The sequence below is a fragment of the Patella vulgata genome, chromosome 1 (genome assembly GCF_932274485.2).
Source record: "Patella vulgata chromosome 1, xgPatVulg1.2, whole genome shotgun sequence".
Taxonomy (NCBI): Eukaryota; Metazoa; Mollusca; class Gastropoda; family Patellidae; genus Patella; species Patella vulgata.
In genome coordinates, this window is record NC_065879.2 from 80,531,177 (window position 1) to 80,675,355 (window position 144,179).

General features: G+C 36.9%; 4 protein-coding genes and 2 long non-coding RNA genes across 10 annotated transcripts; 3 read left to right on the plus strand and 3 right to left on the minus strand.

Annotated features, from left to right (window-relative positions):
• Positions 1–9,318: 9,318 nt before the first annotated feature.
• LOC126824931 (uncharacterized) lies at positions 9,319–24,931 on the minus strand. The gene is made up of 8 exons (XM_050554388.2): positions 24,847–24,931; positions 23,350–23,414; positions 14,865–15,007; positions 14,300–14,525; positions 13,303–13,439; positions 11,936–12,146; positions 11,671–11,803; positions 9,319–11,206 (listed from the first exon to the last, which is right to left on the minus strand). Coding segments are annotated over exons 1-8 (924 nt in total). The 5' UTR covers positions 24,855–24,931; the 3' UTR covers positions 9,319–11,205.
• A 10,047-nt stretch (positions 24,932–34,978) lies between these two features.
• LOC130013093 (uncharacterized) lies at positions 34,979–68,612 on the plus strand. Its single transcript, XR_008788433.1, has 3 exons — positions 34,979–35,511; positions 65,705–65,810; positions 68,473–68,612. It is a non-coding gene; the product is annotated as an uncharacterized LOC130013093 (long non-coding RNA).
• Positions 68,613–75,993: 7,381 nt separating this feature from the next.
• LOC126825087 (uncharacterized) lies at positions 75,994–79,870 on the plus strand. The gene is made up of 2 exons (XR_007681785.2): positions 75,994–76,112; positions 76,217–79,870. It is a non-coding gene; the product is annotated as an uncharacterized LOC126825087 (long non-coding RNA).
• Positions 79,871–81,323: 1,453 nt separating this feature from the next.
• Positions 81,324–96,204, minus strand: LOC126824605 (uncharacterized). 5 transcript variants are annotated; one of them, XM_050553877.2, is made up of 4 exons: positions 95,934–95,985; positions 88,072–88,454; positions 86,389–86,655; positions 81,324–84,762 (listed from the first exon to the last, which is right to left on the minus strand). In XM_050553877.2, exons 2-4 carry the CDS (start codon positions 88,406–88,408, stop codon positions 84,110–84,112), a joined length of 1,257 nt encoding a protein of 418 aa, XP_050409834.1. In that variant the 5' UTR covers positions 88,409–88,454; positions 95,934–95,985; the 3' UTR covers positions 81,324–84,109. The 5 variants fall into 5 exon arrangements, 4 of the variants coding, with proteins under 4 accessions (XP_050409834.1, XP_050409842.1, XP_050409848.1 ...); XM_050553885.1 differs by lacking the exon at positions 95,934–95,985 and adding an exon at positions 89,620–89,669; XM_050553891.1 differs by lacking the exon at positions 95,934–95,985 and adding an exon at positions 89,558–89,617.
• Positions 96,205–120,947: 24,743 nt separating this feature from the next.
• On the plus strand, positions 120,948–127,812 carry LOC126824413 (immunoglobulin G-binding protein H). Its single transcript, XM_050553639.2, has 3 exons — positions 120,948–121,528; positions 122,442–122,616; positions 123,817–127,812. The coding sequence occupies exons 1-3, from the start codon at positions 121,403–121,405 to the stop codon at positions 125,247–125,249; spliced, it is 1,734 nt and encodes a 577-aa protein (XP_050409596.1). The 5' UTR covers positions 120,948–121,402; the 3' UTR covers positions 125,250–127,812.
• An 8,734-nt stretch (positions 127,813–136,546) lies between these two features.
• On the minus strand, positions 136,547–138,958 carry LOC126808657 (death domain-containing protein CRADD-like). Its single transcript, XM_050533577.1, has 4 exons — positions 138,824–138,958; positions 137,742–137,892; positions 136,776–136,952; positions 136,547–136,551 (listed from the first exon to the last, which is right to left on the minus strand). Exons 1-4 carry the CDS (start codon positions 138,956–138,958, stop codon positions 136,547–136,549), a joined length of 468 nt encoding a protein of 155 aa, XP_050389534.1.
• Between the last annotated feature and the right edge of the window lie 5,221 nt (positions 138,959–144,179).

The window sequence follows — 144,179 nt, forward strand, 5'->3', positions numbered from 1 at the left end:
TAAACAAAAATAAATTTTACAAATGTGACATGACAAAATATATCTGATTTGTGAAACAAATATTGATTTTAAGATACAAATGTTAATTTTAGTGTACAAATGTCGAAATACGACAACAAATGAAGAAATAAAATTTAAGGACTATAAATTAGACTATGAATTAAGAACTACGAATTAAGGACTATGAATTAAGAACTAAGAATTAAGAACACTGAATAAAGAGCTGTTTGGTCTTCCATAAGCGTTACGGGGATCACGTGGCTAAGTGGGTAAGACGCTGGCTCGCTAGCCTGGAGGTCGGGTGTTCGATCCCTGAATTGGCCGAGAAAGTTCATCCCGATTTTCCGGCGTGGTTTCCCCTTGTCAGTGATGCAGAACGGAGGGCCTGACAAGGACAGCTGTCTAGTCGTTCGGATGGGACGAAAAACCGAGGTCCCGTGTACACATTGGCGTACAAGTAAAAGATCCCTTGGCAGTTAGAATTCGATATAAGAGTAGGCCGTAGCGCCGCTGCGCGGGCAAAATTTCCCTCATAGCACACTGTATGGCGTATGCCCGTCTTCATTAGCCCAGGTTAGGAGCAGAACAGTAGGACGTTAAACCCCATTTCATTTCATTTCTTTTCCATAAGCGGTATTCTTATCCATATGATATATAAACAAATTCTAAGACTTCTATAATTCACTAAAGTTCAAAATATTCTCTCCTTTTAAGAAAAAGAACACAGTGCTTGAAATATGTATAATTATCTGTATCTACTATTTCAATTAATTTTAATTAATATTGATGTTAGCCTTTAACACATATGTGATAGAACTGGTTCTATACGTTCCAAATGTAATTTTAACACAGAGATCATTGCTACGATAGATGCGTAACGAAGATTTGAAGAAACAGAAGTGACGCATGATTGTTTACTGATCTAGGTCGCGGAAACCTCGTTTGCTATAGTTTTTTTTTCTTTCCACTCGTATTTTTGTCTGTGATATCACTTAGTTGGACGCGGGCGTTGAAAAAACCTAAATTATTACACAACAAACTTTCGGACTGTTATGTGTCTTCTTGGTTTTTTTTGTACACATAGAACAAGTGTGCAAAGTATGGTGGCTGATTGGTATCATATCGTGATGCTGTGGTGTCGCCCTTCACGACATTATAACACGACAACCCGACATCACGACAGTTTAAACCCGACACTACGACATAATGTCGTAATGTCGCGTAAAAATGTCGTATTGTCACGTAAAAATGTCGTAATGTCGGGTTGTCGTGGTGTCGACTTATCAATGTTGAAGCGGCAATGAATAATAGAGTGCTGTCCTTTGTCGAGATAAAGTCAGTCCTCACTATCTCATCCTTCACTAAGAATACTTACCCTTCACTAACTGCGAATCGAGTTGGCCCTCACTACCAAATTCGCTGGATTACCATGACTTGAGTGTAATCACGCGCTCGGTATGGGCTAATTCGAGCCTTCGATAAATAAAATCAATTGAAAGTAGTCTATTTTTAGTAACCCATTTCTTTGCTCAAAATAAAAATGCTTTTATCTCTTCTAAAGTATGTAATCATGAATGTGCCAGAAAATAACAAGTAGATTTAAAGAGTCATAGCAACCTACTTTCCGGTGATGTATGACACAATGACTGGAATTTCGTATTAAGACACGTATTTTGACCTTAAACACTCGCCGCACCCACCACTCTCTTTAATTCAGCCAGTAAAGGCTACCAAACTTGTATCAATTTTAATTTAAAAGAGTATATATATGCATTCCGCCGAAAATATAATAAATAGATTTTAAGAAGAGAGGATTAACTTTACTTTTCAGTATAGATATACGGAATTTTGGATTAAGCCCCGCATTTTTATTTCAAATACCCCCCCCCCCTTTTCACTTGTCAAGGCAACTAAATATAAATGTGCCAGAAAATTATTTATATATTTGAACGTGCTTTCTTATGATATGTAGCATGATGTCTAGAATTTCGTATTAGAACCCGTAATTAGACATTGAATACCCACACCCCCACGTAGTTACTTAAAGATACATTATGGGAAATAAGATAAAGAGATGGCAGTTCTCGCTATAATAGTTAAAAACTAGATAGTGTAAAGGTAATTTGCTGAAAATTTCAGTCAAATTGATCCTCTATGAGCCGAGAAAGAAGCGGGTGAATTTTTTGCATAGTCTCGGTCATCATTACTAAAATCATTAATATAAACAGCATAGTCTCGATTATCCACTTTCTGATTTAATTATCAACGGCCGTAAGCGGCATATAGAAATCTAATCCAGCCAACATCGAAGGCTAGCCTTGACATCGAGAGTTTATTATGGTCTGGATAAGTTAATTAATGTCTAATTGATAATTTAGATAACATTTCAGGGTTAAAGAAAGACTTGTAATAAGCAGATTTTGCTCTTGCATAATGCATGTTTAATAGAGTTCAATATTTTCAAACTGATATGTAGCATGATATCTGGAAAATCGTATTAAGACCCGTAATTTGGTAGTGAGGGCCAGCTTGATTCGCCGTAAGTATTTATTAGTGAAGGATGAGATAGTGAGGGCTGACTTGATCTCGTGGCCGCTTCAACATTGATAAATAATCTCGACAACCCGACATCATGACACCAGGACAACCCGACATCACGACATTTTTACGCGACATTACGACATTCTTAATGTCGTGGTGTCGGGTGAAAATGTTGTAGTGTCGGGTCGAAAATGTCGTGATGTCGCGTTGTCGTGGTGTCGGGTTATAATGTCGTGATGTCGGGTTGTCGCCTTATGAAGGGTGACACCACGACATTACGACATGATACCAATCAGCCACCATAGCAAAGTCTTAATAAGACAATTGTTGAAAAGTTAGTGTTTACCTTAGACTACTCATTGCCCTTAACCTATATTTTGTAACCAATATTTGTCGAGCTTCACTAGACTTTTTGGGTGCCCCAATAAATTTATTAAAGGGCCACCTTAAAGAACTCTTAACAGTTGGCATTTCTATATTCTTGGATCCCTGTAAAAATATGTTTTTGTGGAGTTTTATACCTCCTGTTATTTTGATTGCATATCTTTTAATTAAAGATGCATTATGTAAGATTTAAATAAAGTGTAGCACTATTTTGTCGGTCGAATATGGAAAGCGGTGACGCTAAATCGTTTACCACATACGACGTGTGACACATTCCCTGCTACACATCTATTGTCAGCCTGTGATCGTCTAGGGGTTGGCGTGGTATACAATCATTATCTCAACCCCATTTTTGTACAGTCTAACCAGCGTGGCAAGACTCTGGAAACCACGAAATAATGGGAAAAATGGTCGTCCAAAGAACGAAGGACTAGACAGCTGTCCTTGTCAGGCCCTCCGTCCTGCATCACTGACAAGGGGAAACCACGTCGGAAAATCGGGATGAACTTTCGCGGCCAATGCAGGGACCGAACACCCGACCTCTAGGCTAGCTCCCCAGCGCCTTACCCACCTAGCCACCGTGGCTCCCCAGCGGTAAATGAGAATATGTTTAACCGGGGTACTCCATGCTCGCCGTGAAAGACATCACATTGTACACTGTACCACACTACATGTACTCGTATTTTTCATGAAAAACTACACCCAATTATTGAAAAGAAAAGATCACAGGCTATACTGGACCATTTGACTACCTCTTTATGACGAAATAAAATCCCAGAATCCACTGGACCACTAGCTGAGACCTAAAACACCCGCCCACCTCACATCGATATAAAATGATTTTCTTTACATTACCCCTCGTTTTGACTAACGGTTGGGGTCGACTGTGCTTTTGGGAAAAACATTATTGGAGAATATATAGGGCCATCTTTATTATATAGGTGTCCGTACACTTGTTGTGTCTTTGTTATAATAAATCCGGTTCTCAGTATACTGGGTAATATGTAATCATCCTTAAAGGTGCATTATGGAGATTAGCTAAAGAGCTTGCAGTTCTCACTATAATAGTTAAAAACTAAATAATAATATAAAGGGAATTTGCTGAATGTTTCAGTCAAATTTATCCACTCTGAACCGAGATATTAGCTTTTGAATTTTGGGTCTAATGTCGGTACGATAAAAAAAACATAGTCTCGATTATCCATTTTTGTATTAAAACACCAATGATCGTTGAGCAGCAAATCGGATTCAAATCAAGTAAATATCGCAGACCAGCGATGGCATCGAGAGTTGATTATGGTCTGGATAAGTTATTTAATGTCTAATTAAACATACATTATGCATGAGCTAAATCTGCCTATTACAGTTCTCTCTTTAGGTCTGAAAATTCAGCAAATTCCCTTTACATTATCTTGTTTTTAACTATTACAGTGAGAACTGCCAGCTCTTTATCTAATCTCCCATAATGTATCTTTAACATATGTCCTTACTTTGATATCCGAGCTGTTCCCAAAATCATGCTGGTGACAGATTCTTTACATTCATATTTCCACTCCAGGGCAATTCTTTGACGTATAGTACTGATCACAGGATTTGTTGTATTTTTCCATTCCAAGTACGGATCTAAAATACATAAATGACTGGAAAGATGGCCTATGACTATTGCCATAGAGATACACAACGCAAACAAATGGGGTTAATTTAATAACAAACAAGCCGATACTGAATTTGTACAAATACAATTCATAATTTGTTTTCTGTTCATTAACCCAGTGGTTCAAACAAATAAAGCGTTAAACGTGGCATTTATGGTTTTTGAGATACAGATGAATATAACACCTGGCGGACACCTGGAAATCCAGAATTACAGACGTACACAAAAGCGACTAACTACATTTTTTCAAATTAAAAATCAGAGAAACCCATCATATTTATTTGACATTCTAGAATATTATCAACAAACACCACAACAATACAATTTAAGAAACATTAGCGAATATAGAAATCCTTATTGTTGAACAACATTACACCAAACTTCGTACTTCCCCTCAACAATTCGAGATTGGGAACTATTAGAGGACCGCTTAAAGCACTCAACCAATATTACATCCTTCAAATATCTATACAAACAAAAATTACGTTCTTTAATACATAAAGCGCCGATCTACTACTGTAAAGCTAATAGACATGAAAATATTATTCACACTAGAATACGTCATGGGTGTAGTACGTTGCAAAATGATTTGTATGAAATAAATGTTGTGAATGATCCCACATGTTCTTGTGGCAAATTTATAGAAAATGCTGAACACTATTTTCTGAAATGTCACTTATATGATGTAATACGCGCCGAGTTATTAAGTACTTTGTCAAATTATTCTGTGATAAATATAGATATCCTATTGTGCGGCAATCCAGAATCGTCAATTGAGATGAATACAAACCTTTTCCTTGAAGTTCACAAATATATCAAACTTTCAAAACGATTTAAATAAAACTTAATGATATTAGTTACTTCTTATTATATATTATTAGCAATAGTTTTTTTGCTTGTTTTTTTTGGTGGATAACTCCCCCCCCCCCCTGCTTTTGTTGTTGTCATATCATTATAATATATTTCCTTTATTCCCTTGCACTTTCCGCAAATTTTCGTTCGTAAGGGTAACAAGAGAGCATAATTAACTCGATTGTTTAGAATTATTTAGCAAATCATTTTATACATGCATCAGTTCAATTATATCCCATTTATTAAACTTTATTTTTCAATGTTTTAAATATATTGAACAAAATGTATAACAGTGATATTGCGATATAATTTTAAATATAATTTTATATTCTCTTTATCACCTCTTCAATTATTTTTATATAGAGCTTTACGATTTAATTTATCTGACTTTACTTATATTACCTATTATTTATTATTGTATATACTATTTCGCCATCTTGTTTGTATTAAATTTTGTCTATGATTTGTATGTATGGAAAGGGCTTTTCTAAGTTTTTGAAACTTGTGCTCAACCCTTTTGATATTTATCAATAAAATATGTTTAAACTAAACCTTATTCTATTTTTGTGGACATTTTAGAATTCAACACAGCGGATACCAGGACGCGTTATTTCGGGGTGGGTGTTGGTCCATTATTTTAAATGGTCCATTGTTGTCATATAGTATCCATGTGCAAAGTGTCACGGTTTACTTACGAAGTGAGTTTTTTTTTATTCCCAGACGCTCTACTAAAATAGCTATCCATTATCAGCAATGTAGCAACATGGACATCCAATGGATCCACATAATTAAGCCATTGATCACCATAGTTTGCCTATCTGTTCAACTCCCATGGGTTAACTGTTAAAGTCCTGGGGTTATATGCCTGTAGAGTAGACATGGGATTCCCGCAATTTAATGACAGTTCATCAAGTTCCAGCTAAAATTGTGTCAATTTTCAGTTTCTCATTGCCTTTCGCTTATCTGTTATTGTTTTGTTTATATATATACAACAAATTACATGGAATAATAGCATTCCTTTAGAATAAGACTATTTATTTTATGATCAGAAGTGGAATACCGCGTTTTATCAGTGAAATAAAAGTGTTATTCCACTGGCTAGCAGTAGTCCATGTTGTTTTTACCTAAAATGATTGTAAAATCATAAAATAAATAGAACATTTGTCGTTTTGTCGTGAATAACATATTTTATTTCATCTCTAAGCAAGAAAACGTTTATATTTTCACTCATGCTACGCATTCGTGAAAATATAAGTTTTCTTGATTCTCGATGAAATAAAATATGTTATTCACTCTAAGCATGAGTGAAAATATAAACGTTTTCTTGCTTAGAGATGAAATAAAATATGTTATTCACTCTAAAACGACAAATATCCTCTATTTGTTTTTAGACTACTTCACAGTAACAGAATGTGATTCTATAAATATTCTTACTATCCATAAAGGTGACGAATCCGTAAACTAGCAATGACGATGTTTTAGAGTTGTTTTCTCTGCTATAGATTAATTAAGAAACCGCAGTGTACTTAAATAGTGTTTTGATAGGTTAGTCTTTTTGGGTTTACTCAAAAAATACACCTGATCATATATATATATTGATGCACTATATTCTCCGTTGAAGAATTTATTTCACTTTTTGATAAGAGATAAACCGATAAATAAATTGTATGACGCTGACACACTAACTCCGGGTTGGGCTGACCTAGTGGACCAGAATGTCACGCGTCGAGCTCTAGCTGGCCGGTCACGTCTGGCTTTCGGTTGTGGTTTCGACCCCTGCTGTGAGGGTATGTGGCTTGGAGATAGGGGCGCCTTCTCAACCTCGTGGTTTACTCCGGACCCCAGAGCGTGCGCTAAGCATTATTTTAAAAAAGACAGCTTGGTGCGATATCACCATCGGTGGAAGGGGGCGTTAAACGCTAATAGAAGAAGAAAACTCACTAAATAGGAGGGTTCGATGCTGATGTCTATCGAGAAAGTTCTAGTATTGTCGTGTACTACCGTTCTGTCCAGACCAAGCTGATGAGGACTGGTAAACACCATACAATGTGCTACGAGGGATGCTATAAATCGAAATAAAAGTGCCCCACTGACACTGTGCGACCACAGCGGAAAAAAAAACCGCTGATCTTTTTCGGCCACGGTACCTCGAGGTTAGCGAACTACAGCGGCTCCCAAGGAATTTACACTATGGACTGGTTTAACAGCGTAAGAGTAATCAGTTGACATATTCATTGTTATCACATTGATAAAATATTCAGTGATCACACTGCGATTAAAAGTAATTGTTTGATATTCCTTATTCAATATAAGATAAAGCAAAATAATTTGGTCAGTAATTTTAGTCTCATATAGTAAACATTTAATATGAAATCAACCACTAGACCTATTCAACAAAAACCATATACAGCAATATATATCGAAATGGAAGAATTTCATTTTTAGAAAGCTAAACATTCATAAAAACAGGTCAAAATTGATATTTTATTAAAAATCGGATATTCGTAGAGTAAAAGGGCCAGTAGAAGTTGGCACTTTCTCATATCTATTCTAGACGAACGTAATCCCGGTAATCACTGGACCGTGTTTACAACCTAAACAGTGGTATTTTTTGTAAATTCTCACCGATGTGTGGCCGTTATTCTTTTTATTTTCTGTGTTATTCGAAAATGAGTCTTCAACTGTTTGGCCAGATGATGTGCTGGTGAAGCAATGGACTGAAAACTATTATCCATCTTTACATCATTTAGGTGGATGAACATGTTCTTATTCTAAAAAGTAAATTCTCGTCTGCTGTTGCCCAATCAAATATATAGAAAAAATGTTCTTAATTTTGGTAGTTTATTAAGTGTTTTGTGAAAAAAAAGCGCAGGATAGCGAGATTCAGTCGCAAGCATAGAGATAGGGAAATGGAGAGTGATTTGTCCTAGCAATTGGTGAAGTCACAAAGGACGAGCAGCATTCAACTGTGAAGGGGGTGCAACCCTCGAGGGTTTCCAGCGACGGGGGCGGGGCGAGAGAAAAGGGAAATAGGTAATAAAATTCCCCTAAAATTAGTGTTACATGTATTAGATAGTTATTATTATTTGTTTTATCTGAATATCCTGTCGGATCGATAATACCTTATCTTATTTTTCAAACAGTTCACAAGTTATTAAATAATAATCATGTCACGTACATAACACGTGATATTGTTTTAGCCATTCGACCTAAATTCGTCATTGGACCTGACGCGTAGACAATAATAGGATAGATGATAGTGTAATTGAAAGAAAACGCACTTGACCTTGCCTTAACACTTTGTAATAAACGACGTTGTCTGGACAAACAATCTCTTCTATCAATAACATAAAACATTTTGGACGTCTCAGAAATATATGAAAACATATCAAATTTCCCATCTTCAAAAATTTTAGATCTCTTTCAGAATAATATGAAAGTAAGGCCTCCGATACTTCCATTAATATTGTCAAATGGTAAGCAATTGAAAACAAACAGAACAGTTATTGCATTGTATTAGCTCCCAATACTACAAATGACATACACACCCACCTTCATAGTAATCTTAATTATGATAGCGACGCGAAATCAACACCATGCAAGCCGTGGAATTTTTACGAAAATTCCCCTTCTTTCTCAGTGTTTCTCATTCTCATTCGTTCGTGGGATTTCCCTTCCCTTTTCGCATAACGTAAACCATCATAATCACATTCAAACTAACCATTACGCTATACCACCATATCTCACATTCAAAATAACCAATATGAATTTCCTCCGTCAGATCAACTCCCTATTTACCAACTCCTGTGTTGTTATAAATGGTCTGACATTACTGGAGTAGTCTATACGGGGAGGCTTGAAGCATCAAGTCTTAATGAGTGGTAAGATGTTTTAAAATATATTTATTGATCATATAAAATATTACATTAAAAGAATACGTAATAATATTTATATAATGAAACAAATTATCCCCCTCCATCTTTTTCAGGACTTGGGACCTACAACGTTAGTCATCTACTGGTGGACTTTTATAACAACACAATAAATCTCTCATACAGAGTTCAAGAATAAAATAACAACCATTTTCATACATGAATCGGTCACAATACATATTATATATGTCTATATACAAAAATATATGTAGAAATAAAGGAAAAAAATATATTTACAAATTCTCATTTTGATGGAAAAAAAACAAACTTAGAGACGTTAATCTCGACTTCTGGTGCCTATATCACCAAAAATTCAAGAATGGAATGCGTATAATATTTCGGTTTCGTATTTCTGCCAATTTAATGGTAAAAAAAGGTGTACAATCTAGCTATTTACAATCTATTCGGCGTTATCATATTTCTAAATATTTCTTCAAAACTTTCATAAACCTGTACACTACTACATACGAAGACAATCTAAACAGTGAGGCTGATGTCCCCCGCCGAAATCCCAAAATAAATAGATGACACATATTAATCGCACATTTAGTTTTTTCAAAAGTATCGAGCAATCAAACTACACACTCAGTTTCATCACTCTCTATCAGATAGAATCAAGATTATCTTCTCCCAAAGCATCGACCAATAAAATTGATTAGCTCTGCTTAGCTTTAGCTTGAAATGTTGATCATTGAAATCATGAAGATCAACACCAGGTTTAAACATTCTACCTCAATTAAAAGCAGAGTTTTTGAGTTCCAAAGTCTTGACGATCAAATTGCTTATCGCTCCTTAGCCTAAGCATAAAATTCGCACCATCGAACTTAGTAAAGGTAATGATATAATGAATCTATATTCAGAGTTTCATCGCTCTTACTTCATTATAACCAAAGTTATCGTGCCCCTAAAGCATCAACCAATCAGATTGCTTATCTCTGCCTACCGTAAGCAGACAATGTTTATCATCAAACGCCATCATGGGATTTCCCTAATGAATGCCTACACCAAGTTTGAACACTCTACCTCAATTAGAAGGAGAGTCATTGTGTTCCAAAATCTCGACCAATCAAATTGCTTATCACTCTGCTTACCCTCAGCAGAAAATGTTCATTATCGAGCTTAGTCAAGGTACTGATGTAATAAAGCGATACACCAAGTGTCCTCACTCTCACTTAATTAGAACTAAAGTTATCGTGTCCCAAAGCATCAACCAATCGAATTTCTTATCTCTGCTTACCCTAAGCAGAAAATTCTCATCTTCAAATTTCATCAAGGCCTTGACCTAATAAACACCTACACCAAGTTTGAACATTCTAGCGCAATTAGAAAGAGAGTTATTGTGTCCCAAAAGGTGTGACGGACAGACAGACGGACGAACCCATTTTAATAGTCCCCTGCATTCTTCGAAAGGCGGGGGACAATAAAAATGTATTAAACGTTTTTAAATTTCTTTTCATTTTATATCATTTAATTGTTTTATCAATAGTTATCTCGCGTCCATTTTATAACACGTGTACCATGCTCATGCTCATCTGTTTAACGGTTTCATTGGAACGCAAATTGACGTCAGTTCAAGGCTATGTTCTTTGATAATTATACAAAGGGATATTATTTCTTTTTTTTTTCAAAAATACAAAAGCTTTATCAATTTGTAAAAAATTTTAACAATCTATAAATAAATATATACGGAAATATAATGACCCAGTATAGTCTTTTTTAACTCAATATACACAATGTATCTTGATGCATACATAAAAAGATAAAAATGCTAAAAAATCCACCGGTATAGAACCAACAACGGTGATGTTAAGATAACTATAACACCACCCGCGTAGAATAAAACCTGAAAAATATAACACGGTTAATTACTTCAATACATAATATAAATGTAATAACAAGCAGTATGGTTTTTATTTATAGTTTGAGGGGTTCACATAGCTAAATTAGCTGATGACATTTTTGGTTGTACGGGGGCCCGGGTGATGTTACTACCTCAACATTTTACACTTACGACCCCGTAGTGATGTCAAGCGTAGGTCTACCCACATTGGTAAAGTAATGCAATTAATAGAAATTGTGATTACTATCAAGAAGCATTCATTAAATAATGAACAGTATTGCATTAAATTTACAATGTCGAGAGGTTTAGCTACATCAACACGGCCAACTTAAAGTGCAAATTTATACGTTTCAGGGAAACATAATATTTAGGGGGTGGGGGCTGGCTAGTCTATTTAGATTTTATGATTCTTACCTGCTAGTCCTCTGAGACGTGAGAGATAATAACAAGTAGTATAATGTACTTACTAGTCCTGTGATATGTGGCAGATAATAGAGGTGACAATAGAAAGTAGTATTTTGATGCTGTAATCAACAGGTGATCTGGTAGCTGTTGATGTCCGTGAATCTGTTCTAGATGTGACAGTATTTGCTTTTACTTCTACAAAATGGTAAAATCCGCAAAATCAATAACAGATAGCTACAAATACTTGTTACACGTCTACGAATATTAATTACAACAATTCCCATCAATATATATAAAATATATTCTCTATAATTATGTGTAGTTTACCTTTCAATACTGTTCTTGTTAATAGTTGTTCTCCGTCACCCAGTGTTAATTGACAAACATACTCCCAGCCAAAATCTTCCACTGATACGTTTTTCAATCTCAGACTGATCTGTTCACCAGTTTGATCTTCATTTGCTGTTTTTGTAACGTTCACTCTATTGATAAACTTACGACCAAGATCAGTAAATCTACCCTGGTACCAATTCCCCACCTACAAAGGCATATAAAATTCTGATGACTTTTCAAAATATGACTTTTAAGAATGACGTTACCGGCCACATGTAGACACAATTTGCTTGTTTATTAATATTATTTACTGGTACGTAAGGGGTCAAGAATTACATAGTAGTAAACAAGTAAATAGGCTTTTGATCATTGGGGTTTTTTAAAAGCGTTAACACAAGTCTTGCAAGACAGACTGGCAATATGTGCATCAAATAACCATTGATCATCAGAGTGTTGCAGTATTCGTTCTTTAAGACCCAACTCTTTTTGTAACTCCATATAATACTTTTATATTTCTTCAAACATGCCCGTTTCCAGCTCGGCTCTCTGGTCTGGATTCGAGACCGGCGCGGTCACCTTTCCAACCAACATGGCCCTAATTCTAGCCTTAACCCAAGTTTCCCACAGCCTTCAATGAATAACATCCTTTTGATTTCTGCTTATAACCCCTTTCTAGATAAAGGATGATCGAAGAGATCGTGCAGCTGGCTATATTGCATCATTTACCAGATTTTCAGTACAGATTGATTTACAAGACAAAGTACACTACATAACTTGGGTCAGCTATAAGTTTATATTATGGTAATGACTAATTAGTGCCATCTGGACCACCGTGGGAGTAAATAGCCGATAAGGATATTTTAATCAATTCCGCTTTCATGTGTCAAGATGGCACGATCTGCAAATTGTGTAACAAGGGGCTTGTACTAAAAATTAACATGACTTAGTGTACAGATGTAAACGCGGTTAATCAGTGCTATAAATATTGCTTAAATAACATACATGTACTCATTGTGCTGCAGTTAATGGAAAGAATCCTTTCCGAGGCATGTCCGGTGGACTGAATAGACTACTGGACAAACTTTTAAAAACATGTTCTCTTCCCTTCTTGCCAAACGCATGTACCCTTTCAGAATTGAACACCTTTCTATGTTTGATACCAATGTTAACTCCCATATAAATCTCACTGCTTTATATGATTTCTTTGATTACACATGAGAAAAAAAAGGCAGCGGTAAGATCAGTAGATTGCCTACAGCCTCTAATTGCACCCATTGTAAACCCCACCCACCCCCTCTTCAACACCTTACATACATTAGAAAGTATCTGGAAAGTTAAATTCAATGAATATTGAGGTTCACCAGTTCACTGTAACTGTTATTCTCCCGTCTTATAAACACAGCAATTGCTTCATAAGGATATTTGTATTCCCACAGAAATGTAACATCTTTTTCCAAGGTTGTATGTTTTACATCTTCAAAATATGCCCAGTACGGTCCTAGAAAAAAAATTAATGTTAACCACTCAAGTAAATATCAGTCAATATCTTGCCATTTAATCTGGTAATCATTTTATAACCCAAGAAGGAAGTGGGGTTTCCTGTTGCGGTTTAAAACTCGATAAAAGCCATTTCCAGGTCAGCCACTAAGCATTCTTGAAGATTTGAATATTTTCTTGGTTGAAACCTATAACTTCATGCATTTAACCCGTAAAACGTTCATCGTCCGAATTTCTATTAAGTTTTAATTGTCAACTACTCACGATTTCTTACTATGCTTTTTACGTGGTGGGGTGGGTTCGAGTGGTATAGCGAGTGCGCGCTGCATCAAAAAGATATGTCATTGAGCCATCTGGCGTGGTTTCAATTCCCGGGTTGTACGTGACAAGGAGTAGGGTCGCCTGTCCAACATCGTGGGTTTTCTCCGGGTCTCCCACTCCGCCCTACGCGCAGACGAATTATTGAAATAAAAGTGAACCATATGTTAGTCCCTAGTTCGTGTCGAGTGGACGTTAAATACCATTTCTCTTTTTTTTTTACGTGATCGCATTTTGAATCTTGAATACTATACCTCAAAGTTATTAGGTCTGCAGCCAAAATTTCTAGCTTGCAAAATGAAATGAAGTTCCGCTACTATACATGTTCGGAAAGCTGATAACAACAGGAACACAAATCCAGCAATTTTCATCTGACCGTAAATCGGGTTATTGCAAAGATTTTGCTTGGAACTCTCTGGATTTGTGTTCCTGGTGCTATAAGCTTTCCAAAAATGTATAGTTTGTTTATTAGGGAGGACCTTGTAGCGGAACTTCACGCTAGAAATTTTGGCTGCAGGCCTATATTTGATTACTGTCACTTACTCAGCGCTTTCAATTCAATTGAGAAATTATTCCTGTGTACTGGATCGCCACAGTTCACTTGACAGTTGTACTTGAGGTCGTAGTCTATATGGATAGGATTGTCCAGTGTCAAAGACACTTTTTTCTCATTGGTTTCGTTTAAGTGGTCTGTAGTAAGGATTAATATTGTTGATATGAATGGGTCGGGCTTGAATCCCCCTTCCTTTGTCCATTTTCCTACCGGAATCTGCAATCATTTACACATATCTACCAATGCCTTCATTTACACACACAAACATTTACCGATATCTAGACATATCCCACAAAATAAAATACAGATGTTATGGACGGCATTCTTGTACCAGGAACGTGTACGATGATGATCAATTCCACTGACAACCCAATAAATATCAATAGATCGATTTAATGCCGTTAGATCGAACATACATTTCATCTTTATTTGAGACGTGTAAGATACTATGATTTCGGTAAAATGGTTTCAATCAATTTCAATAGGACAAACTATATTTAATCACATCTTCAACTTTTGTTATAATCGGTACAAAATAATGATAGTTGGCCTTACTTTAGTATCCGAACTGTTCCTAAAGCGTGTAAAAACCATGCTGGAGACAGGTTCTTTAGATTCATATGTCCACTCCAGGGCAATTCTTTGACGCATAGTACTGATCACTGGATTGGTTGTATTTTTCCATTCGAACAACGAATCTAAAATATATAAGGGGAAACCACGTCGGAAACTCCCTATTAACTTTCTCGGCCAATGCAGGGATCGAACACACGACAACCAGGCTAGCAAGCCAGCGTCTTCCCCACTTAACCACCGTGGCTCCCCCAACATAATAGAAAATGAAATGGGGTTTAACGTCCTACTGTTCTGCTCCTAAACTGGGCTAATGAAGACGGGCATACGCCATACAGTGTGCTATGAGGGAAATTTTGCCCGGGCAGCGGCACTACCGCCTACTCTTATATCGAATTCCAACTGCCAAGGGATCTTTTACGTGCATTCCAATGTATACACGGGACCTCGGTTTTTCGTCTCATCCGAAGGACTAGACAACTGTCCTTGTCAGGCCCTCCGTTCTGCACCACTGACAAGGGGAAACCACTTCGGAAACAACATAATAGAACATGGGTCAGTTTGTGTAACAATTTCAATGGAAGACTTGATCCTGCTTTAACTCCGTACATCTTATCAAGCCCTTTACGTAATACCCCGCATTTTCGATACTAATTTTGATTGGGTACGTTGGAATTCAATATATTTCCAGCTAAAATGTTTACCTGTGATACAAATAGAGTTGCAAAGTTCAAGGTTCGTTCAATGTCAGAGTTATCGTAGAAGTCGCCATGTTTGATTTGAGTGTGTTTGTGTCACAGTATTATAAGTAATACTAAGTAATAATAGCATGATAATAATATCAGTTTTCATAATAATTGAATAATGTAAACATTACTTTCTAGCTCAATGTCAATGTTTGTTCAATGTCAAAGTTATCGTACAAGTCGCCATGTTTGATTTGAGTGTGTTTGTGTCATAACTTCTGATTTTGAGGTATAATTTATACTAATATCATCAGTATTATAAGTAATACTAAGTAATAATAGCATGATAATAATATCAGTTTTCATAATAATTGAATAATGTAAACATTATTTTCTAGCTCAATGAAGAGTTTTTAACAACATCTATTCCGGAGGTGTTTTTCCAGAAAGATCTACACAGAAAATACGGCTGACACCTAGTTTTCGCTACAGAAAAGCAAATTGAATTACTTGGGCAAGCAAAGACATGGTACATAGTTGAAACTTTCAGGATAGTGAACACACCATTCTACCAACTATTATCAATACACAGTTTCTTAAAAATCTGGTGACAAAATCAAGCAGGTTCCCTTGGCATTTATACTGATGTCAGGAAAGTCTACAAGAAGGTATGTAAATATTTTAAATAATATTATTAAGGCCAGCAGTAAAACAAAGACATAGCAGTGAAATTATTTTTTAACATTATTTTATTTAATCTTCGCAGGCTATCCTGTCTTGGATATGCAACCATCGGCCCCTTCAGTACAGGCCTTTGTTGTAGATTTCGAGGCAGGAATCTTGCTAGCGTTAAGATCTGTTTTTGACGATCCGCTCATTCATGGCTGTGCTTTCCATTGGGGTCAGGAAGTTTGGAGAAAGATTCACAAAACGGTCTTCAGGTATGTTAATTCAAAAGTATTTGATATAATTCACAATTATTTGGTATTATTATTATTTTATGTTTTATTTTTTTGTGGACTACCTACAGTCAGAAGGACACTGTGCATAAGTTTTTTTTAAAGAAAAGTACTATCTCGGCCCTTTTTACCGGCAGAACATATATTACCAACTTTCCATAAATTAGAGGTGAAAGCCGCCACAGACCCCATAAAAGCTGTAATGAACTACATTTTGGAAAACTGGATGACAAGCAGCATATGGATCATCCCGATGTGGAGTGTGTTTGGAAGAACAATAAGAACAAATAATGATGTCGAGGGCTGGCACAATAGAATTAATCAAAACGCAAGAAAAGAGAACCTACAATTCTATCGACATTATTATGTAAGGAAGCAGCACAGCTACCAATCCAGATTAAAATGGTATCTGAGGGAAAATTGCGCAAGCAAAAGCAGACAAGATCTACACAGTTCAAGAATTTCAAACTTCTTATATTACTGATTAATTTAATAAATAAAAAAATAAGTCAAATACAATATTTGTTGTGGTATTTATTTGTAACTTGGAATAAGTGGGGTTTTTTAAAGTTAGGATGAGTTGTCTTCTAACTTGAGATGAGTTGTCTTCTAACCTGGGATGAGTTGTCTTTTGACTTGGGATGAGTCCCCTTGTCAGTGATGCAGGACGGAGGGCCTGACAAGGATAGTTGTCTAGTCGTTCAGATGGGACGAAAAACAGAGGTCCCGTGTTCATATTGGCGTGCAGTTGGAATTCGATATAAGAGTAAGCCATAGTGCCGTTCGGGCAAAATTTCCCTCATGGCACACTGTATGGCGTATGCCCGTCTTCATTAGTACATACATCCCCACTTTCAATCGTCCTGGCAGATACTAGCTCAACGGTCTTAGTAGGGTGGTTATACTCCTAGTTATACAGATGGTTCGAAAGATGGTGCTCGGGTGGTTTCGGCTTCCGTGACATCATCCGAGACCATTTCTGTTCGCCTACCATCTGCTGCTTTTATTTGTACAGCTGAGCTCCAGGCTTTCTACAGGCCTTGGAGTTCATTCAATCATCATCAAAATTGAAGCATGTCATCTTTACTGATTCTTTGTCCTCTCTTCAAGCAACTGATAACAAACAGTTTGATCACCCATTAGTAGAATTTATATATCGTCTGCTATTATCATTCGAGTGCATCAGCAAGGACATTGTCCTTTGCTGGCTCCCCAGTCATATGAATATCAAAGGGAATGGTCAAGCCGACTCGGCTACCACGTCTGCTTTAGATCTTCCACCCCCAGGGGTGTAGGGGGTGATTAGATTATACCCTTCGTATGTCCTGCGTGTCGTAAAAGACGGTCAAAAGGATCCCTGTTATGGGGCAGTGTGTGTGCCGTGCGTTGCGACACGTCTAGGTGGAGAGTGAAATCCTGGTAATTGAGTGGGGATTTGGCTAGCGAGCCCTTTCTCTGCAACACATTGCCTCGGTCCACAATTCACCTAGAAGGGGGGTCAGAGTGGCCCACTCTGAGCAATCGACTTTGGTCGTGTTTAGCTGATGAGTAGGCGCATCTTTCCCATAATTCTGTAATGTATTTGTTGGCGTCCCGAGTGCCTACTCTAAAGCAGCGACTTGGGTCAACTGGATAAAGTAGAAATATTTAATCTTTATTTTGTCTAGGTATATGCCTGTCGGTCCTCTTAGGGCGTATGCACTGGATATCCGCGCAGTAGTCTGCATAGATATTGTAACCCTTTGGTGGTTGGAGAGCAGGCAGGTATGAATCTTTTAGAATTACACTCATTGCTTCCCGGTCAAAGAAGACTCATTTAAAACGTATGTCGACCGCAGATATGGAACCTTATAATATACCAAATAAAATATCCCGAACCTGGCCAAGATTTCTGGTCATACAGAGTTCGAATGATAGTAATTTAGCTACAGGTCTTGCGGGCTTGGCCGGTGAGCCCAAAAGCGTCAAGAAAATGAGAAATGGCACTTTGTTAGTGGAATGTGCTAAAGAGTCACATGCATCTCATTATTAAAATCAACGACTTTAGCCAACATTCCGATGAAGGTTGCACCGCATAACTCTCTTAATTCTTCAAGAGGTGTTATTCGGTCTCAGGGTTTATAAGGCAGCAGTGAGGAGGAGATGCTTGAAAATCTCGCCTCACAATGTGTTACATACGTTAAAGGTATTTTCATCAGACGTAATGGTAATATTATCCAAACAAACACCTACATCCTGACCTTTGATAAACCAGATCTACCTAGGATGATCAAAGCTGGTTTTTTTGCCATTCCAGTTACCCCTTGCATCCATTTCGTTGTTATCAGTGTCAACGCTTTGGACAATCAAGCCGAAGACCACTTCCATTGCTTGTCAAACACCTGCTGAATTTCCAGCTGAGACGGAATCCTCGTCACAACTGAAGAAACCTCCCATTCCTCCAAAACCTGTAAATGTTTCTCTCAGCACCAAACTGTTAACCCACTCCTCAACCAATTGGTGGAAATCCACCTAAAATCGCTAACAAGGAACGTGCTGGTAAGGGCGTTCCTAAAAGTTTAAAACTAAATACCTTCCGAAGTTTGAAGGGTGACGAGGATCCTGTCGGGACCTTTAACAGAACACATGACCCCAAACAACATCATAGACGTCCAGTTAATCGTCCCTGAAAATGGCTAATTCCATGGAATTGTCGTGGTGTTAAACCAAATTTTAATGAAGTTCAAATCTTAATTCAAAAATTTAACTATTTGTTTAGCTATTTGTTTGCAAGAAACATTTTTAAAGAATTCAGATGTTTTATCATTTAGACATTTTGTTGCCTATCATCCTGTCACCATTTTGCTAATAATGAGGGTAGTGTACACGGTGGTGTTTCCATTTTCTTGAATGGAAATGTTCCGCAGAGTAAGGTCACCCTCAATTCGCCTTTACAGGCAGTTGCAGTGAGGGTGACTATACATATTCCTATCACACTCTGTTCTGTATATCTTCCACCAAGTTTGCATCTGAGTCCCAAAGATCACGATGACCTTGTTGCACAACTTCCACTCACGTTTATAATTACGGGCGATTTCAATGGTCATCATTCAATTTGGGGTACTACAGATGATAATAACAGGTAAACAAATAGCGGACTTCATAAACATTAATAATTCGTGTTTATCAAATGATGACTCGCCTTTCTGTGGGTCGCTTACCGATCTTCATTAAAAACTTCTATTCAATGAAGGACAACTGACAAGACTGTTTGTATGCACTTTTGTCAAAGAAGAGGTTTACATCCTGATCCGATGCTTACACTGGGTGGCAGTTCCATTCCAGGTGTAAAGGAAACATAATTCTTGGGTTTGATATTTGATAAGAAATTATTTTTATCGCTCAAATATAAAAACACTCCAGAAGAAATGTCTGAAAACCCTGAACATATTGAGTCATATCAAATACTGAATCGGGAGCAGACCGTAAGGTCTTGCTTAGATTGTATCGAGCATTAATAAGATCAAAACTCGATTATGGGTGTATTGTGTATGGGTCGGCCCGCGAGTCTTTATCTCAAAGAGAGCTTGACACCATACACAACCAAGGATTTAGAATCAGTCTAGGAACATTCCGTACATCTCGAGCGCAGAGTTTAAACGTCGAGGCTCACGAGCCCTCATTACACGACAGGCGTGATAAACTGGCACTGCAGTATGCTACAAAAATTGCATCTCTGTCTCATCATATTTCATATAAGACCATATTTAGACCATATCATGAACATCTATATTTTCTGAAAACTAACGTTATTTCTTAATTCGGTATTGGCATTCAGCCCCTTTTGTCAGAGGCTGGCATCAGTCATGACAGGATTGCGAATACCCTTTTGTTTAGTAATCCACCCAGATGATGTCTCCACCAAAGATCGGTTTAGATCTTACAATAAACATAAAAAATGATACTTGTTCCATGGTGTTTCAGTCTCTCTTCCGAGAGTTAAGGTCTAAATATGGTGATTATTCTCCAATTTACACAGGTGGTTCCAAAGATTGTGATCGGGTAGCTTCGGCTATCTTCACACCATCTAGAATCATTGCTGTAAATTTCCACCTGCAGCTTCCATATTTACTGCTGAGCTCCAGGCCATTTTTCAGGGTTTGGAGTTCATTCAATCATCTTCTAATTTAAAACACGTCATATTCTTTGTCCTCTTTGCAAGCAATAAACAATAACAGCTTGTACACCCATTAGTAGCAGACATTTATCGTCTGCTACTATCACACGAGTTTAGCTTCAAAGACATAGTCCTTTGCTGGCTCCCAATTCATGTTGATATTAAAGGGAATGATCAGTCAGACTTAGCTGCCAAATCTGCTTTAGATCTTCCCATATCACAATTCCTTTTACCCTTTACAGATTTTAAGGCTTGTTTCAACCATCTCATATATGACCGCTGGCTCTTGCAGACACAAATAAACTTCATCACATCAAACCTCTCTCACTGACCAAGCTCATATAACCAACGGGAGGGATGAAGTTGTTTTGTGTCGCTCTCGCATTAGTCATACTTTTTTTTAACTCACATTTTTATATTGAAGCGGGATCCTCAACCAGAATGTGAACACTGTCATGTTCCTTTGACAGTTAAGCACATTATGATTGAGTGCAATCATCTCACTAGATCACATGTTTGCTCAACTGGGTTGTATAATAAAGGGTTAGACTTTTTAAAAGAAACAGGATATTATCATAAATTTTAATTGTATATATATCATTTATTTTTGTATTTTAATATTTACATGCATAAAAGATTTATTTTATTTTTAATTTAAATTACTGTGATACTGTTTTTATTTATGCATATATTCTTTTCTGTAATATAATATAGCCTCGAAAGATTCACCATATGTTTGGCGCAATATAGCCCGGTTGGAGCTGACGTGCCGTGCCATAAAACCACATTTCATTTAGAATTTCCAATATCTGAATTTTATATACCTTTTAAGGATTTTAAATCCATTATAAATCAATTTATTTATGGCTGCTGGAAACGGTCTTGGGATCTTACAGACACAAAAAAAACTTCATCACATTAAGCCTCTCTTCTTTTGAACTACAGGAGAGATGAAGTTGTTTTGTGTCGCTCTCCCATAGGTCATACTTTTTTAACACACATTTTCATCTTGAAGCAAGAGCCTCAACCAGAATGTGAATACTGGCATAGTTCCTTTGACAGTTAAACACGTTTACGGTCAAAGGTCAAGATATTACCGTTGCCAGTCACTACAAAACTTATATGCTCAACCTGGGCTATATTGCGAATTGCTAACCTTTTTAAAACAGACAGGTTTTTATTATAAATTTTATGATTATGATATGATTTAGCTTGTCTAGAAAAAATCACCATATGTTTGATGCAATATTGTGCACCAATTAGTAGCAGACATTTATCGTCTGCTACTATCACACGAGTTTAACGGCAAGGTCACCGTCTTTTGCTGGCTCCCCAGTCATGTTGATATTAAAGAGAATGGTCAAGCAGACTTAGCCGCCAAGATCTTCCCATAACACAATTTCTTTTGCCTTTAACGGATTTTAAGTCGTCCATTAACTTTTTTAATATATGACCGCTGGCAGCGGTCTTGGGATCTTGCAGACACAAGCAAACTTCATCACATTAAGCCTCTCTTGGGAGACTGGCCAAGCTACTATCGTACGAGCAGGAGAGATGAAGTTATCTTGTGTTGCTCATGTATAATTCATACATTTTTAACTCACATTTTCATCTTAAAGCGAGACCCTCAACCAGAATGTGTTCACTGTCATGTTCCTTTGACAGTAAAACATTATCTTGATTGAGTGCAATCATCTCAAGTATATTAGATCTACATATTACCGTTGCCAGTCAGTACGCAAGCTGTATGTTCGGGTCACGGTGGCTGAGTAGGTAAGACGCTGGCTCACCAGCCTGGTTGTCGGGTGTTCGATCCCTGCATTGGCCGAGAAAGTTATCCAGATTTTCCGGCGTGGCTCTCCCTTGTCACTGATGCAGGATGGAGGGCCCGACAAGAACAGCTGTCTGGTCGTTCGGATGCGACGAAAAACCGAGGTCCCGTGTACACATTTGCCTGCACGTAACAGTCCGGGGAAAATTTACCTCCTAGCGACGAAAACCGAGGTCCCGTGTACACATTTGCGTGCACGTAACAGCCCGTCTTCATTAGTCCAGTTCAGAGCAGAATAGTAGGACGTTATATTTCATTTCGTTTTAAATACATGCATTTATATATGTAAATGATTTAACATCTGTATTTAATTAAATTTTCTGTGATATTTGTTTTTAGTTAAATATATAAATGTCTGTTTAAATTTGTCTCGTTTCATTCACGATATTACGTTTAGCGCAATATAGCCCGGTTGCAGCTGACCTGCCATAAAACTTCATTTCATTTCAGTTTAGCGCAATATAGCCCGGTTGGTGCTGACGTGCCATAAAACCACATTTCATTCATTTATTCTAGATGTTGAACTCGCGGTCCTGCCTTCAGGAACATGTTGTTTTACGTGCAATTATGTTTTCCCTTTGGGGTCATGTATATATGAACCATGGATCCCATTGTTGTCACGTGTCGCGTCATGGATATCTCATGGATCTTGATAATTAACCCATTGGTCACCATAGTTTCCCTATACTTTCTAGTGTGGCCTCTTTTTATCTCATGGGACCACAAACATCCCATAAGTTAACGTTTATGTCCCATGGGAAATGAATGTAGGTTTTCCAGCAGTTAGTGCTACACTGTACGTCTAGTAATAGAATATAAATATCTGATAACATACCTGATTGCACAGGATTCACTAAAATCAACACCACTATCAATAATGTTCGCTTCTTTATGGAATTGCTTAAATAAAATTAATATTTTAAGTCCTTGCGTTACATACATTTAGACATAGGTTTACAGCAATAAAACGTTCAATTTAATGAAAATTCGCCACGTTCTAACTAAAATTGTGTCAATTTTCAATTTCACAGTTTATGGCGCCACCCCAAATTTTTGTGTATCTAATAATGGATTATCTTCGAAATCGGCATACATATTTTTTATATCTTAAGGACGGCATCAGTTGGTTGTGGTGCATGCAGTACCTTCAAGGGAAGAGACATGCCAAATTTATTGTTTATATTTTGGCTATAGATTTTCTACAGATTGCAATTATCAGCTGATCTTGTGAAAATTCGACATGCTCTGTAACGGGATGGTGCCTATATATTTTCATTGAAACATTTTGGACTACCAGAGACAACGCCCACTTTTTTGTTAATATTTTGTTTGTAAACACTAAACACTGACCGCCATTCTTAATGAATTTTGTTTAAAATGTGCATTATTTTCACAGTCGGGATGCCACCTATTGGTGTAAATGCATGACAGACCCGGCATTGTCACGCGCACCTTTTTGTCAATAATTTGGCATAATTATTCATTTTGAAGACAGGGTGCTAGCTATTGATTTTCATTAACACTCTACAGGCTGCAGGAGAGAAGGGGAGGGGGGACGCAATCTAAATACTATATAATAATGCTTTGTTATGATCATAATATTGACTGATTGTAAAGTATATTATAGTGATTAAATTATACCCTGCTTTAAATTATTATATATTATTATAACGCTTACATAATTTTTAAAACAAACTGTTATGGTTGATAAAGTTACACACTGATTTAATTTATAAAGTATTATCAAATGTTGATAATGTTACAACCTGCTATATAGTATTTTAAGGTATACAAATACATTACAAGAAATAAACCAACTAATACAAAATCAAGTGAATGAATCAAATCAATGTACATAAGTTTTGTTACAGTCTCCTTCGGGGAACAGAACGATAGATGCTACATTGCGCTTTGTGTCCTGGTCAGACTGTTTTCATAAATATGCAATTAAGTAAATGATGGCGAGGGGGATTTCCGACTTTTTACGTCTGTAATATCCACTCGCAGTAAAATCTGCTTTACCGGTATAATTTATTCCAAACTATTCGAAAAACTTGAATATTGGGTGGATATAATGACCAGCAGCAAAACTTTTAAGCTACGATGAGATAATGTTTAAATCTCATGACAAGAAGTAAGAATAATTGGCTTCCAATTCGTGCTCGAATCAATTTCAAATTAGTATCTCGATCCAGTTCCATTTCGTACTTTAAGATCTATCCTTTTATTAACTATCTCGTACTTTAATCATTCGATATGAGATAAAAGAGTACAAAGTTTATATAAACATTTCTATCAACCGGGAGACCATAAGCAGTATAAACCAACTTACCGATACATATCATAATATATTACAATCACTGCACACACTCCAACAGTTATCGGTCCTATGCATAGATTTCTTGATAACACTTTATTTTAATCTGAAATAAAAAGTTAAATCGAAAGTAAAAGTTAAATCAAAAGTGAAACTAAAATGTTATTTAAAATCAAAACACAAATGAAAACTAAAATCATAATTTTTAAAAGTAATCTGAAATATAAAACAAAAGTAAAAGTGAAAAGCAAAATAAAAGCATCCTATCGTTATCAGTTAAGGGCGAGTCCCCGCCCTTTCGCGGAATAAACCACGTATGGCCATTCAAGTCTCTAACTCAATATCATCCAAAATCTTCAACATGAAAACACAAATTATTTGTCAATTTAAATCAACATTGATGCAGTGATCTTACCGGAAAAAGGTGGGCTTCTGATATCCAATATTTAAGACAAAATAAACATTTTACCATTGGTACGCGAATCGTGTACCATAATATGTTTCAGCCCCAGTTCTAGCAAGAGACTCGGGGAACGAGGCTAGAAATATTGCACCAAACCAAACGGTGTATGTAGACTGGAATAACCAGGCCCTAGAAATTTGCATTCGATTGAGACTGCTGGCTTATTTCGCGGAACATAACTGATTTGAAATTAGAGTAAAAACGGAAACCATTGAATGTATATCAGTTTATATACATTCATATTACAGTATTATCTGAGTTGCGACCCACTTCTGTCAATTTCTAGGTCCCAAATGTTAGCGATTTGGCTCCTTTAAATGTCATTAATTAGTTGGTTAATAAATTTGATTAAGAGCTCATTAACGCTGAACACTAGTGAACAGTTCTTGAGTGACTACTTTTAAACGGTTGCATGCCACTATGCCCGCTTTTCTAATAAAAACAAGTTTCACTCAGGCGAGGAACAATAGAGGGATTAAAAAGCGTTAATGAGGGAACAATAGAGAGATTAACAAGGGATTAATTAGTGTGGTCAGTAATTAGCACATATATCTGATATATGAACTACAGTTCACCTGCATTTGCAGAAGTAAACTGGAAGTGACTAAATATTCAGTCTTATGATTGACGAGATGAACCCACTCTAATCGTTAAATTGATGAATTTTATGATAACATGATTACACTTGAATATAATATGAATAATGTTCAGCACACATTACACTGTCTTTATAAGGTCACGCCTGGCAGCCGCTGGTTTATTTAGGATTTCAAGGGTGCTGACGACAAAAATCGTAATAAATGCACTCCTTTCGCAACGAAACATCCACAACACATACGGCATAATATTCACATGATAGTGTTATACTGAAGAACAATCTATACATTAGAAGTCTGTTGTGTATAATATAACTTTAGTGAGATTAACGTAATCTTAATCTCATCAATTAATTAGCACCTTAGTGCCAGCTAGTGGTCGGGAGATTAAGATTGTTGATTGGATAATCATCAAAGAAGCCGCAACAGCTGTACGCGTGTTCAGTTAACACGTGAATTAAAATAAGATTTTGCGTGTACGATAGGTCTATTATTATTTTCAGGTACCGTGACGTTATCAAAATATGAGTCCCTATAGAAATGTCAATTTCATAGTCAATGCTTACGTTCACTTTCGTGCATTTTGGCTTTGATGTAAATATCAACATTATTCAGAGGATACTCAATGGCAGACTCGAGAATCGTCGCATTTCGGCTCGTTGGTCGTTCTCATTTTTTCGACCCATTGTGATAAGAGAATTTTAAACAATAATATCCCAAATGCATTCCATACTTTTCATGCCGTATGAAGAAGCGACGGTAAACGTAATTTAGCTATAAATAAAATTCTCTTCGAAAAGAACATTATTGGCCATTTTGTTTATTTCCATTTAAGGCCTATAGATTATTTTTTTAAAGATGATATGAGATACCAAACAATCACCACTTGGTTTAATTATTCGGAGTAAATAATGAGTTGTCGACGACTTTACCATTGATCCGTAACAGTTGATTAGCAATAGTATTACTCAATGACACACACCCGCTTGTCGATTAATTTACATCATCAGCCACGTAGTTTCGATTAAAGACCACGTAAGATCAAAAATCTAAATTGCATGTATGTATAGCCCATGGTTACTATATCAACTTTACGGCAAGTTCACACGAGTCTAATTAAAATTAAGTCCGCTGTTAACGTTTAAGTATCCGACACGCCAAAACGCTTTTCGATTTTTCAGTTACTACCTTAATCCGGTTGATTGGCTGGTGACGTCACATGCACTACACATAGGATATACATTATCTATACAATATCTCACTGTCTGTACAATATAGCACTATCAATACACACGGCAAGTTGACAAGCGTCTATTGACGGTCCAATTACCACGTGACTGGCCTAATCATAATCACCGAATTACCGTCTTTCATTGGTATAGATTAGACATTTGTGATTGGAATATATTTTAGAGTGAATAATAATAATAATAACAACCATTTCTATACATAAAGAACAACTACAGTGAATATGGAATTTTCCGATGACTATGCATAACATATACAATAGATCGCACCCATTTCTCTGCCAATCAACGCTTGGTATCTTATTATCATGTACCGTTTCATGTACAACGGGTGTAGTAAATGAGGTTAAACTTCGCCGCGAAAATTGCACGGGGTCATTCGTGGAGTTCCTGGTGCCGTTTGGTCAATGCAATTGTAAAATACTTTTATCATAAAGAAGATAACCGATGTTAGACATTATAACCTAATCGTATCAAAAACGTTAATCCATCCATCAATTAAATGTTGTTTAAACGCCAATCAACAAATAATACGAGGCTACTTGATTACAAAAACACCGGTGAGCAATAATTATTGGGTGTATAGCAATTTTAAACAACTTATTAGTAAAACTTAATTATTCTATACAATCAATGTGTGTGTGTATGATTCTACCATTAGTTCGTTCGTGAGGTATTACGCACACGTTCCACTTAGTGATGTCTTTGATCTGGCCGGCGTAAAAAAAAGATAATTACCTAATCAACATTCTTAATCCCACTAACACTCACTGCTTACACTGCTAAATTAATTTATGACCCAGGCCTGTATAACTTTTATAGTCGGATTGATTAATTAATTAGAAACAATACACACGCCGGCTGTATATAGGTAATTAAGGAATAAACATTTCGAATATGCATTCGGTCACTGTGACGTCACTGGCGTCTGGGGGGATTAAGAGTGTTTTCGATAATTGGCAAAGTCGTTTTTACGGAAGGTCTATTTTTACGACTTTTGAGTGAAGATAACTGAATTAATTTCAACCAGATTGGCGTGAACTTGCCGTAAAGTGGATTTAGTAACCATTGGCTACACCTATCTCAAAGTTTCCAGGCCCATCTTATGTGCACTTTAACACTCAACGGCAATCTATACGATCAGAATTTTTTTTTTTGCCACTTGTCAGAGTGAATCGCATGTAGGGACCCCAAAACATTGCCAAAACCAAATATTTATCGATTATGTCTTGCACGCGGTGTCTGGGCCAATCAGCAAAGGCGTTGTGTGGACAGCATGGCAACAGGCGGAGTTTATTTATATTTTTGGAGTGTTTTAAAACTCGATTGTATCCGTTCAAAATAAATTCATCGACAATATTTTGATCATATTTATAAACTAGAGATGCTCCGCTTTACAACGATGCCAATTGTTATGCAAGAGGAATGACCGGTCGTCTCCCTGCGAGCGAAGAAAAATAACTAATTTCGCCGAGAATTTTAAGAAATAGGACAGATTTAAGAATACTGTACTCTTACAAAACGTTCAAATACAGGTGTTTTAAAATGTTTTATTGCTATTATGATCTTCTGTGTCGATAGATAGTATATTTATAGACTCATTTTTGTGAAAATCTCAATTTCGTTCAAGGGGGGTTGGATGGCCGAATGGTTAGCACGTGCGTGCTGTATCATAAAGCCTGTCATTGAGTCAACTGGCGTGGTTTCGAATCCCCGGTTGTACGTGACAAGGAGTAGGGTCGCCTGTCCAATCTCGTGGGTTTTCTCCGGGTCCTCCGGTTTCCCCCCACTGCTAAAGATCCCTACGCGCAAGCGAATTATTGAAATAAAATTTTTAAAAAAAAATGTTAGTCCCGAAATGACCTAGTTTGTGTCGAGTGGACGTTAAACCCCATTTCTCTCTCTCTCTCTCTCAATTTCGTTCAAAATCAATATTTTCACTTATTTTGTCTTTATCTCATTATTGACTCTCGCGCATTTAGATGCGACCGGTTACATTTGATGTCATTGTAAATATTATTTTGTTGTAAACATTTCATGTTTCATTTAAATATTTTTTACAGCTTTTTCAAAACTCAGATGTTCAATATAATCTTTTTGTATCTGCAAGGTTGCATGTTAACCAGAGTGGTAAAACAGCATGGTTGAAAAAGTGTGGTTGCCAGTCAACTTTCAACAGCTATTGATGTGACTTTCCAGGCCTCCCTATTTTTCGAGCAGTTGGCATGTTGAACTCCCGACAGCTCCCATGTGTCTCTTAAAAACCCTATTTTGTTTTTATTTTGAAGGGAGGGAATTACTAGTCTGACTCCTGATATAACAAGCTAACCCGGTCTCCTTGAATTAGTTTGTACGCCAAAGGCCGGGTCCAAAAAAGGTAAATAAGAATATGTTTAACCGGGATACTCCATGAATGATCGCCGTGAAAGACACCACTCTGTACACTGCACTGCCCTACCCGCATTTTTCATTCCTGACTACACAGGCTACACTGGACCACTTGACTACCCCCTTTATGATGAAATTAAATCCCAGACTCCACTGGACACTGAAATCAACCACCCTTTCTAATGAATCCACACGAAAATATAGAAGTAAACATAGGCTTTAACACTTGGCGCTATAAGCTTATAATTCTAGGTTGATTGAAGAGATTTCTGGTCCCCAAACGCTACTTATCGTGTTCCGCCAAGTACGATCTACCATAACACGTTTTATGGGCGTTCCTTGAATAATTTTGGATATAACTTCACAATTCCAGATTAATGTTCCATAGTCCGCTCGTAAAAACTTCTAATATGGTGGACGTTGGAAGATGGAATTCGATAAAGAGAAGGCGAATAACGACAATGTCAAGTCATTTTTTTTCGCGATCGCTGCCCACACAGTACCATTGAAAGAATAACGATATTTTAGTCTCAAAATGATCGAGACATTATTGAACTCCGCTCGTTTCCTCTCAAATGTCTAGTATTAAAGGGAAATAACTATTTTAATTATGGTCAATAAATGGATACAGACCACCATTAATTTTCCCATCATTTTAGACCCTTTGCCCGGCTCCAACTCTTCCGAAATGTTTGCTGGTCTGCACGTACAGATTGCGATGCAACTGGCCAAGTATTAAAGAGAAATAACCCTTTTGACATGGTCGATAATGGATACATGTCACCATTAACTTCCCCTTGCTTTTACTGTTAAATTCTGATCTGTTTGCCCGGCTCCTAATTTCCCCCAAATAGACACATAGCACCAAAGAAGAAGAAGAGGTTCTTTGTTAGTCGTACTCCGATATATCTGACCAATTTTAGAGTCAATCTTTAACTCAGTAACCAGCTTGGTCAGTTTCTTGGTGCATAGGAAAAATTACTAATACAACAACTATAACGTTTTCGTATTGGTGCCATGCTTTCATATGGAACCTATCTTATACAAGCCGAGGACTGACTTCATTTTGCGCCACTGTTGTTTGTATTGTGTAAGAATCCAACTGTCTATTATAACCCAATACTTACTAATTCGCGATATTGTTAGGCATTCGAGTCTATGGCGTTTATTATGAAATGGTAGACTCGGCTGAGTAGTGTGTATTACGATCGGTTGTTGAAAGTTAAGCACTTCTGTAACAGAGTGATTTATACCTGAAGTTGACGTTTATATTATGTTCGTTATTATAACCTGGTGTGACAATCTGATCTATAACTGAAGTTGACGTTTAAACTCTCGACAACTTCTGTGAAGACACGTTCTTAATAAACATCTAGTTAATTCAAGATGTTCTTCAACAAGCTACACATGATCCGCGTGTAAAACTAGACTGAACTTCAAAGAGAATGTATTAGTTGTCAGTTCATTATACCTTGACCCGACAATGACTTTTAAAGAAATATGCAGTTTAATTTCAAACACCATAATTGATAATAAACAATACCATATATGAATATCACTCCTGTCCACCTCAGCTAAATGTTAGAGGCTTTATAAGCAGACGTTTACTGACAGCAAGTCAGACTTGGAATAGAGCTCCCCCCGAGTTCAGCCGCTGCCTTGGCAGAGGGGCGGAATGGTTGATTCAAGATTGTTAGATGTGTTCCTGTCGTAGACTAGTTCTTGAATAGTTCAAGTACCGTATTGTTGTATGTATGTAACTATAGCTGTTATATGTTCCCGTTGTAAATAAATGCTGTATTTACTAAACTGTTCTACTGTTATCACTAACGATGGTGTTACACTTCCATCTTTCTTCTTCTTCTATTGATGTTTAACGTTCGCTTCCACAGATGGTGATATCGCAGTCAAGTTTGCTTTTTTATGCTTAGCGTACGTAGTACGTACAAACCCACGAGTATGAGACGGCTTCCTTGTCCCCACGCTCACATTGGGGATCGAAACCACGACCGCAAGTCTGAGGTGACCGTTCAGCTAGACTCGAGTGCGACACTCTAGACCATTTTCGTCCCATCCGAACGACTATACAGTCCCTTCATCGGAGCAGAGCAGTAGGATGTTAAAGTCCAGTTCATTTCTTTTCATATGGGTCTTGTATTTTTCAAATACTTTTATGGCTCACTCATTCTCAAAAACGATAATACACTGTTATACCCGGCTCCCTAAAATGGAGCAGAGGCATTGTAAAAACCGAACGGTATACCTCAAGTGTCGGGCTTTGTAAGTTTACATAACGTTATATTTACTTCTGTAGGTCAAAGTAGTTGTTGATGTTTATCAACGATTTTCTTAACCCCAGTGAACAGTCTCACAATTTTTTATGTGGTCGTATGTTGTCCATTCGTCGGTCGTCTGCCATTGGTTGGACACATCCTATGAGGGAAATTTTGCCTAGACAGCTGCACTACGACCTACTCTTATATCGAATTCCATCTGTCAGTGTATCTTTTACGTGCACGCCAATGTGTACACGGAAACTCGATTTTCGTCTCATCAACGATTTTTTTTCTAACCGAAATGAACATTCAGACACGTTTTCTTTTTTATGTGGTCGTGTATATGTGTTTATGTTTTTGAGATGAGGAATCCTATTTAATTTCGACGATTTCGGATGACACCGAAAGCTATAAAGTTATCGTCTGATTACCGGTAGGCCTATATATTTTGTAAAATAATTATATGTCAGCACTCTGAAGAGCCAGAAACCAATCACATTTTAGTTATTTTTGATAGATATATCATAGGTTGTAGCTGTTACCTTAGATACGTTTTTAGTGTCGTGGGAACCACGTGGCTAAGTGGGTAAGACGCTGGCCGGGTGCTCGATCTCTGCATTGGCCGAGTAAGTTCATCCAGATTTTCCGGCGTGGTTCCCCCGTGTTAGTGATGTAGGACGGAGGGCCTGACAAGGACATCTGTCTAGTCGTTCGGATGGGACGAAAAACCGAGGCCCCGTGTACACATTGGCGTGCACGTAAAAGATCCCTTGACAGTTGGAATTCGATATAAGAGTAGGCCGTAGTGCCGCTGTCCGGGCAAAATTTCCCTCATAGCACACTGTATGGCGTATGCCCGTCTTCATTAGCCCAGTTCGGAGCAGAACAGTAGGACGTTAAACCTCATTTCATTTCATTTCATTTTTAGTGTCGTTACATATAAAATAATTTAAAACAACTGTCGGAAAAATGTTCTGGTTGCGTTTACAAGATTCTGTCAATCTAGACGTAAATGGGCGAGGGCTAACTCTGCAATGAAATGAAATGAAATGGAGTTTAACGTCCTACTGTTCTGCTCCTAACCTGGGCTAATGAAGACGGGCATACGCCATACAGTGTGCTATGAGGGAAATTTTGCCCGGACAGCGGCACTACGGCCTACTCTTATATCGAATTCCAACTGCCAAGGGCTAACTCTGCGATCATAATTGAGGAATATCAATAGAGACCTTCATGTTAAACCAAAGAAAATTCCCCGCAAAGCTGAAAAAAAATAGACAAGAAACATTTGAAGGGCTGTGGAGGCGACATTAAAATCAGATGATAGCTAGGCCTACATGAAATCTTTAGCGTGTTCACCAGACGTCGTGGACCCAGGGGCGGATTGGGCCCGAAGGGCCGGTCGGACAAAAAATGAAAAAAAAAAAATTTTCCAATTCGTCTAAAAACCCTTTTTCTGCTGAACATTATATGGGGGGGGGGGGTATTGGACCGACCATGGAACGATGATGATCATGTTGTATGTGGCCGGTGGCTTTAACGGGCCGCTACGCCATCACTGGAGTCTGGAATGGGCTGGTATAATAGACTTTCTGGGCCGGGTGTGCTGGCTGTGGGCCGGAATTCGGAATACTGCAATGGGGATTTCGAATTTCATCCGAAAATTTCATCGGATTCACCCAACACTGTTGCCCGCAAATTTACTAATTATTAAGTTACCTGCACCCTTCAAAAAAAATATTCAATTTTAAGGCCTCAGCAAAATTTGATGATAGCTGGTCTGCTGGCTGAATATGAGTGCGAGACGATTTCCTGAGGCTGGTGTTAAACAGGAGGAATCAACTAGCGCTCCCGGCAACAAAAATGGGACATTTTTCAATGAAAATATTCCTACTTATTCATTATTCCTGGTTAATTAAATGGTCAAAATTTTCTCAACTAGTCCCATTTTTTAACCAGTTAAATTCTCTCGACTCTTGATGATACAATGATAATACGTTAATTAATAATATGACGATATGATAATTTCACAGGTTGATGGTTGTAAATTACTTAAATTGCAGGTCAGGGTTTTGGCCTAAATTAATCGATTTATGAGATATATTATTTGTCAGAGATTATAATCAGATATGCCACCAAATCGCATATTTGGGGTTCATTTTTCAGTAAAAGGGGCCGCTCCGACACGAGAGCCCGGGCCGGTTCCCGGTCCCCGGACCCAATCCGCCCCTGCGTGGACCACGGACAGCCTACAGTCAATTGTACAAAATACTAATAATTTCATACTGCTCCGTTGCCTTTAACATTCTATTACCGGGTAGTTAAAGTAAGGAGTTTACAGAAAAGCTCAATAGACAATACATGATCGAATAGCGACGGATGCACTTTATAATAGCACACTGTATAATAATACATTTTAAAATGTTATTATATATTGATCGGAAAGCCTTATTTTGTTATGTTTCACAGCCGTACACCATATATTATATTACTATCATAACAAATTCTGTAAACAATGTACAAAACCTTGAACTTTTATTTATATTATTTCCTCATTCCGATCCGCGTTTCAGCAACAGTCGAGGCTACTCGCCAACCCGTGACACTAACACAGAATTATATAACGGCTTGCTTTTTTACCATAAATCTGATACATCTATTAACCCCCTTTAAAGGCTCAATACCACTCTTGGTGTAACTGAATAATATGTCCCAATCTTTATTCTGGTCAACAAATTGTACTATTTTAGAATATTTCAATTAATTGATGATACAAATTTCATCTTAACACACCTTATTTAAAAATTTTGAAAAATTCAACATAATGGTTTGAAACGTCTAAAGTTAACCTTTTCAAATGAAACTTCGATTTAAAAATATTTTCGAACCCTCTGAACAAGTAAAATAGGATGTAATGGATAATTAACACAACAGGTATGACACTTAAACATCTAGTACTTAGATAGAGATATTATTTATTTTCTGGAGCTTTCAAGCCAGCAAGAGTGTTATTGTCCCTTTAACTAACTGCATCTTCTGACGATGCAAAGCAAATAGACCCACGCGTTCTTCTACTTTTCCCGGATTTAAAAAAAGGAGGTTGCAAAATTAACCGATATATGGGGAGTTGAATCGATTTGAAATTCCTCTTCTATCTGTACTATTATAGCGTCGCAGGTAGACGAGAGCTGTTAGCGCCTGTTGTGTATCGTATTTAGTCCTGTCATGTTATCGAAGTAACTTTACAACTTGTTTTCCTGAGTAAGTATGGAATCGTTGAGCACAGAATCCGGTTGCTTTATTCTCGACTTTAGGTGCTAAAATTGATCCTGGCTATGTAAATCGATCAGATTTAATTAATAGAACTAACGACAGTTTATTGGATAACAGATTCGGGTTAAATCTCGAGGGTCATTGGGTTAGAAGTTCAAGGACGTTTCAACATTTTGGCGTGGTGAACGATAAACACACGTTACAGAACAAATATTTTGAGGAGCAGAAAAACCTGTTATAACTGTTCATTTGAGTGAATTCAGTATTTCCGAATTTCATATCAACTATGTACAGAGGTTATTGTTTAGTTCCGTAAAACAAGTCACTCTTCAAAATGGATATACTGCGTAGTGGATTAAATGTGTTGCTTTTTCTGTGCGTTTCCCTGTGTTATTATGCATTTGGTGACGAATCCTCGCACCCAGAGAGATATCACGGTGAGTATACACTGCAGCTTATAACTTCCACAATTTTATAAAATCCACTCTGTTTATTAAATTTTCAATAATAAGTGCAGTAGAACCGCGCTACACACAAAACAAAATCGACAAGACAACCCTGCGGACATGAAGACAAACTACATCACATTACAAGAAATAAACAACAAATATCAAATCTTAGACTTAAAGTAGCTAAGTCTCTATCTCAATATCATCCAGTCTTACACATTGAAAGTATGAATTATTTGTCAATTCAAATCAACATTGATGTTGTGATCTTACCAGGAAAAGGCAGTCTAGCCAATATTTAAGACAAAATAAACATTTTACCATTACCATAGTGCGTTTTGGCGTCACTTGCAACTATAGTGACCAGAAAGATCGAGGCTAGACATATTCAACAACTCATGTCAGACGATGACGCCATATCTTATCTGGAGAGCCTGCTCAATAGACTGGAAAAACTAGACGCTAGAAATTGCTATAGGGTTGAGACTCATGCCGTATTTCGCTGGACATAACTGATCTGAAATTAGAGCCAAAACGGAAACAATTGAATGTAAATCTGTTTATATACAATCAGATAACATTATTATATGCGTTGCTACCCATTTGGGTCCATTTCTAGGGCCCAAATATTAGCGATTTAGCTCCTTTAAGTGAATGGATCCAGAAATGTATTAAAAGTATTGAAGCTGAACAGATCATAAACGGTTGACGTCAGATACCTTTGTAAGGTCACTATTTACCAGAAATGTTGACAAAATATATACCCGATTTTCGTATTATATTAATAATATGTCTATTTAATTTCAAGATAGGTATTAAAAACACAGTATTGGTGTGTGTAAGTGACAAGGAATATGGTTACCTGCCTAATGTTAAAGTAGCTAAGTCTCTAACTCAATATCATCCAAAGTCTTTGACATTGAAAACACGATTTATTTGTCGGTTTAAATCAATATTGATGTTGTGATCTTACCGGAAAAGGTGGGCTTTTAATATCCAATATTTAAGACAAAATAAACATTTTACCATTGGCATTGGTACACTAATCGTGTTCGATACTGCATTTCAGCGCCATTTGTAACAAGGGACTCGAAGAACGAGGCTAGACACATTCCACACAAGTCATAGTCATACCCATGTCAAACGGTGACGCCATATTGTGATCTGGAGAGCATGCACAATAAATACTATCGGCGTACACTGGAAACCAGACGCTAGAGATTGCCATTCGATTGAGACTTCTGACATATTTCGCCGAACATATTACATAACTGAAAAGAAATTACAGTAAAAACAGAAACGATTGAATTTAAATCAGTTTATATACATTCATAATACATTATTATATGCGTTGCTAACCATTTGCGTTAAATTTCTATATCCCAAATATTAGCAATTTAGCCCCTTTAATGTCTGTTATCTTGGATCCTATCAGGTTTATTTATTAGTTTTATACACTCACTGTGTATACATGTAGCTTGATTTTTATTACTCCAAATTTTTATTACTCTGTATATTGCCCTGGTGTATATGGATTTCAACCCATTAGTTCACAGTTCAAATAATATTCACTATGAGATAAATAATATTCAACAGTTGATCCATCCAATGTGTACATAGTATCTTAATTCTATAATATTTATAAGAAATTAAAATATCTGAAAATCATTTGACAGATTGTTAACCCCCTGCGAGAGGAAGAGAAATGGGGTTTAACGTCCACTTGACACAACTGGGTCATTTAGGAACGAACAAATAGTTCAATTTTATTTCAATAATTTGCTTGCAGGTAGGAGTCTTTTAGCAGTGGGAGGAAACTGGAGGACCCGGACAAAACCCACGACATCGGACAGGTGACCCTACTCCTTATAACTTTCTGATCCAATGGGCATGTGTTAACCATTCGTTTAAATCCCCCCCCCCCCAATCCCCTGCAATCTACAATATTAAGAAAATTGAATCCTATTTGTTGGTTATTTCTTGCAATTTCTGTGTGGTATGTCTTTTGAGTATGTTTGTCTTGTATTTTGTGTGTATTGATGTTCTCCTGAACTTACTTTTAAAAGGAAAATAGGGTTGGGTGGCCGAATAGTTAAAAGCGTATGCGTTAGATCACAAGGTATGTCATTGAGTCAAGTGGCGTGGTATCGATTCCCCACATGTACTGACAACGAGTAGGGTTGTCTGTCCAACCGCATGGGTTTTCTCTGGGTCCTCTGGTTTCCTCCCACTGCTAAAGACCCTCACTCTCAATCGAATTATTGAAATAAAAATTGAACCCCTTTAGTCACAAAATGACCTAGTTTGTGTCCGGATGAACTTTCTCGGCCAACACCAGGAGCGAACATAGGACCTCAAGGTTAGCGAGTCAACGTCTTTCTCAACGGCAAAGGGGAATTTTAACATCACTGCATTGCTCCCGTCAAAAGGCAAAACCTAGTAACTCACTTTTTTATCAAAATTGAGTTAGGACCAAATTTTTAGTTCCTAGGGTATGTGCTTCATGTTTTTGTACGAGATATTTCAATCTTTTGATTTTGTAAGCAGTAACTCAATAGTCAAATCAATGGATTAGCTGGGGTTTAATATTCATTCATTACGTTTTCCTTTGTTTTCTCAAAATAAGAAAAAAGTGAGTTACTAGGTTTTGCCTTTTGACAGGAGTAATGTTTAAAGTATATGAACCCAGATATCCACTTGTTATGCCTCTATCATCCAGCAGCAGAGCATTTTACCCAGGCAGCAGCTTCTATTTAGTTAAAACAAGGGGAATATGTTTAATTTCAAAAGATTCATTTACACCTATTAACCCATAATTAATGTTTTTTTTAATAAAAAGTTATCCTTACATCTAGCAACTGTCATAATGATTGACAGCTCATCAAGGCATAAATGTCAGTTGCGTGTTAATTTATTGTTTGGCCATGTTTTAAATAATTATTTTTGACAGCTTGAATCTCTTAATGCTTTGTGTTTTTATCTATGATTCTTTGAACTTTTTTCAACTTAGACTTTTGACTTTAATTTGCTGTTTATGTTCCTGTTTAACAAAAAGTACCCTAACATTTTGACAACTTAATTCAATTGTTTTTGAATATGAAATAAGGTTCCTGTTTAACAAAAAGTACCCTAACATTTTGACAACTTAATTCAATTGTTTTTGAATATGAAATAAGGTTAAAAGGGCATTATAGGGCTATAATAGTCACAAAAAAGATAATGAAAACAAAATATGCTGAAAACGTTAGTCAAAGAACTTCACTCTGAACCAAGATATTAGCCATTGAATTTTAGGCTAGTCTCGGTCGTCAAATCTGATATTGGTATGATAGCAAACAAAGTCTTGATTATCCATTTTTACGTTATATTATCCATCACAAAATGTATTCAAATCCAGTAAATATCGTAGGTTAACAATGGCATCGAGAGTTGATTATGGTCTGGATAAGTTAATTAATGCCCAATTAATAATTCACTTTTAAATTAAATCATTACATGGCCGAAGCATTTTAATCTACTTAAAATCAGAGCCATCCTATGGCCTAGAGAGCTGATTATGGGCTTGTCATGTTAATAAATGTTTAAATAATAGTTTATATAACATCTGAAGCCAAAATAAAAACCTGCAATAGGCAGATTTAGCTCTTACATAGTGCATCTTTAACTATAATGTATAAACCCTATCTGTACCATCGAGCAAGCAATCAGTCGATGATAGGTACAGTAGTAGTAGTAGGAAATGATAGATGATAATAATGAGTGTATTATCACATAATTTAACAACAAATTACGCCCTACAGGCAATACTATGATATTCACAGCGGTAATTACAGCAAATCTCCCTCTAAACATCTGTTAATGAAATTATTTATATCACAATATAAGATTATCTAGTTGTTGATGGATGTGTCATTAGTCAGTGACAATGATTCAATTCTCCTGTCTTCATTAGCCCAGTTCCGAGCAGAGGTTAAACCCCATTTCATTTCATGATTCAATTATCTGATTTTGATTTAGTCGTACTGTCAAATAAAATCTGTTTATTGCAAAACATGTCAAAATAGGAGATTTGGTGTATTGATATTTTTTTTCTGTGAATTTAGATGCCTGTATTAAAGATACATGTACATTATGGGAGATTCGATAATGAGTGGGCAGTTCTCACTATAATAGTTAAAAACTAGATAATGTAAAGGCAATTTGCTGAGAAATTCAGTCAAATTGATCCACTCTGAACCGAGAATTTAGCGATAAAAAACATAGTCTTGATTATCCATCATGAATGAACGTTGAGCAGTAAATATCACAGGCTAGCGATGACATCGAGAGTTGATTATGGTCTGGATAAGTTAATTAATATCTAATTAATAATTTAGATAACATTTCAGGCCTTAAGAAAGACCTGCAATTGGCAGATTTAGCTCTTCCATAATGTATGTTTAAATTACAGAGATGTAGATATATCCATCTTGTGCTGTGGTTTGTTATGAATTGCAAAATTTGATGTATTGTTGATTTCTGTGAAAGTAGATATCATAGATTATTTATTTATATATTGGACGCATCTTGCTCACAGATGGGGCTGTATTCAATTATACAGTTGATACAATCGTTTTGTTTTGGATTTTGACACAGTCTTGCTGTCAAGTAAAATCAGTATATTAATATGTTGCAATACATGTCACAATACTAAATTTGATGTACTGGGGTATTGGTATTTCCTATAAATTTAGATTGCAATACATGTCGCAATACAAAATTCATGATTTACATGTATAGGTATTTCCTGTGAATTTAGATATTATATCATAGGTTTTTTTAATTTGTATATTGGGGGGGAGTAAGACGTTGGTTTGCTAACGTGGAGGTCCAGTGTTCAATTCCTGCGTTGGCCAAGAAAGTTCATCAGGATTTCCCAGCATGGTTCCTCCGTGTCAGTAGTGCAGGACCTAGAAACTGGCAAGTGACAACGTATAGTCGTTCGGATGGGCCGAAAAACCAAGGTCCTGTGTTCATATTGGCGTGCAGGTAAAACATCCCTTGGCAGCTGGAATTTGATATTTATCAGTAGACCATACTGCCGCTGTTCAGGCAAAATGTCCCTCATAGCACATTGTATGATTTATGCACGTCTTCATTAGCCTAGCCAGAGCAGAACAATAGGCTGTTAAGCCCTATTTCATTTCATATTTGAATATTGAACGGATATTGCTAACAGACTAGGCTGTATTATACAGTCGATACATTTAACCAGGTTAGTCGATATCATGTGATATAATGTGAATCAATACACTTCGGATGTGATCTTTCTTAATGGTGTCTGAACAAGAAATAAAAGGAAATGGGGTTTAACTTCCTACTTTTCTGCACCAACCAGGCTAATGAAGGCACATGTGTGAGAGAAATCTGGCAAGACATCAGCGTTTAAGGCTACACTCATCGAATTCCAGCTGTCAAGGGTTTCTTAACATGCATGCCACCATTTTCCATACTATCCCTACTAAGGTATAGTCGTTATTCCTTGCTGAAAAATTCTGATGAACTTTATTGACCTACACCTAGATCCAGCCCTAGACCTTGTGATATTATGCAAGAGGTAAATCTGCCTATTGGAGGTTTTTCTTTAGGCCTTAAATATCATATAAAATAAATAAAATTATGTAAATAAAATTGAACCACATGTTAGTCCCGAAATGACCTAGTTTGTGTCGAGTGGACGTTAAACCCCATTTCTCTCTCTCTCTCTGTAACCACAGAGTTCCTCTATCTACACGGTCGCGGGGGTTGTATCCCGCCTTATAAAATATTAATTAGACATTTATTAACATGTCAAGACCATAATCAACTCTCAGTATGGTCCAGTTTTAGGTAAATTAGAACAGTTCGGCTGTTTAATGATTTAATTTAAAAAGTTTCTCTGCTTTATCCTCCCACTGCTAAAGTACCCCTACACGCAAGCAAATTATTGAAATAAAATTGAACCATATGTTAGTCCCAAAATGACCTAGTTTGTGTGGAGTAAAGGTTAAATCCCATTTCTCTCTCTTTATCTCTCTCTCTCTCTCTGTCTCTCTATAATGGATAGGTTGACCTGTCACTGTGACCTCTGGCAAAAAGAAATGTTTACAACAAGAACAAACTGACATTTTAATAATTAAGGAAATGACATTTATAAATATCGAGTCTTCATATAGGTCTTCATGTTCAGCTGTCTGAGTTGCGAGAGTGAGGATTTCTTGTGTGTTTTCAATAATTGAGACAAAATTGTAAAGACATCTCAAACCTTCTACTATCTGCCACAAATCGACTGTGACCACATAAAGATCAATACTAACCAGTTGTATGAGGAGGTCTTTTGAAGGGTGTGGGGAGGGGAAACTTCTTGATTGTATGCCCCCAAGACACTAGTATCTGGGGCCACCTTCTTGATTGTATGCCCCCAAAAAAACTAGTATCCGGGGCCACATTCTTGATGGCATGCCCCAAGACACTAGTATTTGGGACCACCTTCTTGATTGTATGCCCCCAAGACACTAGTATCTGGAACCAGCTCCTTGATTGTATGCCCCCAAGACTCTAGTATCTGGGGCCACCTTCTTGATTGTATGCCCCCAAGACACTAGTATCAGGGGCCACCTTCTTGATTGTATGCCCCCAAGACACTAGTATCTGGGCCCTGGGGCCACCTTCTTGATTGTATGTCCCCAAGACACTAGTATCTGGGGCCACCTTTTTGATTGTATGCCCTCAAGACACTAGTATCTGAGGCCACCTTCTTGATTGTATGCCCCCAAGACACTAGTATCTGGGGCCACCTTCTTGATTATATGCCCCCAAGACACTAGTATCTGGGGCCACCTTCTTGATTGTATGCCCCAAAGACACTAGTATCCAGGGCTGCCTTCTTGATTGTATGCCCCCAAGACACTAGTATCTGGGGCCACCTTTTTGATTGTATGCCCCCAAGACACTAGTATCCAGGGCTGCCTTCTTGATTGTATGCCCCCAAGACACTAGTATCTGGGGCCACCTTCTTGATTGTATGCCCCAAAGACACTAGTATCCAGAGCCACCTTCTTGATTGTATGCCCCCAAGACACTAGTATCTGGGGCCACCTTTTTGATTGTATGCCCCCAAGACACTATTATCTGGGGCCACCTTCTTGATTGTATGCCCTCAAGACACTAGTATCTGAGGCCACCTTCTTGATTGTATGCCCCCAAGACACTAGTATCTGGGGCCACCTTCTTGATTATATGCCCCCAAGACACTAGTATCTGGGGCCACCTTCTTGATTGTATGCCCCAAAGACACTAGTATCCAGGGCTGCCTTCTTGATTGTATGCCCCCAAGACACTAGTATCTGGGGCCACCTTCTTGATTGTATGCCCCCAAGACACTAGTATCTGGGGCCACCTTCTTGATTATATGCCCCCAAGACACTAGTATCTGGGGCCACCTTCTTGATTGTATGCCCGAAAGACACTAGTATTCAGGGCTGCCTTCTTGATTGTATGCCCGAAAGACACTAGTATCTGGAGCCACCTTCTTGATTGTATGCCCCCAACACACTAGTATCCGGGGGCCACCTTATTCATTGTATGCCCTCTAGACACAAGTATATGGCCTATACAAATGTGTGAAGGCAATTTTGGACAGCTGTCTAGTCAATCTGATGAGATAGAAAACCGAGGTCCTGTGCACACATTGGCGTGCACATATAAGATCCCTTGGTTGTTGGATTATGATGTAAGAGTAGGCTCTAGTGCCACTGTCTGGGCAAAATTTCCCTCATAGAACACTGTATGGCATATGCCCGTCTTCATTAGCCCCCTCCCCCTCACCATACCTGTCTTCATTAGCCCAGCCAGAGTAGAACATTAAACCCCATTTCATTCCATTTTCCTATACCGGGTATGTATACATGTATATAGGTTGATCAAGCATAATACAAGGGAAGTTGGAATATGCCGGTGAGAATAGAAAGCTGAAATGTACATGTACAGTATAGCGGTACATGTATAAGATTGCTTAATATAGAACAGATGTTATATTCACATCATCTGTAGATTTAACTCATTTCACCTTATCTTACAAGGAAAATATCTTATCTTAAAGAGGCATATAATGTATGATTTAGATAAAGAGCCAATCTGGTTAAAACACAGATCCTATTTCGTTTCGTTTTTATTGTTCAAAATTTCGTTTTACTTGTCTTTACTACACTTGGATCTGGAAGAGTTGTTATTTAACTTGTGTTCTGAATGGTGTCAGGGATAAGCCAATGAAACGGTCTGTTACGGCAAGCTTTAGGCGTGTTTTTTACGGAACTGAGGGTAATCCACTAGTAACATCAATGCTGATTGGTTAATCAAATGTCTGACGTCATAAGGTCATAAGTCGGTCTTTTGACCCCTGACGTGACCTATCCCTATAACTTGTCAGATCTTCTTGTAGTGTAGGCCATCGAAAGTATAAAAAAACGAAACGAAATATAGATCTGTATTTTAATCAGATTCGAAAAGAGCTGAATGTTTTTGCTGCAATACATGTAGAGCAAAAATTGATCATGTAAAATGAATATATTTAAAATTACATTCACATTTCTTTATTTGAATGAAGTTATGAGAGTTTGGAGGTTTAGCTCTTACATAATTCACTTTAATTCTTCCAATGACTATGTACATGTATTGTCTTGTCTGCAGGTTCATCTTGTAGGTTTTGTTTTCTCCTGGATGTACTATTTAAAGGGCCAACATGCCAGAAATAACAGAAATGCATAGGAGCACAACACACTAGGCAAAATTTTACAGCGAATTAATTGCCCAAGCTTCAACAGACATCTTTCGCCATATATAATATACATTTTTGATATTTATCAACCCAATATTTATTGCTGTTTATATTATATGGCCATTAGCTCGAGGATGCATGAATTAAGTATCAGGTACATGTAATTCATTCGCCTAGAAAGCTATACAGGTTGTTGCCTTGTGTGTCCACAGCATTTTCTGAGTAACTTCGTCTTCGAATATACTTTGGTCAAACTTTAGGCGAATAAAATTCGCAGTTTTTTTTCAGGCATTAGAAATTAGATATAATGGAAGTCTTTGAAATCCCCATGGCCATTCAGTAAATACAATTCATATTTATCAGTTGTGATGAGTTCGTGTGTGGCATTATTGTGACAAAGTGATTTATATTTCTCACCAAATTGAACAGTATCATTTAGGTACATAGAACTTAATGAACTCTGCTAGTTTTAACATATGATTTTTGACTTTCACCTCAATATAAACTTCTGTTATGCACAAACTCATTAAACATCTAATTGATTCAGTATGTTCTTTACAAACTACATGTGGTTTTTGCACACCTCCGCTTTACTTCAAAGGAATATGCATTAGTCAGTAGGCATGCTGTGATGAGATAAAAGAGACAATTGCATGTATGACCATGTGCAAGGGTATATATTGAGGAGTTTACTGACAGATAGGAGAGAAGAGCAGGGAGGAGAAGAAAGGGTTTGACGAGGGGCGGAATGGTTGATTCAAGATTGTTAGATGTGTTCCTGTCGTAGATGTTTGATATTCTGTTCCCGTTGTAAATAAACCATATATTTACGAAACTGATCTTCTGTTATACACTAATAGTGTTACATTATGCAAGAGCTAAATCTGCCTGATGCAGATCTTTTGTTTGACCTTACATGTTAAATAAATCTTTTATTCACATGGCAAGCACATAATCAACGCTCTAGAACATCAGATGATTTTGATTTTAAATGGATTTAAACATGATTGCTAGTTTATGATTTAATTTTAAAAATAATCGAGAACTGGTTTATTATCATAACAAGGACAATAACTCTTCTCAGAATGAAGTATTTTAAACAGGTCCATACTAAACTTAGGCTGCCTGTCTACATTAGCTCCGCTTGAGAACAGATACTAAGCTAGTTGACCAAAACCTATATCGACGATTTTAGTCGAAAACACTAAGTATACTTCAAGAATTTTGAGAAGTATTTATTCTGCTTCCATTTAATAGAATTTAAAAAGTTTATTTAGTCTTTGTGTGTATGCCACATGTAAAACGGAGTAGAACCGCATTACAAAACAATATACTAATTTTTATACGCCCACAATTGTTTGTAAACAGTCTACAGGTCACAATTTTTATCCGATTTCAATGAAACTTGAAATATAGGTTTATCACCCTAAGATCTCGGTTCCTTTCGATATTGGCATGTATCGGACCGTAACTTCATGGATTATGGCCCCTGATTGTACGAAAAATCACATTTTTAGCTTGTGAACACTGTAGAGGTCACAATTTTTATCCGATTTGGTTTAAACTTGAAATGTATGCTTATAACCCAAAGATCTTGATTCCTTTCGATATTCCTGCATATCGGAACGTAACTTCTTGAATTATGGCCCCTGATTGTACGAAAAATCACGTTTTTAGCTTGTGGACCCTATAGAGGTCATAATTTTTATCCGATTTAAAAAACTGTATTATTATATCACCGTTACACCCTTAGGATGACAGAGTTCGAATTTCGTGAAAATAGGCCCAAAACTGACAGACAAAATGCCCGCCGTTCGTTCTCAAATAGCGTAAAAATATGGTACATGTATATGAAGGTTGTGGACCCTATAGAGGTCACAATTTTTATCCGATTTTGTTGAAACTTGAAATGTAAGTTTATAACCCAAAGATCTTGGTTCCTTTCGATATTCGCGCATATTGGACCGTAACTGCCTGATTAATGGCCTCTGATTGTACGAAAAATCGCGTTTTTAGCTTGTGGACCCTATAGAGGTCATAAGTTTTATCCGATTTAAAAAATCATATTATTATATCACCGTTACACCCTATCGACGACTGAGTTTGAATTTCGTGAAAATCGGCCCAAAACTGACAGACAAAATGGCCGCTGTTCGTTATCAAATAGCGTAAAAATACGGTATATTAAGGTTGTGGACCCTATAGAGGTCACAATTTTTATCCAATTTTGTTGAAACTTGAAATGTAAGTATATAACCCAAAGATCTCGGTTCCTTTCGATATTCGCGCATATCAGTCCGTAAATTCCTGAATTATGGCCCCTGATTGTTCGATAAATCGCGTTTTTAGCTTGTGGACCCTATAGAGGTCATAATTTTTATCCGATTTAAAAAAACGTTTTAAGATATCACCGTTACACCCTAAGGACAGCCAAGTTCGAATTTCGTGAAATCGTCCTAAAACTGACAGACAAAATGGCCGCCCCTTATTCTCAAATTGCGTAAAAATATAGTATATCAAGGTTGTGGACCCTATAGAGGTCACAATTTTTATCCGATTTTGTTGAAACTTGAAATGTAAGTTGATTACCCAAAGATCTCGGTTCCTTTCGATATTTGCGCATATCGAATTGTAATTTCCTGAATTATGGCCCTTGATTGTAGGAAAAATCACCTTTCGTTTTAGCTTGTTTTCTATCCATCTCTCGAAAATGTGGACGTATCCTGCCTGGCAGCCGCTGGTTGGACATGGCGGCCATTCAGGACAAAGATTTATTCTCCAAGTATTAAGTAGATGGATCTCTGTGTGCAGAATGGATATGATCAAAATAAGCCAGCATTTTGATGGGTTTCTTTTTAATCCGATTGAATCCCAGCTGGGAGATTATTAAAGCAACATTATGGAAGATTAGATAAAGAGCTGAGAGTTCTTGCTACATGTATATATTAGTTAAAAAAATAACGTAAATGGAATATGCTAAAAATTTCAGTAAAATTACTTCACTCTGACTCTCAGCCTAGATATTAGCAATATTATTATGGCCTAGCCTTGATCGTCATTACTGCTATATATTGTTACCATAATAAACAGTCTTGATTCAAATCTATTGAAAATCGGACCCATCAGATGGCATTGAGAGTTGATTATGGTCTTGTCATGTTAATAAATGTCTAATTATAATATAACATTTAAGGCCTAAAGAAGGACCTGTAATAGGCAGGTTTAGTTCTTGCATAACTTAGGTTTAACTATTTACTGTTGAAATTTTGATTCTAAATGATCAATTTGCATGCATCACTGCATTTAAAGATGCATTATGTAAGATTAGGATATAAAGAGCTTGTTCTGAGCAAAGTTATTGCACTGTTTGAAGTTTTGACAGGATGTAGCATAGATTGTTTATTAAAGTTGCAATGGTACATTTTAATTGAAATGTGGCCTCGCCTCACCATTTTTTAATTTTAAATCATTAAATGGCAACAATGTTTCAGTCTGTTTTAATGTCTAAATAATGATTGATATAATATTTGAAGCCAATATAACGACCTGCAATAGGCAGATTTAAGCTCTGATAAATTACATACATGTATTGTTGTAAAAATGCAAATGAATGAATGAATGAAATGAAATGAGGTTTAACGTCCTACTGTTCTGCTCCAAATGGGCTAATGAAGACGGGCATACGCCATACAGTGTGCTAGAAGGACAATTTTGCCCGGGCAGTAGCACTATGGACTATACTACATGTACTCTTATATAGAATTCCAACTGCCAAGGGATCTTTTATGTGCATGCCAATGTGTACATGGGACTTCAGTTTTTGATTCCATCCGAACGACCAGACAGCTGTCCTTGTCAGGCCCTGCATCCTGGAATATGCAAGATGATCAGCAGTTTTAATGTCACTTTAAAGGTAGTGAGAGGTCTATTGGATTAGATACCAGGTGTTTTGTGAGAGTATACAAATTGATTCTAGTGTCAGGCTGCTAATAGCTACTTCCATGGTTGAGGACCTCTTATGTAGAGTGTATTGTTGAACCAATACTTGGCACCTTATAGATGAAGTACTGTAAATTGAAGCTTGTATAATTGTAATAGGCTTATATTCTCCTAGTATTGGAAAAGAATAAGCTGACAAAACCCACTTTATTTTAAGAGATTTAAAGTGGTAAGCCGGCCCACCAGTCGAGTCAGTGTGTTAACAAATCTGTTATAGTACTAAAAATGATTACTGCCTGATTACTAACAATTTTAAAGTAGCTAAGTCTCTAACTCAATATCATCCAAAATCTTCAACATTGAAAACACAAATTATTTGTCAATTTAAATCCACATTGATGCTGTGATCTTAATTAGCTACATGTATCTCTAGTGGAAAATGTCTGCTTTGAACTCAGACTAATCAATAAAATATTTTGAAAAACATTTTTCTACTTCATGTAACAAGTATATGTAGTTTATTGATTCAAACACAATGTAAATTCATAGCCGTGTATATTATACAGGATATTAAAGTCAATAAAGCCTGTTTGTACAAAATATTAAAGATACATTATTCATGAGCTACAGGTAAATTTGCTTATTGCAGATCTTGCTTTATAGGCCTTAAATGTTGCATAATATAAACTATTAATTAGACATATTATCATGCCAAGATCATAATCAACTCTTGATGCCTTAGGATGCTCGAGATTTTAATGATTTAATTTAAAAATCGTGAAGCAAGGCTAAGCCTCGAATACACAAGTACCATGGTTACATAACAAACAATAAATAACACTATCTTGTCAAAACTACAAACAGTGATTACTTCGCTCAGAATAAAGTAATTTGAATGAAATTTTGCATTATCTATTTTTGAACTATATATTAGACCAAGAACGGCCAGCTCTTTATCTAAATCTTACATAATGCATATTTAATAGTTCATGAATTATCTACTGACATTAGCATAAACAGAGAAATTTGAATTAATATCTTTTGTTCATGAATTCGAAGTATCTATATATCTATAGCGTATAAGTGAAATGAAATGAAATGAAATGAAAATGTGTTTAACGTCCTACTATTCTGCTCCTAAACTGGGCTAATGAAGACGGGCAAACGCCATACAGTGTGCCATGAGGGAAATTTTGCCCGGGCAGTGGCGCTACAGCCTACTCTTATATCAAATTCCAACTGCCAAGGGATCTTTTACGTGCACGCCAATATGTACACGGGAGCTCGGTTTTTCTTCTTATCCGAAAGACTAGAGAGCTGTACTTGTCAGGCCCCCCGTCCTGCATCACTGACAAGTGGAAACCACGACGGAAAATCTAGATGAACTTTCTCGGCCAATGCAGGGATCGAACACCCAACCTCCAGGCTAGCGAGCCAGCGTCTTACCCACTTAGCCATGTGATCCCCAGCGTATAAGTGAGCCATAGTGTCTCAGTGAGTAAGATGTTGGCTCATTAATCTGAAGGTCGGTATTTTCCCTGTATGGATCCTTCTTGTTAGTGCTGCAGGACGGAGGACCTCCCAAGGGCCACTGTATAGTCAGTCGTTCATATGGGACGAAAGACTGAGGTCCCCACATGCATGTAAAATAACCATTGAGAGTTGGAATGTGAAATAAGAAAAAGTGAGAAAGAAATTGGGTTTATCTGGATCAAAGATATTTCTCATGAACAGTGACTGAATGTTGAGTAAATTCTTAACTTAAGCCTGAGAATGCTTTGTGAACTTGTGGCCAATAGATGTGAAATAAGAGTAGGCTGTCGTGGACAGATGTCTGTACTGTAGGACTTTATTTCATCTCTTTTTAGTGTATATATTTCATTTCATTTTCTAATAAATTAATACAACTGTGACAGCTGTTACAGTTATGTATGTTCATAGCGTGTATGGCAATAAAGAATCTATATCTACTGTATGCATGAATATGGAATGAATTACATGTATAGTTAAAGTCCTACCGTTCTGCAGTGACTGTGATAATTTGTGAGGTAAAACTCCTGTCCTACCTTTCTGCACTGACTGGGATAATGTGTTACGTAAAGCCCCTGTCCTACCTTTCTGCACTGACTGGGACAATATGTTACGTAAAGCTCCTGCCCTACCTTTCTGCACTGATTGGGACAATGTGTTACGTAAAGGAACCTTGACTGTCAACATTGGGTGAGTTATAGCCAGTGCCTTAAAGATACTTTCCCAGAAAAGTATTTATTGGATGGTTATTTCCAATAAAAGAATGGCAATTTTGGTATATACACCCAAATCTTAATAGAAAAATAATGGATTTCTTCAAAAACACCCATGTATGAGAAGGTGTCACTATTTTAAGGGCTGTCTGCTTGAGCAACATCAATGGTTGCATGCATAGGTTCTCTGAGCTGTTTGCAGAAATATATGGGCAGAAATAATCAGAAATTTACTTAGGCTTCGATATTTATGGTAAAAGGACAGCAATTAAAGAAAACATTTTCTTTAATATGCAATGGATTCTCCTCTGGCTTGGTGCCCGTTGCTAGTTACCATGACTACCAAGTCACATGACACAAACATTATGGTACTTCTTTTTATAGCTTGGGGTATTTTCTCTCAATCTGATTAAAATACAGATCTATATTTCGTTGACTTTTTTTTATACTTTCGACAGCCTACCCTACATGAAGATCTGACCAGTCGTCCTTTAAGGTCGCGTCAGGTGTCATACAAGGGTTTTTTGACCTTATTATGACGTCAGACATTGATTAATCAATCAGCGTTGACGTTCATAGTGGTTCACCCAAAGTTCTGTGCATCTCACACCAAAAATTTGTCAAAACCGTTTCATTGGCTAATCCCTCACATCATTTAGAACGTGATTTATATAACAACTCTTCCAGATCCTAATGTAGTAAACAAAAGTAAAACAAAATTTTGAACTATAAAAACGAAACAAAATAGGATCTGTGTTTTTATCAGATTGATTTTCTCTTGAGTTGATTACATTGTTTTAAGAGTGATTTGAAGCAAATGTTTAATAAATTAATAGTTTGAATATGTTTTTAATCTAAATATATCATCAAATCACCCCGTTTGTACATGGCACAATATCTTTAAGCAGGGGGTCATGGTGGCTAAGTGGGAAAGACGCTGGCTCGAGTGTTCGATCCTTGTTTGTATTGGCCAAGAAAGTTCATCCAGATTTTACGGTGTGGCTTCCCTTTGTCAGTGATGCAGGACGAAGGCTTGACAAGGACAGCTGTCTAGTCGTTCGGATGGTACGAAAAACCAAGGTCCCGTGTACACATTGGTGCGCACGTAAAAGATCCCTTGACAGTTGGAATTCGATATAAGAGTAGGCAGTAGTGCCGCTGTCCGGGCAAAATTTCCCTCAAAGCACACTGTATTATAGCGTATGCTCGTGTTCATTAGCCCAGATTGGAGCAGAACAGTAGGACGTTAAACACCATTTCACTTCATCTTTAAGCACTATAAACACAGTCTTCTACTTCAACGAAGACGTTCATATTTCATTTGGCAGATACATTTTATCTTATTAATATATAGCTCTTGGATGTTTAATCTCATTCTGAAAAGACGATAGTGCGATCAATAAACACTTGTCTAATTTGTTAATGAATTTACTACTTAGCAGTTCCACACACAAAGATATTTCTTTTGTTTCGAGTTTTGACACTATATGTTATTTTTTAAATAAATACATTTGTGAGTCTTTTCCAATACCTAGAAAAAATAATATCTTGACCTACAATATAATGGATTGGTTATGGCTTTATTTAACTAATAAGTTGCCGATTTGGATCTAGGGCAACCACTAGGGCAACACGCAGAGGACAGTATAAACACAATACAGATCATATTGTTTCCAAATCCACAGGAAAAAACAAATAATCCAGTATTAAAAGAATCTCATAATTGTCTGTGGCATATTGTATAGAATGAATGAAGAATGAATGAGAGAGAGAGAGAGAGTTTAATGTCCATTTGACACAAACTAGGTGGGACTAACATATGCTTCAATTTTATCGCGATAATTCGCTTGTGTGTAGAGGTCTTTAGCAGTGGGTGGAAACCAGAGGACCCGGAAGGTTGGTCACTCGACCCTACTCCTTGTCATGTACAACCGGGGAATTGAAACCATGCCACTTGACTCAATGACAGACCTTCTGGTACAGTGCGCACACAGGGGCGTCGTGCAAAAATTTTTTTTAGGGGGGTCCAACTTTCTACAAGTGTGTTCATGGTAAATTAAATTTACTGGCTGCGGAGAGTGTTGGCGGTAGCGCCGCCCACATCGAATGCAGTAGGCATGAGCATGCAAGGGGGTTACGGGGGGGGGGGGAACTCCCCCGGAAAATTTTTAAAATTAGAAGCCGGGAAACGCCATTTCGATGGATTAGAGACAATAAAGTTATGATTGAAAAATGGTCGTTTTTTAAGTGATAATTGTAATTTATCACTCGAAAACTGAATTATATTTTATTCATCTCAACTTCGATTTAATTATTGAATGGACATTTCGAACAACTTCATGCATGGTCAAATACGTATTTAGATGTATTTGTATTTTAAATAAAAAATACTTTCAATCTTTATTTTTGACACCCGTATATGGATATTTTATCAAATACAACATACAATCATAAATAGGGATTTACACAACAAGCACAAAATCAACTCTGTACGTAAACCCCCGGATGGCTTGGATTCGGCTTGGATTTAAACAGGATTTCATTGATTGATTAAATTTTTAAATGGCGACGTGAGCAGAGATTAAACGTTACGTTGACGTCATACTCCCGGAAATTTTAGATCGAGGCTAAATGATAGAGTGTACGAAGCGAGTTATATAGAAATATAGCTCTATGGCGAGGCCTTAAAAAATGATATCTAAACTAAAGTGCAATAACCTAAACACGGATAATGACAAATTATACAATTCCTGGAGACCATGTGATGACTAAAATAGAAGGACAGGTCTTCTGTCTTAATAATATCAATAACCAGCGGCTGCCAGGCAGGATACGCCCACATTTTCGAGAGATGGATAGAGAACAAGCTAAAAAGAAAGTGATTTTTCGTACAATCAGAGGCCATAATTCAGGAAGTTACGTTCCGATATGCGCGAATATCGAAAGGAACCGAGATCTTTGGGTTATAAACTTACATTTCAAGTTTCAACAAAATCAGATTGTGACCTCTATATAGGGTTCACAACCTTGATATACCTTATTTTTAAGCTATTTGAGAATGAAGGGCGGCCATTTTGTCAGTCAGTTTTGGGCCGATTCTCACGAAATTCGAACTTAACCGTCCTTAGGGTGTAACAGTGTTATAATAATACGTTTTTTTAAATCGGATAAAAATTATGACCTCTATAGGGTCCACAAGCTAAAAACACGATTTTTCGTACAATCAGGGGCCATAATTCAGGAAGTTACGGTCCGATATGCGCGAAAATCGAGAGGAACCATGATCTTTGGGTTATAAACTTACATTTCAAGTTTCAAAAACATCGGATAAAAATTATGACCTCTATAGGGTCCACAACCTTGATATACATGTACCATATTTTTACGCTATTTGAGAACGAGGGGCGGCCAATTTGTCTGTCAGTTTTGGGCCGATTTTCATGAAATTCGAACTCAGTCGTCCTTAGGGTGTAACGGTGATATAATAATACGTTTTTTTAAATCGGTTAAAAATTATGACCTTTATAGGGTCCACAAGCTAAAAACGCAATTTTTCGTACAATCAGCAGCCATAATTCAGGAAGTTACGGTCCGATATGCGCGAATATCGAAAGGACCCGAGATCTTTGGGATATAAACATACATTTCAAGTTTCAACAAAATCAGATAAAAATTGTGACCTCTATAGGGCCCACAACCTTGATATACCATATTTTTACGCTTTTTGAAAACCAACGGCGGCCATTTTGTCTGTCAGTTTTGGGCCGATTTTCACGAGAATTTGGGGGGGCCTGGGGCCCAAATGGGCACGACGCCACTGTGCGCACAGCTAACCATTTCGTCATCCAACCCCCAGATGAATGAATGAATGAATAAATGAATGAAATGGAGTGTCATGGCACATCTGGGCATATTCTACAAAGTGAACAAGGGCAATAACTGAACAATGCATATCAATATTGGTCTAAGGCATAAACTGTATCAGGTTCTACTACTGATATTATTATCCTGCCTTCAGTAGCCCGGTTGGTGAAGAAATGAAATGAAATGGGTTTAACGCCCTACTTTTTGCACTGACTGCAATGAGCTAACGAAGATGTCGTGGCGCAAAAAAAAAAATAGGAAATGAAATGTTGTTCAAAATCTTACTTTTTTGCACGAACTGGGAAATGGATTTTAGTGTTCAACTTTTACCAGGAAAATGAAGTTAGCATGTGGCGCAGTGTTCTTTGGGAGAAATTTTTAACCTGTTCAGACGCTTAAGTCAAGGTTTCTTTTACTTGCCTTGGTTATCATTCCCACTCCAATGACTAGATGATTGATATTACTCACTGAGTCACTGCAGCTCTCCTTATTGTTATTACTTACTGAGTCACTGCAGCTCTCCTTATTAAAACAGATCAGTTACAATTTAATATCGGAGAGGTTACATCAACCTACAGTACAGATTTGGTCCATGGCCAAACAAAACATGTCTAACAAACTATGAAAACATTGCTTTATGAACCCAGAGATATCCCAATAAAAGTTTTTGCTTTGTTTTTAGGATTTTAATTTGATTTGAGGGACTCATATTTCTACAGATAAAATATGAGTCACTTCCTCTAATTCTGATTCAGTCTCATTAAAGCTGAGCACAGTTTATATAAAATAAATAAAATCCTGTAAGTGCAGTCACCGTAACCTGGGTATCATTTAATCTTGGGTACATGTATCTAGCACTATCACTATCTGTGTATCTTCAAATTTACCATAAAAACTGTGTTCTGTTAAATTTTATACTATTACTTGTGTCCAGTTTATAGCTGACCATTCAATTTTGATTATGAGTGTCCAATTTACAAGTATTACAAGCACCAGCGTGGTCCTGTATTCGATCCCGGTGTTCGTCAAGAAAATAATTGTGATTTCTGGTGAACCTTCCCCCTTATTCCTTATTAGTGGTGCAGGAGAGAGAGAGAGAGAGAGAGAGAGAGAGAGAGAGAGGTTTAACGTCCACTCGACACCAACTAGGTCATTTTGGGACTAACATATGGTTCAATTTTATTTCATTAATTTGCTTGTGCGTAGGGGTCTTTAGCAGTGGGAGGAAACCGGAGAACCCGGAGAAAACCCATGAGGTTGGACAGGCGACCCTACTCCTTGTCACGTACAACCGGGGAATCGAAACCATACCAAGGTACTAACCATATTGGTATGCACTTAAAAAGAACCTCTGACAGTTGGAATTCGTAGAGTTAAAATAAGCTGTAGTAACACACTAACACTATTTATATTTTGCATGGAATAACAATGACAGACTTTATGATACAGCGCACATGTGCTTACCATTCAACCATCCAACCCCCCTAGTGGTGCAGGACAAAGGGCCTGGCAAGGACAATGTCTCATCGTTTGGATGTGTAAAAAAAAAACCTTGATAGTTGAAATTCAATTGCTGTCCGGGGAAAATTTCCCTCAAAGCACATTGTATGACGTACATGTATGCTTGCCCGGCTGGTGTAGAACGGTAGGATGTTAAATCCCCATTTCATTCATTCATTCATTCATAAGAATTAACTGCTATGTGCTCTTGGTCTAAGCTCAGAAGAATATTTTCATGACATCACGGTCACCTCTAGAGCTATAATTGTCCATTGAAATGAGGAGCCACGGTGGCTAAGTGGGTAGGACGCTGGCTCACTAGACTGGAGGTCACGTGTTTGATCGCTGCATTGGCCGAGAAAGTTCATCGGGATTTACAGTGTGGTTTCCCCTTGTCAGTGGTGCAGGACGGAGGGCCTGACAAGGACAGCAGTCTAGTCATTCTGATGGCACAAAAAAACCGAGGACCCATGTATACATTGGCGTGCACATAAAAGATCCCCTGGCAGTTGGAATTTCGATATAAGAGTAGGCCATAGTACTGCTGCTTGGGCAAAATTTCCCTTATACATGTAGCACACGGGCATATGACCATTTTCATTAGCCCAGTTGGAGCAGAACAGTAGGACGTTAAACCTCATTTCCATTGAAATGATAAAATACAGGATTTTATTTATACTGACGAATGAAGCATTTCCTTCAAGATAAAATATATCATCAATTGTTTTGCTAGGTTTACAAACGGCTATAACATGTGTTACAACTACTCAAGAGCAATGTAAATAAATGTTTTATTTATTTTGGTTGCATTGTATACTTTGTGTGCACACTCAAAATTTGGTTTTATTGCATTGGTTTTCTTTCCTTCTTTTATGCGGAATTTACAGTATGCTTGCAGACATGGATCTTTATTTCAAAATATCTTTTAACTGATTAATATATCATGGATATGGACAGTCTATTTAAAGTTGGAGCTGGGGTGGTTCAGTGAGTAGGATATTAAACTTAAACCCATTTCATTTCAAATCCGAATTCCCAGTCTAAAATAAACCTTGATGGAAAAATAAATACCATACCGTTATAGGTCTATAGAATTTGAAAAAAAAACAAAAACCATTGCAAATCCAAATTCCCAGTGTATGGGGAAATAAATACTATAGGTCTGCAGAATTTGATAAAAAAAATCACTGCAAATTCAAATTCCCAGTCTAAAATAACTTTGATGGAAAACTAAATACCATAGGTCTACAGATTTTGAAAAAAAACCATTGCAAATCCAAATTCCCAGTGTATGGGGAAATAAATACCATAGGTCTGCAGAATTTCATAAAACAAAACTTATCTATATCTGAAGAGCACAGGCTATATTGTTATTTGTAATCCATGTGGCACAGTCTGTCAATCTCATTATTGGATAATCAGACTCAATCAGATCAAAATTAATTGTATTTTCATGTATAACACCATTATTATTCCACTGACATTAAAAATCAATAAATATCTGATTTCAATTCATAGCCTAAAGCTGAGTAACGAAGCCCCATGATACCATCACAAGTTATTTGTTAATACAAGCAATTTATGCCATCTTATTGACAGCTCTTGATGACAGGAAGTCGACACTTGGTTTTTCCCCTGATAATTTCCTGGATAAGAACCATAAAAAGGTGTAATATTATGACTTCCAGCATTGTTCAAGCCATATAAATTACTTCATTAGACACAAGACTGGAAATTGATATCATAGATAAAATATTTCTATTGTCAAGAGATTTCATACATATTTACATCAGCTGTCAAAGGCAGAGAGATAGAGAGAGAGATGGCCATCCACCTCTCAACACAAACCAGATCATTTCGGGACTAACATATGGTTCAATTTTATTTCATTGATTTGCTTGTGCGTTGGGGTCTTTAGCAGTGGGAGGAAAGCCAAGCACCTGGAGAAGACCCACGAGGTTGGACAGACGACCTTATTCCTTGTCATGCACAACCGGGGAATCGAGGCCACGCCACTTGACTCGGTAACAGACCTTTTGATGCAATGTGCACCCCTTCACTTAACCATTCGCCCCCCCCCCCACCACGAACTAGGCCATTTTGGGACTAACATATTGTTCAGTTCTTATCCCAATAATTCACTTACATTATGGGTAACAAAATCACAGAAACAAGTGAAAATTCATGAGGTTGGAGAGAGAGAGAGAGAAATGGGGTTTAACGTCCACTCGACACAACTAGGTCATTTCGGGACTAACATATGGTTTTTAATTATATTTCAATAATTCGCTTGCGCATAGGGGTCTTTAGCAGTGGGAGGAAGCCGGAGGACCCGGAGAAAACCCACGAGGTTGGACAGTCACGAGGTTGGACAGGCGACCCTCGTTCTTGTCACGTACAAGCAGGGAATCGAAAGAAAGAGATAAAGTATAAACAAATAAGATATAACTATAGCGGGGGGAATCAAAACCATGCCACTTGATTCAACAACAGACCATTTGAGAGAGATGAAATGGTGTTAAACGTCCACTCGACACAAACTATGTCATTTCGGAACTAACATATGGTTTAATTTTATTTCTATAATTCGCTTGCGCGTAGGGGTCTTTAGCAGTGGGAGGAAACCGGAGAAAACCCATAGGGTTGGACAGGCGACTCTACTCCTTGTCATGTACAACTGGGGAATCGAAACCACTTTCGATGGCCTCATCAGAGGTCATACAAGCGGCTTTTGACCCTATGACGTCAGATATTTGATTAACCAATCACTGTTGATGTTTCTAGTGGGTTACCCACAGTTTCATGTACCTAATGCCAAAAACTTGTCGTATCAGATGGTTTCGTTGGTTAATCCCTCACATTATCCAGAACACAGGTTCCAGATCCTAGTTTAGTACAGACAAGTAAAACGAAATTTTGACCTATAAAAAATGAAACGAAAACATGATAAGTTGTATTTTCAAGAACTATGGCTTGCAAGCACAGAGAATATATAACATAAAGAAACTGATATCAGACAATGTCTGAGTCTTATCATTCTACAGAAAGCGATCCATCTATTTCATACTTCAAGAATAGATCTCTGCCTGAATGGCCGCCATATCCAAAAATAAGTATACTGTTTTGTAATGTGGTACTACTCTGTTTCACATCTTTCATATGCACAAAGACTAAATAATCTTTTTCAATTCCATTTAATGGAAGCTGAATAAGTTATACTTCTCAAAATTCTCGAAATATACTTAGTGTTTCGACTAAAATCATTGATTTAGGACATAAAATGTCGGTCAACTAGCTTAGTGTCTGTTCTCAATTGTAGACAGATCTGACAAGGTTTAAGATTAGTATGGTATAAGGTCAATCACTGTAAAATTGATATCGTTAACCCATCAACAAATAACTTTATACAAATGAAATATTTGCCACAAACAGATCAAAGTCATCAGTTAGATACATATAATATTTATTCGGTAGTTAAAATTGTTAGTAATCAGGCAGTATTAACTTTTATAAATGAAAATATACAACATTACCAGATCAAAGTCATTATTTATGTACATATAACGTTTATTAGTTTGTTTAAGGAGCTAAATCGCTAACATTTGGGACCTAGAAATTGACACAAGTGGGTCACAATTCATATAATACTGTAATATGATTGTATATAAACTGATATACATTCAATGGTTTCCGTTTTTACTCTAATTTCAAATCATTTATGTTTCGAGAAATAAGCCTGCAGTCTCAATCGAATGCAAATTTCTAGCGCCTGGTTATTCCAGTCTACATACGCCGTTTGGTTTGGTGCAATATGTCTAGCCTCGTTCCTCGAGTCTCTTGCTAGAACTGTGGCTGAAACGCATTATGGTACACGATTCGTGTACCAATGGCAAAATGTTTATTTTGTCTTAAATATTGGATATCAGAAGCCCATCTTTTTCCGGTCTTATATTGTCCCCCACCTTTCGAAGAAAGCAGGGGACTATTAAAATGAGTTCGTCCGTCTGTCTGTCCGTCTGTCTGTCCGTCTGTCCGTCTGTCTGTCCGTCACACTTTTTGGGACACAATAACTCTCTTCCTAATTGAGCTAGAATGTTCAAACTTGGTGTATGTGTTTATTAGGTCAATGCCTTGATGGAGTTCGAAGATGAGCATTTTCCGCTTAGGGTAAGCAGAGATAAGCAATTTGATTGGTTGATGCTTTGGGACACGATAACTCTCTTCCTAATTGGGCTAGAATGTTCAAACTTGGTGTATGTGTTGATTAGGTCAATGCCTTGATGGAGTTCGAAGATGAGCATTTTCCGCTTAGGGTAAGCAGAGATAAGCAATTTGATTGGTTGATGCTTTGGGACACGATAACTTTTAATTGAGCTAGAATGTTCAAACTTGGTGTATGTGTTTATTAGGTCAATGCCTTGATGGAGTTCGAAGATGAGCATTTTCCGCTTAGGGTAAGCAGAGATAAGCAATTTGATTGGTTGATACTTTGGGGCACGATAACTCTCTTCCTAATTGAGCTAGAATGTTCAAACTTGGTGTATGTGTTGATTAGGTCAATGCCTTGATGGAGTTCGAAGATGAGCATTTTCCGCTTAGGGTAAGCAGAGATAAGCAATTTGATTGGTTGATGCTTTGGGACACGATAACTTTAGTTTTAATTAAGTGAGATTGATGAAACTTGGTGTATAGTTTCATTACAGTAATACCTTGACTAAGTTTGATAATGAGCATTTTCTGCTCAGGGTAAGCAGAGCGATACGCAATTTGATTGGTCGAGACTTTGGAAAACAATAACTCTCCTACTTTGATTGTTAGACTATAAGTAAAGATATACTGTTTGATTGTTCAATACTTTGTAAAAGATAATTTGTGATAAATTTATATGTGTCCTCTAATTATTTTCCTATTTCGGCGGGGGACATCAGCCTCACTGTTGGCTTGTTATTAATCTTTGTATCGAGAATTTTGCAAAATGGTGTCCAAAAATTAAAGGAGACGGAACCCAAATTTCAAATTTTAGTTGGGGAGGCATTCGAGTTAAGGAGGCACAAACCTGCCATTAAATTTGGGATTGTTTATGGGGAACCAAAAGCATCACAATATTTCTAACAGGAAAAGAGATTATTGACACAAAAGCACACAATATGTTATTGTACATAGCAATCACCCAAATTATTTAAAGGGACCATCCCTGTGTACGTATGAAATTTAAGCGCTAAAATATAGAGCAATGGTGTATTTACCTTGTCCTAAAATTTCAGCTCAAAATATATATTGAGTCATTTGGACGTGAACGTAACTCTTTTAAGATTGCAGGTCATTTTATTTTGTTGGGTGACCTGATAATCTATTGCCGTTCCTCTAGAGTTCTATACAGTGCATCACTCACGTGCTCTACTTGATACTCGTTATTTTTATAAAATAAAAGTCTGGTTTTATCCAGACACCAGTCTCCATTTCCAGATGAAGACCGACGGGTTTAAGTTGTTTGAAAACGTATCACATATATTGAGTTAGTTGCTCGGCCCTAAGGTAGAGGATTTTAAGCGCTTGTAAAACAAAATTAAGCAGTTTTATTCTCCAATATATAATTGAGATTGGCCCTATAATACATGTACATGTAAAATAATGGGCTTACTATCAAGTAAAATGTTTGAATAATCTTCAAAAGGCATCATTTTGTTGATTAAGAAACCAACCAATCTTCAGAAGGCATCAATTTCCTTAGTACAGACAAATTGAACCCTTCTGAAGATTGATTGATTTCTTAATCAACAAGTAACGCTTAACCGTTTGTAATTTATTGATATATAAGGTTGGTTTATTACTTTATCGGAGCCACGGTGGCTAGGTGGTTAAGACACTGGCTCGCTAGCCTGGAGGTTGGGTGTTAGATCCCTGCATTGGCCGAGAAAGTTCATCTGGATTTTCCGACGTGGTTTCCCCTTGTCAGTGGTGGCGCAGAACGGAGGGCCTGACAAGGTCAGCTGTCTAGTCTTTCGGATGAGACGAAAAACCGAGATCCCGTGTATACATTGGAATGCATGTAAAAGATCCCTTGGCAGTTGGAATTCGATATAAGAGTAGGCGATAGTGCCGCTGCGCGGGCAAAATTTCCCTCATAGCACACTGTATGGCGTATGCCCGTCTTCATTAGCCCAGGTTAGGAGCAGAACAGTAGGACGTTAAACCCCATTTCATTTCATTTTATTACTTTATCAATCGGGTTTGTCAAACATTCACAGTTAAAACTGACTATAGTCAGCTGATTAAGATCCCTGGTTCAGTCGTCTTCAATATAAGGCTTGATCTTGCTTAACCTCTGTACATGTTATTAGTTAATGCCTTCATGTAATACCCTGCATTTTTTGGTGTAATTTCGATTGGGTACCCAACTTGAGAGCCTGTTAGATTTCTCGATCATCGCGAATACCAAAATGTTTCTCACTTTCTAGCTAAAGTGTCTACCTGTAATAATCAAGATGCGAAGTTCAAGATTCGTTCAATGTCAAGGTTTCTATGGAGGTTGCTATATTTGATTTGAGTGTGTTAGTGTCACAACCTCTGATTGGATGACACTGTTCCTGTGTCTGCAGTAATTAAAGAGAGAAAAATAGTTCGGAAATTTGAAAACTAATCTAGCAATATCCAGATATTGTAAAACTTGCAGTCATTGCTTTAGCCAGGAACATGGGGAACAGTGTGTTTGATGACTGTATTAAAGATACATTATGTAAGATTTAGATAAAGAGCTAGCCATTCTTGCTATTATAATAATTCGAAAATAAATAATGTAAAATGAATAATTTGAAAAATTCATTCAAATTATTCTATTGCAAGCGAAGATATTAGCCTTGGAAGGTTTGACAAGACCTGTGCACTAATTTCAACTACCGTACTGGTTATTTGAAGCTAAGTCTCTCTCCTCCATTTTTAGCTTAAATCAAAATATGGCTGAACTGTTCTAATCTATTTAATATCGGAGAAATCCGATGCCATCGAGAGTTGATTATGGCCTGGATAAGTTAATTAATGTCTAATTAATGATTTAGAAAACAGTTCAGGCCTAAAGAAAGACCTGCAATAGGCAGATTTAGCTCTTGCATAATGTATGTTTAAGAATTGGTTGATCCAGGGGTACAATGTCTCACCCCTTTAATATACAATAATAAGACTAGATACTGTGTCATTTGTAAATGGAAGATTTCATTAAAATGAATTATGTAAGATAAAGAGCTGACCATTCTTGCTATAATACATGTAGTTCAAAAATAGATAATTCAAAAATGCATCTCATATTGTTTTCATCTGCCTATCTGCAATAGCTCAGTTGGTTCAGAAAAGTAGGATGTTAATTTACCCATTTCATTTTAACTCATGACAGAATTATATGGATTACAAAGTTACTTGATAGATTTATTTCTCTCGTCTTTATCAAGAAAGGATTTCCTTTCATCTGCCCATCATCAATAGCCCATCAGAGAAGCAGAATGTCAAACCCCATTTCATTTGTTTTCAGTTCCTTTCATCTGCTATTGACATCGGGTAAAGATAACATTAAGCTGTTGTTGAGGTTTAAGGAGCGTAGTTTGTGTGATTGTGAGAAATCAACCACTTAATTAAAATGTAAAATACATGTAGCAATTAAAGGGCAGAAATGTTTCTAACACACTAGAAGCCATCTTAAAAATCAATGAAATGTCTGATATCAAATGACTGCTTTTCATTCAAAAATCAATAATTTTTTAGTCTTGATAAAGCCAAGAAAATCATTTGAAGTAGTGAATGTATTGATGTCCTATTTATAGAAATGAAATGGGTTAACTTGCTGTGCATACTGAACTTAGACTGCCTGTCTACAGTTAGCTCCACTTGAGAACAGACATAAAGATAGTTGACAGACATTTTAAGTCCTAAATCAACGATTTTAGTCAAAAACACTTAAGTAAAGTTCGGGAAATTGGAGACAAATTTAATGAAATTGAATAGCTCTATTTATTCTTTGTGTGTATACCAGATGTGAAATGGAGTAGAACCACATTGTCATTAAAAAACAATGTACTAAGTTTTGGATATGGCGGCCATTAAGGACAGAGATTTATTCTTGCAGTATGAAGTATACCTAGATGGATCTCTGTGTGCAGAATGCTTGCTGTACTGTTCTGCACCGACTGGTCTAATAATAGAGAGTTTTTGCAACTTTATATATACATGTAAAGTAGATAAAGTACAAGCACTTTTATGTTTACGGTAGATAAATACATAAATAGATACAAAATACGTCCAGGTATAAGATTCATCACTTTACTTCATGCTGACGACATATTCATTAAATCTAATAAGCTAGCTGTCTGGCCTCAGATATTAATAATGGATACAAAAGATTAAATATTTACCATAAATACATTCGTAGAATAATAGATTTCCATGGCAATGGATTAAAGATAATATCAGGTAACATACAACAAAGGGTTATAAAATATTGTGTTCCTTCTATAATCTGACAATAGTACAATACAGGAGTAATGAGATGAAATAAATGTCCATTGAAATGAAATGAAATGGGGTTTAACATCCTACTGTTCTGCTCCTATACAGTGTGCTATGAGGGAAATTTTGCCGGGGCAGCGGCACCATCACCTACTCTTATATCGAATTCCAACTGCCAATGGATCTTTTACGTGCATTCCAATGTATACACGGGACCTCGGTTTTTCGTCTCATCCGAGGGACTAGACAGCTGTCCTTGTCAGGCCCTCCGTCATGCATCACTGATACAGTAAGGGGGAACCACGCCGGAAAATCTGAATGAACTTTCTCGGCCAATGCAGGGATCTAACACCCGACCTCCAGGCTTGCGACCCAGAATCTTACCCACTTGCCACGGGATCCCCTAAATGTCCATAGATCAATTATATCAATTATGTAATTTGGCTGTAGGCTTAATCTTTCATTAGGATTTATATCAATTCTTTTCTCTAATAAGCTGATAATAAAAACAAATTAATGAATTACAGGGTTCAAAATCTCCTTATACAGTGTCGAGGTAAAAACTCCAAAAACATTTATTAAACATGCATTATGCAAGAGCTAAATCTGATTATTGCAAGTCTTAATTTAGGCTTCAGATGTTATAGAAATTATAAATTAGATCTTTATTTAAACAACAAGACCAAAATCAACTCTGTAGACCCACGGATGGCTCGGCTACAGCTCGGATTTAAATAATTGATTAAATCAAATAAGGGGTATAACCTGATTAAAATACGTCAGTAAGATCGAGGCTAAATGATAGAGTGTACTTAGCGAGGCCGCTGTAAAGCGTTTCCGTATGCCATTGAAAACTTTACTTGATAATCGAGATATGTAGGTGGAGTTAACGCTTGTCAATCAAACGATCAGCGAAGGTGAAGACGCATTTCGCTACCATTTTTAGTCAAATATTACAACGATGATAACTATGTTCAGAATAAAGTAATTTGACTGAATGTTTCAATATATTCTTCTTTCATCATCTACTTTTGAACTGTTATAGCAAGAATGGCCAACTCTCTATAAAAATCTCCCATAATGTATCTTTAAAGATTTGTTTAAATATTATTAGAATATTAACAGGGTAGGGTGGAAGCCTCAATTGTAAGGTGGAACCAAGCTAGGAAATCAATGCAGGGATCAAACACCCGACCTCCAGGCGAGCGAGTCGGCGTCTTACCCACTTAGCCACCATGACCCCCACTGGGATAGGACCTTGAGCCTTAGGGAGTCTGATCCCTGAGCCACTGTGGCACCTTCAGTAATCAGGTTTAACGTATAAAAGTCATCTTTTAATATTTTTCAGATGAGTCATTCCCAGAGAAAATGTTTGTTTTTGGTCGAATTATAACATGTGGTAATATTACTCAGGGTTTATTTCCCTCCAAAACATGGACATGTGCTGACATAAGGTAAGGATACAATTCAAAAGTGCTATCAGATGTTCTGATAAAAAAAAATCAGGCATACCCAGCAATTCAAAAGGACAACTCTATAACTACAGTGGACTCTTGTCACATCCGACCGATGAATAATCCGGCACTCTGTGAAATCCGACATCATTTTCATGTCCCGATTTATTTCCTTATTATTTCAACCAAAAAATCTTTGTGTAATCCGTACTCTGAATATTCCAAATTACGACATCAATCGGCCTTCCCGTCACATAATTTCCATTGAATCAACACTGTATAACCCGGCCTTAAATCAGTGGGTGTGAAGCCACAAAAGATTAACAAGCAATCACCAATTAATTATAGGTGATATTAAAACTCGCTTGCATAGGTCTTTGTTGATTAATTTGATAATTTTATAATCTCTTGTAAGACAGTTGTGACAAATACTAAAGAATACCCACGAATTTACCCCCGAATTATTCACAGTCGTAAAAATATTCCTAGCACCTGTTGGAAACATTCGTTGCACATGCCGATTAAACCTGAAAACCTAAGTTTGTTCACCCTACAGAAAGATTTATCATTTTTATAGGGAATAACGTTCTGGGGATTCGAAGCTACATTATAAAATACTTCCGGTTTTCGAAGTTACAATAATACTTCAAATTTTGAGAAAACTGAGTATTCCGACACTCTGCGAAATCCGACACATTGTAACGATCCCATACGATGTCGGATTTGACAGAGTCCACTGTAGTTAGTTGTGAACTCCCCAAAGGAGAACTGGTATCAAGTGTTCGAAATGAATAAGCATACTCTGCCTTGTGCACAACAATTCAAAAGTACAACAATATTAAGTTAACTACATGTATATGTCAACTCCCCAAATTAGAAGTTGTACCAGGTGATCTTAAAATAATTATCATACTCTGCCATGTCCCAAGACTATTAAAAAGTACAACAATATTAAGTTAGCTATATGTCAACTCACCATACCAGGTGTTCTTAAAAGAATTATCATACTCTACCATGTCCAAGACTATTAAAAAGTACAACAATAATGAGTTAGCTAATGTTCCAGAGTGAATAAGGGTCGCAGTGGGTAAGACGCTGGCTCGCTAGCCTGGAGGTCAGTTGTTCGATGTTCGATCCCTGCATTGTCCGAGAAAGTTCACCTCGATTTTTCGGCGTGGTTCCCCCTTGTCAGTGATACAGGATGGAGGGCCTAACATGGACAGCTGTCTAGTCATTCGGATGAGACGAAAAACCGAAGTCCCCTTTACACATTGGCATACACGTAAAAGATCCCTTGACAGTTGGAATTCGATATATGAGTAGGCCGTAGTGCCGCTGTCCAGGCAAAATTTCCCTCATAGCACACTGTATGGTGTATGCCCGTCTTCATTAGCCCAGTTTGGAGCAAAACAGTAGGACGTTAAACCCCATTTCATTTCATTTCCAGAGTGAATAAGCATACCCATTCAATGCTAATTAGTTACCTATGTGAACTCCTCAAATGAGAAATAGTATCTGATGTTCTAGAAATAGTAAAAGAGAGAGAAATGGGGTTTAACGTCCACTCGACACAAAATAGGTCATTTCGGGACTAACATGGTTCAATTTTATTTCAATAATTGGCTTGCACGTAGGGGTCTTTAGCAGTAGGAGGAAACCTGCGGACCCAGAGAAAACCCACAAGGTTGGACAGGCGACCCTACTCCTTGTCACGTTCAACCGGGGATTCGAAACCACGCCAGTTGAGTCAATGACTGGCCTTATGATACAGCACGTACGTGTTAACCATTCGGCCATCCAAACCCCTCTCTAGAAAGAGTAAGCATACCCAGTCATGTACATAACATCCATATTGACATAGCTAACTTGAGCTATGGCTTGAATACAATTTTTCGATACAGAAATTTTAATGATAGAAAAAATTAAAGTAGGATACAAGAGTAAACAAATGGGGCAGGGGAAGGTACATGTACTGCACCGGTACTGAAAAATCCATCTAGAATTCACAGGTAAGCTTTATATAGCGTCCCTTGGGTGTTTTTCAGTTAATCCGGTATCTCCTTTCCATACCAAACTTACCATACTTTTATTTGAAATGACAACTTTCGTTGTAATGTATCTTTAAATGATGTATGACTCTATTTTGTTTAACCTTGAAATAGACATAAATGGTTCTAAAAGCACAAATCAATGTAATGTGAATGTACGTAAAGTGATTTATATTCAATTTTAGAAAAAAATATTGTAATTTCTAATCAATTATGTTCGGTGAAATAAGTGAAAAGTTCAAATTGAAGGGCAGTCGTTTACACCTGTTTATAGTGCATTCTACACGTTTTTTAAATTATTATTTTGTCGTTTGTGAATCAGCCTTTACTAATTACTTGTACATCGTGTTGTAGGATGTTTTTATTTGTTCATTACAAAATGGCACCCGAAACATGGGTACCCGACTCATGTATTGATAAATGAAAATTGTGTCTTAAATTTTAAATATTGGATATTAAGATCCTATAGTTTAACGGCAAGATAACAACACCAATAATACTGATTGAAACTGATAAATATTGAATTCTAATTTGTGTTTTTAATTTCAAATATTATGGAAAATTTGAGTTAGATGTTAACCACTCGTCTGTATAACTTATTTATATTATTTCAGTGTAAATGGTGCTAATTTAGCATATGGCTATAATATAGGAAGTCTGGGTGTGGTTGAATGCCAGGAAACAAAAGGAAAACATGAATTTGCCACCCTATGTCGAGAATTATTATCACTTATAGATGTTAAAACACCATTATGGGCTGTATATGTAAGTTAAATACTCCTATTTGAAAATTTAGATTTTCCAGCGTGGTTTCCCATTGTCAGTGGTGCAGAACGAAGGACCTGACAAGGAAGGGATGCAAAAACCAAGGTCCTGTGTACACATTGGTATTCAATATAAGAGTAGGTTGTAGCCAGAGGTTGCAGTGGATCAATTTCAAGTTGTGTAAAAATATGCAGACATTCCAAAATTTTGTGTTTTTGCCCTCGACATCTGCGTGACTTAGAGCCTCTCAAAATACTCAATATAGAAGCATGTAAAGTCGTTTTGTGAACAACCCCTTTTTTAAGCGTCCTTATTTTATTGATATGCCTACTGTATTTAGTCTAATGACGACTGGAGGTTAACGGCATGTGACGGCATGTCTATGGTTGATGGCTCATTCATTTCAATCTTTCACTTCGACAGGACATAAAGAGAAAACTATCGCTATGAAAGCCAACATTTGATTGGCTGAATGTAAACAGTATATTGTGTTCTAGCCAATCCCAAGTCGTGTATGAAATGCGCTTTATTGCTTCCAATAGGATAGTTATGTAGGCTTACTGCCATGAACTTATGAATGAAATAAGAGGAAATATAAAAAAATACGGAGACTACGTGCAGTAGAGGAGTGTAAATGCCAGGTGAAGCACATAAATTGTACAAACTACGACATAGAATAATCTAATTATTCTCACGTTGGGGAAATTTTCTGCATGTAAATTACGCAGCGTCCGTCAATATTTGCGTTTATTTTGAAAAAAATGTGTGAAATATGCGGATTTTTGCGTGACTGCGACCTCTGGCTGTAGCATACTGTATGATGTATGCCCGTCTTCATTAGCCCTGTAGGAGCTGAACAGTAGGTCATTAAACCTCATTTCATTTCATAACTATCTGTGTTTGAAAATTCAAATGCGGTTTAATGTCTACTTCTCTGCAAAGACTGGGCTTATGAAGACGGGCATACGCCATACAGTGTGCTGTGAGGTAAATTTTGGCCAGACAGTGGCACTACGACCTACTCTTATATCATATTCCAGCTGTCAAGGGATCTTTTACGTGTACATCAATTTCTACGCAGGACCTAAGTTTATCATACAATCTGAAAAAATGACACTGGTCTTACCAGGCCCTCCGTCCTGCACCACTGACAATACAAAACCATGTTGTAAAATCTTGGGAAACTTTCTCGACGAACACCAGAATCAAACACCGAATCTCCTGGTTAGGGAGCGAACCACCGAGGCTCCCATGAAAAAAATAATAATATAATCTTTATTCAGATCTCACAATGAGACATATGAATACAATTTACAAAAATAGTTCATTCAATCAATGGCAGATTTGGGACAATACACTTCATTCATATTTAAGTTATGAAAATAGATCTTACTTTGTTATATTTATCAGGTTGATCATTTAATTAATTTACATATTTTCCAACAGATTTATTATTAATTAATTCTATTAATTTCTCAAAGATTGCCAACTCAATTCCTTTAATTATACTTTTCAGGGGGGTTGGATGGTCGAATGGTTAGCACGTGCGTGCTGTATCATAAGGCCTGTCATTGAGTCAACTGGCTTGGTTTCGAATCCCTGGTTGTACGTGACAAGGAGTGGGGTCGCCAGTCCAAACTAGTGGGTTTTCTCCGGTCCTCAGGTTTCCTCCCACTGCTAAAGACCCCTACATGCAAGCGAATTACTGAAATAAAATTAAACCATATGTTAGTCCCGAAATGACCTAGTTTGTGTCAAGTGGACGTTAAACCCTATTTCTCTCTCTCTTTATTTATACTTTTCTGACAGATTGTCGACCTAATTTACCTAATTATCCATAGAAATAATAATAATTAACTTTCTTAATACTTAAATATCAGGTAATTATGGTAATGAAGTCTGTAATAGCTTTAAGGTTAACCAGGTATGAGAACTAAGCATGGTGCCAATTAAATTGCCATATCTCTTCAAGTACTTGTTAAAATAGACATTATTACACATATAACGCAACAGTATCTCATTAGCATTGGTGTAAAACGGCTTGTATTTCCAATTGAGGGGGGGGGGTGGCCTAATGGTTTAGAGTGGCACGCTTTGAGCTCAAGCTGGCTAGCCACCCCAGCTTGCCATCTTGGTTTTAATCCCAGGTGTGAACGTCTGTGGCTTGGAGAATGGGCACCTTCTCAAACTTGTGGGTTTACTCCGAGCTCTAAGATAATATAAATAAAAATAAGACAACTTGTCTGCGATAACACCCTTGGTGGAAGCAGACATTAAACACTAAGAACAACAACAACAGGAAGTCCTGGTTTGGATCAAAGTTCCACAGGATTTTACAACCTGATTTTTCCATTGTCAGTGGCGCAGGGCGGAGGTTCTGGCAAGGAAAAAGGGTGCTAGTCGTTTGGGTTTACAGAACATAATTTTTATGGAAAACAATGATGGTTTTATTCTAAAATCCGGACATTTTGACAAGTATCCTCTCATCATTATCAACCAAATTTCATTTGGTTTTCCTCAAAAATTTGTTACAAGCATGGGAACCACAGGTCTCAGTGAGCAAGACGACAGCTCACTAGCCTGAAGGTCCTGTGGCCGATTCTGGAGTTAGTTGAGAAAGTTCATCTGGATTTTCCAGAGTGGTTCCCCGTCAGTGGTGTAGGATGGAGGGCCTGGCAATAGACAACATATAGTCATTTGGATGGGACACTGTATGGCATATGCCTGTCTTCATTAGCCCAGTTCGGAGCAGAACAGTTGGACATTAAACCCTGTTTCATTTATTTCATTTCTAAGCCATGTAGCTGATAATTCCCCAGTTGTATGTGACAAGGAGTAGGGTCGCCTGTCCAACCTCATGGGTTTTCTCCAGTTCCTCCAGTTTCCTCCCACTGCTAAAGACCCCTACGCGCAAGCGAATAATTGAAATTAAATTAAACCATGTGATAGTCCCGAAATGACATAGTTTGTGTCGAGTGGAGTTAAACCCCATCTCTCTCTCTCTGTCCCTCCCTCTCTCTCTCTCTGTAGCCTATACACAATGGATTGACTGATAAAGCTTCACATCCTGTAACATGGTAATCAATAAAACATGATTTCTGTCTACCTAGAAACCCATGTAATGCCTTACAAATTGTTGACAATTTACATAAGCACTGACAATTATATATGGCTTCATCTTTCACAATTTCTACATAATTAAAGCATTTGTTTTTGTCGATGTACCGTAGCTTAATTAGACTTCGACGAACAGACAGGATTAAAGGAATCCATTGATCGAGGAGAAGTTAAAAAATATATTGTGTTAATGGACTGTACATTAGTTTTTTTACAATAAATTATTGGGATTCTCTTCCAGATATCCTGCTTTTCACACGACAACATTTTTGATCATATTCCAATAAATAGTTTTGTCGGTGTAGCTTTATTAGACGTCAAGCTTTGAAACAATCTATTGATCGATGAGAAGTTAAAAAAAATATATTACATTACTGTTTTTACAAATAAATGAAAGAGGACGTCATGTGTGGCTGACATTCTGCTTATCACACAACCATTTATAGTGATTAGTCCTATTGCAAAGGGGGATCACGGTGGCTAAGTGGGTAAGATGCTGGCTCGCTAGCCTGGAGGTCGGGTGTTCAATCCCTGCATTGGTCGAGAAAGTTCAACCAGATTTTCCGGCCTGGTTCCCCCATGTCAGTGATGCAGGACGGAGGGCCTGACAAGGACAGCTGTCTAGTCATTCGGATGGGACGAAAAATCAAGGTCCTATGTACATATTGGTGTGCACGTAAAAGATCCCTTGACAGTTGGGATTCAATATAAGTGTAGGCCGTAGTGCTGCTGTCTGGGCAAAATTTCCCTCATAGCACACTATATGGCGTATGCCCGTCTTCATTAGACCATTTCGGAGCAGAACAGCAGGATGTTAAACCCCATTTCATTTCATTTCCAATTGCAAAGATAAATTCCATTTTAAAACAAGAACATGAACATTAATATGTAAACTTTGGAGACTGGTCGATAAATTAACACATTTGTAAGTAAAGTTCAAACTTTATGTAAAGTCACACTTCATTTAGAATACAGGAGCCACAGTCGCTCAGTGACTAAGGCACTGGCTTGCTAGTCTGGAGATGGGAGGTATAATCCCGGTGTTGGCCTATAAAGTTAATTGAGATTTTCAGGCGTGGTTTCCCCTTGTCAGTGGTGCAGTATGGACAGCTGTCTAGTCATTTGGATTGGACAAAAAACACATTAGGTCCTGTGTACACATTGTATGTAAGAGATGCCTTGGCAGTTTGAATTCAATATAAGAGTAGGCTATAACGCTGCTGTCCAAACAAAATTTATCTCATAGCAAACTGTATGGCATATGCCCGTCTTCATTAGCCCAGTCGGAGCAGAACAGTAGAACGTTAAAACCCATTTCATCTCATTTCATTTAGAATACATTTTCAGTACTTTTATGACGCAGGACAATTTATCCAACACTACCCAATACCACCAAATACTAACTAAACACTACCAAATACCACCAGATATTAGCTCAATATTGTAAAAATACTTCAATTATCTAAAAAACATAATAAATAAATAAATAATCAATTTGTGTAATTAGCAAAATATTTACTATTTATAGTATCAGTACCTGGTACCTCGAGCATCTGAAAGTCTAGCCAAATATGACCACATACCTCCCAATTCTATCCCAATACTACAGCATTCAACCACATACATATACTACCTGCATGTATATATAACAATTATCCAAAACTGGGAGAATTATGCAATTACTTCAAGATCAGTGGGTTAATTACTATAATAAGTGCAAACATTTAATACATCTATTTTTAGTATCAGTGATAAATGAAATGGCTAAACATTGAATAAATGATTTATTTTCAACAAATAAACGTATTGTTATTCAAATAATTGTACATTTATTATTTGAGTAATATTGGCTCATTGATTTCTGATGGTGTGGGTTAATATTTGTTAGTATTTCATGATCAAGGGAGGTAACTGAAAAAAATCGAGACCCCTGGCCATATATATTTGCAAGTTTCCCCGAATGAACTCAATTTGTATATAATTGTATTCTGCTGGTTTTTCACAATATTGAGCTAGCATGTGGTGGTATTTAGTAGTATTTAGTTAGTATTTAGTGGTATAAGGTAAATCGTCCTCTTTTATGACGAATACACAAACTGTTAAAGGCTCAATACCACTCTTGTTGTAACTGAGTAATATGTCCCAATCTTTATTCTGGTCAACAATTTGTACTATTTTACAATATTCCAATTAATTGATGATACAAATTTCATTTTAACACACCTAATTTAAAAAATTGGAAAAATTCAACTAAATGATTTGAAAAGCCTGACGTAAAGCTTTTCAAATGTGACTTGGATTTAAAAATATTTTTGAACCCTCTGGACAAGTAAAATAGGATTTAATGGATAATTTACACAACAGGTAGGACACTAACACATCTAGTACTTAGAATAAGGCTATTTTTTATTTTCTGGAGCTGTCAAGCCAGCAAGAGTGTTATTGTCCTTTTAACATGGTTTGAATTCCACAAGATCGAAAGCTGCTGTCCAGTCCACCTTCATTAGCCTGGTTGGTGCAGAACAATAGAACATTCATTAAACCTCATTTCATTTCATTTCTCTCCACTAACTCAGTTATGTATATAAATATTATGATTATATTTCAGATTCCAAAAGCAACGTGTGCAAAAGATCCCAGAAATCGGGCTATCCTAACTAAAACTGGCAATTCTGAATTTGTTTGGGAAGACAGAGAGCCAGGCTATGGATACATTCATACGATACAGTGTATGGTGAAGCATGATTTATGACTTGGTGAAGCATGATTTATGACTTGGTGAAGAATGATTTATGACTTGGGGAAGTGTGAAATATGACTTGGTGTAGCGTGAAATATGTCTTGGTGAAGTGTGAACTATTACTTAGTGAAGCATGACATACATTACTTGGTGAAGAGTGTCACTTCGTTGAACCCAGACATACATTACTTGGTGAAGGGTGAGACACATTACTTGGTGAAGGGTGAGACAAATTACTTGGTGATGTGTGAAGAATTACCTGGTAAACCCTGATATACAATACTTGGTGAAGGGTAACACTTGGTGAACCCTGACATATATTACTTGGTGAAGTTTGATTTATAACTTGGTGAAGCGTGATAATCTACTTCTAATATTAATTATTAAAGTGTGAAATAAATAACTTACTTGAGTGCAATGTTGAAGGGCCAATCCCAATAATATTTTGGAGAATAAAACTGCTTAATTTTGTGTTAAAATCCCTTAAAATCCTCTACCTTAGGGCCGAGCAACTAACTCAACATATGAGATACGTTTTCAAACAACTTAAAACCTGTCAGTCTTCATCTGGAAATGGAGACCGGTGCCCCAAGCTTTATTATGTGGTGTCTGGATGTAACCAGACTTTTATTTTATAAAAATAATGTGTAGGAGAAATTTATCTTTCGTTATCAAGTACAGCACATGAGTCATTCATTGTATAGACTTTTGACGGAACGGGAATCGATTATCAGGCCATCCAACGAAAAAATTTACCCGAAATCTTAAAAGGGTTACGTTTCCGTATAAGCAGTTTTGACGTTCACGCCCAAACGACTCAATATTTTGAGCTGAAATTTTGAGGCAAGATAAATACACCATTCCACTATATTTTGGCGCTTAAATTTCATATGTATTCAGACTTTTATTTTTGAGACTCTGTTCAAATCGGAACAAATGTATGATTCATTGTTTGGTGATTGGGAAATGTGTTCTGTGTGTTTTAGTGCTAAAGATCCAATAAAATGAACCTGTTTAACATTTGATTTAAATGAACTGGATCAACTTTAAAAGCATCATGAACTTTAAAAAGGTCATGAACTGTATGAACTTTAAAAAGGTCATGAACTGTATGAACTTTAAAAAGGTCATGAACTGTATGAACTTTGACCTATAAAACCATGCATATCATCCATGAACTATCAGTCATGAAACAGATGGGGTGTTACATATTGGGAGTGTTAGACCAGGAACTCTTTGCATACAGCTGGTAATCATCTTGTTCTTGGAGGTGATGCTCTGAAAATAAAAACCCAAAACTCCCCCAATTCGAGTACAATTGACATGAAGCTTTGCATACTTGTTCTTTGGACATATGTGTTCATCTACTGATGGACTTCAATTTTTGTTATGATGCTCCAATTCCAAGAGGACTGTGAGAATGTCATGTTCAGGTGCTTGTTTGAAGAATTTTTTTGTTGACTTTCACATCATTTCTTTTCCAATAAATTCCAATAACACCTGAATAATGTTGACCTTTAAATTTGACAGGTAAATGTCCATTGATTAATTTGAAACCCTGTGATTTTAAGCCTATAAACTTGTACAACAATAGGCTACTGTTTTTTATCTGAAAATGTACCGCAATGTCAGGTACAAACATGCCGAGTCATAGTATTTTTATTTGAGCATTATTTGCAAAACTGGAACATTTTATGGAAACTGTGTTTTTATCTGAAAATGTACCGCAATGTCAGGTACAAACATGCCGAGTCATAGTATTTTTATTTGAGCATTATTTGCAAAACTGGAACATTTTATGGAAACTGTGTCTTTCCCAGCCATGCCCACCCACTCCCCTTCTGCTACAAGGAATATTGGTCTAAACAAACTAGCGTTGTACAGAAATTTAGTTACATCTTATGATTGCCTGAGATGGGGATTATTAATTAGTTCATTAATATTAAAATAGTCCCAGTAACAATCCCCCAGAATCTTATTGCGGATCGCTACATTGTTTATATATTTTTAGATTTTCATAAACCATATATCTTTTTCAAATAACAATTTCTGTGGTTTATTTCACTGTGATGTTTCACATAATAATATGTCTTTTTGACTCTTTAAAGTTACATTATATAAGAGCTAAAACAGCTTATTGCAGATATTTCATTTGACCTCTTATGTTATGTAAATCATTAATTAGATATTTATTCACATGCCGGGGGGTTGGATGGCTGAATGGTTAGCGTGCACGTGCTGTATCGTTAAGTCTGTCATTGAGTCGACTGGCGTGGTTTCGAATCCCCGGTTGTACGTGATTCGATGATATACATGTATCTAGATTAAAAACATATTCAAACTATGTAATTTATTAAACATTTGCTTCAAATCCCTCTTAAAACGGGGGGTTGGATGGCTGAATGGTTAGCGTGTGTGCATTGTATCATAAAGTCTTTTATTGAGTCAACCGGCGTGGTTTCGATTCCCCAGTTGTACGTGACAAGGAGTAGGGTCGCCTGTCCAACCTCGTGGGTTTTCTCCGGGTCCTCCGGTTTTCTCCCACTGCTAAAGACCCCTATGCGCAAGCGAATTATTGAAATAAAATTAAACCATATGTTAGTCCCGAAATAACCTAGTTGTGTCGAGTGGACGTTAAACCCCATTTCTCTCTCTCTCTCTCTATTCACATGCCAAGCCCATCTATATCATCAAATGGTTTGTTTTCAATAGATATAAACACGATTGTCAGTTAATAATTTGATTTAAAATAGAAAGTTAGATTTGTACTTGAAAAGGACATCTGAAATATTGTCAAAACCGTTTTGTGTAATTCTAGTAATTTATCCCCAAATAACACATTCTACAGTAGATATCGCTTATGTGATAACTTTCATATCTCTTTACATGAATTTGATTTATATATAAAGAATTATATATATTTATTTGTGCGTGTAAGAAAGGGTTGGGTGATAAACAAAATCTTCTACTCGTCTTTTTTGATATCAAAAAAAGACACGTAGGAGATTCTCTGTATAATAATATAAGTTAATTTGCTAAATGCCTCTGAAGGATTGTGTACGAATGTATGGGGTGTTCCCACTTTGCCGGCAGGCTTTGATGTCAAATTTTGCCGCTAACCCAGGGTTGATCCTAGAATAATGGTGTTATAAACTACAGTATAGTCCATATCTTTTTTAAGAATAAAAATGTATTGATTTTAACAAATTTAACTTTTATTAAATAACATTAAATAATTTACACATATAAAAATGTATTGATTTTAACAAATTTAACATTATTAAATAACATTAAGTAATTTACACATATAAAAATGCATTACAATTTACACATTTAACTTTTATTAAATAGCATAATATAATTTATAAATAAATGCCTTACAACATAACAATCTTTTACAGCCCCATTAAATAAGATATATTTATATTAATATATTGAATTGAATTCATGTTTGAAGGCATAACGCGGACATGAACTGTGTTCAAAATGTCATTAATTAGTTGGTTAATAAATTTTATTAAGAGGGATTAAGAGCTCATTAACGCTGAACACTAATGGACGGTTCTTGAATGACTACTTTTAAACAGAGAATAGTTTTAAGATCAATTATAGGATTAACAGTCTGCCGGCATAGTGGGACACACCGAATGTATTGCTTTATTATATATTTTTAATACATAAAATAATAATGTATTGATATGTACATGTATACATTGTTAGGTAACCTTTACATACTAATGTATTGTTATGTATCTTTACATGTACATGTATTCATGTATTGTTATGTATCTTTTACATGTATCTGTTTATGGATCTTTTATGTACGAATATATTGGTTTATGGATCTTTTACATGTTTCAGTTATATACCAGCTGTTTACTTATCAGACTCCATACGTTCAACATTCACAATGTAGACAGTATTCAAACATCAACACAAGCTTTTGTTGTCTAGACTCTAGATACTGGAAGGGTTGGGGATAGGTAGAAAACTGGTTTTGTAGTCCCTGCTGATAAATAAACCGCATAGAATTTTACCGCCTTTACCACCCACGCTACTAGTAACATGATAATATTTATGGTTTATACACAAAAAAAAAAATAATAATAACAAACCATAGGTATATCTGTTTCAAATTCATGTCAATAATATTCCTGCATAACTGTCGTTTATTCGATGTATACTGACAGTGAAACGTCCATGATAACAATAGTTCATAATGTCTAAACATCCTTTATCGTCTTTATAACAGGGTATTTTAATTATTACATCGACTGCTTTTCTCAACTAAAGGGGGGGATCACGGTGGCTAAGTGGGTAAGGCGCTGGTTCGCTAGCCTGGAGGTCGGGTGTTCGATCCCTGCATTGGCCGAGAAAGTTCATCCAGATTTTCCGGCGTGATTTCCCCTTGTCAGTGATGCAGGACGGAGGGCCTGACAAGGACAGCTGTCTAGTCGTTCGGATGGGACGAAAAACCGAGGTCCCGTGTACACATTGGCGTGCACGTAAAAGATCCCTTGGCAGTTGGAATTCGATATAAGAGTAGGCCATAGTGCCGCTGCCCGGGCCAAATTTCCCTCATAGCACACTGTACGGCGTATGCCCGTCTTCATTAGCCCAGTTTAGGAGCAGAACAGTAGGACGTTAAACCCATTTCATTTCATTTCTCAACTAAAGGCATCACAGACGTCCACGTACTATCAGGTCCTGGGGCCTGTTTCACGAAATTTTAACTAAGATAAAATCCAAATTTTAATAATTTAATTGTATAATATTAGATTGATTTTAGCGCTTAGCCAATCAAAATTGAAGTATCTACTAAAATTTAGATTTTATCTTTAGTTAAGATTTCGAGAAACAGGGCCCTGTTTTTTGGGGGGATATTTATGTTGAGGTAAATCATGCAGGGTTCACGCCAAATTTAAACTTTTTACTAGGTTATGTTTTTAGTGAAAACTATTAGAGAATTTGTACAGGACTGAATAATTATCAGTTAAAAAGTTGATATTACAACGATTTCAGTCAATCTGTTTTCTCTACCATTCTTGTGTAGCAAATTACACCTCTACTGCTTATTTGCTCCTTTTGGTTTTCGTGAAAACAAATAGAAGACTAACCTGGAAATTTTTTGTTAATTATTTATTTTGAATTGTGTGTGTGTATATATACCTAATTCATCCATTTTGCTCTAACAAATACTTTTGTGCAGCACATTGCACGTAGGTACTGCTTATACACTGCTTTGGTTTGGGAGATTAAACTGTTATTTTTTTTTAATTTTGATTTGATCTACAGAAATCCATTAGATATTATATAATTAATGTACCAGAAAATCCATTAGATATTATATTATGTATAATGTACCAGAAAATAAACAAATTTTGAACATATCTATTCTGTTTTGTGGTTTTATGGAACAGTCGTAACTCGCCACATTTTTTATGATGTAAATAAAACTTAAAGATACATTATAGAAGATTAGTTGGCAGTTCTCACTATAATAGTTATAAACTAGATAATGTAAAGACAATTTGCTGAAAATTTCATTCAAATTGATCCACTATGAACCAAGAACTAAGCGAATGAAATTTCTGCCTAGCCACGATCATCATTACTAAAGTCAGTACGATAAACAGCATAGTCTCGACTATCCATTTAATCGTTAAATCGTGAAGGAAAGTTATGCAGTAAATCGGCTCATAATCCACTAAAGGGGGCAGGCTAGCGATGCCATCTAGAGTTGATTATGGTCTGGATAGGTTAATTATTGTCTAATTTATTTCGTTCACGTGACGAGATGTTGACATTTACGCCCGCTTTCACATTGGGTGATATCACGGTCAGATGTAAACATTAAGGCCGTCTGCAGATTTTCGTCAAGATTTAAACAGGATTAAAGCAGGTGATTGCTGTCGAGGATTGGATTGTGGGTTAGGGTAAGTGCTAGAGTTGCTGTCATTTGAGTCTAGTGGCGTGGTTTCTATTCCCCGCCTGTACGTGACACGGAGTAAGGTCGCCTGTCCAATCTCGTTGGTTTTGTCCGGTTTACTCCAACTGCTAAGAAAATCCTAAAATAAAATTGAACCATATGTTAGTCCCGAAATGACCTAGTTTCAATTGTCGCGCGGATGTTCCCCCCCCCTCTCACCGATGACAGACTGACAGAGAGAGAGAAATGGGGTTTAACATCCACTCGACACAAACTAGTTCATTTGGGGACTAACATAATGGTCCAAGTTTATTTCAATAATTCATTTGCACATAGGAGTCATTAGCAGTGGGAGGACCCAGAGAAAACCCATGAGGTTGGACAAGCGACTCTACTCCTTGTCACGTAAAAGCCTGACTAAACAAATGTACACATCATATCGAATATTTTATTATTGACTGAAATCAAAGAGGTTGTGCCATCTTAAAGCCTTAATGCGTTAGGGGTGTTTTGGGCATTTCCTTATTTACATTTAAATGATGGGTATTGATTCGGTAGAAACGAAATGAGGTTTAACGCCCTAAGGAAAATTTTGCCCGGACAGCGGCGCTACGGCCTACTCTTTTATCGAATTCCAACTGCCAAGGGATCTTTTACGTGCACGTCAATGTGTACGCGGGACTTCGATTTTTCGTATCATCCGAACGACTAGACAACCACGCCGGAAAATTCCGATGAACATTCCTGGCCAACACCTGGATCGAACCCACGGCCTGCAGGCTAGCTAGCCAGCGTCTTACTCACTTAGCCGCCGTGGCTCCTGAGACGTTGAACCCCGTACCATTATATTGTTGGACGGCTGCGATTGGATATATGTTTCAAATCTCCTCCGAACAAAAAAAAACACAAGGACACAAGCTCAATTTTTTTAATGCTTTGCTAAACCACAAGATAAATGATTCATTTGATCAAGATGACTTAAAGAGTTATTTCCCCTTGCCTTTAAAATAAATATCTGATAAAAGTTAACAAGTCTATTAAAAACATAAGTTTGTGATGAAAAGAAATCTACCAATCTACAGCAAAAATAAATGTTTATTAGTCCATGTAAACATCAAATAACATGAAATACATCTACCGAACTATGATGAGTAAACTGTTTATTAGTCATAGTAAATACCAAATAATATATAAATGAAATGGGGTTTAACGTTCTACTGTTCTGCTCCTATACCGGGCTAATGAAAACGGACATACGCCATACAGTGTGCTATGAGGGAACTTTTGCCCGGGCAGCGGCACTATGGCCTACTCTTATATCAAATTCCAACTGACAAGTGATCTTGTACGTGCACGCCAATGTACCAAATAATATAAACGAAATCTACCGAACAATAATGAATATAATATTGTTTATGAGTCCTAGTAAACATCAAATAATATAAACGAAATCTACCGAACTACAATGCACAAAAATATTGTTTATGTCCAACTAAATATTAAATATTATGAAGAAATCTACCGAACTACAATGAATATCGAATTGTTTATTAGTCACACTAGATATTAAATAATATAAAGAAATCTACAATTAATATTATTTTTTATTAGTCCCAAGTACAAATCAAAAGTAATACTTTAAAATTGCGATGAATGTGCAAGCTTTATCCATGGAAAACGCCAGTTGAAGAGTATTTTCACCAGAACTACATATATATATATATCTTAGGCAACGAACATACGACCACTGCAGCCAAGACGTCCGTTTATTTCACAATAATGTTGTTGTACATTAATTATTTTTAGTAACGAGAAAAATAAACTGATCAAGGGTAACAACCTGTGAAGTAATTACCAGAAATAAAATTTATTATACTTAACATGTACCCGCAATCCGAAAAGAAATTGAGTTTAACATCCTACTTTAATGCACTGACTGGGATAATAAAGACGAACAAACGCCATGCATTGTGCTTTGGAGGAAATTTTTCCCGGACAGCGGCACTGCGGCCTACTCTTATTTTGAATTCCAACTGCCAAGGGTTCTTTCTACGTTCACGTCAATGTGTACAAGAGACCACTTTTTTTTTCAGTGCCATCGGAAAATCCTGAGGAAATTTCTTAGTCATTCGGTTCATTAACACAAACATATTTTGTAAATTCCAAATAAACACTGTCTATAAATTGTATATCAATCGGATGTAGACTTGTGTCTCTGGATAACCACAGGATCTTTTATATTGATCAAGAACGATAATTCTGACAGTAAATATCGAAGGGAGGGACAATACACGACATCATGTTAATGTCAAATAGCTTGTTATATCGTTATTAACTTTTTTAACCAACTGCCGAAGATCTGCAAATAGGTACGTTTCAATACGATGCTTCTTGTGAATGTTTAAAAGCCCGTGTTGGGGGATCGGGTGTTCTGTGTGTCATGGTTTCGAGCAGAGGTCTGTATGTGAACAGACACTTAATTAGAAGTCAAGCTACACTGTAACAAAAATTTCCGTGAAAAAACGTAAAAATTTCCGGAAACAAAAATTACCAGGAAAATTTTATCCGTATTTGTTTTTCCTGTAATTTACAGAAATTCCCTCAATTAACATAAATTCCATTTTCAAATACAGAAAAAAAAATCCTGGTAAATTTTGTTTCCTGACGATGAAGGTGATAAAAATTTCATTGAATTAACCATTGACTTTATACGCGTGCGTGAAATAGCTTTATTTAACGTCCGCTTCCACCGAAGTGATACCGCAGATAATCTTTAAACGTAACCTCTTTTCGCTAATATAAGAATCGAGAGCAAGGTATCACAAACCGCTACTCGTCAGTGGTTGGAGGCTTTCAGATGTAAGTTTGCGGTATTATCAATTGACAGGTATGTAGACTCTGCCATAGAGACAAGCCGACTTACACTGGTCAACCGGTTATCCGGATTTAAGCGTGCTTGATTACAAGATATTACAACCTTAACACATGCAGCATTAAAAAATATTTTTATACATTCATGAAAATACTTACAATCTGATTTCCGTATGATGAATCACAATACACTTTATAGATCTTATAAATAATCGAAATTAGATGACAATTAATATAACAAACTTTACAAAATATGATTCTTCATATTATGGTTAATAAATTGAAATGAATACTATAACATGATGATTATTAGGAATGATTATATATGTATACGATTACTTATCGTTGCACCGTTTATCCCGTAAAATAACAGAATTGAGTCCTTTACAGAACGGAATAAAACATTTTATCCCTAAATTTCAAGGAACTTCCTTGTCAATCCACCGTTTATTCCGTAAAATTACAGAATTAAGTCCATTATAGAAGGGAATGAAACATTTTATCCCTAAATTTCACGGAAATTTCCTGTTTAATACTGGATATTCCACAGAAATTCATAAAACACGTAATTTGAAGAAATAATTTACACTATTAACACAATTTCTCCAAAAAGTCCATCGATTAACAGAAAAAAGGTGTTAAATTACGGAATTCGGCCACATAAAGAAATGGATATTTTTTACAGTGTACATGTTGTGATATCCTTTATTGAGACATGATTAGAAGTTAAGCTAAATGTTGCGATCGTTCTATATGATTAGAAATTGATCGTTTCGAGTAAAATGCAAATAACGCATCGTTATATTTAAAGGTACACGTATGGTGTCTTTTATTGAGACACATAATTAGAAGTTTGCAACTTTAACTCCTCGCTTACTGACTTCAGATCTTTTACCATTTGGGTAAGTTGTGCCAGATCTCGGTTCATGCTATTAGTCAAATTCAGGAGTTGATCCATTGCTCGGTCTTCTCTTTTATAACTTAATTGTATTAAACTTAATTGTATTAAAGAGCTCTCTGTGATAGCCGTATCGACTAGTACAGAATCAATATTAGAGATTATAACTTTGCATGTTTCCTTTAATGTCGTCGGTATTGTAGACGACTGGATAGCCAGATTAGAAATTGCCAGTTTATCTATAATTTGTTTGTGCAATTCATCCCCAGTCTTCAGCAGTTTACTTAATTCCACTTTCGTGGCCTGTGTTCTGTGAATGTCTTCAACCGTAGATCTGATCACTGAGAACCCTTGAATTGTGCCAGCCATAAGAACCACCAACCCTGAAATGGGAGTTATTACAATCAAAGCTGAAGTGGACATGAATGCCAGTGTTCCAATTACATTCACCATACCAACAATACCAGAGATTGAGCTAATGACTTTATATTTGTCCAATGAGCTTCGTTTCTCAACCAGTTCTGTAACAATAATCGTTTCTCTGTTGCCAGCGAACGCTTCTAAAAGATCTATCAGCTCGATAACTGCAAAGAGACAAAGGGTAAGAAAAACAATTAGAATCATGCTCCAAAGAGCGAACGAGTACGTATACATTATCACCAGCTGGCTTGTATAATGGAGTGTCTATAGGTCTGGACAGCGCCGGGATAACCAGTGGGGGCTAGTTGGGCTCTGGCTTAAGGGTCATCCACATCGCCCCAAACTCCTAGAAACAAAATGTTATTCGCGTAAAATACACTGTAGGTAGGCTTGATTTGAGGAGTCCCGATTCCCCCTTGCATCGGGCTATCAGGTGATGGGAGGAGACCTCTCAATCAGGCTACACCACAGCACCCCTCCTAGGAAAACATAGCTTATTCGTGTCCACAACTGCATAACGGATTGTTTGCATTCATTAGTAAAGTCTGTCTCAGATGGGCTTTTCCAAGGCAGTGTGTAGGGGGACTCCGTGGCGACACCACAATAACGCAGCATATCACCTACACAACATGTACGTCTGATAACGCAACCATTGCGTCACCATAGCCGTCGCAAACAAAGCATCGTGGTTTTTGGCTGCAAGTTGCTCGCTAAAGACTAGCAACCTGACCCAAATATTGCGTTACTATTTGCAGACTACTGAGGCACTCGTGTAATAAAGGCTTAAGGGGTCGGTTGCATCCGTAAATCGGAATTTGATGGGGTCCCCGCAGGTTAATCCGGCCTGTCCTGCTGTCCAGACCTATAGACACCCCATTATACAAGTTAGATGGGGATAATGTGTACATACTCGTTCTTGAGCTAATTCCTTCATTCCAATACATTCTAAAATTAATTAGGCTACGGTATAATATTCCACAATATCAAGTAAGCCTGACAACTTAGTATAATTTCTTAAAAGATGTTTAAGATTCTAGCTAGGATTGGTTATTAATGTGCAGACAACGTAGTATAACTTCTTAAACGATGTTTAAGATTCTAGCTAGGATTGGTTATTAATGTGCAGACAACGTAGTATAACTTCTTAAACGATGTTTAAGATTCTAGCTAGGATTGGTTATTAATGTGCATCCCTTGAAAATAAACCATGCGGTTTTCAACGCTATTGCCCATAATGCTCGACCAGAGTCAAACATATGCAACAAATCTAACTGTAGAACCTTTCACATAAACTATTTGGACCTCACAATCACAATCTCCCCGGAACCCCCAAACCATATTAATATTGCGTTTGTGTGCACATCATGGGTCTTGTTCCCCATGCAAAATCAGTGATTGAAACGTTCGTGCTAGACGGTCCCTTTGTCGTACTATCTTCGAACCTCCTGGTGCTACCCTTTTTCATCATCCTATACTCTTTGGCACCTTGCCCTGCCACAGTATATTACACCTACACCAGGTTGTTACTGGTATATTTAAACTTTTATTCATGTAACCGCGGTAGCTTAGTGCGTAAGGCATTGGCTCGTTAACCAGTACGTCTCGGGTTCGCCTCCGGGGTTGGCCGAGAAAGTTCATGTGCTTTCTTGTGTGATTTGCCCGCGTCAGTGATGCAGGGCGGGAGGCTGGCAAGGAAAATTGTTTAGTTGAACCTGGGATCTCCTGGTTAGCGAGCTGGTGCCACTAATTGGGCCACTGTGGCTCCATTTACTATAATTAATGAACTGTACCTGATTGAACAGATAATGAATGCTTAGTAACATTTGTTGGGTTATCTTCAGTTACATTCGCCAATATCTCTGGTAGTGCGAGTTTCGGACGAGTTTCATTTAGGTTTGCCTGAGCGCAAGCAATGGCTGGTATCAAATCTGGTATAGCTTCTTGGACACAAACTTGAATTTTATGTGCCAGTTCCGGGTTTGGTTCTAGCGGTATAGATCGCAACTCACTGTCCATAACATACATGTTGACATCAATTTTGATGGCAAATGGAGTGCCTGAATGAGATGAAAACATTGTATATTATATATATAATATATATATATAAGCATGAATTTAATGATTGATATTTACTGGAGCATGACTTTAATGAATGGTATTTATGGGAGATTTAAATTGATGTATATTTAATAATGGAAGTATGCATTTAACGAATGATATTAATGGGAGCATGTAATTTATGAAAGATATTAATGAAATTAATGAATGCTATTAATGGGAATATCTAATTATGGAATTTTTTATGGGAGTATGAACTTAATGAATGATATTAATGATCATAAATTAATGTATGATATTAATGGGAGCATGACATTAATGAATATTAATGGGAGCATGACATTAATGAATATTAATTGGAGAATGCAGTTAATGACTGATATCATTGGGATCATGAAATTAATGGGAGTATGAAATTAGTGAATGGTTTTAATGAATGATATTAGTGGACTTATATAAATGGGGGCATGTAATTAAAGATTGATATTAATGGAAGCATGAAATTAATGACTGATTTAATGTGTACATGAAATTAATGACTGATATTGATGGGGGCGTTAAATTAATGACTGATATTCATGGGAGTATGAATTTAGTGAATGTTTTTAATAGGGGGGAGAGAGAGAGAGAGAGAGATAGAGAGAGAGATGCTTTAACGTCCACTAGACACAAACTAGGTCACTTCGGCACTAACATGGTTCAATTTTATGTCCATAATTCGCTTGCGTGTAGGGGTCTTTAGCAGTGGGAGGAAACTGGAGGACCCGGAGAATACCCACGAAGTTGGACAGGCGACCCTACTCCTTGTCACGTACAGCTGGAGAATCCAAACCACGCCAGTTGATTCAATGACAGACTTTATGATACAGCGCGCACATGCTAACCATTCAGCCATGCTAACCATAGTGACAGTTCTCGCTATAATAGTTCAAAATAAATAATGAAAAGGGAATGTGTTGAAAATTTCAATCAAATTACCTCAATCTGAGCGGAGTTATGGTCGATTACAGAACAGTGTATTGTCAAGCTACCATTGTCACGATAATAAACAAAGTCTCGATTATCCGTTTTTAAATTAAATCATTAACTGGTAATGTATTTAAATCTGTTGAAAAAGATCTAGAGTATCCGATGGCATCGAGAGTTAATTTTTGGTCTTGACAACTTAATAAATGTCTAATAAATAATTTATATAGCATTTAAAGCCCTTAAGAACGAGCTGGAATATGTAGATTTAGCTCTTGAATAGTTTCTCTTTAAGCAAACACAGCTATCTATATTCTGTCCGGGTGATATTATCCCCCTTTTGGTCGGTGGGAATGAGGGGATGGGGTGGCTTGCGACGGAAGACGAGACACAGACGTAAATTTCAAAATCTGTATGTTAAAATAGTTTGAAATACAAACAAAATGAACCTGGGTGAAGTATAAAATCTTCGTTACAATTCTGTAGTTTTTGGAACACTGTTGGATAACCATTTGCAGTCAACGCTGTTAAAAAGCCACCATAAGCTGTTGGTCCACGTCGCCTCAGTGTATTAAGTAATTTTCTAGCAGCCTCGCGTCGGCTTTTTGACCGGAGGGTGCATATTTCTTCACAGTCGTCATCATCTAATATGAACTCACTATACAGCCTATCAATCAGAAGGTCCGGGTCAATCTGATCCAGAAGCTCATGGTAATTGCGTCTGATTTTCACCCAGTCTTTGTCTGGCATTTTCTCACGGCAGATTTGTTTAGGATTCTTCTCCATTTTTGGAGATCCTTCCTGGCTTCAGATTATCCCAGTAAGCCTACACCTGAAAATAAAACAGGAATAAATCCAAACATAATCCCCCAATTTACATGGACTTCAGACACATTATATTAAGTCTTCATCTATTTGTGCGCATGTGTATGTCTTATTTGCATAGTGGAACAGCGCCAGTTAACTCTTTCGTATTTTAAACCTTTTTTGAAACCTTCGTACTGACAACAACGACAAGGCCTTGAAAAAGATTCCAAAGACTTGTAAAAGTTGATGATGTCGGCGACTGCTATGAATCCTTTATAGTGTCGCTGTGCTAGTTTCACTTAGATTTGAGAAAATTGGATTCGGTGTCAATTATTTTGAGGATATTGGGGCTGTGCGATGGGCACTATAGAATGGGACCGCGTATTACATGATGGGTTCATGCTGGTATTCGCATCGAAGTTGAATTGAAGCCCCTATTCGCGGGAAAAATGGTACAGGTTTAGTATATTATATATAGACCAAATAAATTAGTACCCAATACGTACACGGTTCGTAACAGCAAGGCTAAACCAGGAGACATATGTCCCGTCTTCTATATCGAAGTCGGAGCAGAACAGTAGGACAAATGCAGCAAACAGACTCTCTCTCTGTCTCTGTCTCTCTCTCTTATATACCATGCACATGGCATTGATCAAAATATTGATATATGAAAGTGAACTGCGTAAAACATAATACACTGTACATCCCGATTTGATCGTCATTTATTTCCGGGAAATAAAGTTCGCGTGTTATCAACGTCGTGGCAGAAAATATACGATTACCCAGACAAAAATTCATATTTAATACTTAGATCGTATTCGGTCCATATATATATATAGGTATATTATCATCAAAATGACTTAACTCCCCGCCACATATCGCCTCAACGTCAAAAGTTAGCTCTGGATGAAAGCGGTTTATGTAGCTGTTACTGTAAACTTTAAAATTTAAAATTATACACTAGGTACATTAATACCAGGTTTAGACGAGATTGTCTGGTCTCGGCACATTGATATGTAGGCTATACTTTATGCTATTAAATATAGTAGGCTATAAACTATTAGTCACAAATACCTAGTTCGATATATTAATTAAACATTAAGTTAGTATATTAGAGATCGTTTATACCGATTAAATATATATATATTTATAAATATTATCGTCTTTTCTCCATTAGGATTGCCACTTACCTTAAGAAAACAAAAGAATTGGAAAAACCAATGGGCTATTTATAGAGCTGTAGCTGATTGGCTAATGTTATACCGCCCTTCACCTTACTATATTATGGTAATATTAGTTTATTGACAATTTCAAGAGCAGAGTCCAGGAGAAGAACGATCTAAGTCACATTTTTATCTTTTCGCATAAAAAGCAAAACAGACTTTTGGACGAGAATGATTGACGCGAACAGAACAACGAGTGGGTTTAATTACAACTTCGAAATAATGTTTAATTCGAATCATAATTACCAGTAGGCTGCAACTGACTTCAAATTTTCAGGCAAATTAAGGTTAAATAAAGGGTACGATGGACGTATTTGTCCGGGAGTCCATTTCAGAAGGGCCTTGGTTCGATGTGACTCCGGTCGTTTTTACCTGAAATCGATTTTTACACAGACAGCTCACAGTTTGCTACCAGATGCGCCATTAACTGGGGTAGCCCACGTTCTTCCCCGGGGCTCTTCAAGTGTGTGTCTATCTTGCAACTGTTCGCTAGCATTTGCGACCTAGAAATTGACACACATGAGTCGCAACGCATATAATAATGTAATATGAATGTATATAAACTGATTTACATTCAATCGTTTCCGTTTTTACTCTAATTTCAAATCAGTTATGTTCGGCGAAATACGCCAGAAGTCTCAATCGAATGGCAATCTCTAGCGTCTAGTTATTCCAGTATACGCCGATAGTAATTTATGCTCTCCAGATAAGAATATGGCATCACCTTGTTACAAATGGCGATTGGCGATAAAACGCATTAGGGTACCGTACACGATTCGTGTACCTATTCGTGTATATTTTGTCTTAAATATTGGATATCAGAGGCCCATCTTTTCCTGGTAAGATCATAACATCAATGTTGATTTAAATTGACAAATAATCCATGTTGTCAATGTAGAAGACTTTAGATGATATTGAGTTAAGACTTACTTTAATATAGATCAATATTTCTTCGTTGTATAATCATTATTTATAGAATAATAATAATCGAGCTTTGTATTTGATATAATATTATAATTTAAATGTTGAACACATAGGCTACATACATCAGTGCAATTTCAAGACTGAATATAAATTGAGTCTAAAATAAATGCCGTAGAAACTTTAGGATGAAATCACAATTTAAATTTTGATTTATTTATCAGCAAAAGTTTCCCCTGCCAACACCGACATCCAAATGGAACACGGAACTTCTTGATTCGGAATGATTGGGGAGTAGGCCTGATACCGGGTTAATGTAGCAGCTAACTGCATTAAACAGAGGAATTATTCAAATATGTCAACATTGCATGGCACAAATATTCCTCGCGAACTACCCTTTTACTAAAGTCCATTAGTCACTCGAAGTTATGGCCTGATAGAGACCAAAATCCTTTGATCGTATATATGTTATGTATTATATAAATCGGACCAACAAATAGTGGTCTCTAGAGTCCCAAAGACTGTATACGTATATGGACCATAACCCAAGATTTGCGGTCTAATGCAGATCGTTGGGTCGCTGACATATGTCGACAATGTCGTGTGTTTCATCTGAATCAGACCACAAATTGTGGCCTCTGGATTCGGGTGGAGGGTCCACAACTTTCGCACACATTTGATAATTATACGTAAAAGGCAGGGCCATAGCCAAAGAAGTAGTGGCCCGATGCACACCAAGATCGGACTTATCCGAGATATGTTGAACGTAAACATACATTTATTTTAATCTCTTCTAGGTTATCCACAAAAAAATGTGATACCGGACTGACGGACATGGGCGACAACATATTACGTCCACAGGAAAATGTGGGCGTCAAATATCAGTCCAGTCGGTCCCCACTAATCCCTTAGTCAAATGGGCCCTTTCTCACAAGGGACAACGTATTGTCGTTCGAATGGTACGAAACACCGAGGTCCTGTGTACAAATTTGCATTCACATAGAAGATCTCCTAAAGTATCTGATGTGACCATTTAAGTCTTATTTCACAGTCAGAAATCGGTAATCGAGTTTTATGCGATTCATCCAACCATCCAATGGGCTTACGTATTGTGAAGTAATCGATATCAAATGGGGTTTTCCCAATAACGACTTTTAATGCAGATGTTATGTCACGAAACAAAATATAACCATATCATATGTTGAAATATAACCGGATAACTATGGTCGAATTAGAAACAGTACAGACCTAAAAACAGCAAAAAAAATATTTGTCTATTCAATGTAACTTCTCGTCTTGACATGCATGCATTTCCATACTGGTGTATCTTCCCTCGTAGGAGTCTTTGTCAGTGGGAGGAAACCAGGGGACAAGGATGTAAGACAGGCACAACTAAACAGCAACATATTTACTTGTATTGCCGTTGATGTTTGTCATAATATTATTGTCCTCCAATGGAGGATACATCAGTTACTTTCCGGAACTTCAAACAGGCTTAATCTATAACCAAGATAACGCTGTTAACGTTTCCTACCGCTTAATACCCAACATACTTGATAAATTCAAAGACATGTGTCCACTTTGACACACCGTGGATAAGTCAAGTAAAAGTAAAGATTCCAGCCACTTTGCAGATGAAACCTGCTTGACACCCCGAAATATCAGCCCATAAGTGGTTATATTCCGTTCAGTGGTTACATATTTACAGAGATGCAATGAACTAAAATATATTTTATTCATGCTGCTCCCTATGCAAAAGATACATAGCCATCTTTATGTTTCGTAAAATCTAACTGATGAGTACATTTTAGCGTGAATTAAACCGTTACTTTAATAAAAAAAAAAGACAAACACACATAGTTGTTATTATTGTTTATTACATAATATATATTATGATTAGAGTTGTTATTCATTATAATTTGAACGTCCAATATATCTATTATGATATTAGAGTTGATATTGTTGTTTATTATAATTTGAACCTCCAATATATTATGATATTAGAGTTGTTATTGTTATTTATTATAATTTTAACGTCCGATACATTGATTATGATATTTAGAGTTGATATTGTTGTTTATTATAATTTTAACGTCCAATAAATTATGATATTAGAGTTGTTATTGTTATTTATTATAATTTTAACGTCCAATACATTGATTATGATTATTAGAGTTGATATTGTTGTTTATTACAATTTTAACGTCCTCCGTCCTGCAACACTGACAAGGAGAAACCACACCGGAAATAATATACTATTAATTAACAGCATTGCGTATAGTCGCCGGAAACTATGTTACAGAATTGGGCCTCAAAGGATTCCAAATTATCTATTAGCAAATAAATTTCCCCCAGGTCATCTTCCATTTCATCAGCAATGTTTATGAAAATTTCAGCTAATTCATGCGGTTTTTCGTTGTGGATATTCTTCGATCGGTCAACTATTGTATAGATATCAACTGGTAACAATACAACCGAGCTGACAGCCCCCGCTACTGCAAACCCCCTTGAGGCTCCTTTAAGGGCTCTGAATGCAGTACATCCAATGTCAACAGCTACGTCTGCAGCACGAACTAACTGAGATATGGTAGAAACCACAGTTTTAATTGTTTTAGGGATAGTCCAACCTACGGATTTCATTGATTTAAATACAACCTTAAGCAATTGCCATTTTTCAGCAAGTTGTTTATACAACTTGTCACCTTTCGCGAGGAGTATATTCAATTTCTTTTTATTTTTACGCGACTTTAAAAAGTCGGTGAGTTCAGCACATGTACTAGTGACCGATCCTACCCCGCCAATACCAGCACCAACAGCTGTAAGCGCCAAAGAGGCCCCGAAGGTGAAGAAGCTGGCCACAAATCCACCAATGGCTAATCCAGAACCAACAATCCCAGCAGCACTACCCGCGATCTGACCGATGCGGACACTCTTTCCCATTGCGTTTAGATTCTCACTTTCTTGTCTCAGAAATATAATTATAGAGCTACGGTTATCTTTCAGCTCTTTCAAAATATGGATGAACTCGGAAACCAATATAAGTCTCCTGAAATATTAAATTACAGTCAATGAGCAAAGATTCATTGTCAAACCAACATTCATCACACCTCACTGTGTGAGTGTCCTACCCTATTGTCTAGACCAGTGATTCTCAACTAGTGTGCCGCGGCACACAGGTGTGCCGTGAAAATTTGAACGGCACACTAAGAAAATGTGAAAAACCACGTGATCATATTTGAATATTCACTGGTGCATACTGATAAGTTTTGACTTACCATGGTTTTATTTTGCAAAAATCGAATATTTTTCATATATATTTAGCCAGGTGTGCCGCTATTTCTCCATGTGTTCCAAGGTGTGCCGTTGGCAAAAAAAGGTTGAAACCACTGGTCTAGACTATGTAGTACAGTTTGGTACAAACATGCATGAGAGAGAGAGAGCGAGAGAGAGGGAGAGAGGGGGGATAACCGACACCAACTAGGTCATTTCGGGACTAACATTAGACAATTCTCTTGCCCAACCCCGAGGTGGATTAAAAGCTATAGATCGATCCTATAGTAGGCTAGGTTCTATATTAAAGATACATTATGTCTGCGCGCTAGATAAAATTGTAGAATATTATGTCAGTCCCGTCTAGTTTTGGCAGTAGAATGGTCTAATGCCAGATCTTTAGATCATAATATCTCTCTCTCTCTCTCTCTCTCTCTCACAGCAATTGTTTATATAGCATTAGTCAGTATTAAGTACATACTCATTCCATTCATGGTGCAATGCCACTACGTTAGTTCTCCCTTTCTGATGTTTTGATAGGACCATTATCACGTTTGGTACAACCAATGGTAAACAGTGACACACGGTGTTCGTGTGAATGGACACGTTGTATTCTGGTGGCTGTAATTTAAAATCAGTGATAAACAATGATACACTGTAATTCTTCTAAATGGCCAAGTTCTATACATTATCTCTTTTTCGATCCTTTGATATTAAAGACATATCCTCAGAAGCAAAATTGTAATAGTATCGGATTTGCATGGAGGAGAACCCTCCATTCCACTTGTATCCCCCCCACCCAATCTAAGGACAATAAATGGTCTTTAAGATTACAGTGTGTGACAGCGTGGCGGTTAAGAAAGGTTTATGACAGTGTCAAAAATATAATACAAGTTGCCCGGAGGTCCACATGTTTTGCCGCTTTACTCTTCGAATCGCCAATTAAGTTCTCATGTGAATCCGGCAGTGTAGGCCGGTAGGATAACTTCTTGCTTTTTTGAAAGGTTTATTTGAGTACAACTACATGAAAAATCCACCGAAATCGACCCTGACAAAAATCTGTTACGGGCGTTCCGGTTTTGGTACCTTAGTAGAAATTGTTCGCCCTTTTCTTCACATTTCTTGGTATGCCGAGAATATATTTGTGAATCGCAAATGCTTTGCGCTATGAACCCATCGAGAAAATCATTATCACCAGATATATATATCTTCATTGTACTATGGCTGTGATTCTTTGCTTGATAGAGACTGGAGAACCCTCATCGAAACGTCGCTGAAATAAACTCTTCAAGTAACTTTTATTCCATATAATTGTGTCATCATGTGTTATCGGCTAGCTCATTCATGCTTAACTGTATAGATTTTTGTAACAACAACTCTTGAAAACTCATCTCCTTCGATGCTGTCGACTTGATCTACAATCAAACTAGAGGAATATCAACGGGAAGCCCACGTTCACCTCTTCTAACTACCATTGAACAATAAAGTCCCCAACTGCTACTGCTGGAAAGTGGATGGTACCCCGTCATGGTTTCGGTTAGATCCGATGTGTTCCTGTTAACTTTCTGCTACTTCCTATAATGCATCGCATCGGTTATTCAACCGGGATACGTACACTAGGGGTTGGGATTAGGGTTTATTATTTATTATTAGGGTTAGGGTTCGGATTAGGTTTTTTCATACCCATATAGTATTTCTTACAGTGGCGGACTATAGGCCTAAGTGAACCTCTCTCATTCAACCATATATTCAAAACCAAAATAATTAAATTCCGCAAAACAAACCAGTGGGTTGTGAGTGCATGGGTTTTAGTGTACATGTCGTTTAAAACCTTTACATGTAAATGACACTTAAAATTACCCGAGCGTATATAAAGCCGTGTCCTTCATGTACATGTATATTATTTTTTAAAAAAAACCCAACCCATTGAACACGTAATATAAGCAGTTTCTAACTAATTATATAGGCTACCTGTGATATATATTAACACCCGTGTTATATATTAATTCACGATAAGTTAATGATCATTTAGGGACAGTTTACAGGAGGAAAATTATATAAATATCATCTTTATATATGGTAATACTCACCTTTGATTAATTCAGTCACCGTCGAGCTTGGTTATCAACAAAGACTGGTAAATTAATAACCAATCAAATTATATCTATTCGGGTTTTACCAACTGATCTATAAATAGACCATCTATATATTTTACGCAGGTGTTGGTAAAATGAAATGGGGTTGAACGTCCCACTGTTCTGTACCAACTAGGCTAATAAAGACGGGCATACGCTATACAGTGTGCTATAACGAAACTTTAATTGCCCTGACAGCGGCACTACGGTCTAACATCGTTTCGAATTCCATCTATCAATGGTTCTTAATATGTACACGGAACTCCGTTTTGAGTCCTATCGAACGACCAGACACTTCACCACTGACAAGGGGGAAACCCTGCCGGAAAATCACGAGGAACTTTCTCGGCCAACACGGGGAGCGATCTCGAGACCTCCTGATTAGCGAACCTGCGGCTTAATCACTTAACCACCGCTGCTCCCGGGCGGTCTATGGTGGCCGACAGTACCTATGCAAAAAAGTGGGGAGAAAAGAAATAGAAATATAGCTGGCCTAGAAGTTTGCTGCAATGTTACAGTTAAAGAGTTGTTACCCCACCGATACGAGGAATCATTTGGAAAATGCTTTGTCTAACCAAATTTTATATTTAGAGAAGAACAAGAATAATGTCACAGTTGAAAATATAGGAGAATCCCAAATAAGGATAATTTACATATTCCATTGTAAATTTATAAAGAATTAACAATTAAATTGGGGGAATCATATCGTAATTAACAGTGTTAATCCCGAAAATGTTTTCAATGTAGTGAATTAAGGTATAATAATAATAAAAAAAAGACAATTCCAATTTAAAAAAGTGGGTGAGCAAATCCGCCCTACCCAAGGCCGCAGATCCCGGGGGAGGGACGATTTTCACTGGGGGGGATTTCATATGCCTCGTCCCGTCCCCCCCCCCCCCAGAAAAATGCATCGATAAAATTTCAAGTCTTATTTTCAGCCCGGGAAATGTAGCCTATATTTCCGAACATGCCGATGTACAATGCTCAGAAATGGTCTCAGATAGCATTTTGAGGCATCCTAATTTTAAAAAATCTTCCGGGGGAGGCCCCAAGACTCACGCTAAATGCGCGCCTGTAGCGCACGTGGCGTATGTCTTCGCCCACCGTACTCTGTCAGCGTCTCCCAAAACTTGAGTCCTATTTTCAGACTGAGGATATTTCCCCTTGGTTCAAAAATGCCCGGTCTTTGATGTAACCCAGATGTGAGAATGATCTCTTCATGACCTCAGCAGCTTAATGCTCAGAGCTGGCCACTTGAGAAATTATTCATCACATTTTCATCCGTGACCGGCAATTTAGTAGCCTACCTATATCCCTATATTGCGAGGACTTTGAATAATCAGTCCATATCATCTGTTGTTTACTGTTTATATTTTTAAGGTTAATAATAAATATTTTTAACTTTTGTAATATAACCAGTCCGCCTGCACTCTAAGCCCTCATAACTACTTTTTACCGTATTCGTATTAGAAATGTCCAAAATATTTATATTTTAACTGAAATTCAAAAGAAAATGAACTTAGGCCAGGCACGTCGTGTCACTCATGGAGGCCGCCATCTTGGAAATCGAATCGCCAATCTGGCAGGAAAGCAAGTTGGAAGATTTGCATAATCGATTTGGTAAAGCGTCGTCGCAAATACGACGGTTAGGTGAAACCGATTACCCTAATCTTCGCCATAAATGCGATTTTCAAATGGATTACCCATAATCGGTTTCTCGTAAAAACGCCTATGATAATTAGGTCATTGGCGTCATAAATAGGTCATTGACGTCACGTCATAACAGACCGCGCGTTGTACAGTGGAGACGCGATCGACTGCTCAGACTTAAGTTCGCCCTTATCATGTCTTCTCAAAGACGTTTGTCCGAATTCTTCTCGAAGTCGAAAGAGCCGACAGTGGTAAAAGCATCACCTACAGGCGGGGGAGATGCTAATCTTGGAAATGCCATAGAGTTTGATGACGGCCTGTCCGCTGAAATTATTCATTATGATAAAATTCCTCATCCCTTATTTGTGTAATAATTGATTATTCTCGCTCAAAAACGACAATTTATTCTCGGTACGTTCATCTCTGCAGAATGCTCAGAAATGGTCTCAGATAGCGTTTTCAGGCATCCTGCTTTCAAAATTTTCTGGGGGAGGAGCCCCAGCTGCCCCCCCCCCCCGCCGCAGAACGGTTCGCGCCTGCAGCGCGACCTGTGTGTCGGGCTCCGCTCGCCACCTCCGCCCTCCCCTAAAATTAAATAAGATCAGCGGCCATGGTATAATGAAGTCGGACAGTGTCCTTTCCACCTATTCTCAGATCTCAATCGAATTCCAACTGCCAGTCTTTATTTTACGTCCACGTGGCCTCAGTTTCCCGTCCTATCCGAAATACTAGGCACTTTTAATCAACATTAGTGTTGTGATCTTACCGGGAAAAGATGGGCTTCTGATATCCAATTTTTAAGACAAAATAAACATATTACGATTGGTACACGAACCGTGTACCAAATGCATTTCAGCGCCATTTGTAACAAGTGATTCGAAGGACGAGGTTAGACATAAGACAAGTCATGTCAAACGGTGACCTCATTACCTCATATTCTTATCTGGAGAGCATGCGCAATAAATACTTTCGGTGTAGCTTGGAATAACTAGACGCTAGAGATTGTTATTCGATTGAGACTTCAGATGGTGTATTTCGCCGAACATAACTGCTTTGAAATTAGAGTAAACGGAAACGATTGAATGTAAATCAGTTTATTTACATTCATATTACATTATTATATACGTTGCGACCCATTTGTGTCAATTTGTAGATCCCAATTATTAGCGATAGCTCCATTAAGACAATATCTAGCTCGGTTCATCAAAATATCATGTACCGTCGGTATAGCGTCTGGTTAAGCGAGTGTTCGTTTCCGTCGTCTGCTAGTAAACATTGCAATTTGCAACACATGTATTTTTTTGTTTGTTTGTTGTTTTTTTTAAATTCAGAACCAATGGGGCATACTGTAACTGTTCTCGCACCTACAGCCGATAGTTAGACAACTAGCTCAATTTACGGTACGGTAATTCTTACAATGTGAAGCTATAAAACACTCGACTAAACAAACTAAAAAAAAAAAAAAAAAGCCTTGATCTAATCATTTTTGTTTTATTGTCGCCATTTCGAAATCGATGTATGCGTTGCAATGTATAATATTCTGTCTTACAGAACGATTTCAGAATTAGTACACTAAACAGGCTCTACTGCTCTTTCGTACACTAGACTAGTCCCGTGGCGTACGTAACAGGCCAATCAGGGGATGGCGAACACTCTTGATTTTCTACGCTCAGCAACGTTGTTTTGAAGTTACCTCCCCTCTTTGCATCAAATCTTCTTAACGCAATAGATCAGAGGCAACAGTTTTTAACAGATTTCCATCAAATTTGGCGAGAAGCATGGAGTTAATGCATTGCAGGGTGAACCCTATCGATTTTACCTCCCCTTTTCTAAAAATTGTGTTAACAGGATGGAGTCTACAGTTTTTACTGACCTCTGATTGATGGCATAAAAAATGAAATGGGGTTTAATTTAACGTCCTGCTTTTTTGCTCCGAACTGGGCTAATGAAGACAGGCATACGCTTGTGATATGAAGGAAATTTTGCCTGAACAGCGGCACTTCGGCCTACTCTTATATCGAATTCCACACTGTATATCTTTTATGTGCATGCCAATGTGTACACGTACGGGACCTTGTTTTTTTGTCTCATCCGAATGACTAGACAGCTGTACTTGTCAAACCCTCCGTCCTGCATCACTGACAAGGGGGAACCACGCCGGAAAATCTGGATGAACTTTCTCGGCCAATGCAGGGATCGAACACCCGACATTCAGGCTAGCGAGCCAGCGTCTTACCCACTTAGCCACTGTGACCTCCTGATGGCATAAGAGGACAAACCCTATCGACATTCAGCATTCAGCAACCATCTGTCTGGAGTTACCTCTCCTTTTTCGAAACCTTGTAAAAGCTATGATATTAATAGACTAGAGTCTTTAATTTTTCCAATTTGGTCTGAAGCATTGAGGTTACGTGAGGAAGGAAACTATATATCCTTATTCAGCCTTCCGTGACCATGCAATCTGAAGTTATCCCCCTTTTTTCTGAATACCTTGTTAACACAATATAGATGACAGTTTTTTATACGCTCACATTGGAAATGTGGTTGTATATTGCCGTTGCCCCTGTCGGTCCATCCGTCCGTCGTCCACAATTTCTTGTGAACACTCTACAGACTACATTTATTATCTGATTGTTTTGAAATTGATATATGTTGTTGATATTAGTGAGATGAAGAAGACTATTGATTTTCAGCGATTTCCGATAATTACTGCCAGAGTTATGACCCTTGATCACTTTGAAAAATCTTGTGGACGCTTTAGCTTCTAAAGTTAATATCTGATTGACTTTGAATTTATACACAGTGTTTATAGGTCATGAGACGAAGAAGCCTATTGATTTTCATTGATATGTCGATATCCGATAATTACTGCCAGAGTTGTGGCCCTTGATCACCTTGAAATATCTTGTGGACGCTCTATAGGCTTAAGTTAATATCCGATTGACTTTAGATTTATACACAGTATTTAAGGTCATGAGATGAAGAAGTCTATTCATTTTCAGTGATTTTCGATAATTACTGCCAGAGTTATGGCCCTTGATCACTTCAAAAAATTTTGAGGCTAAAGTTATCATCTGATTGACTTAAGATTGATACATAGAGTTTAAGGTCTTGAAACGAACAAGTTTATTGATTTTCAATGCATTTTGATAATTTGAACAGCTAAATCCATGATATTAAATGTATTGTAAACTAAACATTAGCATGAAGGAGAACTTTATAAAAGCCAAACAAATTCTAATGATTTTCTGATAATTACTTAATGAGTTGTTACTCTTAATCAGACTTTAATGTATTATAAATGTTTCATTACCAAAAAAAGTAAAAATATGCGACAACTCTTGTTGACTGCTCGGGCGATTTAGCTGCTGTGGGCGTATATTTCGTTGCCTGGCAACCTATCTTTAATTAAATGTGATGTGAAGCATATGGGTCATGAGAGTCAGGATAAACCCCATTAATATATCAGCGCGACTTTCCATTCTACCGCTACCCATCCTTTTCCAAAAGTACCTTAAACTCAATCAGAGGCTACAGTTTTAAAAGTTAGGAATCTTTAAAGGAATGATTAAACATACATTATGCTAGAGCTAAATCTGCCTATTGCAGATCTTTCTTTAGGCCTGAAATGTTATATAAACTATTAATGACACATTAATTAACTCATCCAGACCATAATTAACTCTTGATGTCATCGCTAGCCTGCAATATTTACTGGATTAGGATTACTGATCAACTTTCATTCATGATTTAATCATGAAATAGATAATCAAGACTGTTTTCTTATCATACTGACTTTAGTAATGATGATCGAGGCTAGGCCGAAAATTCAATCGCTAAAATCTCGGTTCAGAGTGAATCAATTTGACGGAAAATTTCAGTAAATTCACTTTGCATTATCAAGTTTTTAACTGTTAAAGTGAAAACTGCCAGCTCTTTATCTAATCTCCCATGATGTATCTTTAACTTTATTGATTTTCAAATTTAGTTTAAAGGAATGTTGTGGTCGAAGATTATGAATCTTGTTGATTTTTAGCATTCTACTTCCAGGACTTTCTATTATATCATGTGTCTGAAATGCTTGTGAACATGGCAGAGATTAGTTTTCTTGAAGACATTTAAAGAACTCTGATCAAATTTGTTCAACATCCAATTGTTCCTTTCATATAAGCTGCTGTCTATGGCTATGATTTTTCAATACTAAGCTGTTCTGTGTAGGCATATTTCCACACTTTGAGAAATAATCTGGAAATCAGATCCCAAACTTTTTTTCTGAGGCTGGTTCCGCCAATTATTATTATCTATTTCAGACACCCAACCTCCTGGGTTTCCCCCAGGTCGTCCGGTTTCCTCCCACTGCTAAAGACCACTTCACGCAAGCGAAGAAATGAAATAAAATTGAAATATATGTTAGTCCCGAAATGACTTAGTTTGTGTCGAGTGGACATTAATCCCCATCTCTCTTTCTCTCTCTCTATTTCAGACAAAGTTATCATTTCACACTCTTATTACACCTATTGGTAAACTCACTGAGAAAAGGTTGAAGTTAGTGGTATTAGCAACATGGAAAAGATCAACGAACCAATGAAATTACATGTTAAAGAGATGAGCAGTATATTGGATCCAATGAAGAAAGATTTTATAGAAGAAATGTCCCGCCCATTGATGTTTGACAATGCAAGTTATTATCGTCTTCGAAGTAATTTGGTTGAACTTATTGAAGAAATCAAGATGAGAAGGGTAAGCCTCAATCTCTTGTCTGTTATAATATAAGGCTGATTTCCACTTGTCAGTGGTGCAGGACAGAGGGCCAGGCAAAGGACAATGTCGTTTGGATGGGATGGAAAACCAAGCCCCTGTGTACACATTGGCGTGCACGTTAAAGAACCATTGATAGATTGAATTCGAAATAAGAGTAGGCTGTAGCGCCATTGTCCATCTTCATTAGCTCATAGTGGGTGCAGAAAAGTAGGACATTAAACTTCATTTCGTTGTGAGGCTGGTGGGCTGGACTCGGAAGGTCATTACGATACTCGCAATTCATAATTCTGAGTTATGCTCCGTCCTGCTGTTGCCAGTTCTAGATGGGACATAAAATTTCAATAAAATGCACAGGTACTTTTGGGCACTTATATCCAGACACTTATATGCAGGACAATATTTTAAACTTGTTCCTTGCAAACTCTAGCTAAATGTAGCTTCTGTTTTTTTGTTTTTTTAGGTGACAGAGAGTGAAAATGAAGAAAGGATACAGTTATTAGTTCATGAGAAATATGAACTAGAGAGACAAAATGTGAGATGATCAGATGCTTAATTTATTATGATACTCACAGTTCAGTTCCATGTCAAAATGTGAGATCAGATTCTTAAATTGTTATGATACTCACAGTTTAGTTCCTTGTCAAAATGTGAGATCAGATACTTAATTTATTATGATACTCACTGGTCAGTTCCTTGTCCGGCAGAGATTATCAAATTCTTAATATATTATGATATTCACTGGTCAGTTCCTTGTCTGTAGCGGATTGCTCTACCATCTTCCTATTTTGGCAAGCCATTGATTGGCTGGCATTAAAAATGTCTGCCTGTTAAACCGTATTTCATGCTTCCTTTCTTCTTTTAAAATAATTGCTGAGAAACCACAGTGGTTCGACGAGTAGGGCATTGGTTCAGTAACCAGGAGGTCACCGGTTCTATCCCGCTGTTGGTTTCCCCATGTCATTGATGGAGAAAGGAGGACCCAACAAGGAACAGCATCTAGTCGGTCGGACAGGACAAAAAAATGAACCCTTGACAGTTTGATTTTGATAAAGAGTGGACAGATATAATGCTGCCCAAGCAAAAAATTTGGACAGCCCTACTGATTGGTTCCAGAATATATAGTAAGGAGGTCCAAAGAAAAGCATCTAGTTGTTCTCATGGAACATAAGATTTAACCCCTGGCATTTGGTATTTGACAAAGAGTAGGCGGAAATGATGCTGTCCAGGGCAGGGCTTCCACTTCAAAAATTTTCACTATTGGTAACGCACGAAAACTTTGATAACGCACAAAAACTTTACAAATTAAATTCATATTTCATGTTTTTTATTTATGGTAGGGTATCGTGAATTCTTGTGTCTATACCACTTTGTCAGCATGGTGTACGCAAAAAATTATATAATGGCTTATAATGATCAATTATTTATGAAATATTCTCATTTGGCTATTTAAATAGCTTTTATTATCGAAATTTCTTAAAGACAAATAAAGAGCTGAATTGCCTGTAACAAAATTAGTGTAGTAGTTCACGGTGTCAGACATATTACCACATGCTCTATAGACAACACACTGACCTTGGATGGCCAAATGGTTAGCACGTGCGTGCTGTATCAAGGTCTGTCATTGAGACAAGGGTCGCCTGTCCAACCTTGTGGGTTTTCTCTGGGTCCTTCGGTTTCCTCCCACAGCTAAAGACCCTTACTCGCAAGCGAATTATTAAAATGAAATTGAACCATGTGTTAGTCCCAAAATGACCTAGTTTGTTGTGTCGAGTGGACGTTAAACCCCATTTCTCTCTGTCTCTTTCAGGAATCTGAGCGACATGTGAGATTGAGTTTAGCAGATGATCATGATCAGAAACTAGAAGAACAGAAGCGACATTTTGAAGATAAAATACATACCCTGAAAGAACAAATTGTAGGTATTGTAAGAAATATCAGCCCTACTCAAGCATAGTACTTCTCAAAATAACTTAAGTCAGTGCTTGGAGTTCGTCTCTAAAGTGAAACCCATTGTGGCTCAGAGAGTAAGGTGCTGGTTTGATCCCAGTGTTGGTTTAGAAAGTTCCTCAGGATTCTTCAACATTGTTTCCCTTTCTCAGTGGTTGAGGATGGAGCACCTGGCAAGGAACAGTATCTAGTCGTTTGGATGAAATGAAAAACATAGGTCCCATGTACATCATGGCATACCCATCAACGAAGATTAGACTGTCCAGGCAAAATTTTCCTCAAAGCACACTGCATGGCATATACTATAGCTGTCTTCATTTCTTATCTTACAGAAAAAGATTCAGATTCATAGAGAATGTACTGAAAAAGAAACCAAATCTTTAAAAGATGAAATCAGAAGTCTACAGGTATACAATTTTGACCCATTTCAATCAGTAGGCAGAAACGGTGATGCTGCTGTCTGGCAAAAGTTCTTGCATGTCACATTGCATTAGCCCGGTTCATGCAGAAAAGTTGGACATTAAACCGCATTTTATTTCATTTATCTGCAGTCACACTGCTAGAATTAGACTCTCTACCAGGCTTTCAGTCATAATTTGACAGACTGTAAGTGAAATTGACTGGCTGTAAGGGAAATTGACTGGCGAAGAACTTAAGAATACCTAAGAATTTTAATTTGAAAACATAATAAATATGGTTAAATTTATAGTCTTTATGTGTAAAAACACTAAAAACTGTATTTAAAAATGGAGTTAATGCTCAAATTTGTAATATTCTTTGGAAAGAGTATTGTGTTTTAACAATAAGGGTCTTTAGTTGTGGGAGGAAACCCGACTCCTTGTCACGTACAAATGTGGAATCAAAACAATGACACTGGACTGAATGGCAGACCCTGTGATCTAACATGCACTCGTTAAACCATTCGACCTCCCTCCACCTTTTTCTCTCGCCTCTCTCTTTGCTGCTCGTCTGAAAACTTTGCTGCAGGCTACTCAGTTGAAAAATGTTGGTAGAAAGAGAGGATGGCAATGCTATTTCAATAGAATTCACACTCTGCCAAATATCTACCAATGCAGTATATTTTCAAGATTCCCTCCACCATCACAGAAAGTGGTGTTACCATGCTCACAGATTTGATTTGATCATGTTTATGGGAATGCTCGATTCACAGTCCAGAATGTCCCGATTTGACAGAATTGCAATCGAGTAACGCGGAATTCAGTCCTGTCACAGTTCTGTCATTCCCGACTACGGAGGTGTTGTGAGTAGAATTGTGACATAATTAAACACAGCGAATATGTTTCGTCTGCATGGTTGATTGAGATATTTACTTATCCAGTCGACACATGCGTTGTAGCCCAAAATACACCTTTTCACATGATTGTCACTATTTTTGGGATTGAGAGAATTCAATTCCGGAACATTCAATCGAGTACACCCTATATTTTTGATCTCAGTGGATGAAGTACACGCTAGAAAAAAAACTACGAGAACAGGAACACAAAATGGCTACCAGTCATTCGTCTGCTGAACATCAGCTTCAAGAAATTTCAACATTGGAGAAAAAAATGTCAGCGATGATGTCCCAATATCAACACTTATCCGAAAGTCAAAAATGTCTACAAAAAAATGGTAAGTTTTCTAGTAATTTATTCTCTTTATTGTTGTATTCAAAGTTTACAATAAACATAGGTCCTTCCAAAATGACCACAGTCAATTAAGAAGGATCATCACATTCTGCTGCTTAAATGTTAGGTCCTACTAAACATCTAAGCCACACATAGCTGATAAATTTGGTTTTCAACAAGAATGTATACTTTTTTTTTGATGTACTCTACAATTGAATGAATAGCATTCTTTTACCATTCAATTTGTTATTTGAAGGACCTGCATGGAGGATGTATGATATGCCTTAATTAAGTAAGGATGTAAACGGTTACTCGGTTGACCGGTTACGGTTCAGTTCTGCAACCTGACCGGTTCGATATTCCCGTGACCGTTATTCGTTCTATATAAAAATGTCAGTGTATATCGACCTAGTAGTAAACTAGCATTAGCCCAGGCTCTCTTGTTCATATTACACGTTGATACAAAACTTTCCCGGTAATAAAACGGTCGTATTCGCTGCTCGAAAACGTAGTAGAAAAATTATGCCATAAACAAAGTATCTTTCGTCCCTCTGGCACGTGGCCAAATGATATAATCTTTTCGTCCTTTCATTGGCTCGATGGGGTCACATGTTCAGTCACGTGTGGTAAACATACGAATTTTATAGTATTAGCTTTTAATACAGCAATATTTATAAATATAAATTTAAGAAAATGGCATGGACTATAAGCCTACAGTTATAATAATGTTTTGACCGTGATCTAATTAGACTCTCCAGAAAAGAGCGACTTATTGCGTTGTATCTTCGGGCTGGGTAATCTTGACTACGTATGAAAATGAAAGTAATGCCATGCGCGCGAATAAAGACGCCGAATTAAATATTTTATTAATGGATTACATTTTAACATTGCACATTGAGATGGAGGTAGGTGGGGCCATAGAATATTCCTATAATTATAACGGGTCGAACACTAATAAAATTGTATCAATTTTCCGATCTGTCACACAACGGCATGTGCTGGTACCCGGCGAGTGACGACCACGTGAGACCATGACCTTTTTGATTGTTAGACGACCCAATGTTTCCTTCCGAGAAATTTGAATGAAAAACAAAATAAGCTGCAATAAATAAACTCTTCTTAGGACTTAGGGTCTAATAGTTTATATTCAAAACGAAGTTAAACAGTGTGAAAAAGTAAACTTTAATCCTGCGTACGGTACCGGTGATTAATAACTCCGCAACTAAAAAGTGAATCGATTGACCGTTTTTTTGCCCATCGGTTAACCGGTTCAATTTTTTTTGACTCGTTACATCCTTAGCCTTAAGTCATAAAACCTTCTGACCTATATAAACTGTTGCCGCGTTTCAAATGAAATGGGGTTTAACAACCTACTGTTCGGCATCAGGGTGGGGGGGGGCGGGTGTTTGGATGACAGAATGGTTAAGGTGTGCGCGTTGTATCATAAGGTCTGTCATTGAGTCAACTTGACAAGGAGTAGGGTCGCCTGTCCAACCTCGTGGGTTTTCTCCGGGTCCTCCGGTTTGCTCCCACTGCTAAAGACCCCTACGCACAAGCGGATTATTGAAATAAAATTGAACCATGTGTTAGTCCCAAAATGGCCTGGTTTGTGTTGAGTGGACATTAAACCCCATTTATCTCTCTGTTCTGCACCAACCAGATTAATGAAGATGGGCAGATGCCATGCCATGTTAATTTTGAATGGATACCACTGCTACGGCATACTCTTGTTTCGAATTCCAACGTCAACATGTTCACTGAACCTTGCCCCTTTGTACCACTGGTAAGGGGAAACCATGTTGGAAAATCTTGAGGAACTTTCTCGGCCAAAGCTTGGATTGAACCTCAGACCTCCTGGTTAGTCACTTTGGCTCCACCGAGTTTCCAACACTGATTGCGGTAGGTGTCATGTATATGGCAGCCATGCTTGTTATTGTTTTTTGCAATAGCATCACACATATGTAAAAAATGATAAACCCCATTTCATTTGTCCAAACTGGGCGAGCGATTTTTGATTTCTGTAAATTAAGGAGAGGTCTATTGAGCTCAGCAGCCTAACAAAGAAAGAATATGACTGCAAGGGTATTGTGGTAGGATCAGATAAAATTAGGGATGGATTTGGTGGTGATACTGTTCGAATGAATAATTGAGTTTATAACCACAAAGTCTTGGGTACAAAATAATTTATTTGTTGTAAAGTAGAATAGAATAAAATAAATACATTGTTATGTAATAATCTTTGGCTTTGTGCTGTTTGAGTAATATGAATAAATGATGGATTTTTTGATTAAATAATTTTGATTAGTATTTGCTATTGGTTTATTGATATTTTACTATGCTGTACTCAATAATGAACCTTCATTTAGTAGGGGTTTTATTTACGCCCACTTCCATGTAGGGTGATATCGCAGACAATTGGGTAAGACAATCTATATGGCCTTATTAATGTTTGGTGTGCATCCTAGATAATTAGTGGGAATAGGTTAGTTAATTAATGTTTGGTGTTCAGCCTAGATAATTATTGGAAAAAGGCTGGTTAATTAATGTCTGGTGTTCAGCCTAGATAATTACTGGGAATAGGTTAGTTAATTAATGTTTGGTGTTCAGTCTAGATAATTAGTGGGAATAGGTTAGTTAATTAATGTTTGGTGTTCAGCCTAGGATGGACTTAGTGGAAAAAAGGTAATTTATTGATATTCTGCTCAATGATAGAACTAGGTAATTGGTGAGAAATAATGAGTGGATTAATAACCTAGATAATTAGTAGGAATAAGTTAGTTAATTAATGTTTGATATTCTGCTCAATAATGTATTGGGGTAATTAGTGGGAAAGAGTAAGTTTACGATTCTCGGTCCTTAATTCCTGATTCTCCTTCCAAAATTTGTTCCTCTCTTTCGTCAGTTCTCGTTTATCCTTCTGGACCATGTCGTATGTTGATTCCAGTTTGATCAAACTTCCACGAATTAACCCCTTTTCATTCTCCAGTCGCCGATTGGCCGTCTTTAAATCAACTCCCTGTTAAAAAAGTATCAAGTTAAAGATGCATTATTTACGGGCTAATTCTGCCTATTGCAGGTCTTTTCTGGCTTCATTTCTTATTTGAATTATTATTTTCAAATTTTGACATTCATTCACATGACAATCCTATAATCCGCTCTCTAGACCATCGAATGGCCAAGATTTAAATGGATTTGAACACCCATGAGATTTACAAATTTAATGATAAAATGGATAATTGAGAAATAGTCCTGGTTATCAAGTACATTTGCTACGATAATAAACGAGCTACAATGAATCTTCGAATAAACATAACTTTGCCCAAAATAAAGTAATTTGAATGAATGTCAAATTAAGTCAATGAATGTCAACTATATTTATAAGTATTTGTGATCTTGCCAAATTATTAAAAAAAATACTAGTTACCTCTTTTTCTAAGCGCTGTATTTTTTGTAACATTTTCTTGTCAGGTTCGGACAGCTTTCTCAGGTCTTTCTCCATCTGGTCCATCTCTTGATTCAAACGGGTATTCTCATCTGTCACTCTATTACATTCCTCCGTCAGGACATTGTTCACCTCTTTCAATCTCTGTAGCCTCTTGTCAAATTTACTCTTCTCTTCCTCCGATACTTTCACTCTCTCTTTCAAATCTTTTTCATTAGCTTTAGTCTGGGTATAATCTTCTGCCATTACTGTCCATTCATCTTAATTAAAAACAAAAGCATTGTTTTTGTTGGTGTTGTCTATTTTGAGATCAGTTGGGTAGATTATTCTAGTTCGAGATGAGATAAGGTCAGTCCGAGATCAAACTAATTTGGGAGGAGATAAGGTCGGTCCAAGATCAGGCTATTTGGGGAGGAGATAAGGTTGGTCTGAGATCAGACTAGTTGGGGAGGAGATAAGGTTGATCTGAGATCAGACTAATTTGGGAGGAGATAAGGTCGGTCCGAGATCAGGCTAGTTGAGGAGGAGATAAGGTCGGTCTGAGAAGTCAGTCTAGTTGTGGAGGTGATCTATTGAAAAATGTATGGAAAAAAACCGAACATGTAGCAAATTTACTTATCTGGTACCAGTATTATAAAACCCTTATGAAAAAAACCCATAGGGTCTGGGTCACCCATGGGACCTTAAGACAACTTACGTCCTACCCCTCCTACCCCTAAACTTTGTGTGCCTTAACTTGCCATGTTAGAGTATCCAGCATCTTTAACTGGCCTGAAAATAGACTCTGCATCAGTTACATGTCCTTTTAATTACAAATGATTGTAATCAAATTGGTAGCAATGAGAATGTGATTGCTAAATATATTCATTGGACCAGTGTGTCAACTTGCTACTTATTACCTCCCTTGAATTGGCAGTCCTCTCTATATTAAAAAAACCCATTCATCTTTTTTTACTCTACAGATTTTAACCTGTATATTGTGAATGTGACATATTCATATTCATAGTATAATATAGCATTTGACAACCCAATAGTAAATCTTCCTTGGCTACTGAACCCCCACTTGCATGGAAATGAAATGGGGTTTAATGTCCCACTGTTGTGTACCATCCTTGCTAATGAAGATAGGAATATGCCATGCAGTGTGCTATGATGGAAATTTTGCCTAGTCATATTCAAATCCCCAAGGGTTCTTTTACACCCCAAAATGCATGTGACCTTTGTTTCTTGTCCCATCCGAATGACTATACACTCTTCCTTGCCAAGTCCTCAGCCTGGCATCACTGACAAGAAGAAACCAGACTGAAATATCCTGAGGAGCTTTCTCGGCACAATACCGGGATCGAACCCGGGACCTCCTGGTTAGGGAGCTAACACCTTATTTACTAGGGGGATCATGTTGGCTCGCTAGCCTGGAGGTCAGGTGTTAGATTCCTGCATTGGCCGAGAAAGTTCATCCATATTTTCCAGCGTGGTTTCCCCTTGTCAGTGATGCAGGATGGAGTGCCTGACAAGGACAGCTGTCTAGTTGTTCGGATGGGACAAAAAAACGAGGTCCCATTTACACATTGGCATGCACGTAAAAGATCCCTTGGCCTAAGAGTAGGCTGTAGCGCCGCTGCCGGGGCAAACTTTCCCTCATAGCACACTGTATGGCGTATGCCCATCTTCATTAGCCCAGTTTAGGAGCAGAACAGTAGGCTTTAAACCCCATTTCATTTCATTTCCTTATTTACTAAGACACCATGGCTACCTTGTTTTGAAACGACCTGGATGATATGAAATTAGAAATGTTAAAATAGAGTACTACTACGTACCTATTTTAACGAAATAATCTACAAAGAAAATTAAAATGGTTTATATTTATTACAGCTATGAGCTAGACGTGTAAATTTTTGTCTCTATTAATAATGGATATGATTCAAAGAAAATATGTATATTGTCTGCACTACAGGGATTAAATCATCAATTGTATCAAATATTATATAATTATAATATTTATCCCCCAAAAATGTTTCAGTATATCTAACATGTCAGACCTTCTCTCAAAAATAGGCTAATAAAATTGCAGATTTACAGAAAGTAACTTGTTCTATGCATGCACAATTTGAAAGAACTTTGAATATTTTGTTTTAAATTGATTTTCTCGCAAAGACATATATAACAAGTATTGGTAGTAAGAGATTTTGGATACAATTGGGCAACCGTTACAAATCAGGAGATACTGGGGTTCCATGTATTGGCAGCAGGTTAAAGGTATGCTGACAGTTGGAAATCAAAATAGGATTAGTCTTTAGCACCAGTGTCAGTGTCATCTTTGTTTAGCCCGGTTGGTGCAGAAAAGTCAGACTTTAAGCCCCTTTTTTTTTCATTTCCTTTCCGTTAAAATGCAACTGAAAGTAGAGTGTTAACAAGCATCAGGACCAGAACCGTTCAAAATGGATAAAATGAGATCTTGATGTGGGCTGCTTACCTTTGATTCTTTTCATCTCCTTCTCCAGATGGATATTTTGTTGCTTGATAGTTACTGCCTTGTCCAAACTCTCCTTTTTACTAACATGGTTATTCTTACTCTCTCTAAGCATCACTTTATACTTATCGTACAATATATCATAGTCTGTTTGTAACTCCTGTAATTCAAGTTGGATTACACGAGGAATCGATTTGGTTCGTCGAGCATCTTCATCATTATCGCCATCGGCTGTTTTCAAACTGTTGTGACAAGCTTCAACATCCCCTAAATTATACATTATAAAAAAATATTTTTTAAAGTCAGATATTTAAAGGTTTAGGATGTAGGTGAGACAGGGATGCTCCTGTTTTGAATCAAATCAAAAATCAACCCTGGAATCTATACACCTCCACCGAGTGAGCCGCAACCACAAAAAGATGATTTTTAAAGTCAGATATTTAAAGGGTTAAGATGCAGGGCACTTGTTTCAATCATATTGACCAGCAGAAGAAATTATCTATCAGTCAATTTACATGACATAAAATTTGAATTTCAAAGAACTTAACTTTAATACACAATAGATACAGTTCGATTTATAGTTTTTAGGTCTGACAAATGGCTTTCACTTTGTCATTTTCGTCATTAACCCTTTAGCATTCAGCATGTGAAAATATTGACTGTCCTGATTAGAGAAAAGTGATATATTTCATTCCATTACACCACTGACCAGAACAAAATCTTCAAGTCTTGACCAATTTTGTTTATCTTCTTAGATAAGATTTTTTTTCCAAAGAATATATTAATGTCAGATAGGATTGTAGCCAAAAATGGAATTAAAATGGTGTTCATATACAAAATATAGGTCGTGTTTCTCTGTTGTCAGAGCTGCTGAATGGTTAAAGTATGTGCTTTGGATCATAAGGCCTGTCATTAAGTCAAGTGGTGTGATTTTGATTCCCCGCTTTTATGTGACAAGGAGTAGGGTCGCCCATCCAACCTTCTGGGTTTTCTACGGGTCCTCTGGTTTCCTCCCACTGCTAAAGACCCCTATGTGCATGCAAATTATTGAAATAAAATTGAACCACATGTTGGTCCCGATATGACCTAGTTTGTGTTGAGTGGACGTTAGACCCCATTTCTTGCTCTCTCTCTATTTTCAGTCTTTTTTTACGACCATAAAGATGACCATGGCTTTGTGATGGTATAAATGTTGGCATATTTATATTAGGGAATATCTCAAAAAAATTTGTTTTGCCAGCAAGCTGGAACAAACCTTGTAGCTGTTTAATCATGCTGTAAACTTTTTTAACCAGTTCTTCCAAATCTTGATCATAAGGTGACAAATCAGTGTGACCTTTTGACCCATATAGCAAGGGGTCAAGATGGTTTGCGATGATTTTCTTTAATCTCTGTTCTATGCTTTGTTGATTTCGTGGTGTACAGTTTTCTTCATCAATCTTATGTTGAGTCAGTCTGGCGGCAATCTTCCGAACTTTTGTTTCTGCTATACGACTCGAACGCAACTCTGTTTCTATTCTCTCTCTACTCAAATCTTGGGCTGAAAAATGATCAACAACAAACAAAAAATCAAACATTTTGAATAAATAAATTTCTACTTTAACCCTTTAGAGAAAAAGTAATATATTTCATTCCGGTACATGACAATCCAGCACAAAACCATCTGAAATACTGCTCCCTAGACCTCTTGAATTCACTAAAGTCATGTGCATAGCTCTCCATATTATTGGACGTTAACTACTTCTTGATGCGCTCAGAAGAGCATAATTAGTTGTGGGCAATCCTAGTGCTAAAGGGTTATATATTCTAATGGGAATGGAGCTTTTTAAGTTTCCAGTTTAAGTACCCAGATAAACAAGTACCACCATGGACACAGAACTGAGTTTGACATTATCGCAGCCATCTTTTAATTGTGACTTCATAACAAAATTCAAAGTCTTTTTAATCTGAGCAATTATCCACGGAACAAGCATGCTAAGTTTTATGTCAGTGGGGTACACAAATTGGTGGGGCCTTTTGCTTTTGAGTAAGACGTCATCGCAGCCTTTTTGAAATCATGACATCAGATCAAAAAACAAAATCTGTAAATCGATGCACAGTTGTCCAAGGAACAAGGATGCCAAGTTGTATGTCAATGGTACATGAATTGGTGGATAAAAGTTGAGGGGGTGCTTGGAGACCAGTTCCTGGACCAAAAAATGGTAGTATACTTTTAAACTTACAGTTTGGCGATGGTGAATGTATGTTACTTTCGTCACTTTCCTCATAACCACTGTTACTCCCATATCTCTGTCGTCCAGGTCTATAGTAACCCCCATCATTACCATGACGATTTTTATTACGATAATCCTCTCTATATATCTTCTGATCACCATCACTGTCGTTGGGATATCGCGGTTGTCTGTAATCTCCCTTTAAATGTTGAGGTAGGCGTCCATGATAATGATCATCAAAAGATTTGCTGTTGTGTTTTGGCTGGGTTCCGCGCTCTAGGCTACTTGCTCTTATCTTGGTTGGTATTGAAGATTGCCGCTCTTTGCTGCCTTGAGCTGGCATTTGATTGGCTGGAGTGATTCCATTTTGTGAATGTTTTCCAGGCTTTTGATTTGTTGTTATATTTTGTGGTGGTTTTGTTGGTTTATTTGTTAATTTACTATGGCCCTGCGTTGATGGGGAAGTTCCCATAACCCTATAAAAGCACATACAAATATACAAAACTTGTGTGTGTGAATTATTCTTGGCATAAAGATAGGATAGACAAAAAAGTTAAAAAAAAAAAAAAAAATTTTGAAAGTGGAATGTAATAATGGGCTGTTGGCTTTTAAAACAATTTCTGGTTATGGAATAGGGATTAGACTAAATTTAATGTGATGAAATAGGAAGAGACTCAACACTATATTTAATGAGTTGACTAAATTTAATGTGATGACTGATGACTAAATTTAATGTGATGACTAAATTTAATGTGATGGAATAGGGAAGAGACTCAAACACTAAATTTAATGAGTTGAATTAAGACTAAATTTAATGTGATGGAATACACTTAATGTGATGGAATACACTTAATGTGATGGAATATACTAAATTTAATGTGATGAAATAGGAAGAGACTCAACACTATATATTAAATGAGTTGGAGTCAACTAAATTTGATGGAATAGGAAAAAGGCTCAAACACTATATTTAATGAGTTGGAGTAGACAAAAATTTAATGTGATGGAATACACTTAATGTGATGGAATAAACTTAATGTAAATAAACTTAATGTGATGGAATATACTAAATTTAATGTGATGGAATAGGGAAGAGACTTAAACTAATGAGTTGGAATAGACTAAATTTAATGCGATGGAATAGACTAAATATAATGTGATGGAATAAGCTTAGTTAATGTATTGTGATGGAATAGGTGAAAACTAAATTGAATATTCAGTAATAGAAGAAAATTTAATTTGATGGAAAAGCAAATACGGTACATTTACTTTGATGAAAAATGAACAGAGAATTACATAAGGAAATACACATTTAATAGACTAAAGCTTTTCATTTGATAGGAATAAATCAAAAGCCCTAGGATATATACTATTCAAAAAAAGTAGGGGATATTTGATTTTTAAGTGTTATTAAAGTCACCTAATGAAACTGACGAAGAAACAAATGACAAAATGAAATGAAGTTCACATTCATCGATTTATTCCAAATGATCGTTAGACTAAGTAAGGCACAGACTGACCATTATAAGGGTAAAATGATACCCGGGGTCAAACAGCAAAGTTACCACAGCATCACAACCAAGTCAGTAACGGGTAAATCCTCCTCTGTTTGCCAAACAAGCATTGATCCGACGTGGCATACTCCTAATGAGACGTCTAAGGTCATTTTGGTCCAGATTGTCCCATTCCTGTTGCAACGCAGCAGCAAGTTCTTGGACATTGGCAGGACGTTGTTGACGTTGACGTAACCTCTGTCCAAGCATGTCCCAGACATGCTCGATGGGGGAGAGGTCGGGACTCAGTGCTGGCCAAGGTAATGTGGTGATGTTCTGTTGTTGGAGGTAACCTGTAACGATCCTGGCCCTGTGACATCTTGCGTTGTCATCCTGGAAGATGAAACGGCGGCCATGACGTCGTGCGAACGGCACAACATGGACTGCCAAGATGTTGTCCCGGTAGTACTGGCCTGTAACACGCCCTGCAACAACATGTAAAGCCGTTCTTCCAGCAACAGTGATGCCTCCCCACACCATAACAGAACCACCCCCAAATCGATCATGTCTGATGACGTTAACGTCTTGGAAGCGCTCGTTTCGACGACGCCACACCCTCCTACGTCTGTCCATAAAATCAACAGTGAACCTTGACTCATCTGAAAACATCACATTGCTCCAGCGTCGATTATCCCAGTGTTGACGATCCCTACACCAACGACGTCTTGCCTGAATGTGATGATCTCTCAAACAAGGGATCACGCGAGGACGTCGGGCGCGAAGGTGACCCCTATGCAGTCGATTCCGAATCGTCTGGCCACTCACTCTCACACCAGTGTCTGTTTGAAGACGAGCGCTGATCTGATTTGCTGTGATGACACGATTTCTCAAGGCCAAGGTACGGATAAATCGATCCTGGGCTTGAGTTGTCGCCCTTGGTCGACCTGAGCGTGGTCTGTCCTGTACAGATTGTGTATCACGGTATCTGGACCATAGCCTGCTTATGACAGACTGAGAAACATTCATCGTCCGCGCCACAACCGCCTGTGTTGTACCGATCTGTAGCATGCCAAGGGCACGTAACCTTTCATTTTGGGTAAGCCGACGCATATCAAAATTTGTTTTCTGGTCACTAAAACAATTAAACTGATGTTTCCACCCTGGAATTCAATGCCACAATGACTGTAACATTCAAAGTCAGAGTCGTGCAAATCTTGGGTTGGACCCCCATGATGATCCCAAGCATCACATGCATTCCATGCGGTAGCTATTGGTGCGTTTGGGCGTCACATGTAACTGGAAATGTTTCTTCTGTTAGGTGACTTTTTTTCGTAGTCATTTACATATTTTAGTATTATGCCCCCAAAATCAAATATCCCCTACTTTTTTTGAATAGTATATTATAGAATTATTGATATTTACTTACTCTTCATAGAAGCCCAGTCTTCTCAGCTTACGTTCATAATTTTTCCTCCTTTAAAAATTCAAAATTGTATTAAAAGTGCAGAACATTCCTAAGCCATAATTAAATCTTTCTTTTCTGTAGGTTACTAAGGTGTGCATGATTATTAACAAATCATTTAAATTTAAAGTGGAATGCATTCTTCACATAAACTTTTATTTAAACATATCTGTTCAAATTCTATTTCTGATTAAAATAAATGTAAGTAAAAAGGACTTACCTTGTTTGATCCATTGTCAGATTTTAGTAATCACCTTTTAGACTTTTTTACTTATTTTTTTATATACCGGTAATGTTCAATTTAAATTTCTCAGGACATTTTTCAAAGAATAAATAGAAAAGGATTTGTCAAAAGATTGCTGCTTCTTATTCATTATATATATATGTAGATAATTTCCTTCAGCTTCAATTCCAGTATTTCTCCCAAAATAGTAAAATAGTTTATGAGTTCACACTTCACTCTAGTAACTAGGTAGGGTTGGTTGATAAACATCGCAAACCAAAAGTCTGAATACATTTAGAACGAAGAACCACTCGAAGTTGCTATGATCCAGTTCTTTAAATTCGGCCATTCTCATTTACTTTAAATAAAACAGTCAATATGAAGTTGTGAATGGCACAAAGCAAATACTTTTAGTACTGGAGGGAGGACAAAAGAATGGCCTTGCATGAATATTGATTTAGCTTATTTCAATTGATTGACTTCATATTTGAAAACAAAAAGTTCTGTTCTTTCGAAATAAATTGTGTTAGTGAAAAGAGTTTACAATGATTGTACAGTGATAAGTTAGCTTTTCTGTCCGAAATTTTAGAAAGTCCCTAATTTTTTAAACATACATTATGCAAAAGATAAATCTGATTGTTGCAAATCTTTATTTAGGCTTCAGATGTCATAGAAATTATAAATTAGATCTTTATTTACACAACAAGCACAAAATCAACTCTGTAGACCCACGGATGGCTTGGATTTAAACAGGATTTCATTGGTTGATTAAATTTTTAAATTTCGTCGTAAACAGAGATTAACCGTTACGTTGACGTCATACTCCCGGAAATTTTAGATCGAGGCTAAATGATAGAGTGTACGAAGCGAGGCCGCTGTTGAGCGAGGCCGCATGTCAGTCAATTTGATTACAAGTTCAATATATACGGCCTTGATATTATGTTTATTTGTGGTTAAAATGAGAGTTTGGATGTCGGTATTATAGGCTCTTTTGTCATTTGCATTTACAGAAAAATTATGGAAATTGATAAACATCGCAGCTAACATCACCCCAGTTGAATTGCAGCCCCATTGGATCACTGTTTCCTATTTGTCTGCTTCGGGAGTTGTTTGCTACCAGTTACAGTACAAGAGTACAGGCAGGCTAATAGGAAGTCGGCTATAATTATGCCTCATTGATTTGGTCCATTCCTTTCAAACTTTCTCTTCTTATATATTAAAAGTCTTATTTTTAATTTGTAGTAAAAATAAATGTGATACGAATTGAATTGCAACCCTGTCTCAAACCGAATAGGCTAACGGTACCACAGCCATTGAAAACGTTACTTGATAATCGAGATAATATAGGTGGAGTTAACGCCTGTCATTCAAACGATCGGCCATTCTCGGAGACGGCGAAGAGACAGTTGACTCCTATTTCTAGTCAAAAATTAGAATGGTGATAACTTTGTTCAGAATAAAGTAATTTGACTGAAATTTTCAATATATTCTTCTTTTATCATCTATTTTTGAAATGTTATAGCAAGAATGGCCAACTCTCTATTAAAATCTCCCATAATGTATCTTTAAGGAAAGATAATTGAAAAGGAAAATGGTGTGTAACACCCTACTGTTCTGCAATTACCTGGCTAGTGAAGACTCACACATGCTGTGTTCAATGAGAGAAATTTTGCCCAAACAGCCAATCTGATTAAAATACAGATCTATATTTCGTTTCTTTTTTTTTTTTATACTTTCGATGGCCTACACTACATGAAGATCTGACAAGTTGTACTCGAAGATCGTGTTAGGGGTCATACAAGCGGCTTTTGACCCTATGACATCAGACATTGATTAATCAATCAGCGATGACGTTTCTAGTGGTTTACCCACAGTTCTGTGCATGGCACTCCAAGAAGTCGCCGTAACAGACAATTTCATTGGCTTATCCCTCATTTCAACCAAAACGCCAGTAATATGACAACTCTTCCAGATCCTAGTGTAGTGAAGACAAGTAAAATAAAAGTTTAAACTATAAAAAACGAAACGAAATAGGATCTCTGTTTTAATCAGATCGCTCAAACAGCTACATTTCTGCCAAGGTACTTTTCGTAGAATTCCAAATGTCAAGTGTACTTTGACGTGGATGCCAACCTGTACATGGGGTATTGTTTATTGTCATGTCTGAAAGACTGGACATTGAATGGGGAAGGAAAAAGATTGAAATGATGTTGTTCCCTCAACTAGAATTGGATCTTTGTCTGCTCAAACCTCTAAAAGGTTTTTTTCTCCGGGTCCTCTGGTTTCCTCCCACTGCTATAGACCCCTACGCGCAAGCAAATTATGGAAATAAAATTGAACCATGTGTTAGTCCCAAAATGACCTAGTTTGTGTCGAGTGGACGTTAAACCCCATTTCTCTCTCTCTCTCTCTCTCTGAAAAGGTTGTGATGTAATACTTGGAATGATTTGTTATGATCAAGAGAACAATTAAATAACTGAATCAAATTGTCTAATAAATAAAGCCAACAATGAATTAACAGATTAATTATTATACAGCGTCAAAGAGCCCTGGATCTTCTGGTTAGCAAGCTAGCGCCTTCCTCACTGAGTCACCAGTAAATTATCAGCTATTAGGTTTATTTCATGAAAATTAAACAAAACTCAACATACAAACATCCTAATTCCTATATTGTATAAAGTAATATTGTATATTAGTTCTATTACAGTGGTACAAACATCCTAATTCCTATATTGTATAAAGTAATATTGTATATTAGTTCTATTACTGTGGTACAAACATCCTATATTGTATAAAGTTATTTTGTGTATTAGTTCTATTACTGTGGTACAAACATCCTATATTATTATTGTATAAAGTAATAATGTATATTAGTTCTATTACATATACTGTGGTACAAAAATTCTATTTTGTATAAAGTAATATTGTATGCTGTTAGTTCTATTACTGTGGTATGTGTGTTTCATTATGAACTATAAACCATGGAGTGATAGATCAGTCTTTACAAATACCCTTTTTATGTTTAATTCATGTTCTTAAAGCCCTGTACCTTTTATGTTCCATTGATGTTCTCAAAGCCCTATGGCCTATACCTTTCTTACTTAGGCCATGAAAAAATTGTATTTGTTAATAATCTGTTGCATTTAGTAACTAGATAGTTCACGACATTTAAGGCTATCTCTCTTTTCTTATACAAATTAATACAAAGGGTGTTATTTTTCTTGGAGTGGCCTTATGTGAATGAGAGTTCTAAAAAGGTTAAACCATTTAGTCAATCGTGGAGCTTAATGCTTGTATATTTATACCTCACAACTCCATACAATACAATCATATCAATATAACACATAATATATAAATGATCACTGAGTGTGATCTCTTAAATAGGAATATCTCATGTCTTTATTCATTCACTTAACCTCTCTTATTGTCCATTATCATATTCTTTTATATTCTCTCTCTCCATACCATTCATCACCAAGAGAAACTATTGTTAATAAATGCGTAGAAAAAAAAATATATAAAAAGTAAAACTATAAAATTAAGAATTTATTTGTGGGATTAAGTTAATTGATTAAAAAAATATGAGTGGCGTTTATCTGATTTGTTGAATTTGTTTGATTTTTTTGCATTGAATTGAGAAATTGAATGAGTTTTCTGTTGGCCACATCCGGTACAAAATAGTTTCACTATGGGTTACTATGGAACATAATGTGTATACATTCACCCTGTTATTGTTCAAATATTGTCATATTCAAAGGATTTAAACTCAATTTAAAGACTTTTATTGTGGAAAAAGTGAGATTATAAACTTGTTTTACCACACTTTTAAAAACGTGGGGATATTTCAAAATGTGAAAGTTCAGTAAACTGGTTAAAGTGTGCATGTACTATTTCAGGGAAGTACATATGGTATATTTCTGTAACGGATTCTATTATTCAATAATTTAAGGCTACAATGAGGAAAAGGGACATTTTTAGAATTTAATTGAGCAATTTGAGGATATCTGAGGATATAATTATTATATTATATATAATCCTCCAATACTAGTTGAAAGTATTGATGTAAGTTATATTAAAAGGGACTATGGAACTTTGAAGAATTTTTTAAATATATTAGTAAAAGAACTTAAATAAAATGGAGCAGCGGAGACAAGCCACGTTGTTGAATTACGCTCTAGCGCTTGAAGACAGTGTTATCTTGGATAAAATATGGCTTCAGTTACAGGATGTTTTCAGTGAAAATGAGAAAAGGGAAATTCTGGTAAGTAACATGAACAATCTGCACAGAGTGAACTATCTACTGTATTTTGAGAATAGATCTCTGGCATATATGGCGGCCTTACTGAACAATTAATGTACTGTTTTGTAATGCTGTCCTACCTACTCCAGTTCTGTTATACACACAAAGACTAATTAAACCTTTCAATTTTTTTAAATGAAAGCAGAATATAGCACTTCTCAAAATTCACAAAATATACTTAGTGTTTTTGACTAAAATCGTTGATTTAGGACTTGGCATCTGTTCTCAAGCGGAGCTATTTGTAGACAGACAGCGTAAGTTTAGTACATACAATGAATGACAATTTTAGATTGTCTGCCACTAGGTGTATGGAGCCTTGATGGCTCAGTGTCTAAGGTGGTGGCTCACTAACCAAGAGCCTGTCCAACCTCGTGGGTTTTCTCCGGGTCCTCCAGTTTCTGCCAACTGCTAAAGACCTCTACTCGCAAGCTAATTTTTGAAGTAAAATTCAACCATGTGTTAGTCCTGAAATGACCTAGTTTGTGTCGAGTGGACTTTAAACCCCATTTCCTTCTCTATCTAGTAACCAGGAGATCCAGGGTTTAATCCCAGAATTTGCCATGAAAGTTCCCTGGCGATTTTCTGCGCCGTTTCATTATGTAAGTGAATTGCAGACACAGGTGATGGCAAGGAATAGTGTGTAGTCATTTGGATGGTACTAAAAACCAAGGTACTGCATGTACACATTACCATGCATTTAAAAGAACCTTTAACAACAGTTGAAATTTATCTGAGCAAAATTTCCCTAATAGCACAATGTATGGTGTTTGCAAACTCCATATCTTTTCAACTATTGGAATAAATGATTGTGTGGTTTGTTTTTTTACTCAGAATACGGACATATTCCTCAATGATTTTTAATTTCTTCTTGTAGAATGCCGGTGGAAACAAAAGAAAGATGAGAGTTATGTTAGAAATTTTACCACAGAAAGATGATAGTGCCTTTCATGTTCTGGTAGCTGCTCTAAAACCAGATTATCGATGGCTGTCGTTTAGAATAGAACAAGGTGTACATGAAGAGGAAGACAGATTAACTCGAGCTGGTAAAGGTATGTCGATTCTTCTGTACGCCTAGCGAGGGATCTGCCGAGGGTCTTCCTCTTTGTCTGGGAGTAGTCAAGGAGTCCAGCCCCGTGTGTTTTCTCCAGGTCCATCTGGTTTTCTCCCACTACTAAAGAACCCTATGATCAAGGAGAATTGTAGAAATAAAATTGAACCACATGTTAGTACCGAAATGACCTAGTTGGTGTCAAGTGGAAGTTAAACCCCATTTGTCTCTCTCTCTCATTTATGACTGACTTGTCCTGCAAGTATCCTGCGAGAAATTTGTTTGTGATCTCACCGGAAATGGAAGGGGACTTAAAGCTTGGAATAAACTTCTTGGATTATGGCCCCTGATTGTATGCAAAATCACATTTTTAGCTCGTGGATCCTCTAGAGGACATAATTTTTTTCCGATTTTAAAACCTGTGTAAATATATCACCGTTCGTTCCACCATGATGAAGGTTGAGTTCAAATTTCGGGAAAATTGAAACGAAACTGCCCGACAAAATGGCTGCTCCTTGTACGCAAAGAATGTAAAAGAATGTAATACAAAGGTTTTGAACCCTCTAGATGTCACAATTTTTCTGTCCGATTTTTATGAAACTTAAAAGATATCTTTATATCCCAAAGATCTCAGTCCCTTTCGATATTCTCACTTCTTGGATTATGGCCACTCATTGTATGAAGAATCACGTTTTTTTTAGCTTGCTCTCTATCCATCTCTTGCAAAATGTGGGCATATTTTGCCTGGCAACTGCTGGTTAACTATTATAGCGAGTACTGTCAGATCTTTATTTAATCGAGGGGTTCTATAGCAGAATGATTAACGTGTGGCGTTGTATCAAAAGGTCTGTCGTGGAGTCAACTGCCGTGGTTTTGATTCCCCAGTTGTACGTGACAAGGAGTAAGGTCGCCTGTCCAACCTTGTGGGTTTTCTCTGGGTCCTCCGGTTTCATCCCACTGCTAAAGACCCCTATGCGCAAGGAAATTATTGAAATAAAATTGAACTGTATGTTAGTGCCGATATGACCTAGTTTGTGTTTAGTGGACGTTAAACCCCATTTCTCTCTCTTTCTCTTTATCTAATCTTAAAAGGAGAAGACAATCATTGTAAAATTACATGTTTATAAACCAGTATGTGTTATTCCATAAATTACTAATTACTAAATGCCACTCAAAGAAGATACGTTATTTGTTATTTCAGGTGTAAAAAGAAAAGTGACTGTTGCATTGATGTCAACAAGAATCTCTGATCGGCAGAGAGACATGGTGATAGATACTGTATCGGACGTCATCGAGGAGGAATTACGTGACAGAACATTGAGGGTTGATATTCCCGATCACAAAGCAGCTTCGAATCTCAATGAACTGAACATGCGACTGCGTCAGCTCATAAATAAAAAAGTTGATCCCCTGCTGCACGGACCGATGATGAAGACAGATCTGTCTGAAATGGAGAATCAGGTTTTGGCGGATCGCTTAGAACAGATGCTTGAGGAGATGAGGGCACTAGAAGATTGTTATAAAACCATGGAAATAGATAAATTATCGGCAACTCCTAGATCTCTACCCTCTTTGCTTTACCAGAAGATTGAAGAAGTCAAAACCCGAATCGGCATCCTAGAAGATGATCAGGAGCAGTATAGGTTAGAACGGGACGAGATTCTTCGAGAGCGCAATGAAAAGGGGCAGAGTATTTCAGAGTTAGAGAGCTCAAACACCAATCTGGAATTTGAGAATCGGAAGTTACGAGAAGAAGTTATCACTTTAGAGACGAGCGTTCAGGAGTTGAATAAAGATAAACGGAATCTGACGAATGAGCGTCGAAGATTCGAGGATGAGCAGATCCGAATTGCGAATATCGCTGACAAATTGGAAGATGAGTCTATGTTCATTCAGACACGAAATAAACGGTTAGAGGAAATAAACGCAAAATTAACAAAAGATGTCCAACGCTTGACAGCATCCAATATAAAACTCCGCGGTGAAACCAGACGCTCTTCCATTGGTGAATCCGCTCGTTTAAAATCTGACAAAAAACGTTTAATGGATGAAAGAAGTAGATTGCAGACGGAGATCAGGAGACAGGAAAATGAGAAGCGTCAGGTTTTGGTCCGGAACCAGAGATTGGAAGCCGAAAATCAGAATTTGAAAGAACAGAAAAAACGACTTTACGAAGAAAAGAACCGATTCTTAATGGAGAATCAAAACCTCAGAACAGATGCAAAACGAATGGCTATTGGCAGTTTTGAAAAGTATCCCAAGAGTAGAGAATATAGGAGTGGCGCTGTTAACTATACCAAACGTTCAAAGTCTGTGGAAGTGGAGGCGTACGACGCACCAAGAAATTCTCGCGGAGCAAGAAGAGGTAGTGTTAGGAGTACGTCTGTCACCACCAATTCCAGAACCAAACCTCAGACATCAACACCATCAGGTAATCGGAGAATAAACGCTACATCCACAGCCAGGCCAGTCCAATCAGATCGCATGTTTAGATCTTATGGAGAAACGTCAAACGCAACAGTTAAGCCAATATCAGGACAGAAATCCATCAAAGAGCCATCACCTCCAAAAGGAAGCAAGCCCAGTAATAATAATAATAATCCACGTCGAAAATCGGTTACATTTAGAGGATGAAAAAAATAAAAACTTTTATCGCTAAGGTCTGTAATACCCGATCTGATAGTGGTTAGTGTCAAACTTTGCTAATCAGCAGTTGAGAATAGACAGTTTAAAAAATGATGATTAAGTCTTTAGAATTTGGCAGATGAACATTGTATAGCATGCCATGTCTATATAATAGTAAAAAACTATAACACATACTTATATGGAAGAATTTTACTAATTTATTGAGCGATGTGTCAAAGGGTAGGCCCTATACTCTCTATTTATTCTAGTTGAAAACTTCGCTGAAATGAATTAGTAATACACAGTTTAAATAATAAGGATTATAAGTCTTTAGAATTTGGCAGTTGAACGTTGTATAGCATGCAATATAGTATAAAACTATAACCCATACTTAAGGAAGAACTTTACTAATCTATTTAAGCGATGTGTCAAAAAAAAAATTAACCCTGTGTTTCTATTTGAAAACTTTGCCAAAATGAATTAGTAATACACAGTTTAAGTAATAAGGATTAAGTCTTAGAATTTGGCAGTTGAACACTGTATATAGCATGCCACGTATAATAATTAATAGTAAAAAGCTATAACACACCTATGGAAGAACTTTACTTATCTATTTGAGTGATGTGTCGAAGACTATTCTCTCTATGTTTCTTTTTCAAAACTACACAGTTTAAATAATGAAGATTAAGTCTTTAGAATTTGGCAGTTGAACACTGTATAGCATGCCATGTATTATTATATAATAGTAAAAAAGCTATAACACATACCTATGAAAGAACTTTACTAATCTATTTGAGTGATGTGTCAAAGACTATATTCTCTATGTTTCTTTTTCAAAACTTCACTGAAATGAATTATTAATAGTTTAAATAATTAATAAGGATTAAGTCTTTAGAATTTGGCAGTTGAACATTGTATAGCATGCAATATAGTAAAAAAAAACTATAACACATACTTGAAGAACAATTACTGATTTATTTGAGCGACGTGTCAAAGAGTAGGTCCTATTCTCTCCATTTTTCTGTTTCAAAAGTTTGCTGATTAGTAATTATTCTTCCGTATGTATGTATTCATGGTTTGTTGCTCTATCCATGGACTAACTGGCTTTAAAGGATTAAAATGAATTAAGAGTAACCAAAAAGATCATATTCTTTAAGTGGCTAACTCTTTAGCTTGCCACAGATGATAAATAATTTGTTTCGTTGAGTATGTGCTTGTGTTGTTTTGATTCACCACTTGTACATGACAAGGACTAGGGTCGTCTGTCCAATCTTGTGGTTTTCTCTGGGTCCTCCTGTTTCCTCCCACTGCTAAAGTAAATAAAAGTAAATGGATTACTAAGAATACAATATTAGAAGGGTTTATATTTTCTGAGAATTCTAGGTTAGGAAAAAGAAAGGAATGAAAAATTTGTAGTCTGTATGCATACAAGATCAGTTTTTCCCTAACTGTATTGTTTTTTGTCCCCCGCCTTTCGAAGAAAGCAGGGGACTATTAAAATGGGTTCGTCCGTCTGTCTGTCCGTCTGTCTGTCTGTCCGTCACACTTTTTGGGACACAATAACTCTCTTCCTAATTGAGCTAGAATGTTCAAACTTGGTGTATGTGTTTATTAGGTCAATGCCTTGATGGAGTTCGAAGATGAGCATTTTCCGCTTAGGGTAAGCAGAGATAAGCAATTTGATTGGTTGATGCTTTGGGACACGATAACTCTCTTCCTAATTGGGCTAGAATGTTCAAACTTGGTGTATGTGTTGATTAGGTCAATGCCTTGATGGAGTTCGAAGATGAGCATTTTCCGCTTAGGGTAAGCAGAGATAAGCAATTTGATTGGTTGATGCTTTGGGACACGATAACTTTTAATTGAGCTAGAATGTTCAAACTTGGTGTATGTGTTTATTAGGTCAATGCCTTGATGGAGTTCGAAGATGAGCATTTTCCGCTTAGGGTAAGCAGAGATAAGCAATTTGATTGGTTGATACTTTGAGGCACGATAACTCTCTTCCTAATTGAGCTAGAATGTTCAAACGTGGTGTATGTGTTGATTAGGTCAATGCCTTGATGGAGTTCGAAGATGAGCATTTTCCGCTTAGGGTAAGCAGAGATAAGCAATTTGATTGGTTGATGCTTTGGGACACGATAACTTTAGTTCTAATTAAGTGAGATTGATGAAACTTGGTGTATAGTTTCATTACAGTAATACCTTGACTAAGTTTGATAATGAGCATTTTCTGCTCAGGGTAAGCAGAGCGATACGCAATTTGATTGGTCGAGACTTTGGAAAACAATAACTCTCCTACTTTGATTGTTAGACTATAAGTAAAGATATACTGTTTGATTGTTCAATACTTTGTAAAAGATAATTTGTGATAAATTTATATGTGTCCTCTAATTATTTTCCTATTTCGGCGGGGGACATCAGCCTCACTGTTGGCTTGTTCTTTTTTTAAAGATAATATTTATTTACAATTTATATTATGAAAGTATGTAGATATTCAAATCTGTGATATATTTATATTGTATTTATCTATATTCTGACATGTATGTAATTAAAACATTCTAGATTTCTAGATAATACACTTTAGACTTGATCTTTTTGGTGTGAGTTGAGAGGTTGACTCATGGTCTAACGCATGTGCTTCAGATCAAAAGGTCTGTCATTAAAGATCCCTTCACGCAAAAGACTTATTGAAATAAAAAATTGTATCATATGTTAGTCCCGAAGTGACCTAATTTGTATTGAGTGGCTTTAGACCCAATTTCTCTCTCTCTCTCTCTGGCAGGTGGAATAGAAATATGAAATAGTCAGGAATATGGAAAAGTCAGATGAGGAGGACTCAATGTTCCTGTGATCTAACTTGCAGGGCCAGATTAAGCTCGAGTTCCTGGCTGTAAATGTCATTTGGGCCCTTGATAAACAGTGAAGGGAAGGAGGGGGAGGGGCATGTTCTGGTCATTGTCTGTCACACTCACACAAATGCAATTTCTGTCAGTATATAGATAGATTTATATGGCTCAAAGATATACAACATAAAAATAGAATCAGTCCAATTTGGGGGTCCCTATACAGCCCTCTCCTAGCCCTGCTAACCCATACTTTTAAGCTCATACAATCTATGATGTCATTGTTACAATGCAGTTTTCATGGTTTTCATCAAACACTTGTAAGTGACGAGGAGCCACAGGATTTTCCGGTATGGTTCTCCCTTGTCAGTGGTGCAGACAGAGGGCAAGGAGCAATGCATAGTTGTTCGGATGATGTGCAGGGTCCCATACCCCTATTTTTCACTGATAAATTCTGATATTCCATTGAAATTATATAAAAAAATAATATAATCTTTACAATTAAGATCTATGTAGTAGTATAATACATACTAAATCTCTTTTAGAACATTTGGCACAAGAAGAGAAAATTTATTGAAAATTCACTTTTTTACATTTGCATAGTATAAATAATAATAGTAATAATAGCAGGATTTATATAGCGGACAATTACTAAACATTTAGTTTCTTCTAATGCGCTTTCAAATATTTTCTCTTAGTCACCTAAAACTATTTCAATGGATTTTCAATGCTGACTTGAATTAATCAATACATTTGACTGTTCATTATTTTTCCTTTTTTTTTTGATATAAACAATATTTACTTATAAACTAAGGTAATTGGGGGAACAAGCAAAGCCTATATAAACTCTTCTCTATTGTTTTTCTGCAAGAGTGAGCCAAGTTAAAGTGGGATAATGTTTTATGGAAAGAGTAAGCATACCCTTCCTCATGCAAGACACCCAGCACAACCTGTAGCTATATGGCTAACACTTCCTTTATAAGTCATCAGTTTGGTTTATAGTGCTCACGTTTTTATAAAATAAAGCATTATGTACAGTTGTAAGATCTAAATTTGCCTATTGCAGGTCTTTCTTTAGGCCTTAAATGTTATATAAATTATTAATTAGACATTTATTGAAATAACAAGACCATAGTCAACTCTCGATACTATCGGGTCGCTGCAATGTTAAAGTGCACATAAGATGGGCAAAAAATCTTTTTAATGTGTGTAGCCAGTGGTTACTATATCCACTTTACGGCAAGTTCACGCCAATCTGGTTGAAATTAATTCAGCTATCTTCACTCAAAGTCGTAAAAATAGACCTCCCGTCAAAACGACTTTGCCAATTATCGAAAACACTCTTAAGAGCCATTCCACGAGAAAACCATGCAATATCAGGCAGATGTTCGAAGGTGGGGGTCGGCCGATTAAGTTCATACTCACAGGGTTTGGTCGACCCATCGAGCCTACTCCCTAGCCAAAGTCGCTGATTTCAGTAATCAACCGTTTCCGAGATACAGGCCGACTACGTTTTTCGGCTGATTTTTGTCATTTCTAGGCCAAATTTTAGCTATTTTTGTCGCACTACTACCGCTGTTGCATGACCCTGGCGAACTAGGTTTTGGTTGTTCGTGATAGTCGGGGTCTTACCCTATCACATTATCATGGTCACCCGGTTCAAGTTCATTTTCCATAGGTGTCAGGAGTCTACACAAGATACGTGTCTGGAGATACCTGAAATGTACCCTATCTTCAGATCGCTATAACTCCACTGGAGCAGGGTTTGCGATAAAAATTAAAATCAATTTATTTGCAGCTTGACCAGTTCTAACAACATAAGAAATAAAATCGTCAACTAACTTGCAAAAGTATGAAAACTTATGTCGAAAGTTACCAAAAACTTTAGTTTTGATTGGGATACATAGGTGGATTATTCAGTTACCCAAGCGCCAATATTGTTATTCAAAGTGTCAATATATCAACTCCGGCTCCCCTTCAACCCGCTTTGCCAAAATATTCAGTCTCGGTGTGGTTTGGTATCCAGTTTACAAATCCAAGATGGCGTCTCCCAGTGAATATGGATTTTCGCAAATTATCGATCTAGAATGTCGACCCTGATTATTTAAACATTTTTTTCTATGAAAAATGAGAAATTTCAATTCAAAATTTTGAAAAACAGTCGAGTTTTAGTCTATTTAGTCTTCACCTTCAATCGCGAGGTCATCAGGGATACAATTTGATGTTCACACGTTGCTCTATCGACAAACCATATCTCATTCGAAAATATTGAAAAACAAATGAGTTAGACTTAGAGTTGGGATTTCAAAAATTTTCTTGTCCGACATTTTACCGAAAATAAAGGGGTATAACTCTTATTGTTATTTAAGCAGACGGATTCATACCACAATTAAAAATCACGTGTCAACAAAATATTCAAATTCGCACGTAATAAAAATAGGAACACCTCGCTATTTTTGTACGCCCACATTCTCGTGTGGATGTATTTTGTCGTCGCCCCTGTCCGTCAACAATTTGTTTATGGGCACTCTACAGGTCACAATTTTTATCCAATTTCAACAAAACTTGAAATATAGGTTATGTCCCCAATTCGGCTCCTGTCGATATTGGTATGTATCGGACCGTAACTTCATGGACTATGGCCCCTGAACTTACGAAAAATCACGTTTTTAGCTTGTGGACACTGCACATGGAGGTTACAATTTTTATCCGATTTTGATGAAACTTAAAAGGTACGTTTATAACCAAATGAACTCGGTTCCTTTCGATATTCTCACATATCTGATCTTAACTTCCTGGATTATGGCCCATGATTGTACAAAAAGTCGCGTTTTTAGCTTGTAGCCCCTCTAGAAATCACAATTTTTTTTTTGATTTTTAAAAACGCTAATGATGGCGGAGTTCGAATTTCGTGAAAATCGGATCAAAACTGCCAGACAAAATGGCCGCTCCTCGTACGCAAATAGTGTAAAAGTATGTAATTCCAAGATAATATCTGATTTTCATGAGACTTAAAATAATTATGTTTAGAACACAAAGATCTCGGTCCCTGTCAATATTCGCGCATATCGGACCGTAACTTCGTGGAATATGATCCCCGATTTTAAGAAAAATCTCGTTTTTAGCTTGAAGTTCCTCTTGAGGTCACAATTTTTATCCTATTTTAAAAACTGTTTCAATATATCACCGTTACACCCTAATGACAACTAAGTTCGAATTTCATGAAAATCGGAGCAAAACCGCCGGACAAAATGGCTGTTCCTCATAAGCAAATAGTGTAAAAGTATGTAATTCCAAGATTGTGGACACTCTAGAAACACAATTTTTATCCGATTGTGATGAAACTTAAATGTATGTTTATATCCCAAAGATTTCGGTTCCTTTCGATATTCGCGCATATCACACCGTAGCTTCCTGAATTATGATCCCTGAATATACAAAACACATGTTTTGATCTTGTAGTCCCTCTTAATGTCACAATTTTTATTCGACTTGATGAAACTTTTATATCATATACTTTTATATCCCAAAGATCTTGGTTCCTTTTGATATTGTCGCATGTCGGACTGTAACATACTGGATGATGGCCCCTGGTTGTACGAAAAATCACTTTTTATTTAGCTTGTATCTTGCATGGGAACCGCTTTTTCATATTTAATTCCCGTATGGTATTCAAATTTATGTCAGTAATATTCCTACAAAATTACGTGTTTTCATAATACGATAGAATGAAATGTGCCGATCCGCGCCTGTTTCAATCAAATTTACGCCAGTAATATTCCCCAAAAATTACGAGTCTTTGTTTATACGTCAGCAAATGAAGAAAGGCGTCCGAAATAAGAATTATTTGTGGTGATGTCAAATCATTTTCGTAAAATGGTATTTTAAAATTACATTGATAGTTAAATTACTTGTAAAAGGCATACATAACTTCGGCGTATGGCGTACGTGACCATTAACATATAACACTTACAGTTTGTTTCGTAGTAAGCACTGCCTTACATAGTAAGCGATTTTCGTGCGATAATCGAGATCGCGGAAAAGTTCCACTGTAGATGGGAATTTATATATGGTGTCTTAAAAGAAGTAGTTTCATTACGGAAAATAAGTTAAAGGTTTAATAGCTAACAATAGACAGGGGTTTTGAAATTTATAATGACAGTCCATTGATTTGGGGTGTTATATACTATAAGGATAATATGTGACATCAAGGACTCGTTTCTAGATGCTGTTGGTTGATATCAATGGATTAAACTTTCCGGCAATGGAGAAACCACCGAGGTAATCACGTAGATAAGGTTGACACTCATTATTGGATTGATGAAAAGTCCGACAAAAGAGAAGCAATGACTTCTGTTCAAGATTAGATTGGTGAATTTCCCGACAAAGTAATAAGTCAGTCAAGCAAAGCAGATTAAGCAGGTAAACAACGTAGGTGTATAGACGGTATAATACGATAAATACGCTAATCACGTAATTACCTAATCAATCCAGCATATTATCAACAATTATCGGTATGAGTGGTAGTTATACACTCAGTTTACTATATTAATTTTGAAATTCTGAATATTATTGTCCCCCGCCTTTCGAAGAAAGCAGGGGACTATTAAAATGGGTTCGTCCGTCTGTCTGTCTGTCTGTCTGTCTGTCCGTCTGTCTGTCCGTCTGTCTGTCCGTCACACTTTTTGGGACACAATAACTCTCTTCCTAATTGAGCTAGAATGTTCAAACTTGGTGTATGTGTTTATTAGGTCAATGCCTTGATGGAGTTCGAAGATGAGCATTTTCCGCTTAGGGTAAGCAGAGATAAGCAATTTGATTGGTTGATGCTTTGGGACACGATAACTCTCTTCCTAATTGGGCTAGAATGTTCAAACTTGGTGTATGTGTTGATTAGGTCAATGCCTTGATGGAGTTCGAAGATGAGCATTTTCCGCTTAGGGTAAGCAGAGATAAGCAATTTGATTGGTTGATGCTTTGGGACACGATAACTTTTAATTGAGCTAGAATGTTCAAACTTGGTGTATGTGTTTATTAGGTCAATGCCTTGATGGAGTTCGAAGATGAGCATTTTCCGCTTAGGGTAAGCAGAGATAAGCAATTTGATTGGTTGATACTTTGGGGCACGATAACTCTCTTCCTAATTGAGCTAGAATGTTCAAACTTGGTGTATGTGTTGATTAGGTCAATGCCTTGATGGAGTTCGAAGATGAGCATTTTCCGCTTAGGGTAAGCAGAGATAAGCAATTTGATTGGTTGATGCTTTGGGACACGATAACTTTAGTTCTAATTAAGTGAGATTGATGAAACTTGGTGTATAGATTTATTATATGAATACCTTTACTAAGTTCGATAATGAACATTTTTTGCTGAGGGTAAGCAGAGTGATAAGCAATTTGATTGGTAGAAACTTTGGAACACAATAACTCTCCTTCTAATTGAGGTAGAATGTTCAAACTTGGCATAGGTGTCTATTAGGTGAATGTTTAAACTTGATGTATATGTAGATGTTCATTAGGTGAATGTCTTGACTGAGTTCAATAATTAACATTTCGAGCTGAAGCTAAGCAGAGCTAATCGATTTCATTTGTCGATGGTTTGGGACAAGATAATCTTGATTCTATCTGATAGAGAGTGATGAAACTTAGTGAAAAAAATAAATGTGCGATTAATTAATATGTGTCATCTATTTATTTTGCAATTTCGGCGGGGGACATCAGCCTCACTGTTGGCTTGTTCATCATACCTTGATGTCCGATTGGGCATATTCCTGGTCGGACATTTGGAAAATAGCATAGGACATGTCCGGAATATACGGGCGAAATTACAACACTTAAGAAACTGAAATTCGACACGAAAAGTGACGAATTTCGTAACTTTCGACACAAATTTTTATGCTGTTGAGGGTTAGTTGACAACGATTTTATTTTTTATGTTGTTAGAACAGTTCAAGCTGCAAATAAAACGATTTTCAATTTTATCGCCAACCCTGCTCCAGTGGAGTTATCGCAATTTGAAGAAAGAGTATAATTCAGGTGTCTGTAGACACGTATTTTGTGTAGTGCCATGACACCTACGGAAAGAGAGGTTGTATTGGGTGACCATTATAATATGGTAGGGTGAGACCTGGACTATAATCACCAACCAAAACTTAGTTCGCTATTGGTCGATTAATGGCTATAGTAATGCTACAAAAATGGTTGAAATTTGACCTGAAAATGACGAAAATCAGCCGAAAAAAGTAATCAGGCTGTATCTCAGAAACGGTTGATTTCTAAAATCGATGATTTTGGCTGGGGAGTAGGCTCGATGGGTCGACCAAACCCTGTAAATATGAACTCAATCGGCCGACCCCCACCTTCGAACCTTCTGCATGGTTTTCTCATGGAATGGCTCTTAATCCCCTCAGGCGCCAATGACGTCACAGTGACCGAATGCATATTCGGAATGTTTATTCCTTAATTACCTATATACAGCCGGCGTGTGTATTCTTTAACGCCTGAAGGATTCCTTAATCCCCCGAATTAAATAAAACAATTGACTACGAAATAATTTGTTTTGTAATTCATTTTAATTTAAGATCCAATTTAGATTGCCTACAACTTTTAAACTTTGAAGTCTTGAACTCTTAATTAATTTTTTACAATATGGAACTTATTGGATGAACACTTTTAATATGTAAATATAAAAAACAGGTCCAGCTATGTGGTTTTTACTACGAGCACTTCGCTTTTCTACCTAAAGTGTAATGTCGTTAATATCTGTCATTAATTAATTAATCCGACTATAAAAGTTATAAAAACATGGGTCATAAATTAATTTACACGTCAGTGTTAGCAGTGAGTGTTAGTGGGATTAAGAATGTTGATTAGGTAATTATCTTTCTTTACGCCGGCCAGATCAAAGACATCACTCTAAGTGGAACGTGTGTATAATATCTCATGAACGAACGCATGGTAGAATCGTACACCCATATCGTATATTATTATTATATATAGCTAATAATGAATATATCGACAAATGACTGGCACCATTTATATTTCTTTAAGTTTGGGATATCAAGTATTACGGGGTAATCCAAATTACCGGTAAATGCGCTAGTTTTTTGAGTCGTCTTCATTTGACACGTGGCCTATTTAAACAAAGGCAGCTTAAATGGATCTACGGCAATTGAAATTCACTCTAAAATGTTCCAATCACAAATGTTTAAGCTATACCAATGAAAGACGATAATTCGGTGATTATGATTAGGCCAGGTAATTGGACCGTCAACAGACGCTTGTCAACTTGCCGTGTGTATTGATAGTGCTATATTGTACAGACAGTGAGATATTGTATAGATAATGTATATCCTATGTGTAGTGCCTGTGACGTCACCAGCCAATCAAATGGATTAAGGTCGTAATTGAAAAATTGAAAAGCGTTTTGGCATGTCGGACACTTAAACGTTAACAGCCGACTTAATTTTTGTCAGATTGGTGTGAACTTGCCGTAAAGTTGATATAGTAACCATGGGCTATACGTACATGAAATTTAGATTTTTGATCTTACGTGGTCTTTAAGTAGATTTGAAGGGTTTGACCATTTAATGATTTAATTTAAAAATGGAGAAGCGAGGCTAAGACTCAAATGACCAGTACGGTGGTTACGATCAATGCACAGTACCACCATTGTTAACTTTGATGAAAAAAAGTAAAATGAATGAAATTTTCAATATATTAATTTTGCATTATCTTGTTTTGAAATATCATATCGAGAATGGCCAGCTCTTTATTTAAATCTTAAATAATGCCCCTTTTAATTTATTTTGTGATGCTGAAGTTTGCATTCTGGTCTGAATAGTCTCATAATACTGCCCCCAATACAGCCAAGTGTTTCAAGGGAACAGAAGTTCAAACCGGGGTGTGGCCTTATTTAGATTTAGTTTGTGATGTGGATACCTGTCGTGATGTTCGCATTCTAGACTGATTAGTCCCATAATACTGTCGTGATCGTGTGCTGAATATAGGAGTATTAAAATTCACAGCCCTTTGCGGAGACTGTTGCGATCTCCGAACAGGTGATTGAGAATTTTCGAATCGGAAACTTGATTTATCCTTCGTCGATTTTGAACTTTGTAATTCTTGAATTTTGGATTCTAAATTATCTATAGTTTGTATGTGTTTATGATTCACATTATTTAGATGTTTGACATCCTCTTGGGCTTTAAACTTATCGTGACGTACGTTGGATAGGTCTTTATGCATAAAGTCGATTTGGCGCCTCATGTTAGCACGCTCCGTTTCCAACTTATGAATCTCCTCAGAATATTCACTAAGATCGTTCATCAGTTCCGTGTTCCGCTTGCCCTCGTTATCCAAAGATTCATTCTGATTATTATATTTCAAAATTAGACTCTCCACAAGGACTTGTAATCCATTATCGCGGACACAAGATTCAAATTGATCCAAACTGGCATCGATTTCATCCTGTAGATGACATAAAATAAGACACACTTGATCCAGTTCTTCGCTTAAAAGTGAGAAGGTCATGTCCTCGATGTGATGACTATTACGTGACATCGACTCTGTGTCGTCTTTTCGCAATAAAAACGGCTCCAGTTTAAGATGTAATTTGTATAATTCATCTTGAACCCGGGACTGATTGTAGTTGTCGTCCTCCGGATCTGATTCATGATCGTTACACGATTCACTGGCACTTATGGACTGAAGTCGAAGTCTTTCATTGGTTATTTGATCTGTCATCCAATTTGTGATTAACTTTTTGTCCTTTTCGGCAAGTTTTTTACTTTGTCCGAATTGTTTGTGTACGAATGTACGAACTTTCTTACGAATATCATTTAATATATTCTCTGTTTTTTTAGATGAACCTGAAAAAATGAATTTGTAGATAATGTTGGCATTAAAATTCGTCAAAATCAGCAAAGAGACTCACCATGTCCTGTGATTATAAATTCAAATCTGACTTGAAAACTTATCTGTTTGAATGATATTATTAGAGACTAGTGTATTATGCACCATGAGCACGTTTTGTGGATATAGTGCTTTATAAATGGATATATTATTATTATTATTATAAATGCTAAGGATTAAGGAATGTTCTGGGTTCGGATGCTAGTGTGGACTGAGAATGACCTTCAGGAGTTTGAAAACTGTTTTTTTTCTTGTCAGGGATGGGGTGTAGGGGGAGGGGGAGGCTAATGAGAAAAGTGATTCAGATGGCACTGAAAACCACGGTACTTTGTAACAAGATCTTCATGCCACAAGTTCTAAGTGGCAAAATAGCTGTCCTGGTGACCATTGCAGATGTGATCATTGAAATAGAAAAAAAATACTGTATTTCGATGTATTGTGCTGATGAGACAGTGTTGATGACACAAGACCCCCTTTTACTCGACTCATATGGGAATATCACATTTGTAGTTATTGTATTAATAGCTTGATAACATTTACAGAGAACTATTTGACGCATCGTCTTAATATATTATTAATTGTTTTCTGTAAGTATCTAAATACCACTGCAAGATTAATTTGTATCTACTGTGGATATTATATTTTCTATTTTTAAGATAGATTAAAACTGAGGATTACCATACCTTCATCACAATCTGATGAATATAGTCTTGGTTTAGGTTTCCCATCAATGTGATCACTTAAACCTGACACATGGTCTACCTCTGACTGTAGAGATGTAGCCAACCATGGATAGTCTTTCTGTATAATGTCAATAAATCCTGAAAATGCTTCCGGTCCTCTTTTGGGTAGGAGTTCTAACATCTTGTAGGCTCTGTTGGTAGGAGTTGATTCTGCCTAGACACATTTGAAGGAAAAATGTATTTAAATAATTTGATTGATTGTATACCATAAATTTGTTTGCTGTCTTTATGGTGCAATATTTAATAGTAACTGCTGGAGTACCCCACTACACGCAAAACTTTCAATAAGGACTTTATCGAAATGAATAGCAAGTACTGGAGGACCATTGTAAAAGCAAAAAATAACAGATAAGACAAACCTGTGGACAAGACAAACCTGTGGACAAGACAAACTATACATACATAGCAAGAAATAAACAACAAATATCAAATCAAGTGAATGCAATAAAACACACTAATATCGTCCAAGCCAAGATTTAGAAAAAATCACATAAAGCAGACAAGACACCAGGATTTATCTGCCCCTAATATACAACAGGTGTCACAGTTGTTCAGTGAGTTAGGCGAAGGCTTATTAACCAGGTGATCCTAGGTTTGATCCTGGTGTTGACTGAGACTGTGATTTACCATTCTGGTTTCCAACTGTCATTGGAACAAGACAGAAGACCTGGCCTGAGCAGCATGTGGTCATTTTGAAGGGTTGAAAAACATGAGATCCCATGCATGTACAAGTTGACAAGGAACAACGTTGACTAATCATTTGTATGGGACGAGAAACCAAGATCTTGTTTAGATGTTGTCGTGCACGTAGGTGTGCACGTAAAAGAATCCTTAAAGAATAAGCAGATATGTTGCTGTCCAGACAAAATTAAATTCCCTCGTAGCACACTACTCCAATAACCCTATTTCATTTCTGATGCAATATGTTTAAGGTGAAATGAAATGAACTGGGGTTTAACATCCTACTGTTCTGCTCCGAGTTGGTCAATGATGTTGAGCACAGTGTGCTAAACCATTCGGTCACCAAACTTCCTCTAAAATATGTTGGACACGCATTCTGATATAAATAAACATTATCTACTTACACGTATGATGTCAATCATAGAAGATTGAAAAATTTCATTGGCTAATAAAGCTGATAGGATATCTTCATTCATGATGATTCCTTCGGCTATTTTTGGTGTTTGGCGTTTCAGCACACTTTTCTGTATTGCATTCATTTTCTTTGATGTTAGATTTCAATCGGTCGCCGAAAGTAAAACTGCTGTAGAGTTTTTATCTTCAGAGTTTGGGTGGCCGGAGTTCCTTAATTTTTAACAAATGTCATAATTCAAGAATTCAGAGAAAATTTAGACTGTTTGACTTTGTCCACATTGTGGAGTGTAATTTGAATTTAAAAATGAGTCAGTTAATGTACAGCATTGATGTTGCTTGTAGAATCTTTAAATAGAGAAAGAATTTCACATTTTGTCCAATCACCCCATCAAAGATTTATGTTGAACAATACTTGTTCCTGGTTTCAATTGACACAACCTTTTTGATTTGGGTCCAAAATACAACTGTCCATTTCATAGAATTTATTTTGATTTTAGTTTATGAAATGGTAATACAAATCACAATAATTCCATGTAGTGTCGTCTCAATGCAAATCACAATAATTCCATGTAGTGTCGGCTCAATGCAAATCACAATAAGAGTAAATGAAAGCTTTCATTTAAATATCTTGACTTCAACTGTACCTCTGTTCTAAACATATAATATGAAGGATATCACTTCTAAACAAAACACAGAAAGAACAAACTATTCAAATATATTGTATTTCCAGCTAGAGTAAACGAAAAATAACTAAAATTTAAGCTCTTATATTTCCTGGCTTCTGATGTCTAATAGAATATGCGAGTTGTATGTTTTGTTTTAAAAATTGAATCGTTGAGACAGTTGACAAGAGTTGATTTCCTCAAGGTTGTTTCTGCTTTCTAATAGTTGATTTCATCAAAGGTTGTTTCTGCCATCAAATATTGGATTTCATCAAAGGTTGCACATGTTTCTGCTGTCTAATAATTGCCTCCATGAAAGGTTGTTTCTGCTGTCTAATACAATATGCAGGTTATTTTGTGTTTTGTTTTAAAATTTTAAAGTGTAGACACAGGTTGGCTATAGTTACATATTATAAGACTGCTCACGGTTGAATCAGTTACTATTTCTAGATCAACATACCTTGACTTGCATAATGTACAGTATCACAAGTTCTGAATATAAAGTCATTTTGGTAATATGAGATTTAGATAATCTCTTGATTTAATCTTAATCATATAATGTTACCTTAGTGTTAATCAGAACATGTATACATAATAAAATGGTTAATATGATTACCATATTACACATAATAAACACCCCTGGAGCTATTGGCCATTAATTTGAAATAGCTCATTTATTGGACACACTAAACGAAAGGCATTTAAAGGAGCTAAATCGGTAAAATTTGGGACCTACAAATTGACACAAATGGGTCGCAACGTATATAATAATGTAATATGAATGTAAATAAACTGATGTACATTCAATCGTTTCTGTTTTTACTCTAATTTGAAAGCAGTTAAATGTTCGGCGAAAAATGCCAGAAGTCTCAATCCAATGGCAATCTCTAGCGTCTGGTTATTCCAATCTACACCAATAGTATTTATTGCGCATGTTCTCCAGATAAGAATATGGGGTCAAGGTTTGACATGACTTGTGGAATATTGTTAACCTAGTTCTTCGAGTCGCTTGTTACAAATTGCGCTGAAACGCATTATGGTACACAATTTGTGTACCAATCGTAAAATGTTTATTTTGTCTTAAATATTGGATATCAGAAGCCCCTCTTTTTCTGGTAAGATCACATCACAATGTTGATTAAAATTGACAAATAATTTGTGTTTTCATTGTCGAAGGTTTTGGATGATATTGAGTTAGAGACTTAGCTACTTTAAGGATGAGAACTTGAATTCACCTTCAAGATTTGTTCAAGCTCAGTTCTCAATTATTGGGGTAGCACCTGCAGGACTGATTAAGGGAAGTGTGTGCATGTTATATTGGAGTGACAGTTAGAAGTAGGCAAATGTTCTGCTTTTTTTTATAATTCTGGATATGACCATACCGAATTAGAAGAATACATGTTAGTCTTAAAATACCAGATGATTGTGTTCTGTTCCATTAATTGTCATTTAAGTGTGGTTTAATGGTCGAGAGCGAGACATTAAGTAATATACAATGTCTTAAGCTCAAACCAATAAACAACTTAAAATACAAACACTTGCACATGCTTTGCAATGAAATACGTCATGCGGGCCCAAAATTGCAACTAGTAAAAATAATGAACGATTGGCACATTGACCGTACCAATATTTGAAATAATGGTACACCAACATCAAAGGATGAAGTCATGCACATCTGTATTTTAATTATTGGTACTGTACATTTTGATCACACTGAACGTCCACGACCAAGTAGTACTCACATATTCGCTTTACAAAATAAGGTACACAATACTTCCACATCAGGTGTTGCAGTTATTGAATGATTATAATTTTCAGGTGTTAAATAATATATTGTGTCTATATAGAAAAATAGAAAAAAGTTGTTTAAATAAAATTTTTACTAAAATGAGGTTGAACAGCCTACTTTTCTGCACCAACTGAGCTAACGAAGCTTGATATACACCATGCAGTGCTATATTTGACATATTGCTATGACCATTTATGGATCATTGGGCCACGGTTTTCTGTCCCATCCAAATGACTAGATGTTTTGCAAGGCCTTCCATCTGCCCCACTGACAAGGAGAAAATCATGCTAGAAAATTCAAGGCCAAAACCATGATCGAACCCAAAACCTCATGGTTAGTCAATCAGCATCATACTCACAGAGTCACTGTGGCTTATTTTTGGTAAGAATGAGTCATAATAATAAGGACTCTATTGACATTGATTATAGATATACAAGGGAGATAAGAGCAGGGCTCTATAAAAGTTGAGTGTGCCTGCGCACACACTTGAAAATGTGCCTGCAGGGTCATACTGAAACATAGGGATGTAGCCAGGATTTGGTGAGTGGTGTAAAAATATATGTGGCGAGCGGAGCGAGGCAAAACAATTTTTGGGAGGGGGGCGTGGTCTTTTATGAAAATTAAACCCTTCTTGGTGTATTTTCAGAGCATCTTCTGCCTTTTGTATTTGGTTCAGTGCAAATCAAATTTCCATTTATATATTCAAATTTTACCAAATTCACTTAATTTTCATTAATGATATAGGGATCTAAAAACTTTTTGACACCACCCGACCGAGCATAAAATTGTCCCGCCCCACTCTGTTTCTCTGGATAGATAATAATAATAATAATAATAACAGTTTATTCACAACTACATGTACAAGCATGAGTATGGAAGTTACAATAGATAAGTGGAGGACCTTTCGGTATTTGTTGTTTTGTTGGGTTTTTTTTTTCAAATATTACTTTATTACTTTGAGATTAAAAATTAAAACGATTCTTAAAACGGTGTTTGTGTTTTATTTGAGTACAACAAATTATGACAACAGGTAGATATTGATAATTAAAACACGTTGTATTATTTGACTTGTTTGTAAAGTTGTTGTACGTGTCTCACGAATATTATTATTATTACGGTGGAATGAGAATCAGGTCAGGCAGAAACTGAGAAAGCTCTCATCGTCCTCCTAGTCCTACTCTCGGGCCGTAGCAAATCCACGGTCAACACAGGTAAGAAATAAAATAAGAAACATCCTGAAAATTTGAAGGCACGTGTTGGACAATTACGACATTCAACCCTTAAACATTGGAGTGCCGTAAATTGGTCGGCAATTAACAAATATAAAGACCGTAGAATAATTCTAAGTATAAATAAACAAAATATCAATACATCTTTCATTAAACTAATTTGGGATGATAGGGTCTACTACGGCACACAAAAATAAATTATGCCGTGACAGACATGGTTTGCGTACGTCGGCTTTTAGTTTTACCATGGCTTTGCCGTTTAATTGCCGTGGTAAATTTTGAGCGCCGAGTCTGTGTACAGAGAAGGACGAAGGGGTTTAAATACGACTGGGCGGCTTTCTTCGATTTTTTCTTTGTGCTGGGCGGCAAAAAATAGTGCCGGGCGCAGGTGCCGCCCGGCGTGGCTACATCTTTAAATAGGTGCCTGCAAAAAAGTTTTTTTTAGCAAATGTGCCTGCGCACGCCGTGCACATGTGCGCGGAAATATCGATGCCTGGATAAGAGAATTAAATACCTATAAACAGTTATAACATTATAACTGAAATGAAATGAAATGGTGTTTAACGTCCTACTGTTCTGCTCCAAACAGGGCTAATGAAGACGGGCATACGCCATACAGTGTGCTATGAGGGAAATTTTGCCCGGACAGCGGGACTACAGCCTCCTTTTATATCGAATTCCAAATGTCAAGGGATTTTTTTACGTGCCATGCGAATGTGTACACTGGACCTCGGTTTTTCGTACCATCCAAACAACTAGACAGCTGTCCTTGTCAGGCCCTCCGTGCTGCATCACTGACAAGGGAGAATTGATAACCACGATAGATAACATAGATTTATACAGGTGGGCAGTTATTACATTGATTACAGTATACAAGGGAGGTAAAACAGGTGTTCATTATAATTAAAATAACAATCTCACAGTGGGTGTCTATCAAGTGTCTGTACATGTGTATAATATCTTGCTTAAAGATGCATTATGTAAGAGCTAAATCAGCCTATTGCAGGTCTTTTGGTTTCAAATGTTATGATATAGTAGCTCCTTAGACTGTCAGATGGTCGTGATTTTTAATGGATTGAAATGCCATTTAATTTGAATTTAAAAAGTGGATAATCAAGAATTTGTTTATTATCATATCAATGGTAGCAATGAAAATTGAGACTGCTAATCTTCGCTCAGAATAAAGTAATCTGAATGAAATATTCAATATATTCAACTATTATAGCAAGAACGGGCAGCTCTTTATATAAATCTTACATAATGTATCTTTATCTAGATCAGATCAAAGTATATAATAATTGGTGTTTTGTTTATTTCATAATGGATATAGAGGTTATAATTGATATGATCTTAAAGATGGGGCACTTCAGGTCCTAGATTCCCTCCACATTGTGATTGTGGGTGCCACAGTAGTTCACTAACCAGGAGGGAGGGGGGTTTGATCTAGCGTGTTTTCCTTTGTCAGTTGTGCAGGTTGGCAGGCTGCACAAAAAAAACCAAACTAATTGTTCGGATGGGACAAAAAATGTAAAAGAACCATCGACAGGTCACCAAGGTTAGGTAAGAATGCAGTGGTGAAAGTTTTGTATTTTGATACTTATACTTACTCTGTTTTATTAAATGTGGCCCTGGTCACCTCTGTTTTGTTAAATGTGGCCCTAGTCAC

What these genes read in the sequence shown, in the direction of transcription:
- LOC126824931 (XM_050554388.2), bottom strand. An exon ending in GGAACAGTTCGGATACTAAA is followed by an intron (nt 14,526 to 14,864) that starts GTAAGGCCAACT and finishes AAATGATTGCAG; the next exon opens with ATTCCGGTAGGAAAATGGAC. An exon ending in AATTGAATTGAAAGCGCTGA is followed by an intron (nt 13,440 to 14,299) that starts GTAAGTGACAGT and finishes TTTTTTTTCTAG; the next exon opens with GACCGTACTGGGCATATTTT.
- LOC126824605 (XM_050553877.2), bottom strand. Translation starts at nt 88,408, where the DNA reads ATGGAGAAGAATCCTAAACAAATCTGCCGTGAGAAAATGCCAGACAAA. An exon ending in AGATTTTATACTTCACCCAG is followed by an intron (nt 86,656 to 88,071) that starts GTTCATTTTGTT and finishes CATCTCATTCAG; the next exon opens with GCACTCCATTTGCCATCAAA. An exon ending in TTCATTATCTGTTCAATCAG is followed by an intron (nt 84,763 to 86,388) that starts GTACAGTTCATT and finishes GTCTCTTTGCAG; the next exon opens with TTATCGAGCTGATAGATCTT.
- LOC126824413 (XM_050553639.2), top strand. Translation starts at nt 121,403, where the DNA reads ATGGAGCAGCGGAGACAAGCCACGTTGTTGAATTACGCTCTAGCGCTT. An exon ending in ATGAGAAAAGGGAAATTCTG is followed by an intron (nt 121,529 to 122,441) that starts GTAAGTAACATG and finishes TTCTTCTTGTAG; the next exon opens with AATGCCGGTGGAAACAAAAG. An exon ending in ATTAACTCGAGCTGGTAAAG is followed by an intron (nt 122,617 to 123,816) that starts GTATGTCGATTC and finishes TTGTTATTTCAG; the next exon opens with GTGTAAAAAGAAAAGTGACT.
- LOC126808657 (XM_050533577.1), bottom strand. Translation starts at nt 138,958, where the DNA reads ATGAATGCAATACAGAAAAGTGTGCTGAAACGCCAAACACCAAAAATA. An exon ending in CTATGATTGACATCATACGT is followed by an intron (nt 137,893 to 138,823) that starts GTAAGTAGATAA and finishes AAATGTGTCTAG; the next exon opens with GCAGAATCAACTCCTACCAA. An exon ending in AGAGGTAGACCATGTGTCAG is followed by an intron (nt 136,953 to 137,741) that starts GTTTAAGTGATC and finishes TCATTTTTTCAG; the next exon opens with GTTCATCTAAAAAAACAGAG.